This window comes from Xenopus tropicalis, chromosome 6 (genome assembly GCF_000004195.4).
Source record: "Xenopus tropicalis strain Nigerian chromosome 6, UCB_Xtro_10.0, whole genome shotgun sequence".
Classification (NCBI taxonomy): Eukaryota; Metazoa; Chordata; class Amphibia; order Anura; family Pipidae; genus Xenopus; species Xenopus tropicalis.
Window position 1 is genome coordinate 153,898,529 of NC_030682.2, and position 125,821 is coordinate 154,024,349.

Here is a 125,821-nt window from a genome sequence, read left to right on the forward strand (position 1 = left end):
GATTATAGGCAGATGGGGGGGTTCTTTTTTCCCATAAAAACAATCAACGCACCAGAGGCCCCCCCTTTAGATTAGAGGAACGGAGCTTCCATTTGAAGCAGCGTAGGGGGTTCCTCACGGTGAGGGCAGTGAGGGGGTTGGGGAATGCCCTGCCGGGGGATGTTGGGTAGGGGGTTCCTCACGGTGAGGGCAGTGAGGGGGTTGGGGAATGCCCTGCCGGGGGGTGTTGGGTAGGGGGTTCCTCACGGTGAGGGCAGTGAGGGGGTTGGGGAATGCCCTGCCGGGGGATGTTGGGTAGGGGGTTCCTCACGGTGAGGGCAGTGAGGGGGTTGGGGAATGCCCTGCCGGGGGATGTTGGGTAGGGGGTTCCTCACGGTGAGGGCAGTGAGGGGGTTGGGGAATGCCCTGCCGGGGGATGTTGGGTAGGGGGTTCCTCACGGTGAGGGCAGTGAGGGGGTTGGGGAATGCCCTGCCGGGGGATGTTGGGTAGGGGGTTCCTCACGGTGAGGGCAGTGAGGGGGTTGGGGAATGCCCTGCCGGGGGATGTTGGGTAGGGGGTTCCTCACGGTGGGGCAGTGAGGGGGTTGGGGAATGCCCTGCCGGGGGGTGTTGGGTAGGGGGTTCCTCACGGTGAGGGCAGTGAGGGGGTTGGGGAAAGCCCTGCCGGGGGATGTTGGGTAGGGGGTTCCTCACGGTGAGGGCAGTGAGGGGGTTGGGGAATGCCCTGCCGGGGGATGTTGGGTAGGGGGTTCCTCACGGTGAGGGCAGTGAGGGGGTTGGGGAATGCCCTGCCGGGGGATGTTGGGTAGGGGGTTCCTCACGGTGAGGGCAGTGAGGGGGTTGGGGAATGCCCTGCCGGGGGATGTTGGGTAGGGGGTTCCTCACGGTGAGGGCAGTGAGGGGGTTGGGGAATGCCCTGCCCGGGGATGTTGGGTAGGGGGTTCCTCACGGTGAGGGCAGTGAGGGGGTTGGGGAATGCCCTGCCGGGGGATGTTGGGTAGGGGGTTCCTCACGGTGAGGGCAGTGAGGGGGTTGGGGAATGCCCTGCCGGGGGGTGTTGGGTAGGGGGTTCCTCACGGTGAGGGCAGTGAGGGGGTTGGGGAATGCCCCGCTGGGGCATGTTGGGTAGGGGGTTCCTCATGGGGGGGACAGTGAGGGGTTGGGGAATGCCCTGCCGGGGGATGTTGGGTAGGGGGTTCCTCACGGTGAGGGCAGTGAGGGGGTTGGGGAATGCCCTGCCGGGGGATGTTGGGTAGGGGGTTCCTCACGGTGAGGGCAGTGAGGGGGTTGGGGAATACCCTGCCGGGGGATGTTGGGTAGGGGGTTCCTCACGGTGAGGGCAGTGAGGGGGTTGGGGAATACCCTGCCGGGGGGTGTTGGGTAGGGGGTTCCTCACGGTGAGGGCAGTGAGGGGGTTGGGGAATGCCCTGCCGGGGGATGTTGGGTAGGGGGTTCCTCACGGTGAGGGCAGTGAGGGGGTTGGGGAATGCCCTGCCGGGGGATGTTGGGTAGGGGGTTCCTCACGGTGAGGGCAGTGAGGGGGTTGGGGAATGCCCTGCCAGGGGGTTGTTGGGTAGGGGGTTTCTCACGGTGAGGGCAGTGAGGGGGTTGGGGAATGCCCTGCCAGGGGGTTGTTGGGTAGGGGGTTCCTCACGGTGAGGGCAGTTAGGGGGTTGGGGAATGCCCTGCCGGGGGGGGGTTGGGTAGGGGGTTCCTCCCGGTGAGGGCAGTGAGGGGGTTGGGGAATGCCCTGCCGGGGGGGGGGTTGGGTAGGGGGTTCCTCACGGTGAGGGCAGTGAGGGGGTTGGGGAATGCCCTGCCGGGGGGGGTTGGGTAGGGGGTTCCTCACGGTGAGGGCAGTGAGGGGGTTGGGGAATGCCCTGCCGGGGGATGTTGGGTAGGGGGTTCCTCACGGTGAGGGCAGTGAGGGGGTTGGGGAATGCCCTGCCGGGGGATGTTGGGTAGGGGGTTCCTCACGGTGAGGGCAGTGAGGGGGTTGGGGAATGCCCTGCCGGGGGATGTTGGGTAGGGGGTTCCTCACGGTGAGGGCAGTGAGGGGGTTGGGGAATGCCCTGCCGGGGGATGTTGGGTAGGGGGTTCCTCACGGTGAGGGCAGTGAGGGGGTTGGGGAATGCCCTGCTGGGGGATGTTGGGTAGGGGGTTCCTCACGGTGAGGGCAGTGAGGGGGTTGGGGAATGCCCTGCCGGGGGATGTTGGGTAGGGGGTTCCTCACGGTGAGGGCAGTGAGGGGGTTGGGGAATGCCCTGCCGGGGGATGTTGGGTAGGGGGTTCCTCACGGTGAGGGCAGTGAGGGGGTTGGGGAATGCCCTGCCGGGGGATGTTGGGTAGGGGGTTCCTCCCGGTGAGGGCAGTGAGGGGGTTGGGGAATGCCCTGCCGGGGGATGTTGGGTAGGGGGTTCCTCACGGTGAGGGCAGTGAGGGGGTTGGGGAATGCCCCTAGAGATGGGGTAATGGCAGATTCTGTTAATGCCTATAAGAGGGGCCTGGATGAGTTGTTGAACAAGCAGAATACCCAAGGCTATTGTGATACTAATACCTACAGTTAGTACTAGTGGGTGTATATATAGTGTATGTATGTGAGTGTATAGATTGGTAGGTGTGGGTTAGGTGTGCTGGGTTTACTTGGATGGGTTGAACTTGATGGACACTGGTCTTTTTTCAACCCTATGTAACTATGTAACTATGTACTACCCTAACACTAGGCAACCGTATCCCAGACTCGTATGCATCTGGCTATTCCCGGTCAGTATACACCTGCGTATACGTATACGTTCTACTGGTAAAGGAATATTACCTGCTCACCTTCTCCATTTATATAAATATATCATTATCTGCAGATATAAGTGCATCTCTTTAATCCACATTTGAAACTTCCTTTAGTAGATATAATTAGATATATTTTTTAATTACTTATACTTTCTGAATTTGTTTAACTATATACTTTTCTAGCCTATATACTGCCAATACATTGCTTGAACACATGTACATTCTTTTATATTGGCCTGCCTTTATGTGCCCGATATCCAATTAACCATCCAAGTTGTTGATTGGTTAATTACACTTACACCAGCTAAATACTTTTAAAGACTATTGGCTCTTTATGTCTTAAATACTCTGTGTATGTCTATTCTCATTCAGCCTCTGATTAAGTACCGCGAGGTACGAAACGCGTTAGGCTCTCTGTATCATGTGTTAGCTTAATAAAAGTTTGGTGATTTTACCTCAATCACTCGTGAACAATTGCTTCTCTTCCCTAACAACACCAGAGTGCCTGCCTTCTTTCTACATTTGTGATTTATCCAAAGGGCATATTAACCCCAGACATGCCAGTAAAATGACTAAATGAAACTGATAAAGGGCATATTAACCCCAGACATGCCAGTAAAATGACTAAAATGAAACTGATAAAGGGCATATCAACTTCAGACATGCCAACAGTTCTGTGCATTTGCCAAAGTTATAACCAGGGCCAATTCCAGTGGTACATAAATCTATGTTATTTCCTTCCATTCAGTTGAAAGCAAAACAGTATTAATGTACCAGTAGAAGTTCCAGCCCTATTAACAGGCCTAAGGTTCCCAGACTTATAAGGGCCTCTGCCTATCCCCCTGCCTATTCCCTGCCTATCCCCTGCCTATTCCCCATGCCTATTCCCCTGCCTCTCCCCCTGCCTCTCCCCTGCCTATTCCCCTGCCTATTCCCCTGCCTATTCCCTGCCTATCCCCCTGCCTCTCCCCTGCCTATCCCCCTGCCTATTCCCTGCCTATTCCCCTGCCTATCCCCCTGCCTATCCCCCTGCCTATCCCCCTGCCTATTCCCTGCCTATCCCCCTGCCTATCCCCCTGCCTATTCCCTGCCTATCCCCCTGCCTATTCCCTGCCTCTCCCCTGCCTATCCCCCTGCCTATTCCCCTGCCTATCCCCTGCCTATCCCCCTGCCTCTCCCCTGCCTATCCCCCTGCCTATCCCCTGCCTATCCCCCTGCCTATTCCCCTGCCTATCCCCCTGCCTATTCCCTGCCTATCCCCCTGCCTCTCCCCTGCCTATCCCCCTGCCTATTCCCCTGCCTATCCCCCTGCCTATTCCCTGCCTATCCCCCTGCCTATCCCCCTGCCTCTCCCCTGCCTATCCCCCTGCCTCTCCCCTGCCTATCCCCCTGCCTATTCCCTACCTATCCCCCTGCCTATCCCCCTGCCTATTCCCTACCTATCCCCCTGCCTATTCCCTGCCTATCCCCCTGCCTCTCCCCTGCCTATCCCCCTGCCTATCCCCTGCCTATTCCCTGCCTATCCCCCTGCCTCTCCCCTGCCTATTCCCCTGCCTATCCCCCTGCCTATCCCCCTGCCTATTCCCTGCCTATTCCCCTGCCTATCCCCCTGCCTATTCCCTGCCTATCCCCCTGCCTCTCCCCTGCCTATCCCCCTGCCTATTCCCTACCTATCCCCCTGCCTATTCCCTGCCTATCCCCCTGCCTATTCCCTACCTATCCCCCTGCCTATTCCCTGTTTATCCCCCTGCCTATCCCCCTGCCTCTCCCCTGCCTATCCCCCTGCCTATCCCCCTGGCTCTCCCCTGCCTATCCCCCTGCCTATTCCCCTGCCTATCCCCCTGCCTATCCCCTGCCTATTCCCTGCCTATTCCCTACCTATCCCCCTGCCTATTCCCTGCCTATTCCCTACCTATACCCCTGCCTATTCCCCTGCCTATCCCCCTGCCTATTCCCTGCCTATCCCCCTGCCTCTCCCCTGCCTATCCCCCTGCCTATTCCCCTGCCTATCCCCCTGCCTCTCCCCTGCCTATTCCCCTGCCTATCCCCCTGCCTATTCCCTGCCTATTCCCTACCTATCCCCCTGCCTCTCCCCTGCCTATCCCCCTGCCTATCCCCTGCCTATTCCCTGCCTATTCCCTACCTATCCCCCTGCCTCTCCCCTGCCTATCCCCCTGCCTATTCCCCTGCCTATCCCCTGCCTCTCCCCTGCCTATCCCCCTACCTATCCCCCTGCCTATCCCCCTGCCTATTCCCCTGCCTATCCCCTGCCTCTCCCCTGCCTATTCCCTGCCTATCCCCCTGCCTCTCCCCTGCCTATTCCCTGCCTATTCCCCTGCCTATCCCCCTGCCTATTCCCTACCTATCCCCCATGCCTATTCCCTGCCTATCCCCCTGCCTATTCCCTACCTATCCCCCTGCCTATCCCCCTGCCTCTCCCCTGCCTATTCCCTGCCTATCCCCCTGCCTATTCCCTGCCTATCCCCCTGCCTCTCCCCTGCCTATCCCCCTGCCTCTCCCCTGCCTATCCCCCTGCCTCTCCCCCTGCCTCTCCCCTGCCTATTCCCTGCCTATCCCCCTGCCTATTCCCCTGCCTATCCCCCTGCCTCTCCCCCTGCCTATTCCCTACCTATCCCCCTGCCTATTCCCCTGCCTATTCCCTGCCTATTCCCTACCTATACCCCTGCCTATTCCCCTGCCTATTCCCCTGACTATTCCCCTGCCTCTCCCCCTGCCTCTCCCCCTACCTATTCCCCTGCCTCTCCCCCTGCCTATCCCCCTGCCTATCCCCCTGCCTATTCCCCTGCCTATCCCCCTGCCTATCCCCCTGCCTATTCCCTACCTATACCCCTGCCTATTCCCCTGCCTATTCCCCTGACTATTCCCCTGCCTCTCTCCCTGCCTATTCCCTACCTATCCCCTGCCTAACCCCTTCCTATTCCCCTGCCTCTCCCCCTGCCTCTCCCCCTACCTATTCCCTGCCTATCCCCCTGCCTATTCCCTGCCTCTCCCCCTGCCTCTCCCCCTGCCTATCCCCTGCCTCTCCCCCTGCCTATCCCCTGCCTATCCCCCTGCCTATCCCCTGCCTATCCCCCTGCCTCTCCCCTGCCTATCCCCCTACCTATTCCCCTGCCTATCCCCCTGCCTATTCCCTGCCTATCCCCCTGCCTATCCCCTGCCTATTCCCTGCCTATTCCCCTGCCTATCCCCCTGCCTATTCCCTGCCTATCCCCTGCCTATTCCCTGCCTATTCCCCTGCCTATTCCCTGCCTATCCCCTGCCTATCCCCTGCCTATTCCCCTGCCTATTCCCTGCCTATTCCCCTGCCTATCCCCCTGCCTATCCCCTGCCTATCCCCCCTGCCTATTCCCTGCCTATCCCCCTGCCTATTCCCTGCCTATCCCCTGCCTATTCCCTGCCTATTCCCCTGCCTATCCCCCTGCCTATTCCCTGCCTATTCCCTGCCTATCCCCCTGCCTATTCCCCTGCCTATCCCCCTGCCTATTCCCTGCCTATCCCCTGCCTATCCCCCTGCCTATTCCCTGCCTATCCCCTGCCTATTCCCCTGCCTATCCCCCTGCCTATTCCCTGCCTATTCCCTGCCTATCCCCCTGCCTATTCCCCTGCCTATCCCCCTGCCTATTCCCTGCCTATCCCCCTGCCTATTCCCTGCCTCTCCCCCTGCCTATCCCCCTGCCTATTCCCTGCCTCTCCCCCTGCCTATTCCCCTGCCTATCCCCCTGCCTCTCCCCCTGCCTATTCCCTGCCTCTCCCCCTGCCTATCCCCCTGCCCAGTGAGCAGGAGAGGGATGCGGAGCCAATGCCCATAGCTGTGCCTGTCACAAATGCCCCTCCCAGGGCAATTAAACATGAAGGTAAAGCTGTGAGCTTGGGGTAGCAGGGGATGAAAGGGTTAAGGGGGCGGGGCTTGGAGCAGACACAGCAACCAATGAAATGCTTAAACATAATGAAACGTGATCACACTTTTTGGTGGATATAGCTCTTACCCACAGTGACGGTGGGTCCAGGTGCTCATGCCCCAGACCATTCAGCGCAGGGAGTCATCACAGGAAACCAATTATAAAAATAGGCAGGCACTCCGGATTGTTTGTTGAGAAAAGGTACAAAATAGTAGAAAATTGCAGCCAGTAGAAGGTAATTAATTAAAAAATATAAATTTTATTCTATCCATATGTAAAAGCAGATAGCCTTACGCGTTTCATACCTTAGGGTACTTAGTCATAGGCTGAATACATTGAACACAATACAGAATATTTAAAGACAAATTTGACCAATGAAATAGACTTTGCAATTAACCAATCAGACCAAAGGGTCATGTGGCTAGGGAAAGTAGATAAAAAGTCATAAATTTACATAAGGATATATTAAGCATTATATACATTGAATTGGTGTATAACCATAAAAAGGCTAGATTTAAGTACTTATACATAACAGGTAACATCATAGTCATAGTTAAGTCCATGTGGTTGTCGAGTTTTTAGGAAAAAAATCCACTTAGTTTCTTTTCTAATTAGAACCAAAGAGATGTCGCCCCCTCTAGGGCTAGGGATAGCTCGATCTATCCCTATAACCTGTAAAAAAGACAAGGATCTATTGGAGCATTCAGAGAAATGTTTTGCAACAGTGGTGTGACTGTTGACATTAGTAATGTTCAGTACATGTTCCCTTATTCTTTCTTTTAGCTTTCTGCATGTCTGACCTACATATTGTTTCATGCACTTAGTGCAAGTAAGGAGATATATGACATTTTTAGTATTGCAATTGATAAAGTGTTTTATCTGATATTTTTTCATAGTCATAGAAGAGATAAACGAATCCGTTTTTTGTATATAGTTACAAGTGATACATTGACTGGATCCACACTTATAGCACCCTTTAGTAGACAACCATGTAGTTGTCGGCTGTCTAGTGTGTATTAAACTTGGTGACAGTAAATTGCTCAAAGTTTCAGTTTTTCGAGTAATATATTTATGTCCTTTATGAAGTATTTGTCTCAAGATAGGATCTAATTTTAAAATGGTTAAATTATCATTAATGATTTTTTCTATAATTTTTTGTTGGGGGCTATAAGTCAAGATACATGTCAGAAAATCGTTGTCCTTCTTTTTAGCATATTTCTTATGTTTTGATACTTGTTGATTGTGCACATGATATCTGTCAAAAAGATTAGATCTGTCTACAGATGCAGCCCGCTCGAAAGCTTTAATAATATTATTCTTGGAATACCCCCTTTCTATTAGTCTATGATATAGATCAGTGGACTTAGATACAAATTCTGAATCTTCAGAACAGACGCGTCTGATGCGTAAAAATTGGCTGTATGGGATATTACAGATAGAATGCCTCGGGTGACAGGAAGTAGCTTCTAATAACGTGTTAGCTGAACAATCTTTTCGAAAGATTGTGCTAGTGATAGACTGATTAAAAGTGCTTAACGTGACATCTAGAAAGTTGATGCTAGTGTGATGTATTTCAGAAGTGAACTGTAAATTATAACTATTAGTGTTAATGTGTTGAATGAAATGACTGAATTGTTCTTCTGTGCCAGACCAAATCATTATAATATCATCAATGTAGCGTCCATAGTATTGAATGTGAGCAGAAAATACATTTGTGTCATGATAAATGTGTACATCCTCCCACCAACCTAGAAATAGATTCGCGTAGGAAGGTGCGAATTTGGCACCCATGGCCGTGCCTCTACACTGTAAATAATACTTATTGTCAAAATAAAAATAGTTATGTGTAAGAAGAAAGTGTATAGACTGTAATAAAAAAGTGATAAAGTTTGATTCATAAGTGCTGTATTGGTAAAGGTGATATTCAATGGCTTGTAGGCCAAGAGTATGTGGAATACATGAATATAAAGAAGTGACATCTATTAAGGCCCATTTCAAATCTGTAGAATTCCACTGAAATTTATTCAGTGTGTATAGTAAGTGACCGCTGTCTTTAAGGTAACTAGGAAGTCTTAAAACTAAAGGCTGTAAAAAGTGATCTATAAATTCACAAAGGTTTTCACCTAGGGAGCCTATACCTGCTATGATTGGTCGACCTAATGGAGGTCTCTCTCTTTTGTGTATTTTGGGTAAATGATGGAAAATAGCCGATTTTGGTGTATCATTTTTGATGAAAGCAATGAGTTTTTCATCTATAATATTAAAGTTCAAAGCTTCTTGTAGCAATGTGTCAAGCTCCATTTTGTATGCATGTGTAGGATTTTTGTCCAAAGATAAATATGTGTCTTTGTCTGCAAGTTGTCTGTAAGCCTCAGAAACATAATCTGATTTATTTAGTATAACAATCTGACCTCCCTTATCTGCTTGTCGAATAACTATGTCATGGTCATTTTTCAATGTCTCAAGTGCTCTTTTTTCTTTTTTAGTAAGGTTGCTACTAGTGGGAGAATCTCTAACTGTGTCATGTAAATAGCTTAATTCAGTTTCTATATTCTTCTGAAACATGTTAATAATATTATCTCTAAGATATGTAGGATAAAAGGTAGATTTAGATTTAAATTTATACAATGATTCAGGGAGACCGGCTCCAACTCTACCCGAATCGGGGTCGGTCTCTCTGCCCAACTGTTCAAGTTGAAGGAGCGTGTTCATATCTTTAAAATTGGATATGTGAGACTGTAGGAGAGCAGGAGTGGCTACATTGTTCTCCTTATCTACCTCTTCATTTAAAGTAGTATTATCATTGTAAAAATGTTTTTTCAACAAAAGTTTTCGTACAAAACGATTAACATCTGTAATAGTGTCAAATAGGTCGAAGTTTTTTACAGGACAAAAAGTTAAACCTTTTTCCAGAATGTTCAATTCATCGGAAGTGAAAGTTCTTGTTGATAGGTTCAAAATCTTTTTATCCTTAACTATGACTATGATGTTACCTGTTATGTATAAGTACTTAAATCTAGCCTTTTTATGGTTATACACCAATTCAATGTATATAATGCTTAATATATCCTTATGTAAATTTATGACTTTTTATCTACTTTCCCTAGCCACATGACCCTTTGGTCTGATTGGTTAATTGCAAAGTCTATTTCATTGGTCAAATTTGTCTTTAAATATTCTGTATTGTGTTCAATGTATTCAGCCTATGACTAAGTACCCTAAGGTATGAAACGCGTAAGGCTATCTGCTTTTACATATGGATAGAATAAAATTTATATTTTTTAATTAATTACCTTCTACTGACTGCAATTTTCTACTATTTTGTACCTTTTCTCAACAAACAATCCGGAGTGCCTGCCTATTTTTATAATTGGTAACCAATGAAATGGCTGATACATCTAGCAATGAATCTGGGGCAGGGGGCAGAGCCATAATATGGGGAGGCCTCATAGTTACCCCCATAGTTACCCCCATAGTTACCCCCATAGTTACCCCACACCCGGCCTGAGGGCAGCACTGTGGCCCCTGGGAGCCGCCTCTGCCCATTCAGCCACTGAGGGACCAACCCCACAGTACCGGCTCCCCCTGGCCCCACCGCCGGACTCACTCACTCTGGGGCCCCGGGAAGCGAACATGAGAGTGCGGCCTGGCTGGGCAGAGAATACAGAGAATACAGAGAATACTTGCTGGACTATCCAGGAACCAAAATGGCGGAGAATGACTTCAGATTACCCAGCAACCCGCGCTCTCCGGCAGGAGGTGGAGCTATAAAGGGTTATGAAGGCTGACCAATAGGAGAGACGGGGCGTGTCTTGTCTGGATTCCTTGAGAAAGTCACGTGTTCAGAGTCTGTCAGAGAAACATGGAGCTGAGGGGAAAGGTGAGAGGGACCGGGGGGAGAGGGGCCGTGGGGGAGAGGAACCGGGGGGAGAGGGGCCGGGGGGGGGGGAGAGGGGCCGGGGCTTGAGAGTTCTGAGGGGCTTCTGAGTTCTGAGAGACAGCAGAGTGTGGGGGGGGGGGAGAGAAGACAGCAGAGTGTGGGGGGGGGAGAGAGACAGCAGAGTGTGGGGGGGAGAGAGACAGCAGAGTGTGGGGGGGGGGGAGAGAGACAGCAGAGTGTGGGGGGGGGGAGAGAGACAGCAGAGTGTGGGGGGGGGAGAGAGAGACAGCAGAGTGTGGGGGGGGGAGAGAGACAGCAGAGTGTGTGGGGGGGAGAGAGACAGCAGAGTGTGGGGGGGGGGGGAGAGACAGCAGAGTGTGGGGGGGGGGGAGAGAGACAGCAGAGTGTGGGGGGAGAGAGAGACAGCAGAGTGTGGGGGGGGGAGAGAGAGACAGCAGAGTGTGGGGGGGGAGAGAGACACAGAGTGTGGGGGGGAGAGAGACAGCAAGAGTGTGGGGGGGGGGAGAGAGACAGCAGAGTGTGGGGGGGGAGGAGAGAGACAGCAGAGTGTGGGGGGGGAGAGAGACAGCAGAGTGTGGGGGGGGGAGAGAGACAGCAGAGTGTGGGGGGGAGAGAGACAGCAGAGTGTGGGGGGGGGAGAGAGACAGCAGAGGTGTGGGGGGAGAGAGGACAGCAGAGTGTGGGGGGGGGAGAGAGACAGCAGAGTGTGTGGGGGGGGAGAGAGACAGCAGAGTGTGGGGGGGGGGAGAGAGACAGCAGAGTGTGTGGGGGGAGAGAGAGACAGCAGAGTGTGTGGGGGAGAGAACAGCAGGTGTGGGGGAGAGAGACAGCAGAGTGTGGTGGGGGGAGAGAGAGACAGCAGAGTGTGTGGGGGGGAGAGAGACAGCAGAGTGTGGGGGGGGGAGAGAGACAGCAGAGTGTGTGGGGGGAGAGAGACAGCAGAGTGTGGGGGGGGGAGAGAGACAGCAGAGTGTGGGGGAGGAGAGACAGCAGATGTGGGGGGGAGATGAGACAGCAGAGTGTGGGGGGGAGAGAGACAGCAGAGTGTGTGGGGGGGGAGAGAGACAGCAGAGTGTGTGGGGGGGGGGGGAGAGAGACAGCAGAGTGTGTGGGGGGGAGAGAGACAGCCAGAGTGTGGGGGGGGGGGAAGAGAGACAGCAGAGTGTGGGGGGGAGAGAGAGACAGCAGAGTGTGTGGGGGGGAGAGAGACAGCAGAGTGTGGGGGGGGGGAGAGAGACAGCAGAGTGTGGGGGGGAGAGAGAGACAGCAGAGTGTGTGGGGGGGAGAGAGACAGCAGAGTGTGGGGGGGAAGAGACAGAGAGTGTGGGGGGGAGAGAGACAGCAGAGATGTGGGGGGGGACAGAGACAGCAGAGTGGTGTGTGTTGGGGGAGAGAGACAGCAGCAGTGGAAGTGTGTGGGGGGGAGAGAGACAGCAGAGTGTGTGGGGGAGAGAGACAGCAGGTGTGTGGGGGGAGAGAGACAGCAGAGTGTGTGCAGAGTGTGGTGGGGGGGGAGAGAGACAGCGAGTGTGGGGGAGAGAGGACAGCAGGAGTGTGGGGGGGGAGAAGAGACAGCAGAGTGTGTGGGGGGGGAGAGAGACAGCAGAGTGTGTGGGGGAGAGAGACAGCAGAGTGTGGGGGGGGGAGAGAGGACAGCAGAGTGTGTGGGGGGGAGAGAGAGCGAGTGTGGGGGGGGGGGAGAGAGACAGCAGAGTGTGTGGGGGGGAGAGAGACAGCAGAGTGTGGGGGGGGAGAGACAGCAGTGTGTGGGGGGGGGAGAGAGACAGCAGAGTGTGGGGGGGGGGGAGAGAGACAGCAGAGTGTGGGGGGGGGAGAGAGACAGCAGAGTGTGTGGGGGGAGAGAGACAGCAGAGTGTGTGGGGGGGGGAGAGACAGCAGAGTGTGTGGGGGGGAGAGAGACAGCAGAGTGTGTGGGGGGAGAGAGACAGCAGAGTGTGGGGGGGAGAGAGAGGACAGCAGAGTGTGTGGGGGGGAGAGAGACAGCAGAGTGTGTGCGGGGGAGAGAGACAGCAGAGTGTGGGGGGGGGAGAGAGACAGCAGAGTGTGTGGGGGGGAGAGAGACAGCAGAGTGTGGGGGGGGAGGACAGCAGGTGTGGGGGGGGAGAGAGACGGAGCAGAGTGTGGGGGGGAGAGAGGACAGCAGAGTGTGTGGGGGGGAGAGAGACAGCAGAGTGTGGGGGGGGGAGAGAGACAGCAGAGTGTGTGGGGGGGAGAGACAGCAGAGTGTGGGGGGGGGGAGAGAGACAGCAGCAGTGTGGGGTATGGAGAGAGACAGCAGAGTGTGGGGGGGGGGAGAGCAGCAGAGTGTGGGGGGGGGAGAGACAGCAGTGTGTGGGGGGGAGAGACAGCAGAGTGTGGGGGGGGGGAGAGACAGCAGTGTGTGGGGGGGAGAGACAGCAGCATGCTGTGGGTGAAGGGCGACAGTTGAGATGAGACAGAGAGACCTCACACCATGAGAAAGAGATGCCACATGCTGTAGGTGGGAGATGGGTGAGATAGGTGCCGCAGGTGGGAGATGGGGGGCCAGCATTGGGGGGCACAGAGGGTATGGGGGAACAGAGGGATGGGGGGCACAGGGTGGTATGGGGGCGGAACAGAGGGGTGATGGGGAACAGAGGGTATGAGGGGGAACAGAGGGTTTATGAGGGTGGGAACGAGGGCGTTGCCTGGGGTGACAGAGGGTCTGGGGCACAGAGGGTATGGGGGGGCACAGAGTGGGTATGGGGGAACAGAGGGGTATGGGGGGGAGGTAACAGAGGGGGATGGGAGGGACAGAGGGTATGGGGTGTGGAACAGAAGCGCGTCTGGGAGGGGGGAACAGAGGGGTCTGGAGGGGGTGGACAGGAGGGGTCTGGGGGGGCACAGGTGAGTCTGGGGGCACAGAGGGCGTCCTGGGGGTGCACAGAGGGGTATTGTGGGGCACAGAGGGAGATGGGGGGAAACAGAGCGGGTGCTGGGGGGGGGAACAGAGGGTTCTGTGGGGCAAGAGGGTCTGGGGGGGGCAACAGAGGGGTCTGGGGGGGGGCGGCACAGAGAGGTCTGGGGGGGGGCACAGGGGTCTGGGGGGCACAGAGGGGTATGGGGGGGCACAGAAGGTTATGGGGGGGCACAGAAGGGTATGGGGGGGCACAGAGGGTTAGGGGGGGAAACAGAGGGGTATGGGGGGGAACAGAGGGGTATGGGGGGGCTATTGTGCAACACTAACACCTACCTATTCTCCCACCCCTCCAGGTGCTGCTGTGTCGATATCACATTTCCCAGCTGTCTCGCTGTCGTACGGGAGAGAAAATCCTAATGGGACTGCCCCTGAGGGGCTTTTGCTCTCGTACACAAGGGGTAGAGGGACTTGAAAGAAGGTAGAGTTGTCAGTGTGTGTGCGCGGTGTTAGTGATGCGCGTTTGTCTGTTGCGCGGTCTGTGTGCGCTCTAGTGTGCGCGTGTACTGTGTGCGCGTGTCGTGTGCCGCTCAAGAATATGGCCTCAGACCGTCCCCAAGACGATGTCTGTGTCGCGCGTGTTCTGTGTGCGGTGTTCTGTGTCTGTGTGCGCGTGTCTGTGTCGCGCGTAGTTCTGTCAGTGCGCGTTCGTCTGTGTGCGCGTAGTCTTGTGCCGCGTGTCTGTTGCGATGTGGTAAGTTGTGCGCGTGTCTGTGCGCGGGTGTTAGTGCGCGTTGTGTAGTGTGCGCGTGTCTGTGCGCGTGTCTGTGCGCGTGTCCTGTGCGCGTGTCTTAGACGTGTGTTTAAGTGTGCGCGGTGATCGTGTGCCGCGCGTTGTGTGCGCGTGTCGTGTGTGGCGCGTGTCTGTGTGCGCGCTGTCTGTGGGCGCGGTGTCTGTTGCGATGGTTTTAGTGTGCGGCGTGTCTGTGTGCGGGTGTCTGTGCCCTGCGGCGTGTCTGTTGCGTTCTGTGTGCGCGCTGTCTGGTGCGATCATGTTGTTAGTTGCCGCGTGTCTGTGTGCGCGATGTCTGGTGCCGCGATGTCTGTGCCGATGGTGTTAGTGTGCGCGTGAGTTCTGTGCGCTTGTTTTAGTGTGCGCGTGATCTGTCGCGTGTCTGTGCCGTGTCTGTGACGCCGTTCTCAGTGCGCGATGTCTGTGCGCGTGTCTGTGTGCGCGTGGTCTGTGTGCGCAGTGTCTTGTGTGCGGTTGTTGTCCAATTACCGATATGTGCGCTGTTTAAGTGTGCGCGTGTTAGTAGTGCGCCTTGTTGTGTTAGTGTGCGCGATGTCCTGTGCGCGTTTCTGTGAGCGCGTGTCTGTGCGCGTGTCTGTGCGCGTGTCGCTATGCGCGTGTCTGGTGCGGTGTGTCTGGCCCGTGTGTAGTGTTGGCGTGGTTGGATCGTGTGTTTAGTGTGCGCGTTGTCTGTGTCGCGTGTCGTGTGCGCGTATGCATTATACGATAATGTCTGTGCGTGTGTTAGTGTGCGCGTGTCTAATGCGCTGTGTGTTAGTCGTGCGCGTTACATATTCTTGTCTGTCATGTTTATTTTGTGCGCGTTTTGTCTTGTTGTGCACGCGTTTTGTCTGTGCGTGTTGGTGTTATGTGCGCGTGTCTGGTCGCGCTTTGTGTAGTGTGCGCGTGAGTCTTTTATTTTTGGTCTCGTGGGCGTGTCTGTGCGCGGATGTCTGTGCGCGTGTCTAGTGCGCGTGTCTAAGTCACGGAACGCAACCGACCACTCTTCTTGCGCGTGTCTGTGCGCGTTTCTGAATGCGCGTGTTGTGCGTGTGTTAGTTCGTGCGTTGTTAGTGCGCGGTTGCTGTGCGGCTGTGTTAGTGTGCGCGTGTCTTTGGGCGCTCTGTGTTCGTATGCGATTGTCGCGTGATTGTGCACGTGCGGTCGTTGTCAGTTGCGCGTGTATGTCAGTGCCGCACGGTGTGTCAGATGTGTGTGTGTGCGCGCACTGTCAGTGATGTGTCAGCGTGTGAGTGTGTGTCCAGTGTGTGTGTCACAGTGGCATGGTGTCAGTGTGTGGTCCCTACTACAATAGGTGTGATAATAGACATGTCAGTGTGTGTGTCGATGTGCTGGTCAGTGTGTGTGCTCAAGGTGTGTGTCACGTGTGGTGTGTCAGTGTGTGTGTCAGTGTATGTGGTTGTCAGTCGTGTGTGTCAGTGTGTGGTGTCCAGTGTGTGTGTCAGTGTGATGTGCAGTGTCGTGTGTCCAGGTGTGTGTGTCCAGTGTGCTGTGTCGAGGATGTGTGTCAGGTGTGATGTGTCTAGGTGTGTATTGTGTCGAAGAGGTGTGTGTCAGGTGTGGTGTTGGGTGGTGGCGAGTCACGTGTGATGTGTGGGTCAGTGTGGGTGTCAGGTGTGTGTGTCAGTGTGTTTGGTCAGTTGTGGTAGTCTAGTGTTGTGAGCTTGGCTATAGGCACGTGGCGTCAGTAACCCCGATATGTCTTATTTATTGGCTGTGAGCGCTGCCTATCTCCCAAGGCCGATGGGCAGATAAGCCGGCTGCTGCCCAAGGCCAGATATGGCAGATAAGCCGGCTGGTGCCAAGGCCAGAATTTGGGGCAGACAAGCCGGCTAGGTGCCAAGGCCAGATTTGGGGCGATAAGGTCCGGCTGTGTGCCAAGGCCAAGATTGGGGCAGAAAGCCGGCTAGGTGGCAGGCCCAGATTGGGGCAATAAGCCGGCTGGTGCAAGGCCCAGATTGGGCAAATTAAGCCGGCTGGTGCCAAGGCCAGATTGGGGCAGATAAGCCGGCTGGTGCCAAGGCCAGATTGGGGCAGATAAGCCGGCTGGTGCCAAGGCCAGATTGGGGCAGATAAGCCGGCTGGTGCCAAGGCCAGATTGGGGCAGATAAGCCGGCTGGTGCCAAGGCCAGATTGGGGCAGATAAGCCGGCTGGTGCCAGGGCCGTTGGGCCGGGGAGAGGGAAGAGATGGGAGCACTTTGATGCCCCGCCCCCCCTCACCGGGGGCCAATACGTGCCGGGATATTGCAGATGGGTCATTCCCAGCCAGGGTTGGACAGGGGGGGTGAAGGGGCTACCGCCCCGGGGGCCCTGCACCCCCCAAGGTACCTCCGTCGATGCATCCCCGCAGGGCCCCACTGCCGCACCCCCCTAATTCCCCCCCCCCCCCCACACACCATAGGCGGAGGGTGAATTTTTTGTTAGGGGAGGCTAAAAGAGGCCATACATAGGGGGACGTAAACCCCCAAAGATGTAAACTTACTCAGAGCTTTTGGAAATTACATCCATTTTCTGTTTATATTTGTCCCTAAAATGTTTTGCAGTTTTATACCGTTTAACTACTAACAACAGACTCCAGCTTAGCAGCTCTCTATTAGGCTCCTTTATAGTGAAGCCACACGGGGCTACTAGTAGCGGCTACTAAGCCAGACACTGCTGATCATTTACTTGAAACTGTCTCTGTGTGAGTTTAGCAGGGGCAATTCCCAGTACTGTCTATGGCAGGGCAATTCCCAGTACTGTCTATGGCAGGGGCAATCAGTTACTGCTATGGCAGATGCAATTCCCATACTGTCTATGGCAGAGGGCAATTTCCCAGTACTGTCGTATTGGCGGGGCAATTACCCCAGTACTGTCTATGGCCAGAGGCATTCCCATACTGTACTATGGCAGGGCATTACCCAGTACTGTCTATGGGCAGAGGCAATTCCAGTTACTGGCTATGGCAGAAGCAATTCCCAGTACTGTCCCTTGGCACGGGGCAATTCCCAGTACTGTCATTATGGCAGGGGCAATTCTCAATACTGTCTTATGGCAGGGGCCAATTCCCAGTACTGTCTATGGCAGGGGCACATTCTCAGTATGTCTTGGCAGGGGCAATTCCCTTAACTGTCTTAGCAGAGGCAATTCCCGAGTACTGTCATATGGCAGGGCACATTCCCAGTACTGTTATGGCAGAGGCAATTCCCAGTACTGTCTATGCAGCGGGCAATTCCCAAGTATTCTATGCAAGAGCAATTCCTATACTGTCTATGCAGAGGCAATGCCCAGTAATGTTCTTATGCAGGGCAATCCAGTACTGTCTATGGCAGGGGGCCAATTCCCAGTACTGTCATATGGCAGAGGCAATTTCCCCAGTATGTCTAATTGCAGAAGCATTCCATACTTTCTATGGCAGGGGGCAATTCAACAGTACTGTCTATGGCAGGGGCAATTCCCCAGTACATTGGTCTATGCAGGGGGCAATTCCCCAGTACTGTCTTGGCAGAGGCAATCCAGTACTGTCTATGCAGGGGCAATTCGCCAGTACTGTACTATTGCAGGCACAATTTCCATACTGTCTATTGGCAGGGGCAATATTCCCAGTACTGTCTATTATGGCAGGCATCCCAGTACTGTCTATCGGCAGGGGCAATTTCTCAGTACTGTCTATGGCAGGGCAATTACCAGTTACTGTCTATGGCAGGGGCAATTCTCAAGTACTGTCGTATTGCAGGGGCCCCCATTCCCTCCGTACTGTCTAGATGGCCAGAGGCAAATTCCAGTACTGATCATATGGCAGGGCAATTCCCAGTACTGTCTATGGCAGAGGCAATTCCAGTACGTGTCTATGGCAGGGGCAATTCCCAGTACTGTCTATGGCAGAGGCAATTCCCAGTACTGTCTATGGCGAGGGCCAATTCCAGTACTGTCTATGGCAGGGGCAATTCCCTACAGTACTGTCTATGGCAGGGGGGCAAATTCCCAGTACTGTCTATGGCAAGGCAATTCCCAGTACTGTCTATGGCAGAGGCAATTCCCAGTACTGTCTATGGCAGGGGGCAATTCCCAGTACTGTCTATGGCAGGGGCAATTCCAGTACTGTCCCACGATAGTGGGCAGGGAATTCCCAGTACTGTCTATGGCAGAGGCAATTCCCAGTTATGTCTATGGCAGGGGCAATTCCCAGTACTGTCTATGGCAGGGGCAATTCCCAGTACTGTCTATGGCAGGGGCAATTCCCAGTACTGTCTATGGCAGAGGCAATTCCCAGTACTGTCTATGGCAGGGGCAATTCCAGTACTGTCTATGGCAGAAGGCAATTCCCAGTACTGTCTAATGCAGGGGCAATTCCCAGTACTGTCTATGGCAGGGGCAATTCCAGGTACTGTCTATGGCAGGGGCAATTCCCAGTACTGTCTATGGCAGAGGCCAATTCCCAGTACTGTCATATGGCAGGCATTCCCAAGTACTGTCTATGGCAGGGCAATTTCCCAGTACTGTCTATGGCAGGGGCAATTCCCAGTACTGTCTATGGCAGGGGCAATTCCCAGTACTGTCTATGGCAGGGGCAATTCCCAGTACTGTCTAATTAGGCAATTCCCAGTACTGTCTATGGCAGGGGCAATTCCCAGTACTGTCTATGGCAGAGGCAATTCCCAGTACTGTCTATGGCAGAGGCAATTCCCAGTACTGTCTATGGCAGAGGCAATTCCCAGTACTGTCTATGGCAGGGGCAATTCCCAGTACTGTCTATGGCAGGGGCAATTCCCAGTACTGTCTATGGCAGGGGCAATTCCCAGTTCAGCGACTGTTCTAAAGATGAAAATATCTATAAAAATACAAAAAGATTGTTTAATGCAAAAATGCCCAGAAAAGCCCATTGGTGAGTTTATTTGTGGGTTGAGATATCTCCCTAACTAGTTACTTACTGTGGGGATTGGCCATTCACATAACAGGGAGGGTTTAAGGGGAAGGTTACTAGTATTAGTAAGATTAGTTGAAGCATCTGATCTGTAGTTAATATTGTGGCTCTGTGTAGCAGCACTAATGCCCCCTGTGAGGGTAAGAGAGAAACTGGGGGGAATTGTAGGGAATAAATAACCAAGTTGGGGCTGCTGGGTCAGTGTATAAACTGGGAATACCTGCCCCTACTGTGTAACTGCCCCCTTTATTGCACCCCATCCTGCCCCAGCAGTTAGTGCCCCACTAATGGAATAGCCTGATACCTGCCCCTACTGTGTAACTGCCCCCTTTATTGCACCCCATCCTGCCCCAGCAGTTAGTGCCCCACTAATGGAATAGCTTGATACCTGCCCCTACTGTGTCACTGCCCCCTTTATTGCACCCCATCCTGCCCCAGCAGTTAGTGCCCCACTAATGGAATAGCCTGATACCTGCCCCTACTGTGTCACTAGCCCCCTTTATTGCACCCCATCCTGCCCCAGCAGTTAGTGCCCCACTAATGGAATAGCCTGATACCTGCCCCTACTGTGTCACTGCCCCCTTTATTGCACCCCATCCTGCCCCAGCAGTTAGTGCCCCACTAATGGAATAGCCTGATACCTGCCCCTACTGTGTAACCTGCCCCCTTTATTGCACCCCATCCTGCCCCAGCAGTTAGTGCCCCACTAATGGAATAGCCTGATACCTGCCCCCTACTGTGTCACTGCCCCCTTTATTGCACCCCATCCTGCCCCAGCAGTTAGTGCCCGACTAATGGAATAGCCTGATACCTGCCCCTACTGTGTAACTGCCCCCTTTATTGCACCCCATCCTGCCCCCAGCAGTTGTGCCCACTAATGGGAATAGCCTGATACCTGCCCCTACTGTGTAACTGCCCCCTTTATTGCACCCCATCCTGCCCCAGCAGTTAGTGCCCCACTAATGGAATAGCCTGATACCTGCCCCTACTGTGTCACTGCCCCCTTTATTGCACCCCATCCTGCCCCAGCAGTTAGTGCCCCACTAATGGAATAGCTTGATACCTGCCCCCTACTGTGTAACTGCCCCCTTTATTGCACCCCATCCTACCCCAGCAGTTAGTGCCCCACTAATGGAATAGCCTGATACCTGCCCCTACTGTGTAACTGCCCCCTTTATTGCACCCCATCCTGCCCCAGCAGTTAGTGCCCCCACTAATGGAAATAGCCTGATACCTGCCCCCTACTGTGTAACTGCCCCCTTTATTGCACCCCATCCTGCCCCAGCAGTTAGTGCCCCCACTAATGGAATAGCCTGATACCTGCCCCTACTGTGTAACTGCCCCCTTTATTGCACCCCATCCTGCCCCAGCAGTTAGTGCCCCACTAATGGAATAGCCTGATACCTGCCCCCTACTGTGTAACTGCCCCCTTTATTGCACCCCATCCTGCCCCAGCAGTTAGTGCCCGACTAATGGAATAGCCTGATACCTGCCCCTACTGTGTCACTGCCCCCTTTATTGCACCCCATCCTGCCCCAGCAGTTAGTGCCCCACTAATGGAATAGCTTGATACCTGCCCCCTACTGTGTCACTGCCCCCTTTATTGCACCCCATCCTGCCCCAGCAGTTAGTGCCCCACTAATGGAATAGCTTGATACCTGCCCCTACTGTGTAACTGCCCCCTTTATTGCACCCCATCCTGCCCCAGCAGTTAGTGCCCCACTAATGGAATAGCCTGATACCTGCCCCTACTGTGTCACTGCCCCCTTTATTGCACCCCATCCTACCCCAGCAGTTAGTGCCCCACTAATGGAATAGCCTGATACCTGCCCCTACTGTGTCACTGCCCCCTTTATTGCACCCCATCCTGCCCCAGCAGTTAGTGCCCCACTAATGGAATAGCCTGATACCTGCCCCTACTGTGTCACTGCCCCCTTTATTGCACCCCATCCTGCCCCAGCAGTTAGTGGCCCCACTAATGGAATAGCCTGATACCTGCCCCTACTGTGTAACTGCCCCCTTTATTGCACCCCATCCTGCCCCAGCAGTTAGTGCCCCACTAATGGAATAGCCTGATACCTGCCCCCTACTGTGTAACTGCCCCCTTTATTGCACCCCATCCTGCCCCAGCAGTTAGTGCCCCACTAATGGAATAGCCTGATACCTGCCCCTACTGTGTAACTGCCCCCTTTATTGCACCCCATCCTGCCCCAGCAGTTAGTGCCCCACTAATGGAATAGCCTGATACCTGCCCCCTACTGTGTCACTGCCCCCTTTATTGCACCCCATCCTGCCCCAGCAGTTAGTGCCCGACTAATGGAATAGCCTGATACCTGCCCCTACTGTGTAACTGCCCCCTTTATTGCACCCCATCCTGCCCCAGCAGTTAGTGCCCCACTAATGGAATAGCCTGATACCTGCCCCTACTGTGTCACTGCCCCCTTTATTGCACCCCATCCTGCCCCAGCAGTTAGTGCCCCACTAATGGAATTGCCTGATACCTGCCCCTACTGTGTAACTGCCCCCTTTATTGCACCCCATCCTGCCCCAGCAGTTAGTGCCCCACTAATGGAATAGCCTGATACCTGCCCCTACTGTGTAACTGCCCCCTTTATTGCACCCCATCCTGCCCTAGCAGTTAGTGCCCCACTAATGGAATAGCCTGATACCTGCCCCCTACTGTGTAACTGCCCCCTTTATTGCACCCCATCCTGCCCAGCAGTTAGTGCCCCCACTAATGGAATAGCCTGATACCTGCCCCTACTGTGTCACTGCCCCCTTTATTGCACCCCATCCTGCCCAGCAGTTAGTGCCCCACTAATGGAATAGCCTGATACCTGCCCCCTACTGTGTAACTGCCCCCTTTATTGCACCCCATCCTGCCCCAGCAGTTAGTGCCCCACTAATGGAATAGCCTGATACCTGCCCCTACTGTGTCACTGCCCCCTTTATTGCACCCCATCCTGCCCCAGCAGTTAGTGCCCCACTAATGGAATTGCCTGATACCTGCCCCCTACTGTGTCACTGCCCCCTTTATTGCACCCCATCCTGCCCCAGCAGTTTAGTGCCCCACTAATGGAATAGCTTGATACCTGCCCCTACTGTGTCACTGCCCCCTTTATTGCACCCCATCCTGCCCCAGCAGTTAGTGCCCCACTAATGGAATAGCCTGATACCTGCCCCCTACTGTGTCACTGCCCCCTTTATTGCACCCCATCCTGCCCCAGCAGTTAGTGCCCCACTAATGGAATAGCTTGATACCTGCCCCTACTGTGTCACTGCCCCCTTTATTGCACCCCATCCTGCCCCAGCAGTTAGTGCCCCACTAATGGAATAGCCTGATACCTGCCCCCTACTGTGTAACTGCCCCCTTTATTGCACCCCATCCTGCCCAGCAGTTAGTGCCCCACTAATGGAATAGCCTGATACCTGCCCCCTACTGTGTCACTGCCCCCTTTATTGCACCCCATCCTGCCCCAGCAGTTAGTGCCCCACTAATGGAATAGCTTGATACCTGCCCCTACTGTGTCACTGCCCCCTTTATTGCACCCCATCCTGCCCCAGCAGTTAGTGCCCCACTAATGGAATAGCCTGATACCTGCCCCCTACTGTGTAACTGCCCCCTTTATTGCACCCCATCCTGCCCCAGCAGTTAGTGCCCCACTAATGGAATAGCCTGATACCTGCCCCCTACTGTGTAACTGCCCCCTTTATTGCACCCCATCCTGCCCCAGCAGTTAGTGCCCCACTAATGGAATAGCCTGATACCTGCCCCCTACTGTGTCACTGCCCCCTTTATTGCACCCCATCCTGCCCCAGCAGTTAGTGCCCCACTAATGGAATAGCTTGATACCTGCCCCTACTGTGTCACTGCCCCCTTTATTGCACCCCATCCTGCCCCAGCAGTTAGTGCCCCACTAATGGAATAGCCTGATACCTGCCCCTACTGTGTAACTGCCCCCTTTATTGCACCCCATCCTGCCCCAGCAGTTAGTGCCCCACTAATGGAATAGCCTGATACCTGCCCCCTACTGTGTCACTGCCCCCTTTATTGCACCCCATCCTGCCCCAGCAGTTAGTGCCCCACTAATGGAATAGCCTGATACCTGCCCCTACTGTGTCACTGCCCCCTTTATTGCACCCCATCCTGCCCCAGCAGTTAGTGCCCGACTAATGGAATAGCTTGATACCTGCCCCTACTGTGTAACTGCCCCCTTTATTGCACCCCATCCTGCCCCAGCAGTTAGTGCCCCACTAATGGAATAGCTTGATACCTGCCCCTACTGTGTAACTGCCCCCTTTATTGCACCCCATCCTACCCCAGCAGTTAGTGCCCCACTAATGGAATAGCCTGATACCTGCCCCTACTGTGTAACTGCCCCCTTTATTGCACCCCATCCTACCCCAGCAGTTAGTGCCCCACTAATGGAATAGCCTGATACCTGCCCCTACTGTGTAACTGCCCCCTTTATTGCACCCCATCCTACCCCAGCAGTTAATGCCCCACTAATGGAATAGCTTGATACCTGCCCCCTACTGTGTAACTGCCCCCTTTATTGCACCCCATCCTACCCAGCAGTTAGTGCCCCACTAATGGAATAGCCTGATACCTGCCCCCTACTGTGTAACTGCCCCCTTTATTGCACCCCATCCTGCCCCAGCAGTTAGTGCCCCACTAATGGAATAGCTTGATACCTGCCCCCTACTGTGTAACTGCCCCCTTTATTGCACCCCATCCTGCCCCAGCAGTTAGTGCCCCACTAATGGAATAGCTTGATACCTGCCCCCTACTGTGTAACTGCCCCCTTTATTGCACCCCATCCTACCCCAGCAGTTAGTGCCCCACTAATGGAATAGCCTGATACCTGCCCCCTACTGTGTAACTGCCCCCTTTATTGCACCCCATCCTGCCCCAGCAGTTAGTGCCCCACTAATGGAATAGCCTGATACCTGCCCCCTACTGTGTCACTGCCCCCTTTATTGCACCCCATCCTGCCCCAGCAGTTAATGCCCCACTAATGGAATAGCCTGATACCTGCCCCCTACTGTGTAACTGCCCCCTTTATTGCACCCCATCCTGCCCCAGCAGTTAATGCCCCACTAATGGAATAGCCTGATACCTGCCCCTACTGTGTAACTGCCCCCTTTATTGCACCCCATCCTGCCCAGCAGTTAGTGCCCCACTAATGGAATAGCTTGATACCTGCCCCCCTACTGTGTCACTGCCCCCTTTATTGCACCCCATCCTGCCCAGCAGTTAGTGCCCCACTAATGGAATAGCCTGATACCTGCCCCCTACTGTGTCACTGCCCCCTTTATTGCACCCCATCCTGCCCCAGCAGTTAGTGCCCGACTAATGGAATAGCCTGATACCTGCCCCCTACTGTGTCACTGCCCCCTTTATTGCACCCCATCCTGCCCCAGCAGTTAGTGCCCCACTAATGGAATAGCCTGATACCTGCCCCTACTGTGTCACTGCCCCCTTTATTGCACCCCATCCTGCCCCAGCAGTTAGTGCCCCACTAATGGAATAGCTTGATACCTGCCCCTACTGTGTAACTGCCCCCTTTATTGCACCCCATCCTGCCCCAGCAGTTAGTGCCCCACTAAATGTCATTTTACTGTAACAGAGACGTATGTGAAACGCATCGGGGGGGGGGGGGGCATCGCTGGGCAGGGGCAGCAGCGACTGGGTGGGGTCTGGGCCACTGGGGCGGGTAGTTTCCCGGTGTCCTGGGGGCCCAGTCCGACCCTGTTCCCAGCGCAGTGACCCCCTCGTTCTGCACATCCGGGCCCCATTAAAGGAGAAGGAAGGTGATAATCGCCGGGGGGGGGCGGGGGTATTTCTGGTTGTGAGTAAAACATGTCCGTCTCCTCACAGGCCGCCCCCGCGCAGGATGCTCCGCAGGCTGATTATAGGCTCCGCCTTAGCCGCACCCCCGCTTGGCACTCTGCTCTACTATGGGTCAGAACCGCAGGAGCGGCGGCGAATGAGAATCCTTCTGCAGGGCATTGGTCGATTTTGGAGGTGAGAAACTGCTGTGTCAGGTTTCCATGGAAACTGCGCCTGAGTTATAAGGGCTGATTTATTAACATAGTGCTAAATAGCACAAGTGCAGTTGCCATTGGCAACCAATGTTAGTGAATGAATCCTACATACTATAGATATGATGTGTCTGTGTGGCCCTTGCCCTGTGCTGGGCTGTTGTGGGGGGGGGGGGACAGGGGAGGTTGGTGGGCGGGGCCACAGTTATTCAGCTCCGCCCCCTCATTCTTACTGTCCCCTGCCACCACTTACTGTGAATCTTCCCATGTTCCCCAGGTCTCTGATGATTGGTTCCCAGATCTCAGTGGATTACTGGTGGACAAGTCATGTGACCTTACGAGGGGAAGATGAGGTGCGTATAGGGGGGCCCGTTCCTTATTGGTCGCCCGGCTCAGAACTCAGGCGAATCAGCTGTTTGTGTTTTCTCTCTGCGGTAGAACAGTCCTCGGTATGAAGCCGCCATGTCTCGGTGCCACCAACGAGCCGCTGACCAATTAGTAGAGGGGGCGGTACAGAACGGGGGTCTCTATGTGAAACTGGGCCAAGGCCTCTGTGCCTTTAACCACCTCCTGCCCCCTGAATACACTAAAACCCTGCGGGTCCTGGAGGATCGGGCACTGCCTCGCCGGCCCAATGAGGTGAGCACGTGTGGGCGGGCTCTGTATAATGAGTGGGAGGGGCAAACATTGAGTGGGTGGGGCCATTGTTTGGCCAGAAGGAGGGGTCAGTCCTGATCTACACATGGGGGGGGCATCATTCCCCTCAGAAGTTTATGGCAGTATAGGCAAGGGTTGCTGGGGGGTAACAGGGTGGGCAAGGGTTGCTGGGGGGTAACAGGGTGGGCAAGGGTTGCTGGGGGTAACAGGGTGGGCAAGGGTTGCTGTGGGGTAACAGGGTGGGCAAGGGTTGCTGGGGGGTAACAGGGTGGGCAAGGGTTGCTGGGGGGGTAACAGGGTGGGCAAGGTTGCTGGGGGGTAACAGGGTGGGCAAGGGTTGCTGTGGGGTAACAGGGTGGGCAAGGGTTGCTGGGGGGTAACAGGGTGGGCAAGGGTTGCTGGGGGTAACAGGGTGGGCAAGGGTTGCTGGGGGGTAACAGGGTGGGCAAGGGTTGCTGGGGGGTAACAGGGTGGGCAAGGGTTGCTGGGGGTAACAGGGTGGGCAAGGGTTGCTGGGGGTAACAGGGTGGGCAAGGGTTGCTGGGGTGTAACAGGGTGGGCAAGGGTTGCTGGGGGGTAACAGGGTGGGCAAGGGGTGCTGGGGGGTAACAGGGTGGGCAAGGGGTGCTGGGGGGTAACAGGGTGGGCAAGGGGTGCTTGAATATTCCCTATAGAGAATGCTGGGAATGTTGTGCCTTCCTGCCGTCCGAGTGGCCGGCTGGCATATGGGGGGCTAAAGGCAGGGGGATCCCCAGTAACTGGGTGTATAAGTCCCATCAGCTCTGCCCATGGGGGGCTAAAGGCAGGGGGATCCCCAGTAACTGGGTGTATAAGTCCCATCAGCTCTGCCCATGGGGGGGCTAAAGGCAGGGGGATCCCCAGTAACTGGGTGTATAAGTCCCATCAGCTCTGCCCATGGGGGGCTAAAGGGAGGGGGATCCCCAGTAACTGGGTGTATAAGTCCCATCAGCTCTGCCCATGGGGGGCTAAAGGGAGGGGGATCCCCAGTAACTGGGTGTATAAGTCCCATCAGCTCTGCCCATGGGGGGGCTAAAGGGAGGGGTATCCCCAGTAACTGGGTGTATAAGTCCCATTCAGCTCTGCCCATGGGGGGGGCTAAAGGGTGGGGTATCCCCAGTAACTGGGTGTATAAGTCCCATCAGCTCTGCCCATGGGGGGCTAAAGGGAGGGGATCCCCAGTAACTGGGTGTATAAGTCCCATCAGCTCTGCCCATGGGGGGCTAAAGGCAGGGGGATCCCCAGTAACTGGCTGTATAAGTCCCATCAGCTCTGCCCATGGGGGGGCTAAAGGGAGGGGTATCCCCAGTAACTGGGTGTATAAGTCCCATCAGCTCTGCCCATGGGGGGGCTAAAGGCAGGGGGATCCCCAGTAACTGGCTGTATAAGTCCCATCAGCTCTGCCCATGGGGGGGCTAAAGGGAGGGGGATCCCAGTAACTGGGTGTATAAGTCCCATCAGCTCTGCCCATGGGGGGCTAAAGGGAGGGGGATCCCAGTAACTGGGTGTATAAGTCCCATCAGCTCTGCCCATGGGGGGCTAAAGGGAGGGGTATCCCCAGTAACTGGGTGTATAAGTCCCATCAGCTCTGCCCATGGGGGGCTAAAGGGAGGGGGATCCCCAGTAACTGGGTGTATAAGTCCCATCAGCTCTGCTCATGGGGGGCTAAAGGGAAGGGGTATCCCCAGTATCTGGGTGTATAAGTCCCATCAGCTCTGCCCATGGGGGGGCTAAAGGCAGGGGTATCCCCAGTAACTGGGTGTATAAGTCCCATCAGCTCTGCCCATGGGGGCTAAAGGGAGGGGGATCCCCAGTAACTGGGTGTATAAGTCCCATCAGCTCTGCCCATGGGGGGCTAAAGGGAGGGGGATCCCCAGTAACTGGGTGTATAAGTCCCATCAGCTCTGCCCATGGGGGGGCTAAAGGCAGGGGTATCCCCAGTAACTGGGTGTATAAGTCCCATCAGCTCTGCCCATGGGGGGGGCAAAGGGAGGGGGATCCCCAGTAACTGGGTGTATAAGTCCCATCAGCTCTGCCCATGGGGGGGCTAAAGGCAGGGGTATCCCCAGTAACTGGGTGTATAAGTCCCATCAGCTCTGCCCATGGGGGGCTAAAGGGAGGGGTATCCCCAGTAACTGGGTGTATAAGTCCCATCAGCTCTGCCCATGGGGGGGCTAAAGGCAGGGGTATCCCCAGTAACTGGGTGTATAAGTCCCATCAGCTCTGCCCATGGGGGCTAAGGGAAGGGGTAATCCCCAGTAACTGGGTGTATAAGTCCCATCAGCTTCTGCCCATGGGGGGCTAAAGGGAGGGGATCCCCAGTAACTGGGTGTATAAGTCCCATCAGCTCTGGCTCATGGGGGGCTAAAGGGAAGGGGTATCCCCAGTAACTGGGTGTATAAGTCCCATCAGCTCTGCCCATGGGGGGGCTAAAGGGAGGGGGATCCCCAGTAACTGGGTGTATAAGTCCCATCAGCTCTGCCCATGGGGGGCTAAAGGGAGGGGTATCCCCAGTAACTGGGTGTATAAGTCCCATCAGCTCTGCCCATGGGGGCTAAGGGAGGGGATCCCAGTAACTGGGTGTATAAGTCCCATCAGCTCTGCCCATGGGGGGCTAAAGGGAGGGGGATCCCCAGTAACTGGGTGTATAAGTCCCATCAGCTCTGCCCATGGGGGGGCTAAAGGCAGGGGGATCCCCAGTAACTGGGTGTATAAGTCCCATCAGCTCTGCCCATGGGGGGGCTAAAGGGAGGGGATCCCCAGTAACTGGGTTGTATAAGTCCCATCAGCTCTGCCCATGGGGGGCTAAAGGGAGGGTATCCCCAGTAACTGGGTGTATAAGTCCCATCAGCTCTGCCCATGGGGGGGCTAAAGGGAGGGGATCCCCAGTAACTGGGTGTATAAGTCCCATCAGCTCTGCCCATGGGGGCTAAAGGGAGGGGTATCCCCAGTAACTGGGTGTATAAGTCCCATCAGCTCTGCCCATGGGGGGCTAAAGGCAGGGGTATCCCCAGTAACTGGGTGTATAAGTCCCATCAGCTCTGCCCATGGGGGGCTAAAGGGAGGGGGATCCCCAGTAACTGGGTGTATAAGTCCCATCAGCTCTGCCCATGGGGGGCTAAAGGGAGGGGGATCCCCAGTAACTGGGTGTATAAGTCCCATCAGCTCTGCCCATGGGGGGCTAAAGGGAGGGGGATCCCCAGTAACTGGGTGTATAAGTCCCATCAGCTCTGCCCATGGGGGGCTAAAGGGAGGGGTATCCCCAGTAACTGGGTGTATAAGGAAGTCTGTGTTTCCCTTAGTGATGATTGGCCGCTCGGCCCGTGCTCCTGGGGGGGGGGGGGATATGGTCACATTCTGTACAGAAGAACTTAAGCTCCCCCCCCCCCCCCCCCAGTGATAATAATCCCTTACCTGACACCCCAGGCTGGTGCAGTTTCCTGCTAAGTGGAGCAAGAGCCCTTTATGTCCCTTTGTGGGGGAGCAGCCGGGGTAGTTGCTATGGTGACTGTACGGTTACTGCCCTGCAGGTGAATGAGCTGTTCCTGGAAGATTTCGGGGCCCCGGCGGAACATCTCTTCCTGCACTTTGACCAAAAGCCCATAGCGGCCGCCAGCCTGGCCCAGGTGCACCGGGCAACTCTGCACAACGGCACCGACGTGGCTGTGAAGGTGAGAGAGCCCCCCCCCTATTGGGGGATACTGAGCCCCCCCCCCCCTATTGGGGGATACAGAGCCCCCCCCCGCTGGGGCTATTGGGGGATACAGAGCCCCCCCCCCTATTGGGGGATACAGAGCCCCCCCCCGCTGGGCTATTGGGGGATACAGAGCCCCCCCCTATTGGGGGATACTGAGCCCCCCCCCCCTATTGGGGGATACAGAGCCCCCCCCCGCTGGGCTATTGGGGGATACAGAGCCCCCCCCTATTGGGGGATACTGAGCCCCCCCGCTGGGCTATTGGGGGATACTGAGCCCCCCCCCCTATTGGGGGATACTGAGCCCCCCCTTCCTATTGGGGGATACTGAGCCCCCCCCTATTGGGGGATACTGAGCCCCCCCGCTGGGCTATTGGGGGATACTGAGCCCCCCCCCCTATTGGGGGATACTGAGCCCCCCCGCTGGGCTATTGGGGGATACTGAGCCCCCCCTTCCTATTGGGGGATACTGAGCCCCCCCCCTATTGGGGGATACTGAGCCCCCCCGCTGGGCTATTGGGGGATACTGAGCCCCCCCCCTATTGGGGGATACTGAGCCCCCCCGCTGGGCTATTGGGGGATACTGAGCCCCCCCCCTATTGGGGGATACTGAGCCCCCCCGCTGGGCTATTGGGGGATACTGAGCCCCCCCTTCCTATTGGGGGATACTGAGCCCCCCCCCTATTGGGGGATACTGAGCCCCCCCCCCCTATTGGGGGATACTGAGCCCCCCCGCTGGGCTATTGGGGGATACTGAGCCCCTCCCCCCACTGGGCTATTGGGGGATACTGAGCCCCCCCCCCGCTGGGCTATTGGGGGATTACTGAGCCCCCCCGCTGGGCTATTGGGGGATACTGAGCCCCCCCCGCTGGGCTATTGGGGGATACTGAGCCCCCCCGCTGGGCTATTGGGGGATACAGAGCCCCCCCCCCCTATTGGGGATACTGAGCCCCCCGCTGGGCTATTGGGGGATACTGAGCCCCCCCCCCCTATTGGGGGATACTGAGCCCCCCGCTGGGCTATTGGGGGATACTGAGCCCCCCCGCTGGGCTATTGGGGGATACTGAGCCCCTCACTGTGCTGTTTGTACCCCCAGGTGCAGTACATTGACCTCCGGGACCGATTCGATGGGGATCTAAAGACCCTGGAATTATTGCTGCGACTGATCGAGTTCATGCACCCAACGTTCGGGTTCAGCTGGGTGCTCAAGGTGGGCCCTGTAATCTCCCAGCAGCCTCTCTGGCACCTTTAGCCCAATGTCTCTTTATCCTTCTTTGCTGTCTCTCTGTGCTATAATTGGGGGTAGGGGGGCACTGACTCTATGGGGGGTAGTACCCAGGGGTAGGGGGGCACTGACTCTATGGGGGGTAGTACCCAGGGGTAGGGGGGCACTGACTCCATGGGGGGGGTAGTACCCAGGGTAGGGGGGCACTGACTCTATGGTGGGGTAGTACCCAGGGGTAGGGGGGCACTGACTCTATGGGGGGTAGTACCCAGGGGTAGGGGGCACTGACTCTATGGGGGGTAGTACCCGGGGTAGGGGGCACTGACTCTATGGGGGGGTAGTACCCAGGGGTAGGGGGGCACTGACTCTATGGGGGATAGTACCCGGGGTAGGGGGGCACTGACTCTATGGGGGGGTAGTACCCGGGGTAGGGGGCACTGACTCTATGGGGGGGTAGTACCCAGGGGTAGGGGGGCACTGACTCTATGGGGGGGTAGTACCCGGGGTAGGGGGGCACTGACTCTATGGGGGGGTAGTACCCAGGGGTAGGGGGGCACTAATAGCTAATAGCCTCTCTCATCAGGACCTGAAGGGAACTCTCTCTCAGGAGTTGGACTTTGAGAATGAGGGGAGGAACTCTGAGCGCTGCGCCCGGGACCTGCAGTCTCTGCCGTATGTGACCGTCCCCCGAGTCCACTGGGACAGAACCAGTAAGGTGAGATCTGCCCCCCCATCCTGAGCAGCGCAGGGGCTCCCCCCCCCCCCCATCCTGAGCAGCGCAGGGGCTCCCCCCCCATCCTGAGCAGCGCAGGGGCTCCCCTCCCCCATCCTGAGCAGCGCAGGGGCTCCCCTCCCCCATCCTGAGCAGCGCAGGGGCTCCCCTCCCCCATCCTGAGCAGCGCAGGGGCTCCCCTCCCCCATCCTGAGCAGCGCAGGGGCTCCCCCCCCCCATCCTGAGCAGCGCAGGGGCTCCCCCCCCCCATCCTGAGCAGCGCAGGGGCGCCCCCCCCCCCCCCATCCTGAGCAGCGCAGGGGCGGCCCCCCAAGGCTCTCCTGGTGTATCAGCACTAGCCCCCCTAAACCACCGATTGTTTTTCTCATCACTAGCCCCCCCATATCCACTACTCCTCCCCCCTAAACTGATTGTGTTTCTCATCACTAGCCCCCCCATATCCACTACTCCTCCCCCTAAACTGATTGTGTTTCTCATCACTAGCCCCCCCATATCCACTACTCCTCCCCCCTAAACTGATTGTGTTTCTCATCACTAGCCCCCCCATATCCACTACTCCTCCCCCTAAACTGATTGTGTTTCTCATCACTAGCCCCCCCATATCCACTACTCCTCCCCCTAAACTGATTGTGTTTCTCATCACTAGCCCCTGAATAGGAAGGTAGGTATTTACCCCGCTGTGGGGCTGATTGTGCCCCTCTCTCCCTAGCGAGTTCTGACTGCTGATTACTGTGAGGGCTGCAAGGTGAGCAGCGTGGAGGGGATCAAGGAGCAGGGCCTGGATGTGCGCGATGTGAGTATGGGGCCCGGGGGGGCTGCTATTGTACCTACTGATACCCCCACGGGGCCCCCCAGAGTGGGACACCCCACTTATTATGGCTGCCGTATGAATGTGCCCCCTCCCTCTGCAGGCAGCCGAGAAGCTCATTCAGGTGTTCGCCGAGCAGATATTCTACACGGGATTCATACATGCCGACCCGCACCCTGGCAACGGTAACCGGGCACTGCAGCTCCACCCCCAGGGGCTTCACTACAACTTCTGCTCATATCTGTCATGCAGCCGCCAGTGGGTATGGGGCTGTCCCTGTATTTGCCCCCCCCCCCGTGTATCTGTCTATATGTGCCCCCCATACCCCTGTGTATCTGTATGTATGTGCTCCCCCATTCACACCCCCATTCTGTATATATGTGCCCCCCCATTCCCCCGTGTATCTGTATATATGTGCCCCCCCCCCCCCCGTGTATATGTATATGTGTGCCCCCCCCCATTCCCCTGTGTATCTGTATATATGTGCCCCCCTGTTCCCATATGTGGGGGGGTATCTGTGCCCTAGGGAGCAGCACTATCTCTATTCCCATATCCTGGGTGCTGATTGGTTTGCAGGCTTGGGGGTGTGGGTGCCAAAGGGGGCAGGATCCTGGGTGCTGATTGGTTTGCAGGCTTGGGGGTGTGGGTGCCACAGGGGGCAGGATCCTGGGTGCTGATTGGTTTGCAGGCTTGGGGGTGTGGGTGCCAAAGGGGGCAGGATCCTGGGTGCTGATTGGTTTGCAGGCTTGGGGTGTGGGTGCCACAGGGGGCAGGATCCTGGGTGCTGATTGGTTTGCAGGCTTGGGGGTGTGGGTGCCACAGGGGGCAGGATCCTGGGTGCTGATTGGTTTGCAGGCTTGGGGGTGTGGGTGCCACAGGGGGCAGGATCCTGGGTGCTGATTGGTTTGCAGGCTTGGGGGTGTGGGTGCCAAAGGGGGCAGGATCCTGGGTTGCTGATTGGTTTGCAGGCTTGGGGGTGTGGGTGCCACAGGGGGCAGGATCCTGGGTGCTGATTGGTTTGCAGGCTTGGGGGTGTGGGTGCCACAGGGGGCAGGATCCTGGGTGCTGATTGGTTTGGCAGGCTTGGGGGTGTGGGTGCCAAAGGGGGCAGGATCCTGGGTGCTGATTGGTTTGCAGGCTTGGGGGTGTGGGTGCCACAGGGGGCAGGATCCTGGGTGCTGATTGGTTTGCAGGCTTGGGGGTGTGGGTGCCACAGGGGGCAGGATCCTGGGTGCTGATTGGTTTGCAGGCTTGGGGGTGTGGGTGCCACAGGGGGCAGGATCCTGGGTGACACTATCTCTGTATTTTCCAGTTCTGGTGACCAAGGGGCCGGATGGAAAGGCTCAGCTGGTTCTGTTGGACCATGGGCTCTATGAGTATTTGAGTAAAAGGTAAGTCCAGACATTTCCCACGGATCTTAATCTGTATTAATATTAGAGGTACTCGCTACTACTCATTGTGTCCCCAGGGACCGGACCTCTCTGTGCAAGTTATGGAGATCCATTGTCCTACGGAACCGGCAGGATATGGAGAAGCACTCGGCTGAGCTTGGGGTCAAAGGTCTGTATCGTCCTCATTTCCCCTCAGTGACTGCTAATATCCTTATCAGTTACAGTAGGGGGTACATTATCCCTTATAATACATGAGTGATACTCAGAGTTCCCTGTATAACTCAGCCTGCAGCCTTGTGCCTTTATATGGGGGGCACAGAGCCCCTCAGTGACTGCTAATATCCTTATCATTTACAGTAGGGGGTACAGTATCCCTTATAATACATGAGTGATATTCAGAGTTCCCTGTATAACTCAGCCTGCAGCCTTGTGCCTTTATATGGGGGGCACAGAACCCCTCAGTGCTAATATCCTTACCATTTACAGTAGGGGGTACATTATCCCTTATAATACATGAGTGATACTCAGAGTTCCCTGTATAACTCAGCCTGCAGCCTTGTGCCTTTATATGGGGGGCACAGAACCCCTCAGTGCTAATATCCTTACCATTTACAGTAGGGGGTACATTATCCCTTATAATACATGAGTGATACTCAGAGTTCCCTGTATAACTCAGCCTGCAGCCTTGTGCCTTTATATGGGCACAGAACCCCTCAGTGACTGCTAATATCCTTATCATTTACAGTAGGGGGTACATTATCCCTTATAATACATGAGTGATACTCAGAGTTCCCTGTATAAACTCAGCCTGCAGCCTTGTGCCTTTATATGGGGGGCACAGAACCCCTCAGTGACTGCTAATATCCTTATCATTTACAGTAGGGGGTACATTATCCCTTATAATACATGAGTGATACTCAGAGTTCCCTGTATAACTCAGCCTGCAGCCTTGTGCCTTTATATGGGGGGCACAGAACCCCTCAGTGACTGCTAATATCCTTATCATTTACAGTAGGGGGTACATTATCCCTTATAATACATGAGTGATACTCAGAGTTCCCTGTATAACTCAGCCTGCAGCCTTGTGCCTTTATATGGGGGGCACAGAACCCCTCAGTGACTGCTAATATCCTTATCATTTACAGTAGGGGGTACATTACCCCTTATAATACATGAGTGATACTCAGAGTTCCCTGTATAACTCAGCCTGCAGCCTTGTGCCTTTATATGGGGGGCACAGAACCCCTCAGTGACTGCTAATATCCTTATCATTTACAGTAGGGGGTACATTATCCCTTATAATACATGAGTGATACTCAGAGTTCCCTGTATAACTCAGCCTGCAGCCTTGTGCCTTTATATGGGGGGCACAGAACCCCTCAGTGACTGCTAATATCCTTATCATTTACAGTAGGGGGTACATTATCCCTTATAATAACATGAGTGATACTCAGAGTTCCCTGTATAACTCAGCCTGCAGCCTTGTGCCTTTATATGGGGGGCACAGAACCCCTCAGTGACTGCTAATATCCTTATCATTTACAGTAGGGGGTACATTACCCCTTATAATACATGAGTGATACTCAGAGTTCCCTGTATAACTCAGCCCCCAGCCTTGTGCCTTTATATGGGGGGCACAGAACCCCTCAGTGACTGCTAATATCCTTATCAGTTACAGTAGGGGGTACAATACACGAGAGGAACATGTTGCCACTAAGCTCTCTTGGTTTTGTTCAGATTACTTCCTGTTCTGTGAGATCCTGCTGCAGCGCCCCCTGTCTGTCCCGGGCGCAATGGGCAGTGCGCTGACGCGGGAGGAGACGCGCTACATGCAGGATATGGCGCGGGAGCACTTTGATGACATCATGCGGGTGCTGCGGGCCCTCCCCCGGCCAATGCTGCTGGTTTTTAGGAACCTGAACACAGTGAGGTGCCTGCACGTGAGTCTGGGGGCCCCGGCCGACCGGCACATCCTTATGGCACGAAGGTGAGAGTGGGGGGCTGTAGCGCTAGTGAGGGGGGGGGGTACAGGCCGACGGGCACATCCTTATGGCACGAAGGTGAGATGGGGGGCTGTAGCGCTAGTGAGGGGGGGGCACAGATACAGAAGGGGGTACAGGCCGACGGGCACATCCTTATGGCACGAAGGTGAGAGTGGGGGGCTGTAGCGCTAGTGAGGGGGGGGGGTACAGGCCGACGGGCACATCCTTATGGCACGAAGGTGAGAGTGGGGGGCTGTAGCGCTAGTGAGGGGGGGGGCACAGATACAGAAGGGGGTACAGGCCGACGGGCACATCCTTATGGCACGAAGGTGAGAGTGGGGGGCTGTAGCGCTAGTGAGGGGGGGGGGGGCACAGATACAGAAGGGGGTACAGGCCGACGGGCACATCCTTATGGCACGAAGGTGAGAGTGGGGGGGCTGTAGCGCTAGTGAGGGGGGGGGGTACAGGCCGACGGGCACATCCTTATGGCACGAAGGTGAGAGTGGGGGGCTGTAGCGCTAGTGAGGGGGGGGCACAGATACAGAAGGGGGTACAGGCCGACGGGCACATCCTTATGGCACGAAGGTGAGAGTGGGGGGCTGTAGCGCTAGTGAGGGGGGGGGGGGGGGGCACAGATACAGAAGGGGGTACAGGCCGACGGGCACATCCTTATGGCACGAAGGTAAGAGCGGGGGGGGAAGCCTAAGGAGAATACCCCATTTGCCTTAGTTGCCCATAGTTCTCACTTCTGCTCCCCCCCCACAGCGCAGTGAAAGGCTGGAGGCGACTCGCGGGGCAGAATTCCTTGGGGGTCACTCGATGGATCTCGGTCACATGGGAAAGCTTCAAGTTTGAGTTGGCCCTGAGGTAAAGCTTATACCCCCTGACCCCTACCTACCCCCCTCCTGACTCTCTCTATACGCACTCCCCCTACCTACCCCTCTCCTGACTCTCTCTATACGCACTCTCCCCCTACCTACCCCTCTCCTGACTCTCTCTATACGCACTCTCCCCCTACCTACCCCTCTCCTGACTCTCTCTATACGCACTCTCCCCCCTCGACCCCTACCTACCCCTCTCCTGATTCTCTCTATACGCACTCCCCCTACCTACCCCTCTCCTGACTCTCTCTATACGCACTCTCCCCCTACCTACCCCTCTCCTGACTCTCTCTATACGCACTCTCCCCCTACCTACCCCTCTCCTGACTCTCTCTATACGCACTCTCCCCCCTCGACCCCTACCTACCCCTCTCCTGATTCTCTCTATATACGCACTCTACCCCTACCTACCCCTCTCCTGACTCTCTCTATACGCACTCCCCCCTACCTACCCCTCTCCTGACTCTCTCTATATACGATCTCTGCCCCTCTCCTGACTCTCTCTATACGCACTCTCCCCCCTCGACCCCTACCTACCCCTCTCCTGATTCTCTCTATATACGCACTCTACCCCTACCTACCCCTCTCCTGACTCTCTCTATATACGATCTCTGCCCCTCTCCTGACTCTCTCTCTATACGCACTCTCCCCCTACCTACCCCTCTCCTGACTCTCTCTATACGCCACTCCCCCCTACCTACCCCTCTCCTGACTCTCTCTATACGCACTCTACCCCTACCTACCCCTCTCCTGACTCTCTCTATACGCACTCCCCCCTACCTACCCCTCTCCTGACTCTCTCTATATACGATCTCTGCCCCTCTCCTGACTCTCTCTCTATACGCACTCTACCCCTACCTACCCCTCTCCTGACTCTCTCTATACGCACTCCCCCCTACCTACCCCTCTCCTGACTCTCTCTATATACGATCTCTGCCCCTCTCCTGACTCTCTCTATACGCACTCTCCCCCTACCTACCCCTCTCCTGACACCCTACCCCACCCCTGACTATATACACCCTCCCCCGACTCTCTATATACGCACTGTTATATGGGGGGCAGGGGGTTGAACTAAGGGACAGTGTGGGTGGAACGAAGCTCAGAAGCTCCTCCCTTGGGGCACTTAGAGGTGCTGGGGGGCCGCTATGGGCAGATCTAAGGGTGGGCGTGTCTCTCGGCAGGTGGGACAGCCTTGTGCTCCGTGTGACCTCCTCCCTCCTCCGGCTGCTCATTCGCTTCCAAGTCATTGAACATAATGAACAGATGGAGACCTTCCTGCAGTCCTAGCTCCTCCTCCTGCGGCCGTGGGGCCCCCCATCTCCTCCAGCTGAGGCCTACGGACCCCCCTACATACACTCTAATGGAGCTTGGGTGCTTCTCCAATACTGTACTACTACTGTGACTCCTCCCACTGGGGCAGCATGGAACTCTGGGACTCAATAAAAACCTCTCACTTACTGCTTGTACCAATGTTCTCTGAAGGGTCATCTAGAACCACCTAGAACCCTGACCTGCTGGAATTGCCATTACACCCTGTACTGGTAGCAATAGTAGGCCATAGGGCAAGGGAACCCCCATTTGTACAGCACACAAACTCCCCTATAGCCCCCCAACATGCAGGGTAGGGGGGGGGGGACTCAGACAAAGACACTGAGTGTTGTTTCTAAAGTTTCATTTTCATAAAAAAACCACAAACTGTACAGAAAGACTGATGGGGGGGGGGCACATGGGGGGGACATGGGGGGCTCAGAACAGCGACGTCACCCGGTCGATCTCCAATAAATCATCCAGGATCTAATGAGCAGGAACAGAAAAAAGAGAAACGAGTCAGTAATGAACTCCGCCATATTGTATGGAGCCCCGCCCCCTTATTGCCTGACCTATCACAGGCAGCACCCCCACCCTGCACCCACACAGATACCCCCACCCATGCCACACCCCCTCCCATACAATATCTGTTGTGGTGCCGATCTTCCGGGCCAGCTCGCTGCGCTCCATGTTGCTCAGATACAGGTAACGATTCAGGAGTTCCCCATCTAGAACGTTCCGCACTGGGTTCTGGAGCATCCGCCGGCTGGAGTTCAGCATCCTGCAATGTGGGGGGGGGTTACAGTCAGGGTGGGACACAACTTCCCTGTATGGGGGGGGGAGGTACCAGTTGGTTCTGTGGGGCAGGAGGAATTACCTGAATGCCCGGGGGTTGGGGCCGGCATGGTGGGGCAGGTACTGTGGGGCAGAATTACCTGAATGCCCGGGGGTTGAGGCCGGCATGGTGGGGCAGAATTACCTGAATGCCCGGGGGTTGAGGCCAGCATGGTGGGGCAGGTACTGTGGGGCAGAATTACCTGAATGCCCGGGGGTTGAGGCCGGCATGGTGGGGGCAGGTACTGTGGGGCAGAATTACCTGAATGCCCGGGGGTTGAGGCCGGCATGGTGGGGCAGGTACTGTGGGGCAGAATCACCTGAATGCCCGGGGGTTGAGGCCGGCCATGGTGGGGCAGGTACTGTGGGGCAGAATTACCTGAATGCCCGGGGGTTGAGGCCGGCATGGTGGGGCAGGTACTGTGGGGCAGAATTACCTGAATGCCCGGGGGTTGAGGCCGGCATGGTGGGGCAGGTACTGTGGGGCAGAATTACCTGAATGCCCGGGGGTTGAGGCCGGCATGGTGGGGCAGGTACTGTGGGGCAGAATTACCTGAATGCCCGGGGGTTGAGGCCAGCATGGTGGGGCAGAATTACCTGAATGCCCGGGGTTGAGGCCGGCATGGTGGGGCAGGTACTGTGGGGCAGAATTACCTGAATGCCCGGGGGTTGAGGCCGTCATGGTGGGGCAGAATTACCTGAATGCCCGGGGGTTGAGGCCGGCATGGTGGGGCAGGTACTGTGGGGCAGAATTACCTGAATGCCCGGGGGTTGAGGCCGTCATGGTGGGGCAGAATTACCTGAATGCCCGGGGGTTGAGGCCGTCATGGTGGGGCAGAATTACCTGAATGCCCGGGGGTTGAGGCCGGCATGGTGGGGCAGGTACTGTGGGGCAGAATTACCTGAATGCCCGGGGGTTGAGGCCGGCATGGTGGGGCAGGTACTGTGGGGCAGAATTACCTGAATGCCCGGGGGTTGAGGCCGGCATGGTGGGGCAGGACAGTCAGCGCATTCTGTAACATGAGGAGGCGCCGGTAGGTCTTTTCCTGCATGGGCAGCAGAAGCCCCACCCCTCCGTCCAGCGTAGCGAACCATGTGATGTGCTTATTGTCCCACAGAACCGCCTTCCGGCTCGGCCCCTCGCTGCCCCCCCGGCACGGAGTCCTCCAGAACGAGTTGATGTTGGAGCCGGCGTGAAAGTCTGCGCGACGCAACAACCGCATCCCCCCGAAACTCTCCTTAGCTGGGGGGGCAAACACCGAGTTACCCCCTGTGTGTAGCGCGGGGCAGGAGGGGCACACAGGGGCAAGGGAAGGGGAGTAGGGCGGCACACAGGGGCAAGGGAAGGGGAGGGGAGTAGGGCGGCACACAGGGGCAAGGGAAGGGGAGGGGAGTAGGGCGGCACACAGGGGCAAGGGAAGGGGAGGGGAGTAGGGCGGCACACAGGGGCAAGGGAAGGGAAGGGGAGTAGGGCGGCACACAGGGGCAAGGGAAGGGGAGGGGAGTAGGGCGGCACACAGGGGCAAGGGGAGGGGAGTAGGGCGGCACACAGGGGCAAGGGAAGGGGAGTAGGGCGGCACACAGGGGCAAGGGAAGGGGAGTAGGGCGGCACACAGGGGCACTTACCTGCAGGAAGGTACATGTACAAGATAAGGTTTCTGTCCCGATCTGAAACTGAAAGGCAGAACATAAGGATTAGAGACCCCTCGGGGGAGAGAGAAGAATATGGGCCAGACAAGGGGGTGCAGGTTGTACTCACCCAGGAAGCCGAGCTGGTTATTATCCACAAGAAACTCCACACTGTAAACTTCCAGCGGCTTCACATCCTGCCGGGGCAATAATGATGGTTATGGGGCAATAATGATGGTTATGGGGCAATAATGATGGTTATGGGGCAATAATGATGGTTATGGGGCAATAATGATGGTGTAGGGGCAATAATGATGGTTTAGGGGCAATAATGATGGTTATGGGGCAGTCAGGGAGCCGCACCCATATCATTGGTCTCAGTTACTGCCCCCCAACCCTTGTAACCTCTAACACTGAATTATAGAAACAGAAGTTGGGGCGCAAGACAAGCATGAGGTACCTGGGGTGCCACTAAGGGCTGTGATTGGCTATGTGGGAGCCCCTATATGTACAGGCAGCCTATGGGAGGCACCCATGCCCTTAATGCCTCCTTATCAATTCAAACTAAGCCCCTGCTCTGGGGGCACTGGGAGCAACATGTTACCCCCGAGTCCCTGTGGGTACCAACCCAGGGCAGTTTCCCTACAGAGCAGGGATGCGCCTCTATGATTGGCTGAGTTGCCCCGTTTGCCCCAGGGGTAAGTGCCCCATTACTGGCAGCCAGGCGTAACTCACCCTGCTAACGAGGGACAGGGTCTTGCTCTCCTCCTGGTAGCGCAGTAACGAGATGCTCTTCATTAGATCCGCCGCCAGGATGAAGTTCTTGACGCTGATCATCTGATGGATGTAGAGCTGAGTGTCTATGAACGCCATTCCCGTCAGGTCGTTGTCCTTTAGGCTCCACAGGAAGATCTGCCAACACAAAGCACTGTCAGCCCCGCCCACTCCTGTGCCTCTCTACTGGCACAGCCAACCAGTGTCAGCCCCGCCCACTCCTGTGCCTCTCCACTGGCACAGCCAACCAGTGTCAGCCCTGCCCACTCCTGTGCCTCTCTACTGGCACAGCCAACCAGTGTCAGCCCCGCCCACTCCTGTGCCTCTCTACTGGCACAGCCAACCAGTGTCAGCCCCGCCCACTCCTGTGCCTCTCTACTGGCACAGCCAACCAGTGTCAGCCCCGCCCACTCCTGTGCCTCTCTACTGGCACAGCCAACCAGTGTCAGCCCCGCCCACTCCTGTGCCTCTCTACTGGCACAGCCAACCAGTGTCAGCCCCGCCCACTCCTGTGCCTCTCTACTGGCACAGCCAACCAGGGTGAGCCCCTCCCACTCCAGTGCCTCTCTACTGGCACAGCCAGCCAGTGTCAGCCCTGCCCACTCCTGTGCCTCTCTACTGGCACAGCCAACCAGTGTGAGCCCCGCCCACTCCTGTGCCTCTCTACAGAGCCAGATCCTATTTGGGGGATTCTGCCCCTTCTTGACTTACCTTCTGCCCTATTGCAGTCACTAAATACCCGTTGCAGTGACACAGGGCGGTGACTGGTCCTTTCTGCTCCTTTTCATACAGAACCTTGAACTTGTTCTTTGTGAGCGGCTGCCCCGGCTCCGGAACCACTTCAATTATATCCATAATGAGAATCTGGGGGGGCAGGAAGTTCCACTGTGAGGGGGGAGGGAACGGGGGGGCTAAGCAAAGAGGCAGCGAGGAAGGAGGGAGGGAGGAGGCGGGGAGGTGGGAAGGGAGGAGGCGGGGAGGTGGGAAGGGAGGAGGCGGGGAGGTGGGAAGGGAGGAGGCGGGGAGGGAGGAGGCGGGGAGGAAGGAAGCAAGGAGGTGGAAGGGAGGAGGCGGGGAGGAAGGGAGGGAGGAGGCGGGGAGGAAGGAAGCAAGGAGGTGGGAAGGGAGGAGGCGGGGAGGAAGGGAGGGAGGAGGCGGGGAGGAAGGGAGGGAGGAGGCGGGAGGAAGGAAGCAAGGAGGTGGGAAGGGAGGAGGCGGGGAGGAAGGGAGGGAGGAGGCGGGGAGGAAGGAAGCAAGGAGGTGGGAAGGGAGGAGGCGGGGAGGAAGGGAGGGAGGAGACGGGGAGGAAGGAAGCAAGGAGGTGGGAAGGGAGGAGGCGGGGAGGTGGGAAGGGAGGAGGCGGGGAGGCGGGAAGGGAGGAGGCGGGGAGGGAGGGAGGGAGGAGGCGGGGAGGTGGGAAGGGAGGAGGCGGGGAGGTGGGAAGGGAGGAGGCGGGGAGGTGGTAAGGGAGGAGGCGGGGAGGTGGGAAGGGAGGAGGTGGGGAGGGAGGAGGCGGGGAGGGAGGAGGCGGGGAGGAAGGGAGGGAGGAGGAAGGGAGGGGAGGGAGGAGGCATGGGTATAAGCAGGATAGAGGGGGCAAGGAATAGAAGATATTCTCCCTGCTACTTACCCTCCCCCTACAGGTCACCTCCTCCCCCTGCATGAGGCAGGTACCCACAGCAATGTACCCCTTCAGCCCCGACACCGTCTCCTCACTTTTCAGGCTCACGGTTTTCATACATGTGGCGTGTTCCCACTCCTCCAGGTCTATCCTGAAACCGAGAGCAGAGTGTGAGCTCTTCTGTCCAACCCACAGTCAGGGCTGGAACTAAAGCCCCACGAGAGAAGGGAGGGGCCAAGAATTGAGAGCAATGATAGCCAATAGAATGACACTGTACAGCAGCCCGGGGGGGGGGGGACAATACCTGGTGTTGGGGATCGTTTCCCATCTCAGCGGGGAAATCAGCTGAATTGAAAATGCTTCCTGCACAGGTGAGATGTAGCGCTCGTCTGAAACAGCACAGAGACCAGGTGAGGGGGCGGGGCAGTAACCCATGGCAACCAGCTGCAAGTCAACAATGAGAGCAGGAGGGGCAACTGTGCAAACACTGGAACAGGAGTCACAGAGAAGGGAGGGAGGAGTCATAGAGAAGGGAGGGTGGGAGGAGTCACAGAGAAAGGAGGGAGGAGTAATAAAGGAGTGAGGGAGGAGTAATGGAGAAGGGATGGAGGGTGGGAGGAGTCAGAGAGAAGGGATGGAGGGTGGGAGGAGTCAGAGAGAAGGGATGGAGGGTGGGAGGAGTCACAGGGAAGGGAGGGCCGGAGGAGTCAGAGAAGCAATGGAAGGTGGGAGGGCGGGAGGAGTTATAGAGAAGGGATGGAAGGATGGGAGGAGTTATAGAGAAGGGATGGAGGGTGGGAGGAGTTAAGGAGGCAGCCAATCACAGACAGGGCTGTACAAGAAGGCAGAAGACTAGATGAAGGACATGGAGAAATGGCCCAACCTCTTTCTATCGTCTCGAACTCTTTCTCCTCCCCAGTCATGCGCGGGACGCGGGTGCAAACCTCGTGCACACTCGTGGTCACAGCGTATACCTGGAAGAGAATTGCCCCGGGTTATGGGGGTATCTACTGGAGAAGGGGTGCCCCTTCCATATACCCCCCAGCATTCTAACCTTGGACTCCACATGGTAGGAGACATAATGCGCCGTGCACCGTAGCGGGATCTTCCTCACCGGCCAGGGGGCATCGTAGGAGAGATTGGCGGGCAGCACGCAGATCCTCAGCTCCCCCTACAGGCAGAAAGCGGGGTTACACACAAACAGCACAGACTCTTCCCCTCACAGTCACTACACCCTGTGCGCTCATCTATCCACTCCCCCTCGCTCAGTACAAAGCCATTACACCCTGTGCGCTCATCTAACCCCTCCCCCTCGCTCAGTACAAAGCCATTACACCCTGCGCGCTCATCTAACCCCTCCCCCTCGCTCAGTACAAAGCCATTACACCCTGTGCGCTCATCTAACCCCTCCCCCTCGCTCAGTACAAAGCCATTACACCCTGCGCGCTCATCTAACCCCTCCCCCTCGCTCAGTACAAAGCCATTACACCCTGTGCGCTCATCTAACCACTCCCCCTCGCTCAGTACAAAGCCATTACACCCTGTGCGCTCATCTATCCACTCCCCCTCGCTCAGTACAAAGCCATTACACCCTGTGCGCTCATCTAACCCCTCCCCCTCGCTCAGTACAAAGCCATTACACCCTGTGCGCTCATCTAACCCCTCCCCCTCGCTCAGTACAAAGCCATTACACCCTGCGCGCTCATCTAACCCCTCCCCCTCGCTCAGTACAAAGCCATTACACCCTGTGCGCTCATCTAACCCCTCCCCCTCGCTCAGTACAAAGCCATTACACCCTGTGCGCTCATCTAACCCCTCCCCCTCGCTCAGTACAAAGCCATTACACCCTGCGCGCTCATCTATCCACTCCCCCTCGCTCAGTACAAAGCCATTACACCCTGTGCGCTCATCTAACCCCTCCCCCTCGCTCAGTACAAAGCCATTACACCCTGCGCGCTCATCTAACCCCTCCCCCTCGCTCAGTACAAAGCCATTACACCCTGTGCGCTCATCTATCCACTCCCCCTCGCTCAGTACAAAGCCATTACACCCTGTGCGCTCATCTAACCCCTCCCCCTCGCTCAGTACAAAGCCATTACACCCTGTGCGCTCATCTATCCACTCCCCCTCGCTCAGTACAAAGCCATTACACCCTGTGCGCTCATCTATCCACTCCCCCTCGCTCAGTACAAAGCCATTACACCCTGTGCGCTCATCTATCCACTCCCCCTCGCTCAGTACAAAGCCATTACACCCTGTGCGCTCATCTAACCCCTCCCCCTCGCTCAGTACAAAGCCATTACACCCTGTGCGCTCATCTAACCCCTCCCCCTCGCTCAGTACAAAGCCATTACACCCTGTGCGCTCATCTAACCCCTCCCCCTCGCTCAGTACAAAGCCATTACACCCTGTGCGCTCATCTAACCCCTCCCCCTCGCTCAGTACAAAGCCATTACACCCTGCGCGCTCATCTAACCCCTCCCCCTCGCTCAGTACAAAGCCATTACACCCTGTGCGCTCATCTAACCCCTCCCCCTCGCTCAGTACAAAGACATTACACCCTGTGCGCTCATCTAGCCACTCCCCCTCGCTCAGTACAAAGCCATTACACCCTGTGCGCTCATCTAACCCCTCCCCCTCGCTCAGTACAAAGACATTACACCCTGCGCGCTCATCTAACCCCTCCCCCTCGCTCAGTACAAAGACATTACACCCTGTGCGCTCATCTAACCCCTCCCCCTCGCTCAGTACAAAGCCATTACACCCTGTGCGCTCATCTAACCCCTCCCCCTCGCTCAGTACAAAGACATTACACCCTGTGCGCTCATCTAACCACTCCCCCTCGCTCAGTACAAAGCCATTACACCCTGTGCGCTCATCTAACCCCTCCCCCAGACATAGTCCAGACACATTACACCTGTATCCCCCACCCCCACATGTAATTTATGGGCGGTGACATTACCTGTCTGTTGAAGTACAGGAAGCCCTTGGGGCAATTGATATTGTGGAAGGGGGCAAAGGACTCGATGAAACCATCAATAGTCATGGGGTGCAAGCGCAGTGCCCCCCGGGAGGTTACCAGGAGCCAGTGAGGGGAAGGGCCACAAATGAACACCTGGTGAGAAACAGGAAATTTGGGGAGATAATCAGGCTCCGCCTTCAGAAGCAGCATTGGCCAATTAGATGGCAGGTTGCCCTTACCCCCGAGTAGCCAAATATATCCTGGAAATAGCGGAAGCGGGCCACCCGGCCCCGGGCATTCACATCCTCGCTGGAACCCTCACATTTCTTCTTAGACTGTCGGGGTTTCTTCTCTCGGAAATTGATGTTGTGCGGAACCTGCAGAGACACCAGGGGTCCGAGTGTCATACGGGGGCCAGAGCCCCTTCTCCCCCCCCGGATTCAGCCTGTCCTGTCTGCAAAGGACCCACCTCCACCCCCACCATTGTTTTACTTCTCATGTGCACCCTAGTGCCCAACTGCACCCACCCACCCGTCTGTGGGCCCTAGCGCCCGACTGTACCCACCCACCCGTCTGTGGGCCCTAGTGCCCGACTGCACCCACCCACCCACCCGTCTGTGGGCCCCAGCGCCCGACTGCACCCACCCACCCACCCACCCGTCTGTGGGCCCCAGCGCCCGACTGCACCCACCCACCCACCCACCCGTCTGTGGGCCCCAGCGCCCGACTGCACCCACCCACCCACCCGTCTGTGGGCCCCAGCGCCCGACTGCACCCACCCACCCACCCGTCTGTGGGCCCCAGCGCCCGACTGCACCCACCCACCCACCCGTCTGTGGGCCCCAGCGCCCGACTGCACCCACCCACCCGTCTGTGGGGCCCCTAGCGCCCGACTGCACCCACCCACCCGTCTGTGGGCCCTAGCGCCCGACTGCAGCCACCCACCCGTCTGTGGGCGCCAGCGCCCGACTGCACCCACCCACCCACCCGTCTGTGGGCCCTAGCGCCCGACTGCACCCACCCACCCGTCTGTGGGCCCTAGCGCCCGACTGCACCCACCCACCCGTCTGTGGGCCCTAGCGCCCGACTGCACCCACCCACCCGTCTGTGGGCCCTAGCGCCCGACTGCACCCACCCCACCGTCTGTGGGCCCTACGCCCGACTGCACCCACCCACCCGTCTGTGGGCCCTAGCGCCCGACTGCACCCACCCGTCTGTGGGCCCTAGCGCCCGACTGCACCCACCCACCCGTCTGTGGGCCCTAGCGCCCGACTGCACCCACCCACCCACCCGTCCGTGGGCCCTAGCGCCCGACTGCTCCCACCCCTCTCTAGACCTGTGTACCTGCCTGCTAGTTACTGGATTTACCCCCGTAATACTAAATGTGCCCCCGGTGCCAGGAGTGATGGGACAAATGCGGGCGCAGTACCCGGATTTTACCTTCTTAAAGCGAACTTTGAGATTCCCCTGGGATTCGTGCGCAAAAGCCTCGTATATGAGAAGCTCAGAGTCGACCAGGACCTGTGGGGAGACAAGTTGGTCACTCAGCCAATGACGACTGGGGGTAAATAAATCCAAATGCCTCGGAGTGATGGGTGAAAGCAAACATGGGGTAACTAAGGAAAAAAGGGCCTGGAAAGATTTCTGGCCAAAGGGCGTGGCCAACATGAGGGGGAGGGGCTATAAGTGCAGGGCGCTCACCAGCAGGTAGGGGCGGCTCTGCCGGTTGCCAAGTCCAACAAGGAGTACTTCCTTCACCAATGGCATTTCCCCCTGGCGAGTGACCTCCTCCTTCCGTCCTTCCCCCGTGGCGCTCGGCTGCCCAAAGGAACTGTCCACAAGCACCCGCTGCCCCACGGGGAAGTTCTTCACCAGGAACACCAGGCGCCAGTCTGGGAGCTGGTATATCTGTGGGCACGAGGGAGAGTGCAATGAGAAGGTACCTGTATGTTCAGCAAAAGCCGATAAAACAGACCAGTGGAGAAGCATGCAAGGCATTGTGGGAAAAGGAGTCGGATGAATTTCGCAATACTGGTTTGATAGTCAGAACCAGCAGTGGGTTTACACATGACAATGACACCTTTATAAATTCAATTTCCCCTCCCTAGCACAGGCCCCGTCAGTACATTGCCATATATGGTAGCAGAGTCTAGGGGAGTGGCCAGTATGGGGGGTGGATACAGCAGCCCACAATCCCCTTTATTGCATGTTGACCCCACGTATGCGATTAGTGGCCACTCACCTCCATTGTTCCATTCTCTCTCACCAGCACAGTCCAATGAGAAGGCTCCACCCGGTGTTGGGAGAAGTCTCTCTCTGTTGTGGGCGGGTTACTCTTTTGAGACTCCTCCTTCTTGGGGCTGGATAGAAGGCTGGAATCACCATATAACATTTCATCCTCGTCATCTACCGAGTGACTGCAAATCAGATGGAGAGAGACAGCCCTGGGTGAGAAGAGACCTCTACAGGAGTTGGGGCAAGTGGTGCAACTGGAAACATGAGTGAAGCATGCTGGGTAGTAGTTCGACTTTGCCCTACAGGGCGGGAGGGCTTACAGATGCAGCGGGGCTTTGCCCTACAGGGCGGGAGGGCTTACAGATGCAGCGGGGCTTGGCCCTACAGGGCAGGAGAGGGTTTCCAGATGCAGCGGGGCTTTGCCCTACAGGGCGGGAGGGCTTACAGATGCAGCGGGGCTTTGCCCTACAGGGCGGGAGGGCTTACAGATGCAGCAGGGCTTTGCCCTACAGGGCAGGAGAGGGTTTCCAGATGCAGCGGGGCTTTGCCCTACAGGGCGGGAGGGCTTACAGATGCAGCGGGGCTTTGCCCTACAGGTCGGGAGGGCTTACAGATGCAGCGGGGCTTTGCACTACAGGGCGGGAGGGTTTACAGATGCAGCGAGGCTTTGCCCTACAGGGCGGGAGGGTTTACAGATGCAGCGGGGCTTTGCCCTACAGGGCGGGAGGGTTTACAGATGCAGCGAGGCTTGGCCCTACAGGGCGGGACGGTTTACAGATGCAGCGGGGCTTTGCCCTACAGGGCGGGAGGGTTTACAGATGCAGCGGGGCTTTGCCCTACAGGTCGGGAGGGCTTACAGATGCAGCTAGGCTTTGCCCTACAGGGCGGGAGGGTTTACAGATGCAGCGAGGCTTTGCCCTACAGGGCGGGAGGGCTTACAGATGCAGCGGGGCTTGGCCCTACAGGGCAGGAGAGGGTTTACAGATGCAGCGGGGCTTGGCCCTACAGGGCAGGAGAGGGCTTACAGATGCAGCGGGGCTTTGCCCTACAGGGCGGGAGGGCTTACAGATGCAGCGGGGCTTTGCCCTACAGGTCGGGAGGGCTTACAGATGCAGCGGGGCTTTGCCCTACAGGGCGGGAGGGCTTACAGATGCAGCGGGGCTTTGCCCTACAGGGCGGGAGGGCTTACAGATGCAGCGGGGCTTGGCCCTACAGGGCGGGAGGGTTTACAGATGCAGCGGGGCTTGGCCCTACAGGGCAGGAGAGGGTTTACAGATGCAGCTGGGCTTTGCCCTACAGGGCAGGAGAGGGTTTACAGATGCAGGGAGGGTTTACAGATGCAGCGGGGCTTTGCCCTACAGGGCAGGAGGGCTTACAGATGCAGCGGGGCTTGGCCCTACAGGGCAGGAGAGGGTTTACAGATGCAGCGGGGCTTGGCCCTACAGGGCGGGAGGGTTTACAGATGCAGCGGGGCTTGGCCCTACAGGGCAGGAGAGGGTTTACAGATGCAGCGGGGCTTTGCCCTACAGGGCGGGAGGGCTTACAGATGCAGCGGGGCTTGGCCCTACAGGGCAGGAGAGGGTTTACAGATGCAGCGGGGCTTTGCCCTACAGGGCGGGAGGGCTTACAGATGCAGCGGGGCTTTGCCCTACAGGGCGGGAGGGTTTACAGATGCAGCGGGGCTTGGCCCTACAGGGCAGGAGAGGGTTTACAGATGCAGGGAGGGTTTACAGATGCAGCGGGGCTTTGCCCTACAGGGCAGGAGAGGGTTTACAGATGCAGGGAGGGCTTACAGATGCAGCGGGGCTTGGCCCTACAGGGCAGGAGGGCTTACAGATGCAGCGGGGCTTGGCCCTGCAGGGCAGGAGAGGGTTTACAGATGCAGCGGGGCTTTGCCCTACAGGGCAGGAGAGGGTTTACAGATGCAGGGAGGGTTTACAGATGCAGCGGGGCTTTGCCCTACAGGGCAGGAGGGCTTACAGATGCAGCGGGGCTTGGCCCTACAGGGCAGGAGGGCTTACAGATGCAGCGGGGCTTTGCCCTACAGGGCAGGAGAGGGTTTACAGATGCAGGGAGGGTTTACAGATGCAGCGGGGCTTTGCCCTACAGGGCAGGAGGGCTTACAGATGCAGCGGGGCTTGGCCCTACAGGGCAGGAGGGCTTACAGATGCAGCGGGGCTTGGCCCTACAGGGCAGGAGAGGGTTTACAGATGCAGCGGGGCTTGGCCCTACAGGGCGGGAGGGTTTACAGATGCAGCGAGGCTTGGCCCTACAGGGCGGGACGGTTTACAGATGCAGCGGGGCTTTGCCCTACAGGGCGGGAGGGTTTACAGATGCAGCGGGGCTTTGCCCTACAGGTCGGGAGGGCTTACAGATGCAGCTAGGCTTTGCCCTACAGGGCGGGAGGGTTTACAGATGCAGCGAGGCTTTGCCCTACAGGGCGGGAGGGCTTACAGATGCAGCGGGGCTTGGCCCTACAGGGCAGGAGAGGTTTACAGATGCAGCGGGGCTTGGCCCTACAGGGCAGGAGAGGGCTTACAGATGCAGCGGGGCTTTGCCCTACAGGGCGGGAGGGCTTACAGATGCAGCGGGGCTTTGCCCTACAGGTCGGGAGGGCTTACAGATGCAGCGGGGCTTTGCCCTACAGGGCGGGAGGGCTTACAGATGCAGCGGGGCTTTGCCCTACAGGGCGGGAGGGCTTACAGATGCAGCGGGGCTTGGCCCTACAGGGCGGGAGGGTTTACAGATGCAGCGGGGCTTGGCCCTACAGGGCAGGAGAGGGTTTACAGATGCAGGGAGGGTTTACAGATGCAGCGGGGCTTTGCCCTACAGGGCAGGAGGGCTTACAGATGCAGCGGGGCTTGGCCCTACAGGGCAGGAGAGGGTTTACAGATGCAGCGGGGCTTGGCCCTACAGGGCGGGAGGGTTTACAGATGCAGCGGGGCTTGGCCCTACAGGGCAGGAGAGGGTTTACAGATGCAGCGGGGCTTTGCCCTACAGGGCGGGAGGGCTTACAGATGCAGCGGGGCTTGGCCCTACAGGGCAGGAGAGGGTTTACAGATGCAGCGGGGCTTTGCCCTACAGGGCGGGAGGGCTTACAGATGCAGCGGGGCTTTGCCCTACAGGGCGGGAGGGCTTACAGATGCAGCGGGGCTTTGCCCTACAGGGCGGGAGGGTTTACAGATGCAGCGGGGCTTGGCCCTACAGGGCAGGAGAGGGTTTACAGATGCAGGGAGGGTTTACAGATGCAGCGGGGCTTTGCCCTACAGGGCAGGAGAGGGTTTACAGATGCAGGGAGGGCTTACAGATGCAGCGGGGCTTGGCCCTACAGGGCAGGAGGGCTTACAGATGCAGCGGGGCTTGGCCCTGCAGGGCAGGAGAGGGTTTACAGATGCAGCGGGGCTTTGCCCTACAGGGCAGGAGAGGGTTTACAGATGCAGGGAGGGTTTACAGATGCAGCGGGGCTTTGCCCTACAGGGCAGGAGAGGGTTTACAGATGCAGGGAGGGTTTACAGATGCAGCGGGGCTTTGCCCTACAGGGCAGGAGGGCTTACAGATGCAGCGGGGCTTGGCCCTACAGGGCAGGAGGGCTTACAGATGCAGCGGGGCTTGGCCCTACAGGGCAGGAGAGGGTTTACAGATGCAGCGGGGCTTGGCCCTACAGGGCGGGAGGATTTACAGATGCAGCGGGGCTTGGCCCTACAGGGCGGGAGGGTTTACAGATGCAGCGGGGCTTGGCCCTACAGGGCGGGAGAGGGTTTACAGATGCAGGGAGGGTTTACAGATGCAGCGGGGCTTGGCCCTACAGGGCGGGAGAGGGTTTACAGATGCAGGGAGGGTTTACAGATGCAGCGGGGCTTGGCCCTACAGGGCAGGAGTGGGTTTACAGATGCAGCGGGGCTTGGCCCTACAGGGCAGGAGTGGGTTTACAGATGCAGCGGGGCTTGGCCCTACAGGGCAGGAGTGGGTTTACAGATGCAGCGGGGCTTGGCCCTACAGGGCAGGAGAGGGTTTACAGATGCAGCGGGGCTTGGCCCTACAGGGCAGGAGAGGGTTTACAGATGCAGCGGGGCTTCTGTGCAAGAAGACTAAGGACACCTGGGAATTGGAATTCTCTGTCACCACTTGCCCTCCTTTATGCCCCCCCTACATTAGTGACACATGGAATATGGGATTTACCTCATCTCCGGGAAAGTGCCCTCCCCCTCCGTCATATTTTGGCCCATGGGGTCGTCCTTACAGTGGGCGGATCTGGTCTCAGTAGTGAACATTCCACTCACGTCCCGGTACACGCACAGAGCGATCACTTTGGATTGCTGGGGTAGAACAGACACAGTTACCCCCAATCAGCCAGTTATAGAGAGTTATGGGAGCCCAGTGGGGGGCACCATAGGAAGGACAAACCTACATAATGGAGGGTGGGCTTCTGTGGGACGAGCCGGTGAGTTTTGCCGTACGGATCCGCACTTTTTAGCACAAACATGGACACCTGCCCCTCGGCGCTGAGAATCACCACGTAGGGGTCGGCCACGGCACAGTGCACTATGGGGGAGCCCAGATCCACAGGGATAAAGTGCAGGTTGTTCACTGGGGGGGAGGAAGAGTATGAGCAGTTATACAGTGTATACAGCGTCTGTCAATGCCCCCCCACCCTATGCGCCAACCCTTACAGTGCCCCCCCACCCTATACGCCAACCCTTAGTGCCCCCCCCATACGCCAACCCTTACAGTGCCCCCCCACCCTATACGCCAACCCTTACAGTGCCCCCCACCCTATGCGCCAACCCTTACAGTGCCCCCCACCCTATACGCCAACCCTTACAGTGCCCTCCCACCCTATACGCCAACCCTTACAGTGCCCTCCCACCCTATACGCCAACCCTTACAGTGCCCGCCCACCCTATACGCCAACCCTTACAGTGCCCTCCCACCCTATACGCCAACCCTTAGAGTGCCCTTTCCCCCCACCCTATGCGCCAACCCTTACAGTGCCCTCCCACCCTATACGCCCAACCCTTACAGTGCCCCCCCACCCTATGCGCAAACCCTACTGTGCCCTTCCCCCCACCCTATGCGCCAACCCTTACAGTGCCCGCCTACCCTATGCGCCAACCCTTACAGTGCCCCCCCACCCTATACGCCAACCTTACAGTGCCCTCCCACCCCTATACGCCAACCCTTACAGTGCCCCCCCCACCCTATGCGCCCAACCCTTACAGTGCCCTTTCCCCCCACCCTATGCGCCACCCTTACAGTGCCCTTTCCCCCCCACCCTATGCGCCAACCCTTACAGTGCCCTTTTCCCCCCACCCTATGCGCCAACCCTTACAGTGCCCGCCTACCCTATGCGCCAACCCTTACAGTGCCCGCCACCCTATGCGCCAACCCTTACAGTGCCCCCCACCCTATGCCGCCAACCCTTACAGTGCCCCCCCACCCTATGCGCTAACCCTTACACTGCTGCCGCCGCCCCGCCCACCCCCCCCCCCCCCCCCCCCCCCCCCCCCCCCCCCCCCAACTAACAAGAACAAACCCATTTCTTGCTCTAACCCTGCAGGTATAATAACCCCCCAAAATAAAATTATAAGCGTTGGTGCATGTACTGGGGCAGACAAATCCACCCCTCCCCCCCCCACACACACCTACCTACCTCCTTCCAGCAGGCGGATCCCCCGGGGGGAAACCTGTACTATGTATTTATTGTCTCCAATGTTCCCAGCATACACTGTGGGGTCCTGAGTGGCAAATCCACTGGTGTCCAGTTCCATGATTTCCTGCCCCGTCTGCAGGATCTACACACAGCGGGACAGAGAGAGGGGATTGGAGACAAACTGGCGTGGAGATAGAGGGGGCGGAGCACAGGGGAGAGTCGGGGAGGATGCTGGGAGAGACCGATGGGTGGATGACACCAGGACAGAGAGGATGCTGGGAGAGAGACTCATGGGAGAGACAGGTGACAGAGGATGCTGGGAAAGAGAGACAGGAGACAGAGAGGATGCTGGGAGAGAGACAGGAGACAGAGAGGATGCTGGGAGAGAGACAGGAGACAGAGAGGATGCTGGGAGAGAGAGAGACACTCATGGGAGAGCGCAGGACAGGAGACAGAGAGGATGCTGGGAAAGAGACTCATGGGAGACACAGGAGACAGAGAGGATGCTGGGAAAGAGACTCATGGGAGACACAGGAGACAGAGGATGCTGGGAGAGAGACTCATGGGAGAGACAGGAGACAGAGAGGATGCTGGGAGAGAAACCCATCGGTGAGACAGGAGACAGAGAGGATGCTGGGAGAGAGACAGACAGGGATGATACAGGGATAGATGGGGCAGATCCAGAGGCCAACCAATGATCTATGAGACTGGGGCAGGATTAAGAGGAGCACATATGTGAGAGGCTACTGGGGGCAACACAGAAGCCAGAGGACTGTATATACACTGCACAATAGTGACGGGGGGCCCCATAGCGGGGGGTAAGTTTATGGGGGCCTCACCATGGTAGAATCATCTCGGCTCAGGATAAGGAAGCCATGTCGGTTGGTGTCCTCTTCTGCCTCCACAGGGGGGGTTTCTCCTTCCTTCTCCCCTTCCTGCTACAAGGGGGAGACATGAGGGTGAGAGACCACCGGGCAAACTTCCCATGGCCCCATATAGGCACGATCAGGGGCTGCTGGAGCGCCACTTACCCCTCCTGCCCCCATGTGCCCCCCAAGGGTTACCTCCTCTTTCTTGTGATTGGATATCACCGTCCACATGTCATGGCACCCGGGGAGCTCAAAGGTCGTCACCACCTGGGGGCGGATACTTTTCTGTTTGAAAGAAGAGAGACCAATGAGAGCGAGGCAGAGAGACCAATGAGAGCGAGGCAGAGAGACCAATGAGAGCGAGGCAGAGAGACCAATGAGAGCGAGGCAGAGAGACCAATGAGAGCGAGGCAGAGAGACCAATGAGAGCGAGGCAGAGAGACCAATGAGAGCGGCAGAGACAAGAGCGAGGAGAGACCAATGAGAGCGAAGGCCAGAGAGACCAATGAGAGCGAGGCAGAGAGACCAGGGCTGAGCAGAGAGACCAATGAGAGCGAGGCAGAGAGACCAATGAGAGCGAGGCAGAGAGACCAATGAGAGCGAGGCAGAGAGACCAATGAGAGCGAGGCAGAGAGACCAATGAGAGCGAGGCAGAGAGACCAATGAGAGCGAGGCAGAGAGACCAATGAGAGCGAGGCAGAGAGACCAATGAGAGCGAGGCAGAGAGACCAATGAGGCTACTGGGCAATGGCTGCTCCCTCACTGCTCCTAGCCTATGTACTGGGCTGGCTCCTATCTTATGGCTACTGGGCAATGGCTGCTCCCTCACTGCTCCTAGCCTATGTACTGGGCTGGCTCCTATCCTATGGCTACTGGGCAATGGCTGCTCCCTCACTGCTCCTAGCCTATGTACTGGGCTGGCTCCTATCTTATGGCTACTGGGCAATGGCTGCTCCCTCACTGCTCCTAGCCTATGTACTGGGCTGGCTCCTATCTTATGGCTACTGGGCAATGGCTGCTCCCTCACTGCTCCTAGCCTATGTACTGGGCTGGCTCCTATCTTATGGCTACTGGGCAATGGCTGCTCCCTCACTGCTCCTAGCCTATGTACTGGGCTGGCTCCTATCTTATGGCTACTGGGGCAATGGCTGCTCCCTCACTGCTCCTAGCCTATGTACTGGGCTGGCTCATATCTTATGGCTACTGGGCAATGGCTGCACCCTCACTGCTCCTAGCCTATGTACTGGCTGGCTCCTATCTTATGGCTACTGGGCAATGGCTGCTCCCTCACTGCTCCTAGCCTATTATGTACTGGGCTGGCTCATATCTTATGGCTACTGGGCAATGGCTGCTCCCTCACTGCTCCTAGCCTATGTACTGGGCTGGCTCCTATCCTATGGCTACTGGGCAATGGCTGCTCCCTCACTGCTCCTAGCCTATGTACTGGGCTGGCTCCTATCTTATGGCTACTGGGCAATGGGGGTATGACTGCTTCCTCAGCCAAAGGCCCCAACTGGTTTATTTCTCAGCAGTACTCAGCAGTGGCCTATCCACACTAGCCAACAATTACAGCATGGCTCAGTTCCCAGGGCTAGTAGCCCAAGTAGCCACTGATTTCCAGACAAGGAATATGCTAGAGGCAACAGCACTCGGGGGTACATTTGGGGTACTTACCTGCAGGACAGACAGGGCACCATTCTTCCCATATCCAGAACACAAAACTATTTCCAAGTCGGGCTCTGGGCTCTCCTGGAACTGAAACACAAGCATTAACCCCCCAAAAGGCTATTGCTCTGTATCCCAGGGGCCCCGCTGCAGTTATACCTCTGTATCCCAGGGGCCCCGCTGCAGTTATACCTCTGTATCCCAGGGGCCCCGCTGCAGTTATACCTCTGTATCCCAGGGGCCCCGCTGCAGCTATACCTCTGTATCCCAGGGGCCCCGCTGCAGCTATACCTCTGTATCCCAGGGGCCCCGCTGCAGCTATACCTCTGTATCCCAGGGGCCCCGCTGCAGCTATACCTCTGTATCCCAGGGGCCCCGCTGCAGCTATACCTCTGTATCCCAGGGGCCCCGCTGCAGCTATACCTCTGTATCCCAGGGGCCCCGCTGCAGTTAGAGCTCTGTATCCCAGGGGCCCCGCTGCAGTTAGAGCTCTGTATCCCAGGGGCCCCGCTGCAGTTAGAGCTCTGTATCCCAGGGGCCCCGCTGCAGTTAGAGCTCTGTATCCCAGGGGCCCCGCTGCAGTTAGAGCTCTGTATCCCAGGGGCCCCGCTGCAGTTATACCTCTGTATCCCAGGGGCCCCGCTGCAGTTATACCTCTGTATCCCAGGGGCCCCGCTGCAGTTATACCTCTGTATCCCAGGGGCCCCGCTGCAGTTATACCTCTGTATCCCAGGGGCCCCGCTGCAGTTATACCTCTGTATCCCAGGGGCCCCGCAACAGCTAGAGCTCTGTATCCCAGGGGCCCCGCTGCAGTTAGAGCTCTGTATCCCAGGGGCCCCGCTGCAGTTAGAGCTCTGTATCCCAGGGGCCCCGCTGCAGTTATACCTCTGTATCCCAGGGGCCCCGCTGCAGTTATACCTCTGTATCCCAGGGGCCCCGCTGCAGTTATACCTCTGTATCCCAGGGGCCCCGCTGCAGTTAGAGCTCTGTATCCCAGGGGCCCCGCAGCAGCTAGAGCTCTCTATCCCAGGGGCCCCGCTGCAAGGGCCCTCCTGCTGTGCTTACCTCTTCAGACAGGAAGGCTGGCTCACCCATTGAGGCCGTAGCGCAGGGCCCAATATTCAGGATACTGTCACACACCTGCAGGGGAGGGGGAAGGGTAATTAAAGGGCCAGGCACCCACGCAGAGTGATGGTGGAGTCACTAGACAGAAGAAACACAGCACAGGGAACTTCTACTAAACCTCACCCTGCTGCCCCCTACTGGCTGTACCCCCGGAACAACTAAACCTCATCCTGCCGCACTGCCCCCTACTGGCTGTACCCCCGGAGCAACTAAACCTCACCCTGCCGCACTGCCCCCTACTGGCTGTACCCCCGGAGCAACTAAACCTCACCCTGCCGCACTGCCCCCTACTGGCCGTACCCCCGGAGCAACTAAACCTCATCCTGCCGCACTGCCCCCTACTGGCTGTACCCCCAGAGCAACTAAACCTCACCCTGCCGCACTGCCCCCTACTGGCCATACCCCCGGAGCAACTAAACCTCATCCTGCCGCACTGCCCCCTACTGGCTGTACCCCCGGAGCAACTAAACCTCATCCTGCCGCACTGCCTCCTACTGGCCGTACCCCCCGGAGCAACTAAACCTCACCCTGCCGCACTGCCTCCTACTGGCCGTACCCCCGGAGCAACTAAACCTCACCCTGCCGCACTGCCCCCTACTGGCCGTACCCCCGGAGCAACTAAACCTCACCCTGCCGCACTGCCCCCTACTGGCCGTACCCCCGGAGCAACTAAACCTCACCCTGCCGCACTGCCCCCTACTGGCCGTACCCCCGGAGCAACTAACCTCATCCTGCCCCCTACTGGCCGTACCCCCGGAGCAACTAAACCTCACCCTGCCGCACTGCCCCCTACTGGCCGTACCCCCGGAGCAAATAAACCTCATCCTGCTGCACTGCCCCCTACTGCCTGTACCCCCGGAGCAACTAAACCTCATCCTGCCGCACTGCCCCCTACTGGCCGTACCCCCGGAGCAAATAAACCTCATCCTGCTGCACTGCCCCCTACTGCCTGTACCCCCGGAGCAACTAAACCTCATCCTGCCGCACTGCCCCCTACTGGCTGTACCCTCAGAGCAACTAAACCTCACCCTGCCGCACTGCCCCCTACTGGCCGTACCCCCAGAGCAACTAAACTTCACCCTGCCGCACTGCCCCCTACTGGCCGTACCCCCAGAGCAACTAAACCTCACCCTGCCGCACTGCCCCCTACTGGCTGTACCCCCAGAGCAACTAAACCTCACCCTGCCGCACTGCCCCCTACTGGCCGTACCCCCAGAGCAACTAAACCTCACCCTGCTGCACTGCCCCCTACTGGCCGTACCCCCAGAGCAACTAAACCTCACCCTGCCGCACTGCCCCCTACTGGCCGTACCCCCAGAGCAACTAAACCTCACCCTGCCGCACTGCCCCCTACTGGCTGTACCCCCAGAGCAACTAAACCTCACCCTGCCACACTGCCCCCTACTGGCTGCATCGCTGGAACCTCACCCTGGTGCATTTCCCCATCACAGACTCCCCCTTACCTCAAAGGAATAGGTGGAGAGCTGTGTCCCAGACTGCATCTCACTGCCGTACACCTCAATCTCATCAATCTCATCCACCATGTTCCCTTTACTGCCGCCTGGGGGGGGAGACACCATTAATTACTAACAGCCGCCTCCCACACTCACTCTGGGAACGGTGTGGGACACAGTAGAATGATAGAAGTTCTGTCCAAATGATACAGAGGAGAAAGTGCTCACCAGGACGGGCCAGAGAGGAATCCACTCGTTTCTTCTTATTGGGGGGCTCATCCTGCAAAAAATTTCAGATTTAGTGCCCATCTTGTACCTCTATAGCCAGACCTTTATCTGCAGCCAACCCTGTACATCCAGCCTAGTTACCCCCAGCCTGCCCTATAACTGCGGCCAACCCTGTACATCCAGCCTAGTTACCCCCAGCCTGCCCTATAACTGCAGCCGACCCTGTACATCCAGCCTAGTTACCCCCAGCCTGCCCTATAACTGCGGCCAACCCTGTACATCCAGCCTAGTTACCCCCAGCCTGCCCTATAACTGCGGCAAACCGTGTACATCCAGCCTAGTTACCCCCAGCCTGCCCTATAACTGCGGCCGACCCTGTACATCCAGCCTAGTTACCCCCAGCCTGCCCTATAACTGCGGCCGACCCTGTACATCCAGCCTAGTTACCCCCGGCCAGCCCTATAACTGCAGCCCGCCCTGTACATCCAGCCTAGTTACCCCCAGCCTGCCCTATAACTGCGGCCGACCCTGTACATCCAGCCTAGTTACCCCCGGCCAGCCCTATAACTGCGGCCAACCCTGTACATCCAGCCTAGTTACCCCCAGCCTGCCCTATAACTGCGACCGACCCTGTCCATCCAGCCTAGTTACCCCCAGCCTGCCCTATAACTGCAGCCGACCCTGTACATCCAGCCTAGTTACCCCCGGCCAGCCCTATAACTGCAGCCGACCCTGTACATCCAGCCTAGTTACCCCCAGCCTGCCCTATAACTGCGGCCGACCCTGTACATCCAGCCTAGTTACCCCCAGCCTGCCCTATAACTGCAGCCGACCATGTACATCCAGCCTAGTTACCCCCAGCCAGCCCTATAACTGCGGCCGACCCTGTCCATCCAGCCTAGTTACCCCCGGCCAGCCCTATAACTGCGGCCGACCCTGTCCATCCAGCCTAGTTACCCCCAGCCAGCCCTATAACTGCAGCCGACCCTGTACATCCAGCCTAGTTACCCCCAGCCTGCCCTATAACTGCGGCCAACCCTGTACATCCAGCCTAGTTACCCCCAGCCTGCCCTATAACTGCGGCCGACCCTGTACATCCAGCCTAGTTACCCCCGGCCAGCCCTATAGCTGCAGCCCGCCCTGTACATCCAGCCTAGTTACCCCCAGCCTGCCCTATAACTGCGGCCGACCCTGTACATCCAGCCTAGTTACCCCCAGCCTGCCCTATAACTGCGGCCAACCCTGTACATCCAGCCTAGTTACCCCCAGCCTGCCCTATAACTGCGGCCGACCCTGTACATCCAGCCTAGTTACCCCCAGCCTGCCCTATAACTGCGGCCGACCCTGTACATCCAGCCTAGTTACCCCCAGCCTGCCCTATAACTGCGGCCGACCCTGTACATCCAGCCTAGTTACCCCCGGCCAGCCCTATAGCTGCAGCCCGCCCTGTACATCCAAGCCTAGTTACCCCCAGCCTGCCCCGTACATCTAGACAGCCATGTGCCCCGCCCAGTTACCCCCATACAGCCCCGTAGCATTACGAGATTATGTTTATGTTATGGTGCTGCTACCCAACAGTTGCCCCCCAGGGCCCAATGGTGCTGCTGCTTTCCCCTCCACTTCTGATATCCCATAGTCTTTCACCCACCCTGGCCACAGAGTACCCCCCCATTTCTGTTTATACCTGTTTGTCTGGATCCTTACTGGGCCCAGCTGGGGAATCCTGAACCTTCTCTGTGTAGCGCAGGAGAAGAGAGTTGCCGAGTCGCGAGCCCAGAAACAAATACCCCGGCTCCATTGGAGTCATCTACGTTGGGGGGGAAACAGTCAGGTCAGCAGGAATTAATATCATACACTAAGGGTCAGGGGCTGTTTCTGAAGTTGAGAGCAAAAGCACCCAGGGGCACCCTGCCCAGCCCCCCACACTCCGTCCTACGGCAGTGCCACATTTGCCCTAGCAGCGCCCAACATGCCACCCACAGTAGCCCCAAACATACCCCCCACTAGGCTACTCAGACCCACCCCTGGGCACTGACTGGCAGGGACTCCCAGCACTTACAGAAGTAGTGAGGACGCTGGCGGCCGCCTTGTCGAAGTGAAATGATCGGACGCTGCGCATCCCGTCTGTGATGAGAGTCAGTACGTAGCTAGGAAAGAGCAGAGAATTAAGGCTGTGGCGCCAGTTTGTGCCCAACAAGGAACCCCCCCCCCCCGTGGAACCAGAGGCGGGGAATAAAAAGGATGTGCCTCCTCTCATTGGTTAGAGGGAGCCCGCCTTCCCATGGTGCCTTACATTTCTCCTCCCTTTAAGGAAATCACCATCTTGTCATAGGAGATGAAGGTGGCCTGGGAGCAATCGAGTGTGACGCGCAGCCCCTCCTGCGGCTCTGCACAGACAAACCACATGGGAATAAGAGACCCCACACCAAAACACAGAACCTCATGGCCCACAAGCAACTGGACTCCTGGTCACATGATGTTACCAGCACAGTCGCAGAATCCTATTGGCTACAGACACACACACTAAAGCAATAGAACTGGGCACTTACTGAGAGGGAAGGAAGTGGTTCCATTGGTCAGGCTGTTCAGTGACACGCCGTAGGGAGGGACACTCTGATTCAGATACAGAAGGGAGTTCACGGCGAATATCACCACCCCACCTGATACACAGCAGGAAGAGCGCGTCAGAAATAAACACCCCCACACACAGCCGATATAGTGAATAAGGAGCAGAGAGATGGGAGTTTCAAGGGGATTCAATCAGATTTCAAACACATTACTCCCAATGCACAGAAAGAAAGAGCTCCTCCCACTAGCAGTTAGGGCAGTGTAAAGGAGAACAGAACTAGAGCTCCTCCCACTGGGAGTCAGGGCGGTGCAAATAAGAGCTAAAGCTCCTCCCACGGGAGTCAGGTCGGTGCAAGTAAGAGCTAAAGCTCCTCCCACTGGGAGTCAGGGCAGTGTAAAGGAGAACAGAACTAGAGCTCCTCCCACTGGCAGTTAGGGCAGTGTAAAGGAGAACCAAACTAGAGCTCCTCCCACTGGCAGTTAGGGCGGTGTAAAGGAGAACAGAACTAGAGCTCCTCCCACTGGGAGTCAGGGCGGTGCAAGTAAGAGCTAAAGCTCCCCCCACTGGGAGTCAGGGCAGTGTAAAGGAGAACAGAACTAGAGCTCCTCCCACTGGGAGTCAGGGCAGTGTAAAGGAGAACAGAACTAGAGCTCCTCCCACTGGCAGTTAGGGAAGTGCAAGGACTGCAGTTTAATGTTAACACTATAATGTGCCATGTCACTTACCAATGGGTTTGGGCACCGCCAGTGCCTGGGTGCAGTCGTATGGCAGATTGGTGAGGGACCAAATGACTGGGTGCACTTTCTGCATGATGTTCAGGGAAATAGCTACGATGCTACAGGTGTCCTGTCGCACAGCAACTCTCCTGCACATGGGGAAGGAAAGGGAGTAACGAAGTGATTAGAGCTGTGTATCACTATGTGGGGGGGTTACCCAATGGTTTAATCCCGGGCCCTGTGTGGCACGAGCATGAGGGGAAAGGGAGGGGCACATACTGATGGCATAAGATCTGCTCTCTTGGGGTAACTGGGGAGGTGAGACTTACCTGGGGTGGTTAGAGTGATGGGGGGCTCAGGACTTACCCAGGGTGGGTCTAGTTGGGATGATTGGGGCAATAAGACCTACCCAGGGTGTGCTGATTGGGCCGAGAGTGGAATGAGGACCTACCCGGGCCATGTCTGGTTGGGCTCAAACAGGATGAGAAGGGTGGGCTCGTAGTATCCATGGAGGAACTGCATGTCGATGATATTCAGCAGCTTCTCGTCCAGTTCCCGCACGTCGATGATATAACTGGGCAGGAAGCTGGACTTCTGCCTATAGAAACGGGACATTACAGTGCTGGTTAGTCCCCTACGTTTGCCCACAGACATACCATTAAACTTCCCCGTACTGAGCACAATTCAGCAGGAACAGCCCCCTAAGTTTGCCCATAGCCTGTACAGAGAGATACCATAAAACTATGGCACATAGGGATTCCCCTGTACTAAGCACAATTCAGCAGGAACAGCCTCCTAAGTTTGCCCATAGCCTGTACAGAGAGATGCCATAAAACTATGGCACATAGGGATTCCCCTGTACTAAGCACAATTCAGCAGGAACAGCCTCCTAAGTTTGCCCATAGCCTGTACAGAGAGATGCCATAAAACTATGGCACATAGGGATTCCCCTGTACTAAGCACAATTCAGCAGGAACAGCCCCCTAAGTTTGCCCATAGCCTGTACAGAGAGATACCATAAACCTATGGCACATAGGGATTCCCCTGTACTAAGCACAATTCAGCAGGAACAGCCCCCTATGTTTGCCCATAGCCTGTACAGAGAGATACCATAAAACTATGGCACATAGGGATTCCCCTGTACTAAGCACAATTCAGCAGGAACAGCCTCCTAAGTTTGCCCATAGCCTGTACAGAGAGATGCCATAAAACTATGGCACATAGGGATTCCCCTGTACTAAGCACAATTCAGCAGGAACAGCCTCCTAAGTTTGCCCATAGCCTGTACAGAGAGATGCCATAAAACTATGGCACATAGGGATTCCCCTGTACTAAGCACAATTCAGCAGGAACAGCCCCCTAAGTTTGCCCATAGCCTGTACAGAGAGATGCCATATTTAGTCGTGACTCATCCACACTAACTACGTTCCCCCCAAAGAAGTCATGTGACTAAATTCTGCACAGATTAGTAAGGATAATTATTATTAAACATGGTACATAAGGATGAAAGTTCAGCTATTGGTCTGTGAAACCTGCTTGACTGCCAGTTGGCCCAGAGAAAGGGAACAAAACATTAAATCTGTCTCCAATTTGCCTCAGAGGGGTAAAAAAATTCCTTCCAAACACAAAGGGGCAATGGGACAACTTTGTACTAAGGGTTAAAGGGTTAGTTGGCCTTTGAGTTAACTTAGAATGCTATAGAATAAGCAGGTTTTTGCAACTTTTCGAGGGGTGGGCGTGTCCTAACGGTCCCTGCCAGAAGGACAGTAGGAGTATGATAGCCAATCACAGCCCTGCACTCACACAAGCACAGACAGGCGTCAGTTCCCTATCTGCTGAAAGGTAATTTAGAGGTGACTAGCCCTTGAATAGAGGTGGGTCTGTGAGATTCCTTGTCTCTAGTGCAACATGTAAAACTACCCCCCCAAGGGGCAGTTAGTAGATAGTTACCCCTCTCCCACCAGTCCGTCGTGCTCCTCTGCCAGGGTATCCCGCCGGAAGGGCAGCACCACCAGCTGGGTGCCGTATATCAGCATCACTGCGCAGCGCCCGCTGGGATCCACCCGCACCTTGGGGTTGTGAACGTTCTGCACGAAGCCGTCCTGCAAGGGGAAAAAGTGACAGTCAGCGGGGGCATCACCATATAACTGCCCCACCACTGCCCCACCACTGCCCCGGCCTCATTATTCTTCCCCGATATTGAAATCCTCCAACATAAATCAACAGCTAAATTCCCTGTATCCACCTACACACATTCTGCACTGCTGATTCTGACTGCATGTACCACTGACACAATCATCTCCACTCCAGCCAAGAGGTCATTTCCCACAATGCCTTTTACCCTTCTGCCATTCTCCTGAGGAATGAATGGATATTGGGGAGTTGTATCAGGAGTCAGAACCAGCAGTGCAGGGAAGGGAAAGGGACAGTGACAGTTACACATAACTATAAACCCAGTGAGAATGAGGGATGAATGGATATTGGGGAGTTGTATCAGGAGTCAGAACCAGCAGTGCAGGGAAGGGAAAGGGACAGGCACAGTGACAGTTACACATAACTATAAACCCAGTGAGAATGAGGGATGAATGGATATTGGGGAGTTGTATCAGGAGTCAGAACCAGCAGTGCAGGGAAGGGAAAGGGACAGACACAGTGACAGTTACACATAACTATAAACCCAGTGAGAATGAGGGATGAATGGGTATTGGGGAGTTGTATCAGGAGTCAGAACCAGCAGTGCAGGGAAGGGAAAGGGACAGACACAGTGACAGTTACACATAACTATAAACCCAGTGAGAATGAGGAATGAATGGATATTGGGGAGTTGTATCAGGAGTCAGAACCAGCAGTGCAGGGAAGGGACAGACACAGTGACAGTTACACATAACTATAAACCCAGTGAGAATGAGGGATGAATGGGTATTGGGGAGTTGTATCAGGAGTCAGAACCAGCAGTGCAGAGAAGGGAAAGGGACAGACACAGTGACAGTTACACATAACTATAAACCCAGTGAGAATGAGGGATGAATGGGTATTGGGGAGTTGTATCAGGAGTCAGAACCAGCAGTGCAGATAAGAGACATTTTGGGGGGAGGCCTACAGGACATTGGGGGGCGCCATACCCTGTAACACACCTGCCCAGAGTGCACTCACCCGCAGTTCCGGCTCCTCAAAGTAATGTAAGGAGAGAGTCTTCAGATCGTGGGTGCCAGGATCATACTCCACTACTGAAAGCTGCACGGGGAGAAAGGGGGTACCATCAGTTACCCCATATCATGAGTGGGGCTCAAATGAGAGACAGGGAGGAGGCGGAGCCCACCCACTGTTAACTTCTGAATGTTCATGTCCTTTTATATTGCCCCTCCACTGGCATTTCTGCCCCATCACCACCCCAACCTACATTTCTGCCCCATCACCACCCCGACCGACCTTTCTGCCCCATCACCACCCCAACCGACATTTCTGCCCCATCACCACCCCGACCGACATTTCTGCCCCATCACCACCCCGACCGACCTTTCTGCCCCATCACCACCCCAACCTACATTTCTGCCCCATCACCACCCCGACCGACCTTTCTGCCCCATCACCACCCCAACCGACATTTCTGCCCCATCACCACCCCGACCGACATTTCTGCCCCATCACCACCCCGACCGACATTTCTGCCCCATCACCACCCCGACCGACATTTCTGCCCCATCACCACCCGACCGACATTTCTGCCCCATCACCACCCTGACCGACATTTCTGCCCCATCACCACCCCAACCGACATTTCTGCCCCATCACCACCCTGACCGTCTGGAACCTGCAAAGAGAGGGTGCACTGATGGTGCCAGGCAGGGGCCCCAGGGTACTTACCTTGGCCTCCTTAAAGCTCAGTAACAGGGCGTCTCTCTTGGCTCCGGCCAGCTGGACACTCGCCATGGACATGACGTTACCGAAGAACGAGAAGGAAGCCATGAGCTCCAGCTTCTCCTTGTGGCCTTTCACTTCTGCACAGTAAGGAGATTGCAGGTCACATGGGGCGCGAGAAGGAACGGAGACTGAACATGGAGGGGCTAAAGCCCCGGGGCAAAACACCAAGCTGTTATACAGAGAGGCAGGGCAAGGCAGGGAGGGGGTAAACCAATGGGGCAGGGTTATACAGAGGCTGGGCAAGGCACGGAGGGGGTAAACCAATGGGGCAAACCAATGGGGCAGGGTTATACAGAGGCAGGGCAAGGCACGGAGGGGGTAAACCAATGGGGCAAACCAATGGGGCAGGGTTATACAGAGGCAGGGCAAGGCACGGAGGGGGTAAACCAATGGGGCAGGGTTATACAGAGGCAGGGCAAGGCAGGGAGGGGGTAAACCAATGGGGCAGGGTTATACAGAGGCAGGGCAAGGCATGGAGGGGGTAAACCAATGGGGCAAGCCAATGGGGCAAACCAATGGGGCAAGCCAATGGGGCAAACCAATGGGGCAGGGTTATACAGAGGCAGGGCAAGGCACGGAGGGGGTAAACCAATGGGGTAAACCAATGGGGCAGGGTTATACAGAGGCAGGGCAAGGCAGGGAGGGGGTAAACCAATGGGGCAGGGTTATACAGAGGCAGGGCAAGGCAGGGAGGGGGTAAACCAATGGGGCAGGGTTATACAGAGGCAGGGCAAGGCAAGGCACGGAGGGGGTAAACCAATGCCCATATAATGACATAAATACAGTGAGTATTCACACAGCCACTTACCTGAGCCTTTCTCCCCTTTGGACGAGCTCTGTGGAAGGACAAGGCAAGTTAGTGACATAGGGTTTGGGGCTCAGTAACATCTCTATCTGGGGGCGAGGGGCCCCGGGGTACTGAGTAACACACATGGCAGCTCCTGGCTCAGACATCATGTGACCCAATGCCCAAGCTGGGGTGGGATACATCCCCAGTGCACCATGGGTGGGCGGGGTATCTGAGGTGCCAGCGGATACCCCAGTGCTCGTACCCCAGTAACATACCTCGCAGTTGGGGTTCAGCCGATACACGTAGAGCTGGGACGTTCCCGCCACCACCAGGTTCCTCTCCGAGTTGGAGAAGAAGTTGCAGTACATGGAGAACTCCAGCCCGGTGGGGGGATGCGCTTGTCGGTACACAGCATACATCCTGCGGGGGGAGGAGCAACGCACTCATTAATAGTGACAGTCAGGCCCCCCCCCCTCCCAGTCATCACCGTGCTCCGCCCCCCAGTCATCACCGTGCTCCGCCCCCCAGTCATCACCGTGCTCCGCCCCCCCAGTCATCACCGTGCTCCCCCCCCCAGTCATCACCGTGCTCCCCCCCCCCAGTCATCACCGTGCTCCCCCCCCCAGTCATCACTGTGCTCCCCCCCCCAGTCATCACTGTGCTCCCCCCCCCAGTCATTACTGTGCTCCCCCCCCCCAGTCATCACTGTGCTCCCCCCCCCCAGTCATTACTGTGCTCCCCCCCCCAGTCATCACTGTGCTCCCCCCCCCCAGTCATCACTGTGCTCCCCCCCCCAGTCATCACTGTGCTCCCCCCCCCCCAGTCATCACTGTGCTTCCCCCCCCCCCCAGTCATCACTGTGCTCCCCCCCCAGTTACCGGTATGTATAACTTTATTTATAGAGCGCCACAAGGGGACGCAGCGCTGTACAGTCTTACAGAATTACACACAGGGAGGGGGACAAGTGATAATAAATAAATAGAATATAAACACACAGGGAGGGGGACAAGTGATAATAAATAAATAGAATAAATATAAACACACAGGGAGGGGGACAAGTGATAATAAATAAATAGAATATAAACACACAGGGAGGGGGACAAGTGATAATAAATAAATAGAATATAAACACACAGGGAGGGGGACAAGTGATAATAAATAAATAGAATATAAACACACAGGGAGGGGGACAAGTGATAATAAATAAATAGAATATAAACACACAGGGAGGGGGACAAGTGATAATAAATAGAATATAAACACACAGGGAGGGGGACAAGTGATAATAAATAGAATATAAACACACAGGGAGGGGACAAGTGATAATAAATAGAATATAAACACACAGGGAGGGGGACAAGTGATAATAAATAAATAGAATATAAACACACAGGGAGGGGACAAGTGATAATAAATAGAATATAAACACACAGGGAGGGGACAAGTGATAATAAATAAATAGAATATAAACACACAGGGAGGGGGACAAGTGATAATAAATAAATAGAATATAAACACACAGGGAGGGGGACAAGTGATAATAAATAAATAGAATATAAACACACAGGGAGGGGACAAGTGATAATAAATAGAATAAATATAAACACACAGGGAGGGGGACAAGTGATAATAAATAGAATAAATATAAACACACAGGGAGGGGGACAAGTGATAATAAATAGAATATAAACACACAGGGAGGGGACAAGTGATAATAAATAGAATAAATATAAACACACAGGGAGGGGGACAAGTGATAATAAATAGAATATAAACACACAGGGAGGGGACAAGTGATAATAAATAGAATATAAACACACAGGGAGGGGGACAAGTGATAATAAATAGAATATAAACACACAGGGAGGGGGACAAGTGATAATAAATAAATAGAATATAAACACACAGGGAGGGGACAAGTGATAATAAATAAATAGAATATAAACACACAGGGAGGGGGACAAGTGATAATAAATAGAATATAAACACACAGGGAGGGGACAAGTGATAATAAATAGAAAATAAACACACAGGGAGGGGGACAAGTGATAATAAATAGAATAAATATAAACACACAGGGAGGGGGACAAGTGATAATAAATAGAATATAAACACACAGGGAGGGGGACAAGTGATAATAAATAGAATATAAACACACAGGGAGGGGGACAAGTGATAATAAATAAATAGAATATAAACACACAGGGAGGGGACAAGTGATAATAAATAGAATATAAACACACAGGGAGGGGGACAAGTGATAATAAATAGAATATAAACACACAGGGAGGGGACAAGTGATAATAAATAGAATATAAACACACAGGGAGGGGGACAAGTGATAATAAATAGAATATAAACACACAGGGAGGGGACAAGTGATAATAAATAAATAGAATATAAACACACAGGGAGGGGGACAAGTGATAATAAATAAATAGAATATAAACACACAGGGAGGGGGACAAGTGATAATAAATTAGAATATAAACACACAGGGAGGGGACAAGTGATAATAAATAAATAGAATATAAACACACAGGGAGGGGGACAAGTGATAATAAATAGAATATAAACACACAGGGAGGGGACAAGTGATAATAAATAAATAGAATATAAACACACAGGGAGGGGACAAGTGATAATAAATAGAATATAAACACACAGGGAGGGGACAAGTGATAATAAATAGAATATAAACACACAGGGAGGGGGACAAGTGATAATAAATAAATAGAATATAAACACACAGGGAGGGGACAAGTGATAATAAATAAATAGAATATAAACACACAGGGAGGGGGACAAGTGATAATAAATAGAATAAATATAAACACACAGGGAGGGGGACAAGTGATAATAAATAGAATATAAACACACAGGGAGGGGGACAAGTGATAATAAATAGAATATAAACACACAGGGAGGGGGACAAGTGATAATAAATAAATAGAATATAAACACACAGGGAGGGGACAAGTGATAATAAATAAATAGAATATAAACACACAGGGAGGGGGACAAGTGATAATAAATAGAATATAAACACACAGGGAGGGGGACAAGTGATAATAAATAAATAGAATATAAACACACAGGGAGGGGGACAAGTGATAATAAATAGAATATAAACACACAGGGAGGGGGACAAGTGATAATAAATAGAATATAAACACACAGGGAGGGGGACAAGTGATAATAAATAGAATATAAACACACAGGGAGGGGGACAAGTGATAATAAATAGAATATAAACACACAGGGAGGGGACAAGTGATAATAAATAGAATATAAACACACAGGGAGGGGGACAAGTGATAATAAATAAATAGAATATAAACACACAGGGAGGGGGACAAGTGATAATAAATAGAATATAAACACACAGGGAGGGGGACAAGTGATAATAAATAGAATATAAACACACAGGGAGGGGGACAAGTGATAATAAATAGAATATAAACACACAGGGAGGGGGACAAGTGATAATAAATAGAATATAAACACACAGGGAGGGGGACAAGTGATAATAAATAGAATATAAACACACAGGGAGGGGACAAGTGATAATAAATAGAATATAAACACACAGGGAGTAAGTGCCCCGGGGTATGAGACACAGTAGGAAGGAGCTCCCTGCCCCGCAGAGCTTACACTCTGAGTTATTACTGTATTATTGCCCCCTGCAGCTAAAGCCCCCATGGCAACAAGTGCTTCCCGCCCACACATTTCCCAGCTGCTCATTGGTCAGTGAGGTTTTAGTTCCGGTAGAGACGCACAGGGATTGGATAATACCGAGACAGGACTATGAAGGTTTCATTCATTCCCTTTCCGGGTCTGTATCTGACTGAAAGCATGGGGGCGGGAATCCCAGTCAGCGCAGCCCCCCAGCCCCGAATTCCCCCCAACACAACCCGGCTTTCCCCCACAGCCCAACCCTCCTTCCCCCCTACACAGCCCCTTCCCAGTCCAGCTTTCCCCCCAGAGCCCAACCCGGCCGGCCCGTTGCTGCGCTGAGACCTCAGTTACCTGCAGGTTCCGACCCTCCGGCTCTCACAGAGAATCCCACCGGAAGTCTCATCAAGCGAGACTGGCGGTACAACTGCACGTAAGCGCAGTGACGCATCACGTAGCCGCCTTATGGGCGTGGCAACACGGGCGGAAGTCGCGGTAGCTCCGCCCCAATCTGTTTTCCCTTACTCGCACCCCATACTTCCCTCAGAGAGTGTCGGGCCCGTACTAGCCCTACTAGCCCTACTAGCCCTACTAGCCCTACCAACCCTACCAGCCCTACCAGCCCTACCAGCCCTACTAGCCCTACCAGCCCTACCAGCCCTACCAGCCCTACCAGCCCTACTAGCCCTACTAGCCCTACCAGCCCTACTAGCCCTACCAGCCCTACCAGCCCTACCAGCCCTACTAGCCCTACTAACCCTACTAGCCCTACCAGCCCTACCAGCCCTACTAGCCCTACTAGCCCTACTAGCCCTACTAGCCCGGATAGTAACGGAATAGTGTGCGACCCGCGTCAGGTTTTATCTGAGCAACAGAACTTTATATTGTTTCCTGCCTCCCCACGTTTGCACAATGGAAAGAGGGACAGAAAGAAATGCCGCAAAATTGTTTTGACCACGCCCATATTTGCAACCACGCCCCCTAGTAGCCACGCCCATTGCACACAATTAGGCGGGTTATGTGAAGTCTGAACCCGTTTGTGGGGGTTTGGGCTCTTGTTTTATGTGTTATTATAACTTTGCTAATGAAGTTGCCCTTTAATGTGTCTCGGTTCCCCCAAGAGACCTGTTTAGCTTATTAGTTACACTTTTATCTAAGGGCTTGTTTCCTTTCTGGGCTCTCTGCCAAAAGCCCACTTATTTAATTAAATGTGAGAAACACTGTATCTCAGTGCAGCTGAAGCTTGTTAAGATTTCTGGGCTCTCTGCCGAAAGCCTACTTATTTAATTAAATGTGAGAAACACTGTATCTAAGTGCAGCTAAAGCTTGTTAAGATTTCTGGGCTCTCTGCCAAAAGCCTACTTATTTAATTAAATGTGAGAAACACTGTATCTGAGTGCAGCTAAAGCTTGTTAAGATTTCTAGGCTCTCTGCCAAAAGCCTACTTATTTAATTAAATGTGAGAAACACTGTATCTAAGTGCAGCTAAAGCTTGTTAAGATTTCTGGGCTCTCTGCCAAAAGCCTACTTATTTAATTAAATGTGAGAAACACTGTATCTGAGTGCAGCTAAAGCTTGTTAAGATTTCTAGGCTCTCTGCCAAAAGCCTACTTATTTAATTAAATGTGAGAAACACTGTATCTAAGTGCAGCTAAAGCTTGTTAAGATTTCTGGGCTCTCTGCCAAAAGCCCACTTAGTTAATTAAATGTGAGAAACACTGTATCTAATTGCAGCTAAAGCTTGTTAAGATTTCTGGGCTCTCTGCCAAAAGCCCACTTATTTAATTAAATGTGAGAAACACTGTATCTAAGTGCAGGTGAAGCTTGTTAAGCTTTCTGGGCTCTCTGCCAAAAGCCTACTTATTTAATTAAATGTGAGAAACACTGTAACTAATTGCAGCTGAAGCTTGTTAAGATTTCTGGGCTCTCTGCCAAAAGCCCACTTATTTAATTAAATGTGAGAAACACTGTATCTGAGTGCAGCTGAAGCTTGTTAAGATTTCTGGGCTCTCTGCCAAAAGCCTACTTATTTAATTAAATGTGAGAAACACTGTAACTAATTGCAGCTAAAGCTTGTTAAGATTTCTGGGCTCTCTGCCAAAAGCCCACTTATTTAATTAAATGTGAGAAACACTGTATCTGAGTGCAGCTGAAGCTTGTTAAGATTTCTGGGCTCTCTGCCAAAAGCCTACTTATTTAATTAAATGTGAGAAACACTGTATCTAATTGCAGCTAAAGCTTGTTAAGATTTCTGGGCTCTCTGCCAAAAGCCCACTTATTTAATTAAATGTGAGAAACACTGTATCTGAGTGCAGCTGAAGCTTGTTAAGATTTCTGGGCTCTCTGCCAAAAGCCTACTTATTTAATTAAATGTGAGAAACACTGTATCTAATTGCAGCTAAAGCTTGTTAAGATTTCTGGGCTCTCTGCCAAAAGCCCACTTATTTAATTAAATGTGAGAAACACTGTATCTGAGTGCAGCTGAAGCTTGTTAAGATTTCTGGGCTCTCTGCCAAAAGCCCACTTATTTAATTAAATGTGAGAAACACTGTATCTGAGTGCAGCTGAAGCTTGTTGAGATTTCTGGGCTCTGGAAAAGCTAAGTTTGTATCTTTTTTAGTGCCTAGGCCCGAGCCTTTGTGGCCTGACTGTCCCAGTTGGGAGTTGTGCTTTAATTCTTTATTAGTTCTGACAGATGTTGGTGTGAGCGGAGGGGAACAGATTGGGGGCGGGGCTACCGAGACTTTCTAGCAGCTTCCGACTGTGTAAGGCTGAACCATCGACTATTGGGGGGACTGCGGTGGTGAAAATCTTTCCCACACCCCGTTTTTCAAAGGGCCGTCTGGGTCAAAACCTTCTGCCTGTTTCTTGACATTCTGAAAGCCGGGCAGAAACCCTCGTAATTGTGTCCGACAGACACAGTAACCCCGCCCCCAACATTATCAGACACGCCCCTCTTACATCAGCCTTCCACATTAGGGCTCATTCAGCTAGAGAGGTGTCTATGGACATTATATGTAGGGCAGCTACACGGAACAACCCCAATACATTCAGTGACACAGAGGGGACATCTTAGCCTGTCGGGAATGGTCATCCAGGGCCCGCCCCCGCTGTGACCCAAGGACCCGCCCCCGCTATGACCCAAGGGCCTGCCCCCGCTGTGACCCGAGGACCCGCCCCTGCTATGACCCAAGGGCCCGCCCCCACTGTGACCCGAGGACCCGCTCTCGCTATGACCCAAGGGCCCGCCCCCGATGTTACCCGAGGACCCGCCCCCACTGTGACCCGAGGACCCGCCCCTGCTATGACCCAAGGGCCCGCCCCCTCTGTGACCCGAGGACCCGCCCCCACTGTGACCTGAGGACCCGCCCCTGCTATGACCCAAGGGACTGCCCCCACAACTCCCAGTTGGAGGGCAGAAGAAGAAGGACAGTAAGAGGTTAATAAGCCTTGTGAGACAGTAGTGGCCGCTGGGCATTGCCATATCCACTCGCATTGCTGTGGGCAGTGCCCGGCTGGTACGACAGTTAGTACAGTTCAAGGTGCGAGTTCACCCATTTTACCCATGTGGGCAGCGTTGAAGGAGAGGGTCCCATCCACTGAGGAGCAATTGGGGGGCATATGTGGTGGGTACCGGGGGTACCTGGGCAGGTTTAGGACTTACGGTAATGAAAGTTTTGCCCACCGTGAACTTCATGGTTTGTTGCCAGAATCGTTGGGTATCGACATGGCCACAATAAGGGGCAAATTTATTATAGTGCATAAACCTGCATCACCGGTGGTGTTGCCCATAGCAACCAATCAGCAATTAGATTTGAACAGTTAGAAAAGAAAAGCAAAGATCTGATTGGTTGCTATGGGCCTCTGGTGTATTTCATCTGAATGGGGAGCCCGGCCCGTGGCCTTTCAGTGGCGCCTGGGGGGGTCTGATGGATCATTTAGAATTGGATTCATTTGTCCTTATTACTGAGGGTGATATATTGGTATATATTGTCTTCTACTCCATCCTGTTGTGTATAGTGTAGATATAGTACATTATTACAAATATACTGGATATTCCAACATTTACCACAATCAGGTAAAAGGAAACAACCCCGGTTCTTTTCCAGAGATGAAGCGAATTTATTTCTATTATCCAGCCCAGAGACAGGGAATGATACAGAGATCCTTTATATGTGCCCACGGGATCTGTTCTACAGGGATCCGCCTTCAGGACTTCTCCCTAACCCTAACCTCTCTATCTTTGTGTGTGTGTGTGTGTGTATATGTGTGTGTGTGTATATATGTGCCCACGGGATCTGTTCTACAGGGATCCGCCTTCAGGACTTCTCCCTAACCCTAACTCTTATATCTGTGTGTGTGTGTGTGTGTGTGTGTGTGTGTGTGTGTGTATATGTGTGTGTGTGTATATATGTGCCCACGGGATCTGTTCTATAGGGATCCACCTTCAGTACTTCTCCCTAACCCTAACTCATATATCTGTGTGTGTGTGTGTGTGTGTATATATGTGCCCACGGGATCTGTTCTACAGGGATCCGCCTTCAGGACTTCTCCCTAACCCTAACTCTTATCTCTGTGTGTGTGTGTGTGTGTGTGTGTCTGTCTGTCTATGTTTCTACCAATCTGTCCAACTATGTGAGTATTAGAGCTACACAAGTTATACTCTTAGGGCTCTCACTGACCAAAGTAGGGATGTGTTCTGATTGGCTGACAAGATAATCAGGTATCAGAATCTCATTGGGTTAGTCAGTCGGGCAGTTCCCATAAGGAGCCGTCTCACCATAAACAACTGTACACACAATTCAACTTTGAAATGCTAAAGACCCCCCAGTTGGCTTCCTGGGATATCTCGGTGTTGGTCCCCCCCTATAATAAATCCCAAGGGAACCCCCACAGGCACCTCAACGCTTCCCAACTTATCAACTGAATTACCTTCTGACTCACTGTGTAACTCTATACAGATACCTTGTGCCCTATGTACCTTCATACAATTACATGATACTAATATTATACACTTACTATACACAGGTAAGTAGGCACAGTCCCCACACATATTACTACACCCCCCCACTTGGATCAGTTCTGCTCAGAATTCATCCACAACACATTCAAACATTCTTTTTTTTATATATAACTGTATAACATGATAGTTGTGTTGGGTTGAAAACCCCACAGACTGTTCTTCGACTTTAGCTGATTCTTCCGCTTCTTCTTCTTCTTCTTCTTCTTCTTCTTCTTCTTCTTCTTCTTCTTCTTCTTCTTCTTCTTCTTAGCGCCCCCCATTTTCTAAACGCTCCTCCTCCTACAGGTTTAGGGGTACAACACCCAAACTCCCCACACTTCTTCGCCCTATAGCGGAGCAGGTTGCTTGTGCTTTTCTAAGCGATCCGGCCCCCCGTCTTTCTGTGGCGCACCTCCGAACCCCCCAATTTTCCCATTGACTTTGACAGGGAAGATTTTCAAACTGCTGCCACACTTACAGCTTTGAAGCTACACCCCCCAAACTTGAATAACATAATCATGGGGTCACCCCGAATGAAGCAGCAACATTTGTTGGATGACCCCAAAGTGGGAGGGGCCAACAGCAGCCAATCATATTGTACCCATTGACTTTAATGGGGAAATTGAAACTGCTCCCAATCTTACAGCTTTGAGGCCACACCCCCCAAACTTGAATCACACAGTCATGGGCTCAGCCTGAATGAAAATAGGATGATTATTGGATGCCCAAAAAAGTGGGCGGAGCTATGAACAGCCAATCAGATTTTACCTATTGATTTGGCAGAAATCCAACCTGCTGCCAGTCTCACAGTAATAACATCGGGGTCCCCAAACTTTGCAGAGTTAGGCACCAGGTAACTGGGTTCAAGGTAAGAAAAAGTGGGTGGAGCCACCAACAGCCAATCAGAGTTTACCTATTGACTTTCAATGGGGAAATTCAATCTGCTGCCATTCTCACAGTACTAACCCCGGGGTCCCCAAACTTTTCACAGTTGGTCACTAGGGGACTGCAATTTTAGTTTTGAAAAGTGGGCGGAGCCATCAACAACCAATCAGATTTCACCTACTGATTTTTATTGGTTTGTTGTCAGGGTTCCCAAACTGGTCAGACACTGGGTGACTACACATTTAAGGTTTTTAGTATTTTTGTAAGTGGGTGGAGCCACCAACAGCCAATCATATTTTACCTATTGACTCTAAATGGGGAAATCCAACCTGCTGCCAGTCTCACAGTATTAACACCAGGGTCCCCAAACTTTTCACAGTTGGTCACAAGAGGACTACAGTTTTAGTTTTGAAAAAGTGGGCGGGGCCACCAACAGCCAATCAGATTTTACCTATTGACTCTAAATGGGGAAATTCAACCTGCTGCCAGTCTCACAGTAATAACACCAGGGTCCCCAAACTTTTCACAGTTGGTCACTAGAGGACTACAGTTTTAGTTTTGAAAAAGTGGGCGGGGCCACCAACAGCCAATCAGATTTCACCTATTGAATTTTATTAGTTTGATGCCAGAGTTCCCAAACTTTGCACAGTCAGTCACTGCGTGACGTTGTACTCAAGGTTAGAAAAAGTGGGTGGGGCCACCAACAGCCAATCAGATTTCACCTATTGAATTTTATTAGTTTGATGCCAGAGTTCCCAAACTTTGCACAGTCAGTCACTGGGTGACTTTGTACTCAAGGTTAGAAAAAGTGGGTGGGGCCACCAAAAGCCAATCACATTTCTTTCATTGTTTTCAGTGGGAAAATTGTAACTGCTGCCATTCTCACATGTTTAATGTCAGGGTCCCCAAACTTTGCACAGTTTGTCACTAGGTGACTATGTTCCAAGTTTAGAAAAGTGGGTGGGGCCAACAACAACCAATCAGATTTCACCTATAGACTTCATATGTTTAAATTTAAACTGCTGCCATTCTTTAAATATTAATACTAAGGTCTCCAAACTTTGCAGAGCTAGTCACCTGGTAACTGCGGTTCAGAGTTAGAAAAAGTGGGTGGAGCCAACAACAGCCAATCAGATTTTACCTATTGATTTTCAATGGGAAATTCAACCTGCTGCCATTCTCACAGTATTAACACCAGGGTCACTAGGGAACTGCATTTTTAGGTTTTAAAAAGTGGGTGGAGCCACCAACAGCCAATCAGACTTCACCTATTGAATTTTTTTGGTTTATATTTAAAATGTTGCTTTGCTCACACTATTTATGTCAGGGTTCCCAAACAAGTGGGAGGAGCCACCAACAGCCAATCCATTTCCACCCATTAGATTTCCTTGGTTTATATTTAAACTGATGCCATTATTTAAATATTAATTCCAGGGTTGTTAAAGTTTCCAGAGTCAGTCACTGGGTATTTGTCATTCAAAGTTAGAAAAAGTGGGCGGAGCCACCAACAGCCAATAACATTTCACCTATTTACTTTCAATGGGGAAGTGTAAAATGCTGTCAGCCTCACAATGAATGCCTGAGTCCCCAAAATTTACAAAGTTGGTCACTGGGGGACTGCAGTTCAAAAATAGGAAAAGTAGATTGGGTCACTAACAGCCAATCAGATTTCATCAATTGAATTTTATTGGTTTAAATTTAAAATGCTGCCATTCTCACACTATTTATGCCAGGGTGCCCACTGTTTGTCACTGGGTGACTTCAACTCAAGGTTAGAAAAAGTGGGCGGAGCCACCAACCACCAATCACAATTCACCTTTTGACTTTTATTGGTTTAATTGCTGCTGTTTTGTAACTATTAATCCAAGGGCCCCTAAACTTCGCAGAGTTAGTCATTGGGTAACTGCAGTTCCAGGTTAGAAAAAGGGGGTGGAGCCACCAACCGCCAATCAGATGTCGTTGACTTTCAGTGGGGAAATTTAAATTGCTGCCATTCAGACACTATTAAAACCAGGGTCCCCAAACTTTGCACAGTGGTTTTTACTGTATAACTGGGGTCCAAGGTTAGAGAAAGTGGGTGGAGCTCATTCAGTGACTTCATGTTTTTCAACCCAACATGAAGTTTGTTCTCAAACTTCCCTTTCTAGTTTGTAATTGTGTTATAGAGAATGCTAAACCAAGGCTCTTACATTTTCTAGAAATACTAATAGAACTGGTTACATATCACTTCTCCAGCTCTTTCTGTTTCCCATTTAGGATGAATAAGTACCCAAATCTATTACAAGGGGCAGGTTTTGGGGTACGGGATTAGATATAGGTTTGGGGTATGGGATTAGATATAGGTTTGGGGTATGGGATTAGATATAGGTTTGGGGTACGGGATTAGATATAGGTTTGGGGTACGGGATTAGATATAGGTTTGGGGTATGTACGGGATTAGATATAGGTTTGGGGTACGGGATTAGATATAGGTTTGGGGTACGGGATTAGATATAGGTTTGGGGTACGGGATTAGATATAGGTTTGGGGTATGTACGGGATTAGATATAGGTTTGGGGTATGTACGGGAATTAGATATAGGTTTGGGGTATGTACGGATTAGATATAGGTTTTTGGGGTACGGGATTAGAATATAGGTTTGGGGTAGGGGATTAGATATAGGTTTGGGTACGGGATTAGATATAGGTTTTTGGGGTAATTGACGGGATAGATATAGGTTTGGGGGTATCGGGAATTAGATATAGGTTTGGGGTACGGGATTAGAATAGGTTTGGGGTACGGGATTAGATATAGGTTTGGGGTACGGGATTAGATATAGGTTTGGTACGGGATTAGATATAGGTTTGGGGTACGGGATTAGATATAGGTTTGGGGTATACGGGATTAGATATAGGTTTGGGGTATGTACGGGATTAGATATAGGTTTGGGGTATGTACGGGATTAGATATAGGTTTGGGGTATGTACGGGATTAGATATAGGTTTTGGGGGTATCGGGATTAGATATAGGTTTGGGTGTACGGGATTAGATATAGGTTTGGGTTGTACGGGATTAGATATAGGTTGGGGTAATATAGTTGGGGTACGGGATTAGATATAGGTTTGGGGTACGGGAATTAGATTAGGTTGGGGTACGGGATTAGATATAGGTTTGGGGTACGGGATTAGATATAGGTTTGGGGTACGGGATTAGATATAGGTTTGGGGTACGGGATTAGATATAGGTTTGGGGTACGGGATTAGATATAAGTTTGGGGTACGGGATTAGATATAGGTTTGGGGTACGGGATTAGATATAGGTTTGGGGTACGGGATTAGATATAGGTTTGGGGTACGGGATTAGATATAGGTTTGGGGTACGGGATTAGATATAAATTTGGGGTACGGGATTAGATACAACACTGAATGAGTTGATCATTTCCTTTCCAGACATCAGTAGATATTTTCAGTCGCCAGTCAGTAATATTCCCACTTACTGTATAAGTTGTACTTAGTCTTTGCAGAGAATTAAATCCACTCATTAAACAGACTGAAACATTTCTGTTCACAAACTCCATTCTTCCCAGGGCTGGGGGGGTATTTGTGCCCCAGGCGGTATTCCTTGCCCCTCCCATCGCTCCCCCACGTCCCTACCCAGTACCCAACACATTAAGTTCTTGCAGCATCAGGGGTTTTTCCTCCAGGCGTTTGGGTGTCTTTAGTTCAATGTAGCAGTGACTGATACACAGGATCCGGTATTGGCGCTGGTGTTGGGTGGATCTGTAGCTCTTGGGCTTCTTACAGTCTGATCTTTTTTTTTCTTTCTCAGAAAACCCACATTTTGCCACAAACTCTAGATTTGGACACAATATCACCCCCTACCTGATCTAGTCAGGATATTAACGGATATATCCCTGCAAATATGCAGCTAAAACATCAATATTCTGAGTATATGTGTTCTTTATAAATCCCCCCGTGTCTGTACATTTAGCGCCCAACACCCTCTATAGACTATATACTAAATATGAGCCCTTGTTTAGTATCTCTAGGCAGATATGCATAGCAACACTAATATATTTGCACTTTCTCTGGGACACTCTCTGGATTTGTTTTTTTACATTGAAAAGTATAAACATGTATACAGAAAAACACTGAATAAAACAAAACACTGAATAATAATAATAAGGTGGATGTTACTTAATTAAAAGTAGACGTTCAAGTCCTGAAACTCTGTAAATGACGCCCTGTTTGTATGTTAGTGAGTTCTTTTCATTGCATTTCCATCTTCCCACTTAAGACTCCTGCACTGATTTAGACACTGACAAACATCAGAACAGTTCATTTTTTCCTTTAAAAATCCCATTGACCATTATATTTGTGGGAGAACATTAGTTATAGAAGAAGCCTGAAGAATATATTTTGACATCAATCAGTCTCCAGCCCATTGCACTACTGCATCCTGTCAATAAACTTCTGTGGTGTCACCACCCAACGCCTCTCCCTCTGTGTCATGCAGATTCCTTCCCCCCCACTTGGAACCTTTAGGTCTCATCCATCAATGTTCTACTGTCATTAAAAAAGTTTGAAAAGCTGCTTAAGTGTGAGATAAAAAAAAAAACAAGCTAAACATGACCAAAAAATTCAGACACATTTATCCTTCTGCTTGAAGATCTTTTCCTGGAAGATAAAACTTAGAGAAAAATATTAATTCATATATTCTACATAAAATTACATTGTCCCGAGATAAATTAAGGAAAGTGCATTTGAACATGTAAGTGGCATGTATGGGTTTAGAATTCTATTAAAGTTCCTCCCCCCCCCCCCGGTCTGTAACACCAGAATGTGTAAGAGGGGCACACCTTAATTTGGAAAGTTCTGCCCCCAGTACACAAACTTGTTGGTTTAAAAGATCCCTCTCAGCCCTGATCTTATCATATTCAAATGTAAGTTTTTCATGTTCCCAGTTTAGTTGGGGGAAGGGAATCCAAGTTCTAGATTTGCAATCATTTTGATTGTTTTGTCTATTCTGCCATCTAGATTCATATTTTCCTTTCTGGCTGAATTGTAAACCCCCTTTCCTCGCTGAGGCCATTTAAAACCAACATACTCGTTCCTTCGTTGACCCTCTACCCTAAAGGTTCTAGCAACATCAACTACAAACCTTTCCTCCTTATTCCTCTTTCGCCACAAATTATCTGCCCTCAACAGAATGTCTTTTAGATCCGTAGGGTCAGGAGTAACAGATAATATTCCTTCCCTGACAGCCTCCTCCAAAGCTTCTAGTAACATAACCCTATGAATCAAACCCCCATGTTCAAATCCTGGATTCCCATGTACTACTTGCTCCATTACTGTGGCTATCCTATCACATAATTCGTAAGGACATTCCCGCTTCATCTGCTTTATCTTACCGGACAAAGACACATTTGAGGTGATACCATACAGCGCTCTAAGTACAGTGGCTGCAAAAGTATTCGGCCCCCTTGAACTTTTCCACATTTTGTCACATTACAGCCACAAACATGAATCAATTTTATCGGAATTCCACGGGAAAGCCCAATACAAAGTGGGGTACACGGGAAAGCCCAATACAAAGTGGGGTACACGGGAAAGCCCAATACAAAGTGGGGTACACGGGAAAGCCCAATACAAAGTGGGGTACACGGGAAAGCCCAATACAAAGTGGGGTACACGGGAAAGACCAATACAAAGTGGGGTACACGTGAGAAGTGGAAGGAAAATCATACATGATTCCAAACATTTTTTACAAATAAATAAGTGCAAAGTGGGGTGTGCGTAATTATTCAGCCCCCCAATACTCTGTAGAACCCCCTTTTGCTGCAATTCCAGCTGCCAGGCTTTAGGGTATGTCCCTACCCGCTTTGCCCATCTACAGACTGAAATCCTTGCCCATTCTTCTTTGCAAAACAGCTCCAGCTCAGTCAGATTAGATGGTCAGCCTTTGGGAACAGCAGTTTTCAGATCTTGCCACAGATTCCCCATTGGATTTAGATCTGGGCTGTGATTGGGCCAGTCTAACACATGGATATGTTTGGGTTTAACCCATTGTTGCCCTGGCTTTATGTTTAGGGTCGTTGCCCTGCTGGAAGGGGAACCTCCGCCCCAGTCTCAAGTCTTTTGCAGACTCCAAGAGGTTTTCTTCCAAGATTGCCCTGTATTTGGCTCCATCCATCTTCCCATCAACCCTGACCAGCTTCCCTGTCCCTGCTGAAGCCCCCCCAGAGCATGATGCTGCCCCCCCATATGTGACAGTGGGGTTGGTGGGTTCAGAGGGATGTGCAGGGTTAGTTTTCCGCACATAGCGTTTTGCATTTTGGCCAAAAAGTTCCATTTTGGTCCCATCTGACCAGAGCCCCCCCCCCCACATGTTTGCTGCCCCCCCCCCCCCACATGGCTTGTGGCAAACTGCAAACGGGACTTCTTATGGTTTTCTGTTAACAATGGCTTTCTTCTTGCCCCTCTCCCATAAAGGCCAACTTTGTGCAGTGCCCGACTAATAGTTGCCTATGGACAGATTCCCCCCCCTGAGCTGTAGATCCCTGCAGCCCCCCCAGAGTCACCATGGGCCTCTTGGCTGCATTTCTGATCAGTGCTTGTTGGGCCTGTGAGTTTAGGGGGGGGCCGTGCCTGGGTAGGGTTACAGTTGTGCCATACTCCTGCCATTTCTGAATGATCGGTGGAACAGGGCTCCGTGGGAGGTTCAAGGCTTTGGGAATCTGTTTGTAGCCTAAGCCTGCTTTATATTTCTCAATAACTTTATCCCTGACCTGTCTGGTGGGTTCTTTGGGCTTCATGGTGTTGTTGCTCCCAATATTCCCTTAGCAACCTCTGAGGCCGTCACAGAGCAGCTGTATTTGTACTGACATTAGATTACACACAGGGGCACTCTATTTAGTCATTAGCACTCATCAGGCAATGTCTATGGGCAACTGACTGCACTCAGACCAAAGGGGGCTGAATAATTACGCACACCCCACTTTGCACTTATTTATTTGTAACAAATGTTTGGAATCATGTCTGATTTTCCTTCCACTTCTCACGTGTACCCCACTTTGTATTGGTCATTCACGTGTACCCCACTTTGTATTGGGCTTTCCCGTGTACCCCACTTTGTATTGGTCTTTCCCGTGTACCCCACTTTGTATTGGTCTTTCCCGTGTACCCCACTTTGTATTGGGCTTTCACATGGAATTCCAATAAAATGGATTCATGTTTGTGGCTGTAATGTGACAAAATGTGGAAAAGTTCAAGGGGGCCGAATACTTTTGCAGCCACAGTATTTCCTTTAACCCATCCCTTGCCTGCGCTGCTGCCCACAGTTCTGTACAATCCTTACCCATAAACCATTTCCAACTACTCTCTGCAACACTATCTACATCCTCAGGATTCACATTATACGTCTCTCTGCCCCTTTGTAACTCACAGAACCACTTCATGAATCTGTTAATATCCTACCTTGGTACCTGCCCAATCTCTCTCACTATTGCCCCCATCTCTTGGGGCTTTAATTGTTTTGAGCTGCACCTCCCCTGTATTGTCAGTATTTAATACAGTTGTAGTGACAACAGGGGCTGCTGGGAAACTACACGCTTGATCTAATTCATTCCAAGGGTACAGTTGTTTGTGTCCTTTCATTTCTGTGTTCAATTTGGAAATATTGTTTTCACAAGATTGGTTAGAATTATTCCCAACCTTATCAAAAGCAATATTTATTGCATGTTTATGCTCCTCCAGCTCCTTTTCTACATCCTGTATTTTTACTGACAATTCGTCATTTACACCGGTTAAGGGGTCACACAGATTGGCCTCTCAAGCACTGCCCCCTAGTGGTTATGGCAGGTAACCTTAACTCTGAGATCTTTTCATTTGACTCTCTCAGTAAAATCATATACTTATCTGCCTGTTCTGTAATATCAGTCTCCTTTTGTTTAATCATTTCTGCCATTTTTAAACAGCAGGAGACCAATCCCTGTATGATAAGTCCTTTGCGTTTTGCTTCCTTAGTTTTTTTTATCAAAAACACTGTCAGCTATAAAATCTTTCATTAAATCCCATGAATGTTTACATTCTTGAGGGATTTCATATGGTCCCCCATGATTTTTAATATAACTAACCAACCAGGTGCTGACCATTTCTCCCTTAGTGCTATTACCACTGACTAAAGCCATTGTATATATAAAAGAGTGCTAACTTAAAATAAATTTTATTTAAAAAAAAACAAACAATATTCTTACCAACCCATTTAGGGTCACAGTCACAAATTTCCAGACCACAGTCCTAGGGTTCCACACTCCTCCCAGGGCTTCACTGCAGACTCTTGGCTCACAAATCTCCCACGCTTCTTCTGGTCACTAGTCACGGCACCAAAACGTTGTGTATAGTGTAGATGTTTATATTATTACAAATATACTGGATATTCCAATATTTACCACAACCAGGTAAAAGGAAACAACCCCGGTTCTTTTCCAGAGATGAAGCGAATTTATTTCTATTATCCAGCCCAGAGACAGGGAATGATACAGAGATCCTTTATATGTGCCCACGGGATCTGTTCTACAGGGATCCGCCTTCAGGACTTCTCCCTAACCCTAACCTCTCTATCTTTGTGTGTGTGTGTGTGTGTATATGTGTGTGTGTGTATATATGTGCCCACGGGATCTGTTCTACAGGGATCCGCCTTCAGGACTTCTCCCTAACCCTAACTCTTATATCTCTGTGTGTGTGTGTGTGTATATGTGTGTGTGTGTGTGTATATGTGTGTGTGTGTATATATGTGCCCACGGGATCTGTTCTACAGGGATCCGCCTTCAGGACTTCTCCCTAACCCTAACTCTTATCTCTGTGTGTGTGTGTGTGTGTGTGTCTGTCTGTCTATGTTTCTACCAATCTGTCCAACTATGTGAGTATTAGAGCTACACAAGTTATACTCTTAGGGCTCTCACTGACCAAAGTAGGGATGTGTTCTGATTGGCTGACAAGATAATCAGGTATCAGAATCTCATTGGGTTAGTCAGTCGGGCAGTTCCCATAAGGAGCCGTCTCACCATAAACAACTGTACACACAATTCAACTTTGAAATGCTAAAGACCCCCCAGTTGGCTTCCTGGGATATCTCGGTGTTGGTCCCCCCCTATAATAAATCCCAAGGGAACCCCCACAGGCACCTCAACGCTTCCCAACTTATCAACTGAATTACCTTCTGACTCACTGTGTAACTCTATACAGATACCTTGTGCCCTATGTACCTTCATACAATTACATGATACTAATATTATACACTTGCAGGTATGTATGCACAGTCCCCAAACATATTACTACTCCATCCCAGTGAGCAGGGCGAGGGGTAACGGCGCCAGTTTCCCGCAGAGTAACCCCAGCTCGGGGGGCGTATTTGTCAGTAAATAGTATTTGTTATAGAGAGCGGTTTGCTCTTAGCGGGCGGGTAATGATCACTTCCGTACCGACACACTGTATGTTAGGGGGGCTACACATACCAAAGTGGGGGGGGGGGGAGGAATTCATGTGTTACTGGCAGAGCTGATTGGATAAGGGCTGAGTGCCAGTGGGACCCAAGTGGGTGATGCCCAGTGCCAGTCTGAGCGGCTTCAGACCAGTAGGCGCTGCCTCTTTAGGGGTCGGTCCATTAAGTCTCCCCATATTTCTCCCGTTCAGATGATCAGAAGCCTCATAGGAAAAATAAACGTTGAGCTGTGTAAAGAAAGTTCCCATAATGCCTCACTCCTGCACCCAGACCGGGGGACATGCTCAGTTTGTGAGACTGTGGGGAAGTGTAACCCCTATTTGGCTATAAATTGGTACAACCCAGGCTAGTATAGGTTTAGAGCGTGGGGTACATGCCACTCTCTCAGACAGGATGGGCCTTCCCTATATGGAAGAAACCATGCAAAGCAAGGGTGTAGCGCAACTACAACTCACTGTAGCTGTGTGCAGTGCAATTTAGCAAAGATGGATGCCAGAAGGTTCTTGCAGTTGAACTATAGTACAGTTTATTGTCAAGACAATTGGATATTCAGGGTTACACTCACACACATGGTACAGATGTTAAATGATAGTACGCTCTGAGGAACAAGAGAGGATGCACCCCGGTTTATCCAACCTCTTTGGGAGTCTGGGCAGAGTAAATCCACCCGGCCAGCCCTATGGCACCCCTATGGGGGCAGTCTGGATAGATACCTCAGGCTGATAGCCCCTAGCTTGAGAGTCCTACAGCCGACTGTGGAACAGGGTTAGGTACTGCCTGTCTCCTATGCCTTACCCGTGGCCCTAGGCTGAGTGCCTGTATGGAAGGTACTTCCAGCTACTTTCCTTGGTGGAGCCAAAACTGCTTCCTTCCCTCTCTATCTCAGAGAGTGCTCTTACAAGAGTAACTATATAACTGGGGCTCATTCACAGGGGTCCCTGTCCCCGACTTCACTAGAGTATAGGATGGTTACTCTAGGGCAATAAGGCTTTACTGGGGCCCTGTCGATCCCGGGCTCAGTGGACCTTCACCTGAGACACAGAGGAAGCCACACCCCCCTGCCAAACACTATATCAGTTTGCAAGGGGTGTGATCAACCAAATAACCAATAAGGTATAAGTGCATAGACTAAACTAGATACAGGGGTCTTTGCCCAGTAACAGTGTAACTAAGAAAGTGGTAGGGTTTAAAGCCATAGGGGCAGATTATCCCTATGGGTCCCTACAGGAGCTTCCTGCTGATTGGCTCAGATGCACATTCCTAAGGGGGGGAGGGAGCTCTTAGCATTCTTGAGGGAGGAGGGAGCAGGAGAGGGGAGAGAGGAGAGAGCTGCGCAGACTATGGCACAGTAATTACAGAGACAGGAAATCCTGTTTCTTTTGATAGAGGACTCTGTCTGATAAACCTACTGAGTTTGTACCTTTCCTTCTTCTTTAAAGCAGGTCAATCCATAAATAAAATTGCACTTACACAGTTGTAATTGTAAAATTGCCCATAAAACATTATTACAGCCAACAAGGCACTTTCCTTCAAGGTTTGACTTCCTCGGGGCAAAATCTCCTTGTTACAGACGGGTAAGTGACTGCCATGAACACGCAACTTGTGTGAGGGAAAGTAAATGCACTCGAATGCAGCACCCAAGGGTGCCAGGGTCTGTAATACAAGCAGAACACAAAGGTGGGTGCTTAGCGAGTATGTACAGGGCCGAATAGAGACGCCCGGGGGGGGGGAGAGGTGGGCCGCTCTATGCGCTTCATTGTATCCTCTGGATCCACCATTAATGTCGCCATTGGGAGGGTGTATACAAATACATCACAGCGAGTCTGCGCCGTACGACTAGAAATATCCGCACATACACAAAATATCACTGCGCAGGCCCAACAGAACCTTCCCACCAAAGCCATTACTCGTATACACCACGTTTACAAAAGGCAACACAAACCAAATAATGGAATATATATATGTAGGTATTGGACCCCTTATCCGGAATACCCCAGGTCCCAAGTAGTGATGAGCGAATCTGTTCCGTTTCACTTCGGCGAAAAATTCGCAAATCTTTCAAAAGATCCGCGAAACGGCAAAAAATTTGCGAAACGGCGAAAATGTTGAGCAGCAAAAAAAATTGTCGCCCACAGCTATTCTTTTGTCGCACAGCTTTTCTTTTGTCGCCCGTGGTTATTATTTTGTCGAACGGCTATTATTTTGTCACCCGTGGCTATTATTTTGTCGCCCATGGTTATTATTTTGTCGCGCGGCTATTATTTTGTCGCCCACGGCTATTCTTTTGTCGCACAGCTATTCTTTTGTCGCCCGTGGTTATTATTTTGTCGAACGGCTATTATTTTGTCACCCGTGGCTATTATTTTGTCGCCCATGGTTATTATTTTGTCGCGCGGCTATTATTTTGTCGCCCACGGCTATTCTTTTGTCGCACAGCTATTCTTTTGTCGCCCGTGGTTATTATTTTGTCGAATGGCTATTATTTTGTCACCCGTGGCTATTATTTTGTCGCCCATGGTTATTATTTTGTCGCGCGGCTATTATTTTGTCGCCCACGGCTATTCTTTTGTCGCACAGCTATTCTTTTGTCGCCTGCGGCTATTATTTCATCGCCCGTGGTTATTATTTTGTCGAACGGCTATTATTTTGTCACCCCTATTATTTCGTCGCCCGTGGCTATTATTTTGTCTCCCGCAGCTATTATTTCATTGTGCGGCTATTCTTTTGAATCCATGCCTGGCGAAACATTTCGCCCATCACTAGTCCCGAGCATTCTGGATAACGGGTCCCATACCTGTATAAATATGAATGTACAGTAGGATGCAGTGAACAGAAAGAATCAGTAGATGGCGCCGTGCAGCTCCCTAGCAAGGTCCGACCATGACATTTGGGATACCGCTGTAGCTTTACTGAGGCCCAAGGGGAAAGGTTCTGTAACACAAAGATCCACACAGGTTCTTCTTTATGGAACAATAAGTTCTCTATGGAAGAGCTCACTGACCCTTCAGCTAGGGGGGCCGACATCTCCGTTTGTTTGAAGAGCTGGCACTCACTGAGCAAATCCTCAGGCAGAATTCTTGGCTAAAAAGTAACTTTATTGGCTTTAGGCCTTTCCTACCCACAGACACATCATCCAGGGTCAGACGGGGGGGGGGGGTGCAGGGCCCACCGGGGAAGAGGGGGCCACCAACACCCTCTGACCCCCTCCCCCAAGCGCTCCTAGAAGAAACTTACCTGCAGTGCGCCGAGGAAGGGAGACGGCGGATCATGGGACGCCCTGGGGGGATAGGATCTGGTCCACTGGGCCCCACCGGGTTTTTTCCCAGTACCCACACGGGCTTTTCCCAGTCACAAGGGGGTCCCACCAATCGCAGCACTCTCGCTTATTTTTTCACCAATCAGGAAAGAGCTTTGATTTGAGATGCAAATGAAGGAACGCCCAGCCCACCATATTGGCTCATATGGAGTTAATACAAAACATTAGTATAAAACCTAAAAAACAAAAAGTCTTTTTTAAAGGGACTCGTTATCAAAAGACTTTTGTTATGTACAAATTAGAGTGTCAGACAATCCCAATTAGAATCATTAAGATAAGAGGAATTAAGACCAAACAAGCAGAGAGTCAAATGAGGCGCTCTAGGGCTCTTCTCAGAATCAATGCAGAAAAGCATAGAGAAGACTACCTCCTGCTGGTCAGAATGGCAAAATGCAAAAGCCTACAACACCTGGTATTCCCAGGCGGTCTCCCATCCAGGTACTAACCAAGCCCGTCCCTGCTTAGCTTCCGAGATCAGACGAGATCGGGCGCTTTCAGGGTGGTATGGCCGTAGGCGATGTCTAAGCTGACTTTTCGTCCTCTTAAACATCTCTTAGCCGCTTCTACTCGCTCAAAGGCGCGCTCTCGGGCTCTTCTCAGAATCAATGCAGAAAAGCATAGAGAAGACTGCCTCCTGCTGGTCAGAATGGCAAAATGCAAAAGCCTACAACACCTGGTATTCCCAGGCGGTCTCCCATCCAGGTACTAACCAGCACCGTTGCCCCAGGAAGCAGTAGCAAAAAGCCCCGCTGGTGTGACTAGAGCTGTAATTTTGGGACCCCCCCATAAAACTCCTTCGTAAATAAACTCTGTAAGTCACTGTATCTCAGGGTTCACTCTCCCTATTTATTAAGAATTTCTTAGGGGGGAGCATTCCAAAGTGATTCATTTACAAGTGATCTGAACGAGTACAGTACAGGGGTGGGGGTACTATGACTCTTGGTGCCCCAGTACAGGGGTGGGGGTACTATGACTCTTGGTGCCCCAGTACAGGGGTGGGGGTACTATGACTCTTGGTGCCCCAGTACAGGGGTGGGGGTACTATGACTCTTGGTGCCCCAGTACAGGGGTGGGGGTACTATGACTCTTGGTGCCCCAGTACAGGGGTGGGGGTGCTATGACTCTGGGGGGCCCCAGTACAGTAAATTTCTAGGAGCCTCATAGGAGCCAGTTATGTGGACTTCAAGGTTAGGGGCGGGGCATGGTGTGTGGATGGCATTTACCAGTTTGGGGCTTCGGGGCCCCCATGTCTCCTGGGGGCTGTAATGTACTTAGTGCCTGGGTGGTGAGACCTGGGATAGAACCTGTTTGGTTGGAGGAAATTAATTTGGGGATGAACAGGTTAAGTCTGCGAGTAGGAAGGGGGCACAGCTCAAAGGGTCTTTCCCTGACTCAAGTATTCGGGTAATTAGTGTTTTTCTAATGGACTTCAGAATGCCCGCCCCCTCCAGCACACCATTATCCAATGACATCAAGAAAGGTACAAATGGCTTCTCCCGTGGGGGGGGGGGGGGGCTCTCCCCGTTGCTAAGTGGCCAAACCAGAGCACCAGTTCATCATTGGAAATTTCCATCTTATATCTACAGAGGAATCATATTGGGAGAATTACATGAGCCTGGGACACTATGATATTCTGGGGGCCTCCAGGGCAGTTATAGGGGGGCAAATAATCTCCTACGTTACAAACCAGATGTCATTTCCTGAAATCCTCACTCACTTGCACCATATTCCTACTCTACCCAACCACTCATATCAACCAGCCAGTTAGTAGGGCTTCCCCCCCACAGTCCTGCATTGTAATCTGTTTGTCCCATGGGGCTAGCCGTATTCTTCATTTCCCAGGGTGCCACAGCCATGTGACCTGTGCTCTGATTAACTTCAGTCTCACTTTACTGCTGCGCTGCAAGTTGGAGTGATATTCCCCCCCCTCACCCCCAGCAGCCGATCAGCAGAACAATGGGAAGGGAGCAAGATAGCAGCTCCCAGTAGGTATCAGAATAGCACTCAATAGTAAGAAATCCAAGTCCGGCTTGGGACTCCTCCAGTTACATGGGAGTAGGAGAAACAATAGGTTAGCTGGAAGCAGTTCTAATGTGTAGCGCTGGCTGAAAGCTCAGACTCAGGCACACTTTACTGCTGCGCTGCAAATTGGAGTGATAGGTGCAATTTAAGACAGGATAGGTCTCTTTAAGACAGGAATCCCCAACCTTTTTCACCCATGGGTCACATTCAAATGTAAAAAGGGTCGGGGAGCAACACAAGCATAAAAAGTACTTGGGGTGCCCAATAAGGGTTGTGATTGGTTATTTGGGAGCAACGTCCAAGGGGTTGGTGAGAAACATGTTGCCCCCGAGCCACTGGGGAGGGGGGTCAAGCTGTTTTCCTATCTGTGTTTTTATTGGCTGCTGTGTGTATAAATAGTTTCTTCTCTCGCTGAGCCCAGGATTAAGTTATGTTGGAGCATGAAACGCGTGAGTCAATAGAGATGTTGTTCCAGTAGAGTTTGATGTTGACATTGGATGGTGCCCATGTGGTTAATGGTAAACTCATTCGGCTCCTGGGTTGGTTTTTGTTGAAAGGGCACATTAATCCTTCTGAGAGTATTTGTCTATTCATTGTATGGGGGCTATTATATTAGGGTATTAGGGCTCCCTCTGATACCCCACTGGTTGGCACTTACCCCTGCATGCCATGCTGAGTGCCATAGTATAACAATGCCCCGAGGGGTATTACCCATGTCTTACCCATTTGCTTACTAAGATGTCCCTGTGGCCCTAATGGCTTCTGTGGGGCCAATCAGCGGACAGATACAGACAAAGCAGCACATTGCAGAGCATGGGCATCGGGCAGCTGGGGGTTGGCACAGGTAGATGGCACAGGTAGATGGCACAGGTAGATGCCACACAGATAATGTCACAAAGGGAGCTGCACTGGGCAATGAGACTACGCGCTGCCAATCAGGGACTAAATGTCGGCGTGAAATGCGTCGGTTGTCATCAACTTCACTGAAACGATAGGGAAAAGTCCGGTGTAAGAGCCCAGTACCTACAGCACTTACCTCCCATCTGCTTGATTCCATTGGTTCCTGTATTGGTAACAACCAGGATGCCCCTTATTTCATGCCCATGTAGAGATAGGGGGGGGCTCTGCTTGTACCCCAATGATGGGCCGTACAGTTGCACTAAAGACCTTTCTGTAGGAACACTAGGGGGCGCTATGTCCCTTTTGGAATATGTCTGTGGCCCTGTGAAAGGTTAGGGAAGGGGGCAATAAAGAGAGAGCACATAAGCGCGGCCATCAGAGACCCACCTTCCTCCATAGGGCGCTGTGGGTACTTCTGGGCGGTACCATTATCTCATGACATGGGAATGCTGGGGGGGGGGTACGGGTCACAAGGTTGGGGGTGGGGTTATTTCTGATGAGGAAGTGATAGAATTTCCCAGAGAACAGACTGTCCCGGCTGCAGTCATTGGCTGGGGCCACAGTTCAGGGCCACAGAACTGGCAGAGAGAGAGAGTAACCGCCATTGTTATGTTGTGTTTACTCTGTTACTCATTAGCTCATTACAAACCCATTAAAGTTCCCTCACCTGTGCGTCTGCTCACCTGGCGCCGACAGATTAACTCCTTCCTGTCTGATATGAGAGCGACCTCAGCCTTTGCTTCTGTAGAGAGACATGAGTGGCCCCGGGGCCCGTTCATTAAAGTTGTCTCTAACCTTCGACTGCTCCACTCTCTGTCCGTAGTCTGTAAAGGGGTCTCTCTGGAGGGTTCTTTTGCTTGGGGTGCTGCTAACACCCTCAGATTACTCAATATACCCCATAGGTGTCTCTGCCTTACACCTTTCCTACCCCCATGGTACTTAATCATCGGCACTCACCGGATTTTTCTTTCTAATTTGAATGTTGGACTTGCCCTTTGGATCTGGGGGTTTATTTGCGATTGGCCTCTTTATAGATTCATTTTAGCTTAGTGTTGCTAATACCCAGCCAATAGTAACCGTGGGCCCCTAGTACATTCTGTAGGGCGTTACTGTATTTATGGGGCTCCTGTGATGCCCCTAGTGCAATCTGTAGGGCATTACTGTATTTATGGGGCTCCTGTGATGCCCCTAGTGCGTTCTGTAGGGCATTACTGTATTTATGGGGCTCCTGTGATGCCCCTAGTACATTCTGTAGGGCGTTACTGTATTTATGGGGCTCCTGTGACGCCCCTACTGCGTTCTGTAGGGCATTACTGTATTTATTGGGCTCCTGTGATGCCCCTAGTGCGTTCTGTAGGGCGTTACTGTATTTATGGGGCTCCTGTGACGCCCCTAGTGTATTCTGTAGGGCGGTACTGTATTTATGGGGCTCCTGTGACGCCCCTAGTGCGTTCTGTAGGGCGTTACTGTATTTATGGGGCTCCTGTGATGCCCCTAGTACATTCTGTAGGGCGGTACTGTATTTATGGGGCTCCTGTGACGCCCCTAGTGCATTCTGTAGGGCGTTACTGTATTTATGGGGCTCCTGTGATGCCCCTAGTACATTCTGTAGGGCGTTACTGTATTTATGGGGCTCCTGTGAAGCCCCTAGTGCGTTCTGTAGGGCGTTACTGTATTTATGGGGCTCCTGTGATGCCCCTAGTACATTCTGTAGGGCGTTACTGTATTTATGGGGCTCCTGTGACGCCCCTAGTGTATTCTGTAGGGCGTTACTGTATTTATGGGGCTCCTGTGACGCCCCTAGTGCGTTCTGTAGGGCGTTACTGTATTTATGGGGCTCCTGTGATGCCCCTAGTACATTCTGTAGGGCGGTACTGTATTTATGGGGCTCCTGTGGCTCCCCTAGTGCGTTCTGTAGGGTGTTACTGTATTTATGGGGCTCCTGTGACGCCCCTAGTGCGTTCTGTAGGGCGTTACTGTATTTATGGGGCTCCTGTGACGCCCCTAGTGTATTCTGTAGGGCGGTACTGTATTTATGGGGCTCCTGTGACGCCCCTAGTGCGTTCTGTAGGGCGTTACTGTATATATGGGGCTCCTGTGATGCCCCTAGTACATTCTGTAGGGCCGGTACTGTATTTATGGGGCCCTGTGACGCCCCTAGTGCGTTCTGTAGGGCGTTACTGTATTTATGGGGCTCCTGTGATGCCCCTAGTACATTCTGTAGGGCGTTACTGTATTTATGGGGCTCCTGTGAAGCCCCTAGTGCGTTCTGTAGGGCGTTACTCTATTTATGGGGCTCCTGTGATGCCCCTAGTACATTCTGTAGGGCGTTACTGTATTTATGGGGCTCCTTTGGCTCCTCTAGTACATTCTGTAGGGCGTTACTGTATTTATGGGGCTCCTGTGACTGTGGGCGTTACTGTATTTATGGGGCTCCTGTGACGCCCCTAGTGCGTTCTGTAGGGCATTACTGTATTTATGGGGCTCCTGTGACACCCCTAGTACATTCTGTAGAGCGTTACTGTATTTATGGGACTCCTGTGACGCCCCTAGTGCGTTCTGTAGGGCGTTACTGTATTTATGGGGCTCCTGTGATGCCCCTAGTGTGTTCTGTAGGGCGTTACTGTATTTATGGGGCTCCTGTGATGCCCCTAGTGTGTTCTGTAGGGTGCTTCTGTATTTATGGGGCTCCTATGACGCCCCTAGTGCGTTCTGTAGGGCGTTACTGTATTTATGGGGCTCCTGTGACGCCCCTAGTGCGTTCTGTAGGGCGTTACTGTATTTATGGGGCTCCTGTGACGCCCCTAGTGCGTTCTGTAGGGCGTTACTGTATTTATGGGGCTCCTGTGACGCCCCTAGAGCGTTCTGTAGGGCGTTACTGTATTTATGGGGCTCCTGTGATGCCCCTAGTGCGTTCTGTAGGGCGTTACTGTATTTATGGGGCTCCTGTGACGCCCCTAGTGCGTTGTGTAGGGCGTTACTGTATTTATGGGGCTCCTTTGACACCCCTAGTACATTCTGTATGGCGTTACTGTATTTATGGGGCTCCTGTGGCTCCCTTAGTACATTCTGTAGGGCGTTACTGTATTTATGGGGCTCCTGTGACGCCCCTAGTGCGTTCTGTAGGGCGTTACTGTATTTATGGGGCTCCTGTGCGTTCTTTATGGCGTTACTGTATTTATGGGGCTCCTGTGATGCCCCTAGTGTATTCTGTAGGGCGGTACTCTATTTATGGGGCTCCTCTGACGCCCCTAGTGCGTTCTGTAGGGCGTTACTGTATTTATGGGGCTCCTCTGATGCCCCTAGTGCGTTCTGTAGGGCGTTACTGTATTTATGGGGCTCCTCTGATGCCCCTAGTACATTCTGTAGGGCGTTACTGTATTTATGGGGCTCCTGTGACGCCCCTAGTGCGTTCTGTAGGGCGTTACTGTATTTATGGGGCTCCTGTGACGCCTCTAGTGTATTCTGTAGGGCGTTACTGTATTTATGGGGCTCCTGTGACGCCCCTAGTGCGTTCTGTAGGGTGTTACTGTATTTATGGGGCTCCTGTGACACCCCTAGTGCGTTCTGTAGGGCGTTACTGTATTTATGGGGCTCCTGTGATGCCCCTAGTGCATTCTGTAGGGCGTTACTGTATTTATGGGGCTCCTGTGACGCCCCTAGTACATTCTGTAGGGCGTTACTGTATTTATGGGGCTCCTGTGACGCCCCTAGTACATTCTGTAGGGCGTTACTGTATTTATGGGACTCCTGTGATGCCCCTAGTGCGTTCTGTAGGGCGTTACTGTATTTATGGGGCTCCTGTGACGCCCCTAGTGCGTTCTGTAGGGCGTTACTGTATTTATGGGGCTCCTGTGACGCCCCTAGTGCGTTCTGTAGGGCGTTACTGTATTTATGGGGCTCCTGTGACGCCCCTAGTGCGTTCTGTAGGGCGTTACTGTATTTATGGGGCTCCTGTGACGCCTCTAGTGTATTCTGTAGGGCGTTACTGTATTTATGGGGCTCCTGTGATGCCCCTAGTGCGTTCTGTAGGGTGTTACTGTATTTATGGGGCTCCTGTGACACCCCTAGTGCGTTCTGTAGGGCGTTACTGTATTTATGGGGCTCCTGTGATGTCCCTAGTGCGTTCTGTAGGGCGTTACTGTATTTATGGAGCTCCTGTGATGCCCCTAGTGCGTTCTGTAGGGCGTTACTGTATTTATGGGGCTCCTGTGACGCCCCTAGTGCGTTCTGTAGGGCGTTACTGTATTTATGGGGCTCCTGTGACGCCCCTAGTGCGTTCTGTAGGGCGTTACTGTATTTATGGGGCTCCTGTGGCTCCCCTTGTGCGTTCTGTAGGGCGTTACTGTATTTATTGGGCTCCTGTGATGCCCCTAGTACATTCTGTAGGGCGTTACTGTATTTATGGGGCTCCTGTGGCTCCCCTAGTGCGTTCTGTAGGGCGTTACTGTATTTATTGGGCTCCTTTGATGCCCCTAGTACATTCTGTAGGGCGTTACTGTATCTATTGGGCTTCTGTGATGCCCCTAGTACATTCTGTAGGGCGTTACTGTATCTATTGGGCTCCTTTGATGCCCCTAGTACATTCTGTAGGGCGTTACTGTATCTATTGGGCTTCTGTGATGCCCCTAGTACATTCTGTAGGGCGTTACTGTATCTATTGGGCTCCTTTGATGCCCCTAGTACATTCTGTAGGGCGTTACTGTATCTATTGGGCTCCTGTGATGCCCCTAGTACATTCTGTAGGGCGTTACTGTATTTATTGGGCTCCTGTGACACCCCTAGTACATTCTGTAGGGCGTTACTGTATCTATTGGGCTCCTTTGATGCCCCTAGTACATTCTGTAGGGCGTTACTGTATCTATTGGGCTCCTGTGATGCCCCTAGTACATTCTGTAGGGCGTTACTGTATTTATGGGGCTCCTGTGACGCCCCTAGTGCGTTCTGTAGGGCGTTACTGTATTTATGGGGCTCCTGTGGCTCCCCTAGTGCGTTCTGTAGGGCGTTACTGTATTTATTGGGCTCCTGTGATGCCCCTAGTACATTCTGTAGGGCGTTACTGTATCTATTGGGCTCCTGTGATGCCCCTAGTACATTCTGTAGGGCGTTACTGTATTTATGGGGCTCTTGTGATGCCCCTAGTACATTCTGTAGGGCGTTACTGTATCTATTGGGCTCCTGTGATGCCCCTAGTACATTCTGTAGGGCGTTACTGTATTTATGGGGCTCTTGTGATGCCCCTAGTACATTCTGTAGGGCGGTACTGTATCTATTGGGCTCCTGTGATGCCCCTAGTACATTCTGTAGGGCGTTACTGTATCTATTGGGCTCCTGTGATGCCCCTAGTACATTCTGTAGGGCGGTACTGTATCTATTGGGCTCCTGTGATGCCCCTAGTACATTCTGTAGGGCGTTACTGTATTTATGGGGCTCCTGTGATGCCCCTAGTACATTCTGTAGAGCGGTACTGTATCTATTGGGCTCCTGTGATGCCCCTAGTACATTCTGTAGGGCGTTACTGTATCTATTGGGCTCCTGTGATGCCCCTAGTGCGTTCTGTAGGGCGTTACTGTATTTATGGGGCTCCTGTGACACCCCTAGTGCGTTCTGTAGGGCGTTACTGTATTTATTGGGCTCCTGCCCATCTATGCTGTACGGTGTTACTGTATTTACCTCAATGCCCCGGTGCCAGGGGTAATTCTGCCTGTTGGACTCTGGACGGTGCTTCTCAGAAACAGATTTATATGGCAGGAGATAAGGGCTTTATTGGTGTCAGGGGAGTTGAGAGACCCATAATGACTCCCAGCACTACCTGCCCGTGCGATTATACTGCCCCGGGGGGGGGGGGGGGGGCAGTCGGCTCCCTGCCCTCTGATTATTCTGTCCTTGAAAACTTTGGCTTTAATTTGCTCACTTACTGCTCACTCTGCATTATGTGCCCCATAAACCTCTCACTGCGAAATTAACACAGCGTGCCAGGAACACTCAGCACCTTCTAACTGCCCAGCACCTAGGTACCCACCCTGTAACTGCCCAGCACCTAGGTACCCACCCTGTAACTGCCCAGCACCTAGGTACTCACCCTGTAACTGCCCAGCACCTAGGTACCCACCCTGTAACTGCCCAGCGCCTAGGTACCCACCCTGTAACTGCCCAGCGCCTAGGTACCCACCCTGTAACTGCCCAGCGCCTAGGTACCCACCCTGTAACTGCCCAGCGCCTAGGTACCCACCCTGTAACTGCCCAGCGCCTAGGTACCCACCCTGTAACTGCCCAGCGCCTAGGTACCCACCCTGTAACTGCCCAGCGCCTAGGTACTCACCCTGTAACTGCCCAGTGCCTAGGTACCCACCCTGTAACTGCCCAGCACCTAGGTACCCACCCTGTAACTGCCCAGCACCTAGGTACCCACCCTGTAACTGCCCAGCACCTAGGTACCCACCCTATAGGTACTCATCTACTGCCTCCATTTTGCCCTACTGCTTCCATCTTGCCCTACTGTCTCCATCTTGTCCTACTGTCTCCATCTTACCCTACTGTCTCCATCTTGTTCTACTGTCTCCATCTTGCCCTACTGTCTCCATCTTGCCCTACTGTCTAAATCTTGCCCTACTGTCCCCATCTTGTCCTACTGTCTCCATCTTGTCCTACTGTCTCCATCTTACCCTACTGTCTCCATCTTGTTCTACTGTCTCAATCTTGTTCTACTGTCTCCATCTTGCCCTACTGTCTCCATCTTGCCCTACTGTCTAAATCTTGCCCTACTGTCTCCATCTTGCCCTACTGTCTCCATCTTACCCTACTGTCTAAATCTTGCCCTACTGTCTCCATCTTGTCCTACTGTCTCCATCTTACCCTACTGTCTTCATCTTGTTCTACTGTTTCCATCTTGTCCTACTGTCTCCATCTTGCCCTACTGTCTCTATCTTGTCCTACTGTCTCCATCTTGCCCTACTGTCTCTATCTTGTCCTACTGTCTCCATCTTGCCCTACTATCTCCATCTTGTCCTACTGTCTCCATCTTGTCCTGCTTTCTCCATTCTGCCCTACTGTCTCCATCTTTCCTTGCTGTTTCCATCTTGCCCTACTGTCTCCATCTTGCCCTACTGTCTCCATCTTGCCCTACTATCTCCATCTTGTCCTACTGTCTGTATCTTGTCCTGCTTTCTCCATTCTGCCCAACTGTCTCCATCTTGCCCTACTGTCTCTTACTGTCTCCATCTTGCCCTACTATCTCCATCTTGTCCTACTGTCTGTATCTTGTCCTGCTTTCTCCATTCTGCCCAACTGTCTCCATCTTGCCCTACTGTCTCTTACTGTCTCCATCTTGCTCTACTGTCTCCTTCTTGTCCTACTGTCTCCATCTTGTCCTGGTTTCTCAATTCTGCCCTGCTGTCCCTATTTTGCCCTACTCTCTCCATTCTGCCCTACTGTCTTCATCTTGTCCTACTGTCTCCATCTTGTCCCACTTTCTCCATTCTTCCCTACTGTCTCCATCTTGCCCTAATGTCTGCCTTACTTATCCTGCTTTTTTTCATTCTGCCCTTCTGTCTCCATTATGCCCTACTGTCTCCATCTTGTCCTACTGTCTCCATATTGCCCTACTGTCTCTATCTTGTCCTGCTTTTTCTATTCTGCCCTACTGTCTCCATCTTGTCTTACTGTCTCCATCTTGCCCTACTGTCCCCATCTTGCCCTACTGTCTCCATCTTGTCCTACTGTCTCCATCTTGCCCTACTGTCTCTATCTTGTCCTGCTTTTTCTATTCTGCCCTACTGTCTCCATCTTGTCTTACTGTCTCCATCTTGCCCTACTGACCCCATCTTGCCCTACTGTCCCCATCTTGCCCTACTGTCTCCATCTTGCCCTACTTTCCCCATCTTGTCCTACTGTCTCCATCTTGCCCTACTGTCTCCATCTTGTCCTGCCTTTTCCATTCTGCCCTACTGTCTCCATTCTGCCCTGCTGTCTCCATCTTACAGGAAGACAGTAGCCAGGGGTATTTATTCTCCCAGTCCTGACCCAGATTCTGCCTCCAGTATGCAACTCAGATAGGCAAATTAGTGAAGCTTCACCATACTTTGTGCAACTTTGCAAGCATAACTTCGCAGTGACTAGGCCTACGATACCGTCAGTAACAATACAGTCAGGAACGATACAGTCAGTAACGATACAGTCAGGAACAATACAGTTAGTAAAGATACAGTCAGGAACGATACAGTCAGTAATGATATAGTTAGGAGTAGTGATGGGCGAAATGTTTCATCAGGCATGGATTCGCGGCAAATTTCCGCATTTCGCCATTGGTGGATTGTTTCACGAAACGGATGAAAAAATTAGCCGTGGAAAAATCCGCCACGCGTTGAAAAATTGTCGCGGCCGTAAAAAAAAAAGAATAGGTGCAGGCGTCAAAAGAATAGCCACGTGACAAAAGAATAGCCCCGCAAAAAAAGAATAGCCGTGGGTGAAAAAAGAATAGCCGCAGGCGACAAAAGAATAGCCACGTGACAAAAGAATAGCCACGTGACAAAAGAATAGCCGCGTGACAAAAGAATAGCCGTGGGCGACAAAAGAATAGCCACGTGACAAAAGAATAGCCACGTGACAAAAGAATAGCCGCGTGACAAAAGAATAGAAGTGGGCGAAAAAAGAATAGCCGCGGGTGACAAAAGAATAGCCGTGTGACAAAAGAATATCCGCGGGCGACAAAAGAATAGCCGTGCGACAAAAGAATAGCCACGTGACAAAAGAATAGCCGCGTGACAAAAGAATAGCCGCAGTCGACAAAAGAATAACCGTGCGCGACAAAAGAATAGCCGTGGGCGAAAAAAGAATAGCCTCACGACAAATGAATAGTTGCAGGCAACAATTTACAGTCAGTAACGATACAGCCAGGAATGATACAGTGAGTAACGATAAAGTCAGTAACGATAAAGTCAGTAACGATACAGTCAGGAACAATACAGTCAGTAACGATACAGTCAGTAACGATACAGTCAGTAACTATACAGTCAGTAACGATACAGTCAGTAATGATACAGTCAGTAACGATACAGTCAGTAAAGATACAGTCAGGAACAATACAGTCAGTAACGATACAGTCAGTAACGATACAGTCAGGAACTATACAGTCAGTAACGATACAGTCAGGAACGATACAGTCAGGAACTATACAGTCAGTAACGATACAGTCAGGAACGATACAGTCAGTAACGATACAGTCAGGAACGATACAGTCAGGAACTATACAGTCAGTAACTATACAGTCAGTAACTATACAGTCAGGAACAATACAGTCAGTAACTATACAGTCAGTAACAATACATTCAGTAACTATAGAGTCAGTAACAATACAGTCAGTAACGATACAGTCAGGAACGATACAGTCAATACAGTCAAACGATACAGTCAGTAATGATACAGTTAGTAAAGATACAGTTAGTAAAGATACAGTCAGGAACAATACATTCAGTAATGATACAGTCAGTAACGATACAGTCAGTAACGATACAGTCAGTAACAATACATTCAGTAACTATACAGTCAGTAACAATACAGTCAGGAACGATACAGTCAGTAACGATACAGTCAGTAACGATACAGTCAGGAACAATACAGTCAGGAACGATACAGTAAGAACTATACAGTCAGTAACGATACAGTCAGTAACGATACAGTCAGTAACGATACAGTCAGTAACTATACAGTCAGTAACAATACAGTCAGGAACGATACAGTCAGGTAAAATACAGTCAGTAACGATACAGTCAGTAACTATACAGTCTGTAACGATACAGTCAGGAACTATACAGTCAGTAACTATACAGTCAGGAACAATACAGTCAGTAACGATACAGTCAGTAACTATACAGTCAGGAACTATACAGTCAGTAACTATACAGTCAGGAACTATACAGTCAGTAACTATACAGTCAGGAACTATACAGTCAGGAACTATACAGTCAGGAACAATACAGTCAGGAACAATACAGTCAGTAACGATACAGTCAGTAACTATACAGTCAGGAACTATACAGTCAGTAACAATACAGTCAGGAACTATACAGTCAGGAACGATACAGTCAGGAACTATACAGTCAGGAACGATACAGTCAGGAACTATACATTCAGTAACTATACAGTCAGGAAACTATGCATCAGTAACGATTCTTATATCAGTAAGTACTGATACAGTCATACAATACCAGTCAGGCAATATAATCCAGCGTAACTATAACCCAGTTAACGATACAGCAGTAACAGTCAAAGAACATCAGTCAGGAACGATACAGTCAGTACGATACGGTCAGTAACTATACAGCCGGAACGATACGTCACGTAAACTGTACAGTCGGAACGATACAGTCACTCAAATTCAGTACATTACTCAGGAACTATACAGTCAGTAACTATAGACAGTCAGATAAAATACTAGTCTAGGACTTTCAGTCAGTAACTATACAAGTACACGTAACGATAACAGTCAGGAATATACAGTCAGTAACAATACGTCAGTAACGATACAGTCAGGAACTATCAGTCTAGATACTATACAGTCAGTTAACAGATACGAGTCAGGAACTTAACTATCAGTCAGTAACGATACCAGTCAGGAATGATAACAGTAATTGTAACGATACAGTCAGTAACCGAATACGTCAGTAACGATACAGCTCAGTACGATATCAGTCAGTAACGATACATGTCAGTAACTATACAGTCAGAACATATACAGTCAATGATACGTCAGGAACGATACGTCAGTAACTATACAGTCAGTAACTATACAGTCCAGGAAGCTATACATGTAGGCTACTAATACAGTCACGTCAATATATCAGTCAGTAACGATACAGTCAGTACAATACAGTCTAGGTAACAGTCAGAAACTATACAGTCAGCGAACTGATATCAGTCAGTAACGATACAGTCAGTACGATACAGTCAGTTAACGTCAGTCAGTAACGATACAGCAGTAATCTTGATAGTCAGGAACAATACAGTCAGTACGAACATCAAGACTATCAGTCAGTAACTATACAGTCAGGAACTATCAAGCTCAGTAACTATACAGTCAGTGATATATCAGTACATAGGAACTATACAGTCTTGAGACTACATCAGATAACAGATACAGTCAGCGAATATCACAATCAGTAACTATAACACCGTAAACGATACACGCCGCAGTAACGATACAGTCAAGAACGATACAGTCAGGACACATACAGTCAGCTAACAGAATTACTGTCAGTAACTATACGTCAGGAACGATAACAGTCAGTCAACGGCTCCAGTAGGACCCGATACAGCTCAGTACTTCTATACAGTCAGTCAACTTATCACACGCTCGGACACACTATTCCAGCCCTCAGTAAACTATAACAGTCAGTAGATACGTCAGGACTATACACGGTCAGATACAATACAGTAGTAACGATTACACGTCACAGGAATATAAGTCAGCTAACGATACTGTCAGTCACAGTAGGTCAGGAAACTATACAGTAGTAACAGTATCAGCCAAATGAATACAAGTATGGTTAACGTACCAGTCCAGTAACGACACAGTCAGCGTATCGATAATATACCAGTCAGTAACGATACAGTCAGGACTATAGCATCAGGAACTATAAGTCAGTAGCCGATACATGTCAGCGACTATAGTCAGATAACGTATACTCAAGACTTATCCAGTCACGTGAACAATCTACTGTCAGGGACAATACTGTACCACGGTAACAATTACCGAGGAGTTTAAATCAACTGGGGATAGTATTTACTATCTAATCTTTCTCTTATATCGCGAAATCACAATACTTGATGTCTTGGGTGACACTGACTATTGATGTTTTGGGGGAAAGCAGGATTTATATCTTATTATCAGTTACTTTTCAGATAAGGTTAATCAGCTAGAAACTGGCCGCATGTCTGTAACTGATATCCAGTCACGGGAACTATACAGTCAGTAACTAGTATCATGCGTCCAGGCAACAAACTTACATTCATCGTACTATACAGCTCAGGCACTTATACCACGTCATGCTAACTATACAGCTCACGCTAATCAGACTACATCAGTAACTATACCGTCAGGAACTATACCAGTCACAGCTAACGATACCGCTCCAGTCGCACTCAGTTCTGAACGATACACGTCAGTAACGATACAGTCCAGTCACGATAACACGTCAGTAACTACTCTCACCAGTCACCGCCACACGTCACATGTCAGTAACGCACTACGTCAGCCATGAACTCGATACCAGTCAGTAACCCTACTCACAGTCACGTAACTATACCGCAGTCAGGAACTATCCAAGTCCAGCGACTATACCACGCTCAGTAATCCTCCGATATACCGTCAGTATGACGACTCCAACGCATCAGTTAACCCAATCATCAGTCCGGAAGCTACACCCCCCACACCCGCAGTACGAAACTCATCATGCCACGTACAGGCATACTACCTCTCCGCTCACGCACTACTCATGCAGTAACGCATACCACGCTAGCTCACCGATACAGCAGCCAGCGAAACAATACGTCAGTAACCATACGCTCTAGCCGAACTCATCACAGTCAGTCAATCTACCAGTCATGCGAAACATACCACCGCCAGCTACTCACTCAGTCAGTACACGATACAGCATAAATATCAAATGTCAGGACTAATAACATTCTATAACTGATACCAGTCAGTAACCGATACAGTCAGTCAACGCACTACCACAGTCAAGTAACCCTATACAACAGGAACAAAAGTCAGTACTACTACAGTCAGGAACGATACAGTCAGTCACTATACAGTCAGTAACTATACAGTCAGGAACTATACAGTCAGGAACTATACAGTCAGTAACGATACAGTCAGTAACGATACAGTCAGTAACAATACAGTCAGGAACTATACAGTCAGAAACTATACAGTCAGGAACTATACAGTCAGTAACGATACAGTCAGTAACGATACAGTCAGTAACTATACAGTCGGAAACAATACAGTCAGTAACGATACAGTCAGGAACTATACCAGTCAGTAACTATACAGTCAGGAACTATACAGTCAGTAACTATACAGTCAGTAACGATACAGTCAGCTAACTATACAGTCAGGAACTATACAGTCAGTAACGATACAGTAAGTAACGATACAGTCAGTAACAATACAGTCAGGAACTATACAATCAGTAACTATACAGCCAGTAACGATACAGCCAGTAACGATACAGTCAGAACGATACAGTCAGGAACATACAGTCAGTAACGATACAGTCAGTAACTATACAGTCAGGAACGATACAGTCAGTAACGATACAGTCAGGAACGATACAGTCAGTAACTATACAGTCAGGAACTATACAGTCAGTAACTATACAGTCAGTAACTATACAGTCAGGAACTATTCAGTCAATAACTATACAGTCAGTAACGATACAGTCAGGAACTATACAGTCAGTAACAATACAGTCAGTAACGATACAGTCAGGAACTATATCAGTCAGTAACGATACAGTCAGTAACGATAGAGTCAGGAACTATACAGTCAGTAACGATACAGCCAGGAATGATACAGTATGTAACGATACAGTCAGTAACGATACAGTCAGTAACGATACAGTCAGTAACGATACAGTCAGTAACGATACAGTCAGTAACGATACAGTCAGGAACTATACAGTCAGGAACTATACAGTCAGTAGTGATACAGTCAGGAACTATACAGTCAGTAACTATACAGTCAGGAACGTATACAGTCAGGAACAATACTGTCAGGAACAATACTGTCAGGAACAATACAGGAGTTTAAATAAACTGGGGGAATAGGTTTTACATTATTCACTATATACAGAATAATACTGTATGTGTTGTGAACTGACTATGATGTTTTTGGGGAAAGCAGGATTTTCTATCATTATTACAGTTACTTTTCAGAGTCAAGGTTAATCAGCTAGAAGCTGGCGCAGTCTGTAACTATACAGTCAGGAACTATACAGTCAGTAACTATACAGTCAGTAACGATACAGTCAGGAACTATACAGTCAGTAACTATACAGTCAGGAACTATACAGTCAGTAACTATACAGTCAGTAACGATACATTCAGTAACTATACAGTCAGGAACTATACAGTCAGTAACGATACACGGTCAGTAACGATACAGTCAGTAACGATACAGTCAGGAACTATACAGTCAGTAACTATACAGCCAGTAACGATACAGCCAGTAACGATACAGTCAAGAACGATACAGTCAGGAACGATACAGTCAGTAACGATACAGTCAGTAACGATACAGTCAGTAACTATACAGTCAGGAACGATACAGTCAGTAACGATACAGTTAGGAACGATACAGTCAGTAACTGTACAGTCAGGAACTATACAGTCAGTAACTATACAGTCAGTAACTATACAGTCAGGAACTATTCAGTCAGTAACTATACAGTCAGTAACGATACAGTCAGGAACTATACAGTCAGTAACAATACAGTCAGTAATGATACAGTCAGGAACTATACAGTCAGTAACGATACAGTAAGTAACGATAGAGTCAGGAACTATACAGTCAGTAACGATACAGTCAGTAACGATACAGTCAGTAATGATACAGTCAGAACTATACAGTCAGGAACTATACAGTTAGTAGCGATACAGTCAGGAACTATACAGTCAGTAACTATACAGTCAGGAACTATACAGTCAGGAACTATACAGTCAGGAACAATACTGTCAGGAACAATACAGGAGTTTAAATAAACTGGGGAAAATAGGTTTTACATTATTCACTTATATACAGAATAATACTGTATGTGTTGTGACACTGACTATGATGTTTTTGGAGAAAGCAGGATTTCCTATCATTATTACAGTTACTTTTCAGATCAAGGTTAATCAGCTAGAAGCTGGCGCAATGGATTTTAGCATAAAGGGGGAGGAGCACAAATTTGAACTTCTTTGCCAGCGGCTGTTAATAAATAGGTGAATAGTAAATGTGCCCCAAAGTGTGAAAACAGATTAACCCTTTCAGAGAGAGGATAGGGTTAAACAGACAACACCATTATGCTCCTGTCTCTCACAGGAATATTTGAGATGCCAGACAGGTGATCCACAAGTTATTTCACCTTTAATCCCAGTTCTGTTTGTCAATCCTCACTCACCCCCTGTCTGGCCCCTCCTACCTTCAGTCACCCCCAGTCTGGCCCCTCCTACCCTCAGTCACCCCCGGTCTGGCCAGTCCTACACTCACTCACCCCCGGTCTGGCCAGTCCTACACTCACTCACCCCCGGTCTGGCCAGTCCTACACTCACTCACCCCCGGCCTGGCCTGTCCTACACTCACTCACCCCCGGTCTGGCCAGTCCTACACTCACTCACCCCCAGTCTGGCCAGTCCTACACTCACTCACCCCCAGTCTGGCCAGTCCTACACTCACTCACCCCCGGTCTGGCCAGTCCTACACTCACTCACCCCCGGTCTGGCCAGTCCTACACTCACTCACCCCCGGTCTGGCCAGTAGTGATGAGCGAAACGGCGAAAAATTCATGAAACAGCGAAGTTGTCGTGCGTCCAAAAAAAATTGTTGCCCGCAACTATTCATTTGTCACGCAGCTATTCTTTTGTCGCCCGCAGCTATTCTTTTGTCGCCCGCGGCTATACTTTGTCGCCCGCAGCTATTCTTTTGTCGCGCGGCTATTCTTTTGTCGCCCGCAGCTATTCTTTTGTCGCCCGCGGCTATTCTTTTGTCGCCCGCAGCTATTCTTTTGTCACCCGCAGCTATTCTTTTGTCGCGCGGCTATTCTTTTGTCGCCCGCAGCTATTCTTTTGTCGCCCGCGGCTATTCTTTTGTCGCCCGCAGCTATTCTTTTGTCACCCGCAGCTATTCTTTTGTGGCCCGCGGCTATTCCTTTGTCACCCGCGGCTATTCTTTTGTCGCCCGCGGCTATTGTTTTTTCACGCAGCTATTCTTATTATTACACCTTTAATCCCAGTTCTGTTTGTCAATCCTCACTCACCCCCGGTCTGGCCCCTCCTACCCTCACTCACACCCCCGCGCAGCTATTCTTTTGTCACGCAGCTATTCTTTTGTCGCCCGCAGCTATTCTTTTGTTGCCCGCGGCTATTCTTTTGTCGCCCGCGGCTATTCTTTTGTCGCTCGTGGCTATACTTTTGTTGTGCGCGGCTATTCTTTTGTTGCCCACAGCTATTCTTTTGTCGCGCGGCTATTCTTTTGTCACCCGCAGCTATTCTTTTGTCACCCGCGGCTATTCTTTTGTCGCCCGCGGCTATTCTTTTGTCACCCCCGGCTATTCTTTTGTCACCCGCAGCTATTCTTTTGTCACCGCGGCTATTCTTTTGTTGTGCGCAGCTATTCTTTTGTCACGCAGCTATTCTTTTGTCGCCCGCAGCTATTCCTTTGTCACCCGCGGCTATTCATTTGTCACGCAGCTATTCTTTTGTCGCCCGCAGCTATTCTTTTGTCACCCGCAGCTATTCTTTTGTCACCCGCAGCTATTCTCTTGTCGCCCACGGCGATTCTTTTGTCGCCCGTGGCTATTCTTTTGTCGCCCGCGGCTATTCTTTTGTCACCCGCGGCTATTCTTTTGTCACCCGTGGCTATTCTTTTGTCACGCGGCTATTCTTTTGACGCCCGCGACTATTCTTTTTTTGCGCCCGCGACTATTTTTCAACGTGTGCCGAATTTTCCCGCGGCTAATTTTTTCATCCGTTTTTCAAAACAATCCGCCAATGGCGGAATGCAGAAATTCGCCGCGAATCCATGCCTGCCAAAACATTTTGCCCATCACTACTGGCCAGTCCTACACTCACTCACCCCCAGTCTGGCCAGTCCTAACTCACTCACCCCCGGTCTGGCCAATCCTACACTCATTCACCCCCAGTTTGGCCTGTCCTACACTCACTCACCCCCGGTCTGGCCAGTCGTACACTCACTCACCCCCAGTCTGGCCAGTCCTACACTCACTCACCCCCAGTCATGCCAGTCCTACACTCACTCACCCCCAGTCTGGCCAGTCCTAACTCACTCACCCCGGTCTGGCCAATCCCTACACTCATTCACCCCCAGTTTGGCCTGTCCTACACTCACTCACCCCCGGTCTGGCCAGTCGTACACTCACTCACCCCCAGTCTGGCCAGTCCTACACTCACTCACCCCCAGTCATGCCAGTCCTACACTCACTCACCCCCAGTCTGGCCAGTCCTACACTCACTCACCCCCGGTCTGGCCAGTAGTGATGAGTGAAACGGCAAAGTTGTCGTGCGTCAAAAAAAAATTGTTGCCCGCAACTATTCATTTGTCACGCGGCTATTCTTTTGTTGCCCGCAGTTATTCTTTTGACGCCCGCGACTATTCTTTTGTCGCCCGCAGCTATTCTTTTGTCGCCCGCGGCTATTCTTATGTTGCCCGCGGCTATTCTTTTGTCGCCCGCAGCTATTCTTTTGTCGCCCGCAGCTATTTTTTTGTCGCCCGCAGCTATTCTTTTGTCGCCCGCGGCTATTCTTTTGTCGCCCGCAGCTATTCTTTTGTCGCCCGCGGCTATTCTTTTGTCACCCGCGGCTATTCTTTTGTCGCCCGCGGCTATTCCTTTGTCGCCCGCGGCTATTCTTTTGTCGCCCGCGGCTATTGTTTTTTCGCGCGGCTATTCTTATTATTTCACCTTTAATCCCAGTTCTGTTTGTCAATCCTCACTCACCCCCGGTCTGGCCCCTCCTACCCTCACTCACACCCCCGCGCAGCTATTCTTTTGTCGCACAGCTATTCTTTTGTCGCCCGCAGCTATTCTTTTGTCGCCCGCGGCTATTCTTTTGTCGCCCGCGGCTATTCTTTTGTCGCCCGCGGCTATTATTTTGTCGCTCGTGGCTATACTTTTTTTGTGCGCGGCTATTCTTTTGTTGCCCACAGCTATTCTTTTGTCGCCCGCAGCTATTCTTTTGTCGCGTGGCTATTCTTTTGTCACCCGCAGCTATTCTTTTGTCTCCCGCGGCTATTCTTTTGTCACCCGCGGCTATTCTTATTATTTCACCTTTAATCCCAGTTCTGTTTGTCAATCCTCACTCACCCCCGGTCTGGCCCCTCCTACCCTCACTCACACCCCCGCGCAGCTATTCTTTTGTCGCACAGCTATTCTTTTGTCGCCCGCAGCTATTCTTTTGTCGCCCGCGGCTATTCTTTTGTCGCCCGCGGCTATTCTTTTGTCGCCCGCGGCTATTCTTTTGTCGCTCGTGGCTATACTTTTTTTGTGCGCGGCTATTCTTTTGTTGCCCACAGCTATTCTTTTGTCGCCCGCAGCTATTCTTTTGTCGCGTGGCTATTCTTTTGTCACCCGCAGCTATTCTTTTGTCTCCCGCGGCTATTCTTTTGTCACCCGCGGCTATTCTTTTGTCACCCGCGGCTATTCTTTTGTTGTGCGCAGCTATTCTTTTGTTGCGCAGCTATTCTTTTGTCGCCCGCAGCTATTCTTTTGTCACCCGCGGCTATTCTTTTGTCGCGCAGCTATTCTTTTTTCGCCCGCAGCTATTCTTTTGTCACCCGCAGCTATTCTCTTGTCACCCGCGGCTATTCTTTTGTCGCCCGCGGCTATTCTTTTGTTGCCCCCGGCTATTCTTTTGTCACCCGCGGCTATTCTTTTGTCACCCGCGGCTATTCTTTTGTCACGCGGCTATTCTTTTGACGCCCGCGACTAATTTTTTTTTTGCGCCCGCGACTATTTTTCAACGTGTGCCGAATTTTCCCGCGGCTAATTTTTTCATCCGTTTTTCAAAACAATCCACCAATGGCGAAATGCAGAAATTCGCCGCGAATCCATGCCTGCCAAAACATTTTGCCCATCACTACTGGCCAGTCCTACACTCACTCACCCCCAGTCTGGCCTGTCCTACCCTCACTCACCCCCAGTCTGGCCTGTCCTACACTCACTCACCCCCAGTCTGGCCTGTCCTACACTCACTCACCCCAGGTCTGGCCTGTCCTACCCTCACTCACCCCCGGTCTGGCCAATCCTACACTCATTTACCCTCAGTTTGGACAATCCTACACTCACTTACCCCCAGTCTGGCCAGTCCTACACTCACTTAACCCCGGTCTGGCCTGTCCTACACTCACTCACCCCCGGTCTGGCCTGTCCTACACTCACTCACCCCCAGTCTGGCCTGTACTACACTCACTCACCCCCGGTCTGGCCTGTCCTACCCTCACTCACCCCCGGTCTGGCCAATCCTACACTCATTCACCCCCAGTTTGACTAATCCTACAGTCACTTACCCCCAGTCTGGCCAGTACTACACTCACTTACCCCCAGTCTGGCCAGTCCTACACTTACTTATGTGATTCATTAAGAATCCTACTGCTTCATTATACATTTAAGAAAGGGACTGAGTTTTACCTGCAACTTACTTGCTTTCAAGGTTAAAACTCCCAAATGGTTGCCCTTTTATTGGCCCATTGGGATCACCTGACTGTAGCTGGGAATGATGGGAGGGGCCACTGCTCTTGTTTAAACTAAAGGGAAAGTTGTGCTCACCACTAAATTCTAAACCATTGGGTGCAAAACGTCCCCCTTTGCAGTTTGTCCCCCACGTCTCTGTTTCTGGGACTTTTCCAGGGAACCATTTGGTACCAGATCTGGGCAGGCAGGTTCTGCAGGGAGGTGTTGGGATTAGGGAAGAATAACAAGGTAAATCCCTTGCCAGTAACATGGGGCAGGCAGCCAGGGTGCAACCACAACACAAAGGGTAACTAGCTGGTCATTAACCCTTAAGGTTACCTGGGCTGTAGGGATACACTCAATATTAAAAGTAGAGCTATAGTTAATGGGCTCTGGGGCAATTAACTCTTTAATATGAGAGTGGTCCCGGAACCTGAATAAACCATCCTGGTAAACTGTTTCCCATAATCCTCCACCCTTATCACTCTGGGAGACTCTTCCCTTGGTGGGTGCTGTGGCTGCGGTTCCAGCAAATGTGCGGCCCAATCAGAACCATCTAATGGGGGGAAACAATAGGACACACACACACACTAAAACACACACACACGTATGTTCTCTCCGGGGCCATGGGGGGTTTGCGTGCTCTTTACCCAGCGGCCATTCCCCAAGGACAGACCCATATCCTGAAGGTTTCTGCCCGGGAGGCTTCCCCAGAAGGAGGCTGCTGACGTTGTACTTAATAAAGTTGTTCCCAAAGAACACAAGGGATTATCACAATAAGGCCCCCCTTCCTTCCTTTGCAGGTGGGGGACATTCCTTTTGTTGAGGTTCATTTTGTTTCCCCACAAAAGCAGGAAAAACACACCCCAAATCCATAGAAAGACTGAGGCCAAAGGCCGACACAGCTGATTGGGAGCAGAAGGTCTTCATCAAACTTTAACCCTTTCCATCTGCCTTACGGTCTACTTCAACCCTTTCCATCTGCCTTACGGTCTACTTTAACCCTTTCCATCTGCCTTACGGTCTACTTTAACCCTTTCCATCTGCCTTACGGTCTACTTCAACCCTTTCCATCTGCCTTACGGTCTACTTTAACCCTTTCCATCTGCCTTACGGTCTACTTTAACCCTTCCTGACCAGTGCAGATGGAGTCTCCAACTTCTTCTCCCAATTTGGGAGGCATAATCGCCCTGGTATAATTGCCCTGGTATAATTGCCCTGGCATAATTGCCCTGGCTGATCTTACAGTAATCCCAAGTATCTGAATGTTGGATTGGGCCACAGGTTAGACGTACAAGAGATCAAAGGCAGGATCCCCCCCCCCTGAGGGCAAGACAGGCACAGTATTTATCAATTTGTATTTTGTTTGCTAGGCCTCAATAGAGTCCCACTGCCCTCCTTATAGCCTCCACTCAGCCTCCACTCAGCCTCCACTCAGCCTCACTGCTGCAACATCTACTGAAGATTCCTGGGTCTTAAAAAAAAAGTCCCTGAAAGATTGTTTAACCCACTCCTCCCCCTGGGGGGCTGAATTAAACCCCCATAAACCCTTACCCCTCTGAGGGGTCTGAGAGACATTCAGGGAAACCAACAACATACAGTGATCAGAAAGCTCTAGAGAGTCTTCTTTAACCAAAAACCTGCCTATCAAGGCCTACATGCACCTCTATAGATGGGGAACCCTGTGCACTCTGGGTAGTGGCCAATGTGCACATCCACAAGCCCCGCCTCTCTGAGTATCGGAGCCCAGTCAGCCTGCGGCACCCCCCCCCCCCGATCATACGCAGAGTCACCGTGTTACAGTCACCACCAAAAACTACCAACTGGGCTATAAAGAGAAAGGCCTTGATCCTGCTAAACAGGTCAGCAGTAAGGGACACAGCTCAGTAAGGGGTGCAGATATAAAGGGGTGCAGCTCAGTAAGGGGTGCAGATATAAAGGGGTGCAGCTCAGTAAGGGGTGCAGATATAAAGGGGTGCAGCTCAGTAAGGGGTGCAGATATAAAGGGGTGCAGCTCAGTAAGGGGTGCAGATATAAAGGGGTGCAGCTCAGTAAGGGGTACAGCTCAGTAAGGGGTGCAGCTCAGTAAGGGACACAGCTCAGTAAGGGGTGCAGATATAAAGGGGTGCAGCTCAGTAAGGGGTGCAGTAAAGGGGTGCAGCTCAGTAAGGGGTCAGCTCAGTAAGGGGTGCAGCTCAGTAAGGGACACAGCTCAGTAAGGGGTGCAGATATAAAGGGGTGCAGCTCAGTAAGGGGTGCAGATATAAAGGGGTGCAGCTCAGTAAGGGGTGCAGATATAAAGGGTCAGCTCAGTAAGGGGTGCAAGATATAAAGCGCTCAGTAAGGGGTACAGCTCAGTAAGGGGTGCAGCTCAGTAGGGACAACAGCTCAGTAAGGGGTGCAGATATAAAGGGGTGCAGCTCAGTAAGGGGTGCAGATATAAAGGGTGCAGCTCAGTAAGGGGTGCAGATATAAAGGGGTGCAGCTCAGTAAGGGGTGCAGATATAAAGGGGTGCAGCTCAGTAAGGGGTGCAGCTCAGTAAGGGGTACAGCTCAGTAAGGGGTGCAGATATAAAGGGGTGCAGCTCAGTAAGGGGTACAGCTAGTAGGGTGCAGCTCAGTAAGGGGTGCAGATATAAAGGGGTGCAGCTCATAAAGGGGTGCAGATATAAAGGGGTGCAGCTCAGTAAGGGGTGCAGATATAAAGGGGTGCAGCTCAGTAAGGGGTACAGCTCAGTAAGGGGTGCAGCTCAGTAAGGGGTGCAGATATAAAGGGGTGCAGCTCAGTAAGGGGTGCAGATATAAAGGGGTGCAGCTCAGTAAGGGGTACAGCTCAGTAAGGGGTGCAGCTCAGTAAGGGGTGCAGATATAAAGGGTGCAGCTCAGTAAGGGGTGCAGCTCAGTAAGGGGTACAGCTCAGTAAAGGGTGCAGCTCAGTAAGGGGTACAGCTCAGTAAGGGGTGCAGCTCAGTAAGGGGTACAGCTCAGTAAGGGGTGCAGCTCAGTAAGGGGTACAGCTCAGTAAGGGGTGCAGCTCAGTAAGGGGTGCAGCTCAGTAGGGTACAGCTCAGTAAGGGGTGCAGCTCAGTAAGGGGTACAGCTCAGTAAGGGGTGCAGCTCAGTAAGGGGTACAGCTCAGTAAGGGGAGCAGCTCAGTAAGGGGTGCAGATATAAAGGGGTGCAGATATAAAGGGGTACAGCTCAGTAAGGGGTGCAGATATAAATGGGTACAGCTCAGTAAGGGGAGCAGCTCCGTTCCAGTAGATGGTTAATCCCCTCGGGCTTCGGCCAGACCGGCTCTGCCTCTCGGCACCCAGCGGGTGACAGTTGTGTAATGATTAGGCAGGGTGCTCAGCAGGGGAATGGCTGCTACAGGTGAGATAGGAGCGGGGGGGGGGGTGCCTAAGCTCCAATGGCAGCCAATCACAGGGCATGTGGGGAACATGGAGAATAAGTGCAGCCGCTGTCCCATGTCACTTTATAAGCAGAGGAAGAACCCAGTGGGACCCTCCTGCAGCAGCCCCCCAGCCCCCCAGTGCTCCATGGATTCATCTCCCCTCCTGCTCCTCCTGCTCCTGTGCCCCGTGCCCCCCCTACAGGCCGGGGTATTTCAGCGGGTGCTGAGCCTCTTCTCCCCACCGGGACACTCTGCTCTGGATGGGACTGGGCTGAGCGCCCTTATAAAGTGCCTGGAGGAACGTGTGCAGTGCGAGAGTGGGCCGTGCGAAAAGGTGAGTCCCCCGTGCAACCGGGCCGAGTGCAAAACTGCCAGCCGAGTGCAAAACTGCCAGCTGAGCCTGCACGACTGGAGCAAAGTGCAAAGCCATAAACCCCGGGGCCAGACACAGTGACAGTTACACATAACTATAAACCCAGTGAGAATGAGGGATGAATGGGTATTGGGGAGTTGTATCAGGAGTCAGAACCAGCAGTGCAGGGAAGGGAAAGGGACAGACACAGTGACAGTTAAACATAACTATAAACCCAGTGAGAATGAGGAATGAATGGATATTGGGGAGTTGTATCAGGAGTCAGAACCAGCAGTGCAGGGAAGGGAAAGGGACAGACACAGTGACAGTTACACATAACTATAAACCCAGTGAGAATGAGGAATGAATGGGTATTGGGGAGTTGTATCAGGAGTCAGAACCAGCAGTGCAGGGAAGTGGAAAGGGACAGACACAGTGACAGTTACACATACTATAAACCCCAGTGAGAATGAGGAATGAATGGATATTGGGGAGTTGTATCAGGATTCAGAACCAGCAGTGCAGGGAAGGGAAAGGGACAGACACAGTGACAGTTACACATAACTTATAAACCCAGTGAGAATGAGGAATGAATGGATATTGGGGAGTTGTTATCAGGAGTCAGAACCAGCAGTGCAGGGAAGGGAAAGGGACAGACACAGTGACAGTTACACATAACTATAACCAGTGAGAATGAGGAATGAATGGATATTGGGGAGTTGTATCAGGAGTCAGAACCAGCAGTGCAGGGAAGGGAAAGGGACAGACACATGACAGTTACACATAACTATAAACCCAGTGAGAATGAGGGATGAATGGGTATTGGGGAGTTGTATCAGGAGTCAGAACCAGCAGTGCAGGGAAGGGAAAGGGACAGTGACAGTTACACATAACTATAAACCCAGTGAGATGGAGGGATGAATGGGTATTGGGGAGTTGTATCAGGAGTCAGAACAGCAGTGCAGGGAAGGGAAAGGGACAGACACAGTGACAGTTACACATAACTATAACCCAGTGAGATGAGGGATGAATGGGTATTGGGGAGTTGTATCAGGAGTCAGAACCAGCAGTGCAGGGAAAGGGACAGACACAGTGACAGTTACACATAACTATAAACCCAGTGAGAATGAGGGATGAACGGGTTATTGGGAGTTGTATCAAGAGTCAGAACCAGCAGTGCAGGGAAGGGAAAGGGACAGACACAGTGACAGTTACACATAACTATAAACCCAGTGAGAATGAGGAATGAATGGGTATTGGGGAGTTGTATCAGGAGTCAGAACCAGCAGTGCAGAGAAGGGAAAGGGACAGACACAGTGACAGTTACACATAACTATAACCCAGTGAGAATGAGGAATGAATGGGTATTGGGGAGTTGTATCAAGAGTCAGAACCAGCAGTGCAGAGAAGGGGAAAGGGACAGACACAGTGACAGTTACACATAACTATAAACCCAGTGAGAATGAGGGATGAATGGATATTGGGGAGTTGTATCAGGAGTCAGAACCAGCACTAATACTGCTGTTCCCCCCCCAGTAATACTGTATATATGATTCCCCCCCAGTAATACTGTATATATGATTCCCCCCAGTAATACTGTATATATGATTCCCCCCAGTAATACTGTATATATGATTCCCCCCCCAGTAATACTGTATATTATGATTCCCCCCCGCAGTAATACTGTATATATGATTCCCCCCAGTAATACTGTATATATGTTCCCCCCAGTAATACTGTATATATGATCCCCCCCAGTAATACTGTATATATGATCCTCCTCCAGTAATACTGTATATATGATCCTCCCCCAGTAATACTGTATATATGATCCCTCCCCAGTAATACTGTATATATGATCCTCCTCCAGTAATACTGTATATATGATTTTCCCCCCCCCAGTAATACTGTATATATGATTACCCCCCAGTAATACTGTATATATGATTCCCCCCAGCTAATACTGTATATATGATTCCCCCCCAGTAATACTGTATATATGATTCCCCCCAGTAATACTGTATATATGTTCCCCCCAGTAATACTGTATATATGATTCCCCCCCAGTAATACTGTATATATGATCCCCCCCCCCCCAGTAATACTGTATACATGATCCTCCCCAGTAATACTGTATATATGATCCCCCCCAGTAATACTGTATATATGATCCTCCCCCAGTAATACTGTATATATGATTCCCCCCCACCAGTAATACTGTATATATGATCCCCCCCCCACCAGTAATACTGTATATATGATTCCCCCCACCAGTAATACTGTAATATGATTCCCCCCCCACCAGTAATACTGTATATATGATTCCCCCCCACCAGTAATACTGTATATATGATCCCCCCAGTAATACTGTATATATGATCCCCCCCAGTAATACTGTATATATGATTCCCCCCCAGTAATACTGTATGTATGATTCCCCCCCCCAAGTAATACTGTATATATGATTCCCCCAGTAATACTGTATATATGATTCCCCCCACCAGTAATACTGTATATATGATCCCCCCCAGTAATACTGTATATATGATCCCCAGTAATACTGTATATATGATCCCCCCCCAGTAATACTGTATATATGATTCCCCCCCCCCAGTAATACTGTATATATGATTCCCCCAGTAATACTGTATATATGATTCCCCCCCAGTAATACTGTATATATGATTCCCCCCCCCAGTAAACTGTATGTATGATTCTCTCCCCCCAGTAATACTGTATATATGATTCCCCCCAGTTATACTGTATATATGATTCCCCCAGTATACGTAATAATGATTCCCCCCAGTAATACTGTATATATGATTCCCCCCAGTAATACTGTATATATGATTCCCCCCCCCAGTAATACTGTATATATGATTCCCCCCCCAGTAATACTGTATGTATGATTCCCCCCAGTAATACTGTATATATGATTCCCCCAGTAATACTGTATATATGATTCCCCCCCAGTAATACTGTATATATGATTCCCCCCAGTAATACTGTATATATGATTCCCCCCCAGTAATACTGTATATATGATTCCCCCCAGTAATACTGTATATATGATCCCCCCAGTAATACTGTATATATGATTCCCCCCCCAGTAATACTGTATATATGATCCCCCCAGTAATACTGTATATATGATTCCCCCCCCCAGTAATACTGTATATTGATTCCCTCCCCAGAAATACTGTATATATGATTCCCCCCCAGTAATACTGTATATATGATTCCCCCCCAGTAATACTGTATATATGATTCCCCCCACCAGTAATACTGTATATATGATTCCCCCACAGTAATACCTGTATTATGATCCCCCCCCATAATATTGTATAATATGATCCCCCCCATAATCACTGTCATATAGATTTCCCTCCCAGTAATACTGTATATATGTTCCCCCCAGTAAATACTGTATATATCGATTCCCCCCCCAAGTAATACTGTATATAGATTCCCCCCTCAGAATACTGTATATATGGATTCCCCAGTAATATGTATATATGATTCCCCCCCAGTAATACTTTTATATATGATCCCCCCCCTCCAGTTACATACTGTATATATATTCCCCCCCAGTAAATCTGTAATATATGAATTCCACCCCCAGAATACGTTTATATATGATTCCCCCCCAGTAATACTGTATATAATGATCCCCCCCCCAGTATACTGTATATATGAATTCCCCCCAAGTAATAATGTATATATGATTCCCCCACCCCAGTAATTACTGTATGTATGATTCCCCCTCCCAGTAATACTGTATATATGATTCCCCCCCCCAGTAATATGTATATATGATTTCCCCCCAGTAATACTGTATATATGATTCCCCCCCCCTCCCAGTAATACTGTAAATATGATTCCCCCCCAGTAACACTTATATATGAATTCCCCCCCCAGTAATCTGTATCTATGATTCCCCGCCCATAATATCTGTATATATGTATTCCCCCAGTAATACTGTATATATGATCCGCCCCCAGTAATATGTATATATGATTCACCGCCCCCAGTAATACTGTATGTATGATTCCCCCCAGTAATATGTATATCATGATCTCCCCCCGCAGTAATAACTGTATATATGTTCCCCCCCCAGTAATACTGATATATGATTCCCCCCAGTACTACTGTATACTACAGTAATACTGGTATATACTGATTCCCCTCCCAGTTAATACTTGTTATATATGATTCCCCCCCCAGTAATACTGTGTAATAATTGATTCCCCCCCCCATAATAACTGTATATAGTACCAACCCCAGTATACTGTATATATGATTCCTCCCTCCCAAGTATACTGTATATATGATTCCCCCCGAGTAATACTGTATATATGAATACCCCCCAGTAATACTGTAATATATGATTCCCCCCCAAGTAATACTGTAATATGATTCCCCCGCCAGTTAATACTGTATACTATGATTCCCGCCCCAGTAATACTGTATATATGATATCCCCCAGTAATACTGTATATATGAATCCCCACCCCAGTAATACTGTAACACATTATATGATCCGCCCCCAGTAATACTGTATATTGATTCCCAGCCCAAGTATACTGTTTATATATGATTCCCCCCCAGTAATACTGTATATATTGATTCCCCCGCAGGTAATATGTATATATGATCCCCCCCCCGTATACTGTATATATGATTCCCCGCGTAATACTGTATATATGAATGATCCCCCGTATACGTATATATGATTCCACCCCAGTATCTGTATATATGGTCCCCCCGCGCAGTAATACTGTATAATATGATTCCCCCCCCAGTAATATGTATATATGATCCCCTACCAGTAATACTGTATATATGATTCCCCCCAGTAAAATAACTGTAATATATGATTCCCAGTAATACTGTAATATATAATCCCCCCCCAGTAATACTGTATATAATGATTTCCCGCCACTGTAATACTGTATATTATGATCCCCCCAGTAATACTGTATATATGATCCCCCCCAGTAATACTGGTATATATGATCCCCCCCGTAATACTGTATATATGATTCCCCTCCAGTCATACTGTATATATGATCCCCTAGTAATACTGTATATATTATCCCCCCCAGTAATACTGTATATTTGATCCCCCCCCGTAATACTGTATATTGAATTTCCCCCCCCCATAATATGTATATATGATCCCCCCCCAGTAATACTGTTATATATGATTCCCACCCCGTAATACTGTATATATGAATTCCCCCAGTAATACTGTATATATGATTCCCCCCAGTAATACTGATATATGATTCCCCAACAGTAATACTGTCTATATGATTCCCCCCAGTAATACTGTATATATGACTCCGCCCCAGTAAATACTGTAATATATGTTCCCCCCCAGTAAGTACTGTATATAATGATTCCCCTCCCACAGTAATACTGGTATATATGATCCCACCCAGTAATACTGTATATATGATTCCCCCAGTATACTGTATTATATGATTCCCCCCGTAATATCTGTTGTATGATTCCACAGTAATACTGTATATATGATTCCCCCGCTAGTAATACTGTAATGTATGATTCCCCCAGTATACTGTTATATGATTCCCCCCGAGTAATACTGTATATTGATTCCCCCAGTAATACTGTATATATGATTTACCTCCCCCAGTAATACTGTATATATTGATCCCCCAGTAATACTGTATATATGATTCCCCCCAGTAATATGTATATATGATTCCCCCCAGTTAATTACTGTATGTATGATTCCCCAGTAATACTGTATATATGATTCACCCCAGTAATACTGTATATATGATTCCCCCCCCCAGTAAACTGTATGTGATTCCCCCCGTAATACTGTATATATGATTCCCCCAGTAATACTGTATATATTGATTCCCCCCGCCAGAATGTAATATGATTCCGCCCAGTATACTGTATATATGATTCCCCCAGTAATACTGGTATATATGAATTCCTCCCCCAGTATACTGTATATATGATTCCCGACCCAGTAATACTGTAATTATATGATTCCCTCCAGTAATACTGTAATATATGTCCCCCAGTAATATGTTATATGATTTCCCCCTCCACAGTAATACTGTATACTATGATTACCCCCAGTAATACGTATATATGATTCCCCTCACCAGTAATACTGTACTATATGACCCCCTCCATAATATGTATCTTGATTCCCCCGTAATACTGGTATATATGATTCCCCCCCAGTAATACTGTAAATATGTTCCCCCCCAGTATACTGTATGTATGATCCCCCCAGTAATACTGTATATATGTTCCCCCCGTAAATACTGTATATATGATTCCCCCAGTAATACTGTTATATGATTCCCCCCCAGTATACTGTATATATGAATTCCCCCCCCCCAGTATACTTGTATAGCTATGATTCCCCCATAATACTGTATATATGATTCCCCCGCCCCAGTATACTGTATAAATGAATCTCCCTCCCCAGTAACTGTATATAGATTCCTCCCCAGTAAATCTGTATTATATGATTCCCCCCCAGTAATCCTGTAAGTATACATATACTGTATAATATGATTCCCCCCAGTAATACTGTATATATGAATCCCCCCTCCAGTAAGTACTGGTATTATGATTCCCCCCCAGGTAATACTGTATATTTGAATTCCCCCCAGTAATCTGTATATATGATTCCCCCCCAGTAATATGTTATATGATTCCCCCAGTATACTGTATATACCAGTATACTGTATATATGATTCCCGCCCCAGTAATACTGTATATATGATTCTCCCCCCCCCAGTAATACTGTATGTATATGATTCCCCCCAGTAATACTGTATATACGTATACTGTATATATGATTCCCCAGTAATACTGTATATATGAATTCCCCACCAGTAATACTTGTTATATGATTCAACCCCATAATACTGTTTATATGATTCCCCCCCAGTAATCTGGTATATATATTCCGCCCAGTAATACTGTATATATGATTCCCCAGTAATACTGTATATTATGATCCCCCCCATAATACTAGTATATATGATTCCCCCCCAGTTAATACTGTATATATGATTCCCCCCCAATAAATAGTTAATATAACCTGTTTATATATATTTCCCCCCAGTAATACTGTTATATATGAATTCCCCCCAATAATACTGTATATTGATTCCCCCCCGTATACTGTATTATGTTCCCCCCCCAGTAATACTGTATATATGATTCCCCCCAGTAATACTGTATATATGATTCCCCCCCCGTATACTGTATATATGAATTCCCCCCCATAATACTGTTATGTAGATTTCCCTCTCAGTAATACTGTATATATTGATTCCCCCCCCCAGTAAATACTGTATATTTGGATTCCACCCCCGAAATTACCCGTATATATGATTCCCCCCCAGTAATACTGTATATGATGATTCCCCCAGTAATACTGTATATATGATCCCCCCCGTAATACTGTAGATATGATTCCCCCCCCGTTAATCTGTATATTAATGATCCCCCCGTATACTGTATATATGTATCCCCCCAGTAATACTGTATACTATGTTCCCCGCAGTATACTGTATATATGATCCCCCCCCAGTAATACTGTATTATGATTCCCCCCCAAGTAATCTGTATATATGATCCCCCCAGTAATACTGTATATATGATTCCCCCACCAGTAATACTGTATATATGATAATCCCCCCCAGTAATACTGTATATTTATGCATTTCCCCTCCAGTAATACTGTATATATGATCCCCCCCCAGTAATACTGTATATATGATCCCCCCCCAGTAATACTGTATATATGATTCCCCCGCCCAGTATACTGTATATATGAATTCCCCCCGTAATACTGTATATAATGATCCCCCCCCAGTAATACTGTATATATGATTCCCCCCATAATACTGTATTATGATTCCACCCCCCAGTAAAACTGGATCATATGGATTCCCCATCCCAGTAATCTGTATGTATGGATTCCCCCCAGTAATACTGGTTATATGATTCCCCCCCTCAGTAATACTGTAATGTATGATTCCCCCCAGTAATATGTATATATGAATTCCCCCCAGTATACTGTAATATATGATTCCCCCCAGTAATACTGTATATATGATTCCCCCCCCAGTTATGTAGTATATATTCCCCCCAGTAATACTGTATATTATTCCCCCCAGTTATAACTGTATATATATTCCCACCCCCAGTAATACTGTTATATGTCCCCCCAGTAATACTGTACTGTATATATGATTCCCCCCCAGTAATACTGTATATTGATTTCCCCCCCCAGTAATACTGGTTATATATGATTCCCCCCAGTAATACTGTTATATGATTCCCCCCCCAGTAAATACTGTATATATGATTCGCCCCAGTATACTGTTATGTATGATTCCCCCCCCAGTAATACTGTATATAATGATTCCTCCAAGTAATATGTATACTATGTTCCCCCCAGTAATACTACTGTATATATGATTCCCCCCAGTTAAATACTGTATATATGATTCCCCCCCAGTAATACTGTATATATGATTCCCCCCCTCCAGAATACTGTATGTATGTTCCCCCAGTAATATGTATATATGATTCCCCGTAATACTGGTATATTTATGATTCCCCCAGTAGATACTGTATATATGATTCCCCCCCCCAGTAATACTGTATATATGATTCCCCCCAGTAATACTGGTATATATGATTCCCCCCAGAATACTGTATATATGATTCCCCGTAATACTGTGTATATGATTCCCCCCCAGTAATACTGTATGTATGATCCCCCCCCCAGTAATACTGTATATATGATTCCCCCCCCATAATACTGTATATATGAATTCCCCCCAGTAATACTGTATATATGAAATCCCACCCGTAATCTGTATTAGATTCCCCCCCAGTAATACTGCTATATATGATTCCCCCACCAGTAATCTGTATATATGATTCCCCCCAGTAATATGTTATATATATGATCCCTCCCCAGTAATACTGTATAATATTGATTCCCCCCAGTAATACTGTATATATGATCACCCAGTAATACTGTTATATATGATTCCCCCCCCAGTAATTACTGTATATATGATCCCCCCCAGTAATACTGTTATATGATCCCCCCAGTAATCTGTTATCTGATTCCCCCTAGTATACTGTATATATGATTCCCCATAATAATGTATTATGATTCCCAGGTAATACTGTATGTATGATATACCCCAGTAAATACTGTAATGTATAATTCCCCCCCAGTAATACTGTAATATATGATTCCCCCCCCAGTAAATACTGTATATATGATTCCCGCCCCAGTAAACTGTATATATGATTCCCCCCCAGTAATACCTGTTATATATGATTCCCCCCAATAATACTTGTTATATGATCCCCCCAGTAAATACTGTATATATGATTCCCCCCAAGTAATAACTGTTATATATGATCCCCCCAGTATACTGTTATATGACCCCCTCCCAGTTAATACTGTATATATGATTCCCCCAGTATACTGTATATATGATTTCCCCCCAGTACTACTGTATGTTATGATTCCCCCTAATGACTGTATATATGATTCCCCCCCCAGTAATACTGTATATACTGACCCCCAGTAATCTGTATGTATGATTTCCCCCAGTAATACTGTATGTATGATTCCCCCCAGTAATACTGTATGTATGTTCCCCCCGTAATACTGTATGTAATGATTCCCCCCCAGTAATACTGGTATGTATGATTCCCCCCAGTAATATGTATATATGATCCCCACCCAGTAATCTCGTATTATGATTCCCCCCAGTATACTGTATATATGTCCCCCACGTAATATTTAGATACGATTCCCCCCCGCAGTATCTGATGTATGATTCCCCCAGTAATACGTATTATATGATTTCCCCCCCCCAGTAATAACTGTATATATGATCCCCCCATAATACTGTATATATGATTCCACCCCCATAATACTGTTGTATGATTCCCCCCAGTAATACTGTATATATGATTCCCCCCCCCCCCAGTAATACTGTATATATGATTCCCCACCAGGTAACACTGTATATATGTCCCCCAGTAATACTGGTATTTATGATTCCCGCCAGTAATACTGTATATATGATTCCCCCAGTTAACTGTTATATGAATTCCCCCAGTAACTATGTAATATATGATTCCCCCCAGTAATACTGTATATATGATTCCGCCCCCTTCCAGTAATACTGTATATATGATTCCCTCACCAAACCAGTAACACTTCGATCTACTGTAATAATGATCCCCCCGCCAGTATACTGTATGTATGATTTCCCCCCAGTATCTGGTATGTATGATTCC

At 51.5% G+C, this 125,821-nt stretch overlaps 3 protein-coding genes, 1 non-coding gene and 2 pseudogenes across 9 annotated transcripts in view; 2 read left to right on the plus strand and 4 right to left on the minus strand.

Moving 5' to 3' along the window:
* Positions 1-10,123: 10,123 nt before the first annotated feature.
* On the plus strand, positions 10,124-38,114 carry adck5 (aarF domain containing kinase 5). 4 transcript variants are annotated; one of them, XM_031904656.1, is made up of 15 exons: positions 10,124-10,587; positions 13,861-13,985; positions 25,104-25,250; positions 25,545-25,620; positions 25,706-25,906; positions 29,473-29,613; positions 30,733-30,846; positions 31,445-31,576; positions 32,304-32,387; positions 32,506-32,587; positions 33,715-33,793; positions 33,871-33,962; positions 35,531-35,780; positions 36,541-36,642; positions 37,838-38,114. In XM_031904656.1, the coding sequence occupies exons 1-15, from the start codon at positions 10,570-10,572 to the stop codon at positions 37,941-37,943; spliced, it is 1,749 nt and encodes a 582-aa protein (XP_031760516.1). In that variant the 5' UTR covers positions 10,124-10,569; the 3' UTR covers positions 37,944-38,114. The 4 variants fall into 4 exon arrangements, with proteins under 4 accessions (XP_031760516.1, XP_031760514.1, XP_031760515.1 ...); XM_031904653.1 differs by having other exon boundaries at positions 10,179-10,587; positions 13,861-13,965; XM_031904654.1 differs by lacking the exon at positions 36,541-36,642 and having other exon boundaries at positions 10,143-10,587; positions 13,861-13,965.
* Positions 38,115-38,313: 199 nt separating this feature from the next.
* Positions 38,314-71,143, minus strand: cpsf1 (cleavage and polyadenylation specific factor 1). Of its 2 annotated transcripts, none has more exons than XM_031904652.1 (37): positions 71,036-71,143; positions 67,282-67,426; positions 67,025-67,052; positions 66,160-66,293; positions 65,449-65,529; positions 64,246-64,397; positions 62,747-62,893; positions 62,305-62,444; positions 61,560-61,670; positions 61,304-61,397; positions 61,070-61,157; positions 60,695-60,817; positions 59,011-59,062; positions 58,792-58,889; positions 57,269-57,343; positions 56,213-56,293; positions 54,734-54,823; positions 54,509-54,604; positions 53,670-53,811; positions 52,428-52,606; positions 52,199-52,335; positions 48,027-48,201; positions 47,486-47,692; positions 47,225-47,305; positions 46,024-46,161; positions 45,785-45,937; positions 43,877-43,993; positions 43,706-43,796; positions 43,127-43,211; positions 42,832-42,973; positions 41,913-42,065; positions 41,163-41,339; positions 40,558-40,624; positions 40,425-40,472; positions 39,759-40,041; positions 38,607-38,745; positions 38,314-38,450 (listed from the first exon to the last, which is right to left on the minus strand). In XM_031904652.1, exons 2-37 carry the CDS (start codon positions 67,423-67,425, stop codon positions 38,403-38,405), a joined length of 4,296 nt encoding a protein of 1,431 aa, XP_031760512.1. In that variant the 5' UTR covers position 67,426; positions 71,036-71,143; the 3' UTR covers positions 38,314-38,402. The 2 variants fall into 2 exon arrangements, with proteins under 2 accessions (XP_031760512.1, XP_031760511.1); XM_031904651.1 differs by having other exon boundaries at positions 54,509-54,607.
* A 10,204-nt stretch (positions 71,144-81,347) lies between these two features.
* LOC100486608 lies at positions 81,348-82,030 on the minus strand (annotated as a pseudogene).
* A 1,822-nt stretch (positions 82,031-83,852) lies between these two features.
* Positions 83,853-84,960, minus strand: LOC100495556 (annotated as a pseudogene).
* Positions 84,961-89,761: 4,801 nt separating this feature from the next.
* Positions 89,762-89,880, minus strand: LOC116411794. The gene has a single exon (XR_004223360.1). It is a non-coding gene; the product is annotated as a 5S ribosomal RNA (ribosomal RNA).
* Positions 89,881-115,139: 25,259 nt separating this feature from the next.
* Positions 115,140-125,821, plus strand: part of slc39a4 (solute carrier family 39 (zinc transporter), member 4) — a 38,245-nt gene continuing 27,563 nt past the window's right edge. For both annotated transcript variants that reach the window (XM_031904508.1, XM_031904509.1), the window contains exon 1: positions 115,140-115,462. In XM_031904508.1, coding sequence (XP_031760368.1) covers positions 115,175-115,462 — 288 coding nt within the window. In that variant the 5' untranslated portion in view covers positions 115,140-115,174. The remainder of the gene's footprint in view (positions 115,463-125,821) is intronic.

Bases quoted from the DNA above. Each gene is read 5' to 3' on its own strand.
- adck5 (XM_031904656.1), top strand. The intron at 29,614-30,732 runs GTGAGAGAGCCC...TTGTACCCCCAG, and splicing joins GCACCGACGTGGCTGTGAAG to GTGCAGTACATTGACCTCCG. The intron at 30,847-31,444 runs GTGGGCCCTGTA...CTCTCTCATCAG, and splicing joins GGTTCAGCTGGGTGCTCAAG to GACCTGAAGGGAACTCTCTC.
- cpsf1 (XM_031904651.1), bottom strand. From the start codon at position 67,425: ATGTATGCTGTGTACCGACAAGCGCATCCCCCCACCGGGCTGGAGTTC. The intron at 66,294-67,024 runs GTAAGTGGCTGT...CTTACTGTGCAG, and splicing joins CAAAGGGGAGAAAGGCTCAG to AAGTGAAAGGCCACAAGGAG. The intron at 43,212-43,705 runs GTTGGGCCATTT...GTGCTGTTTCAG, and splicing joins GTTCGAGACGATAGAAAGAG to ACGAGCGCTACATCTCACCT.